This window comes from Elgaria multicarinata, chromosome 5 (genome assembly GCF_023053635.1).
Source record: "Elgaria multicarinata webbii isolate HBS135686 ecotype San Diego chromosome 5, rElgMul1.1.pri, whole genome shotgun sequence".
NCBI lineage: Eukaryota > Metazoa > Chordata > Lepidosauria > Squamata > Anguidae > Elgaria > Elgaria multicarinata.
Genome location: NC_086175.1, coordinates 69,504,759 through 69,628,783, shown reverse-complemented (window position 1 = coordinate 69,628,783; position 124,025 = coordinate 69,504,759). Strand labels below are relative to the sequence as shown.

The 124,025-nt window shown below is 41.1% G+C and overlaps 3 protein-coding genes across 9 annotated transcripts; 1 reads left to right on the top strand and 2 right to left on the bottom strand.

Moving 5' to 3' along the window:
• Nucleotides 1-19,163: 19,163 nt before the first annotated feature.
• LOC134398924 (cystathionine beta-synthase-like protein) lies at nt 19,164-66,451 on the bottom strand. 3 transcript variants are annotated; one of them, XM_063126577.1, is made up of 17 exons: nt 66,323-66,451; nt 42,884-43,095; nt 42,574-42,680; nt 41,203-41,337; nt 40,328-40,407; nt 39,685-39,819; nt 38,346-38,415; nt 36,305-36,396; nt 34,328-34,453; nt 33,825-33,909; nt 32,963-33,068; nt 31,707-31,784; nt 29,153-29,287; nt 27,136-27,244; nt 23,886-23,970; nt 20,315-20,374; nt 19,164-19,618 (listed from the first exon to the last, which is right to left on the bottom strand). In XM_063126577.1, the coding sequence occupies exons 2-17, from the start codon at nt 43,087-43,089 to the stop codon at nt 19,491-19,493; spliced, it is 1,737 nt and encodes a 578-aa protein (XP_062982647.1). In that variant the 5' UTR covers nt 43,090-43,095; nt 66,323-66,451; the 3' UTR covers nt 19,164-19,490. The 3 variants fall into 3 exon arrangements, with proteins under 3 accessions (XP_062982647.1, XP_062982645.1, XP_062982644.1); XM_063126575.1 differs by lacking the exon at nt 20,315-20,374 and having other exon boundaries at nt 19,174-19,618; XM_063126574.1 differs by lacking the exon at nt 19,164-19,618 and having other exon boundaries at nt 19,937-20,374.
• Nucleotides 66,452-74,474: 8,023 nt separating this feature from the next.
• Nucleotides 74,475-92,005, bottom strand: U2AF1 (U2 small nuclear RNA auxiliary factor 1). 5 transcript variants are annotated; one of them, XM_063126594.1, is made up of 10 exons: nt 91,887-91,995; nt 88,394-88,481; nt 85,091-85,121; nt 84,470-84,536; nt 81,187-81,236; nt 80,513-80,611; nt 77,820-77,953; nt 77,601-77,693; nt 76,719-76,802; nt 74,475-75,164 (listed from the first exon to the last, which is right to left on the bottom strand). In XM_063126594.1, the coding sequence occupies exons 2-10, from the start codon at nt 88,438-88,440 to the stop codon at nt 74,990-74,992; spliced, it is 780 nt and encodes a 259-aa protein (XP_062982664.1). In that variant the 5' UTR covers nt 88,441-88,481; nt 91,887-91,995; the 3' UTR covers nt 74,475-74,989. The 5 variants fall into 5 exon arrangements, with proteins under 5 accessions (XP_062982664.1, XP_062982663.1, XP_062982662.1 ...); XM_063126593.1 differs by lacking the exon at nt 85,091-85,121 and having other exon boundaries at nt 91,887-92,005; XM_063126592.1 differs by lacking the exons at nt 84,470-84,536; nt 85,091-85,121 and adding an exon at nt 83,661-83,727 and having other exon boundaries at nt 91,887-92,004.
• Nucleotides 92,006-113,143: 21,138 nt separating this feature from the next.
• Nucleotides 113,144-116,782, top strand: CRYAA (crystallin alpha A). The gene is made up of 3 exons (XM_063127551.1): nt 113,144-113,413; nt 114,940-115,062; nt 116,099-116,782. Exons 1-3 carry the CDS (start codon nt 113,225-113,227, stop codon nt 116,306-116,308), a joined length of 522 nt encoding a protein of 173 aa, XP_062983621.1. The 5' UTR covers nt 113,144-113,224; the 3' UTR covers nt 116,309-116,782.
• The last annotated feature ends 7,243 nt before the right edge of the window (nt 116,783-124,025 follow it).

Here is a 124,025-nt window from a genome sequence, read left to right as displayed (position 1 = left end):
CTTTCTAGTAACTCTGCTCTGGATCATTTTCAATCTGGATTCCGTCCTTTGCATTCCACTGAAACAGCCCTTACTAAGATTACCAATGATCTTCTTATTGCCAAGTCTAAAGGCCTTTATTCCGTTCTTATTCTCCTTGATCTAACTGCAGCCTTTGACACGGTTGATCACGATCTTCTTTTGGATTCCCTTCATGACCTCGGATTTTGTGGCTCTGTCTATAACTGGTTTGCCTCCTATCTAGCGGGTCGCTCTTTCAACGTGTTGGCTAATGGCAGCTCGTCTTCTTCTTTTCCCCTTTCAGTAGGGGTTCCGCAAGGCTTGGTGCTTGGCCCGTTGTTCTTTTCTTTATACATGTTGCCCTTGGGTAATCTTATTCAATCTCATGGCCTCCAATATCACCTGTATGCCGATGATACACAATTATCTCTTTCATCTCCGGATCTTTCTCCTGATGTTCACGATCGTATCTCGGCATGTCTTTCAGATATCTCAGCTTGGTTGCTTCACCGTCGTTTGAAACTTAATATGGCAAAGACTGAATTGCTTGTTTTTCCTCCTAAACCTTCTCCTCATCTCTCATTCTCTCTTACTGTCAATAATGTTACACTTACTCCAGTCAAGGAAGCCCGTAGTCTTGGCTTTATATTTGATTCCTTGCTCTCCTTTATTCCTCATATTGAAACAGTAGCTAAATCCTGTTGTTTTTTCCTGTATAATTTTGCTAGGATTCGATCATTTTTGTCTGTCTCTTCTGCCAAGACTCTTGTTCATGCATTGGTTATTTCTCGGTTGGACTACTGCAACCTTCTTCTCACTGGCCTTCCTTCTTCTCACATCAGTTTGTTGGTTTCTGTTCACCAACAGAAACTGCTAAGATCATCTTCTTGGCTCGCCACTCTGACCATGTTACTCCACTTCTGAAATCTCTTCATTGGCTTCCAATTCACTTCAGAATCCAATATAAACTTCTCCTGTTGACCTACAAAGCTTTTCACTGTCTAGCTCCTTCCTATCTTTCCTCTCTCATCTCACACTATTGCCCCGCTCGTGCTCTTCGCTCCTCTGATGCCATGTTTCTTACCTGCCCAAGGGTCTCTACTTCCCTTGCTCGGCTTCGTCCATTTTCTTCTGCTGCCCCTTATGCCTGGAATGCTCTTCCAGAACATTTGATAACTACAAGTTCAATCGCAGCTTTTAAAGCTCAGCTAAAAACTTTTCTTTTTCCTAAAGCTTTTAAAACTTGATTTTGTTCTGACTTTTATACTGTTAGTTTTACTCTACCCTGTGCCTGTTTGGTGCATTCTCTTCCCCTCCTTATTGTTTTATTATGATTTTATTAGAATGTAAGCCTATGCGGCAGGGTCTTGCTATTTTATTGTTTTACTGTGTACAGCACCATGTACATTGATGGCGCTATATAAATAATAATAATAATAATAGTACTCTGCTATAAAATCTTGAAAGTCAAAGTTCATTCTTCTATGAGTTCTTAACTTGCCAACAAGCAATTGCTTTAATAAAGAAATCCCATGCCATTCTTCCTGACTTTTGCCTTCAGACAGAGAACTGCACATTACTGAAACCTAGGAATTCAACTTTCATTTTGATACTTACCCTAACTTTTGACTGTGGATGTGTTAATCCAGGGAATTAGCAACACTTTGTCTACAGCTGAATGCCATTTTGTTTGAGCAATCTGCTATTTATCAATAGATGAGCCACACTTACCATGTCCTTACCATTTGGGCTTCCCCCTGCTTTTTATATTTAATTATTTTGTTGTTGTTGTTGTTGTTGTTGTTGTTGTTGTTGTTATTATTATTATTATTTACCTTGCCTTTCCACTTTGAAAAATGTGCAAGGAGAGTGGAGGCATTTGAACTAAGGTGTCTGTCAGAGAGAAAACTATTTGAGTCAGCTAATAACTGTGGGCGAGATTAGGCCTGATATTAGATGTGATTTTGCATTTAACCTGCATGTTTTTTCAAAGGCAAGTAGCACCAGCTATGTATCAGAATTGTAGCAGTATGGCGGGGGGAAATTAACCCTTTTCTTTCCTCCCTTGCTGCAGTCCTGAGGAAAATCCTTCCTCTGAAGTTGGTATTAGCACAGGTGAGAATCCTCCAATGGCACAAATGGGATTTGCCATTGAAAAAGCCTGCATGTTAAATGGAAAGATGCATTTAATGTCACACCTAATTTTGGCCCTGCAGCTTACCATAGTTCAGGGGTAGGCAATGTTTTGGGGCTGCGAACACATTGGCAAAACTGTCCTGGGCACCATCACAAAATGGCTGTCATGGGAGACATGGCAAAGGTCAAGCAACCTGCCCCAAAGACCGATTACAAGACAAAGGTGGTGCCTGAGCACCAACACAATGAAAAACTTCTTTGAACCCACAGTATTCCACATCAACAGAGACCTGTTTTTTTTCCAGCTGCCAGTAAGAAATGTGTTGACTTTAAAAAGATCTCACCACACTTCCCCCCCCATGCTCTAACCCTGTAGAGTTACTTGATTTTTGCATACTGTTCTGTTGATGCTTTCAGCATTATTCTGCCTCTGCTAAAGGACAGAGTCCATGCAGAAACCAGAAATTCACACATGAGTAAGAGATGGCGGCTTATATGTTCTATTCTTTCATGAACTAATGCCCTTTTTCCAGTTCTGCCTTGGGACCTACCGTGAACACTGCCGAAACTCTGCCAAGTGATAATTGCTCGGCCGGTTGCCAGATGGGACTACTGCCACGGCTGATTGTGGTCATGGCCAACTTTAATTCTTCCAAGTCTGTCATCATGAATACACTAGCTAGCAGTGATATTTGAAAAAAAAAATCTTTGGGCACAAGTGGCGTTAGCATGGGGGCTATTTGGATATATGAAAATGATTTTCATTTTACTGTTTGCTTCTGTGATTCACAGCTTGGTAATCTCACTGAACTACTTAAGATTTTACATAAGGCTGCCTTTGACAACGTATGTTTTGAAATTTCAGTTAGTTCAAAGTGTGGCATCCAGCAGGATATGATACTTTGAAAACGGTTTGAAAACTATATATGGAGTGTGTCCTGGGCCCCAACAGTTGTCACTACTGTTATAAACCATTTTAAAGCAGTAGTGTAGATCCTGCCCAACTTGTAGGTGGGGATGAGGCAATGGGAGTAACATAAACCTTGTGTTGAAAGAATCACAATGTTTTTCTGTTTGCTTTCAAGCAAAATTCAAAGTGCTGGTACTAACCTTGAAACCAAATATGGGCTTGCCACACACACCTCTCTCAGTCACATGCAAGGTTTATCGGTTTATTTGGCCATTCTCTTTGCAGACAGCTTGTTATCAGCAGGTACGTGCTCCATTATCCAATTGCCTGTCATGTCAGAACTCCATGCAGCATGAACTAGCAAAGTTCTTCGCCTTGCATTGATTTCCTCTCCCCCGCCCTATTCTCCCAGTCACTGAACCAGTGAAGACCAGCACAGGTTGCATAGTTTATACCATCACAAGTTTAAAAATTATGGTTCTGTCCCTCTGTACCCTAACAAACGGCTTTTCCAAGTTAATGTTCCATACTGTTTAATTACAAATGTAACAAACCAGGTTTGTGCTTATTCTCTAGAGACCATGAGCACGTGAACATTGAGCTCTTGGTTCAGAAGTGCTGGAGAGTGAATTTAAGCTCCATCACCCCAGTGTTATAGTCTGCTGTCACAGTGAATCACATGCAAAGGATTCAGATGATGTCGACCATGTCCTGCTGTGATGGTGGTTCTCCCCCCGCCCTCTTAGCAACTTTTTTTGGTGTGTGGAAAGTCTGGTTCTTCCGGTAATGCAAAAGCACCCTGCTCAAACTTTAACGTGTATTTTCATCCATCGTTTTCAATCCGAAGTTCTGTGGGTGTGTTTTCAAGGGGCAGTATTTCGACAGGTGTCTTTTCTCCAATGGGCTGCGTAACTTCTGTCCCCTCCCCTTTCCCTCTCTCTTTTCAATAAAAGGGAGTTTTAGTTGATTAATCAATTAATCTATGGATTAAATTTGCATGTGGGTTATAAGCAGTCCCTCTGAAGCAAGAGGAGGTCCCATTGAACTCTAATCTTACTCCTGATTAGGCATTTTCATGTGCATTCATGTGCATTTTCATGTGGAAAAAATGCACCCTCCTTGCCAGCAGCACCCTCATTTTTTAAAGATAAAGAGATCCAAATTGGCACAGTGATGGCTCTTAAGGAGGGCTTTCAGCATACCAAATTTGGATCAGACTGGGCCATCCCTTGACTATTTTAATTCCCCCTTAAATTATTTTCCTATTTTGCACCAGTGCGAAGAATCGTAGGATCGCTCTTCCATTCCTTTGATCATGTGAAGCTATGCATCTTCATAAACTACAGAACTGCTGGTTTCTTTACTCAAAAGTAAATCCCATTGATTTCATCTGCTAAAGTCACATGCAGGCTTACCTTTGAGTAAGATCCATTGAACAGAGAGAGTCTTACTTCTGAGTAAACACGTATTCCAGTTCTAGAGAGCCAGGGAGGGCTCGTGTGCGTGCGTGCGTTTGACAGATGAGAGGTGCACCGTGCAAGGCGGGGAGAGGAAGGGGGCGAGGGGAACTGGGTTTGCCTGGTGCCCTTTCCACAAGGCTTAGACACCAGCTGTCTCCACAGTTGGCTGAGGATACCAATGGGGGGGGGGGGGGCTGCAGTGGCTGCTTCTTGTTTTTTTATTCCAGGTGTGTGTGGGGGTCTGTTTTGCATCAAGGGGAAGTAGAGAGGCAATCTTAAGTCAAGCAGCGGGGAAGCGAGAGCCCCCGTGTCTCTTTCCATCCAGCTGGGCACTTTATTGAAGTGAGATTCTCTCTCTCTCCACACACACACACCTTTCCTTTCTTTTTTTCTACCAGCCCAATCCCAGGCAGTGTTCAGTGCTCCTAACCGGGACTTACTTCTGAGTAAAGATGTGTCAGAGAGCAGTTAATGACTTACAGGGGATATCCACAAAACTACTTAGGGGAGAGAAGTCCTTGTTTTCCCCAAATCTGGTCAGCAACAAGAGAAGCTACTGCCAAGGAAAAAGCAGAGCAACACCCTAATAGCCCCATGTCCATCATAGTGCAGGGTGGGGGGAGTTCTCCAACCACCACCACCCAATAAAGTGTAGGGGGAGCTATGAAGGAGATCCGCAGGCAGATGCAATAGCGATTCGCAGGTGCGCAGGGGAGGAGAGGTGTAAAGATGCATGAACCCTAAAAGTGCACAGGTGTAAGATATCAGGGCTTCACATGCTATGGAAACAAAGGGGGATAATATGAGGGCAAAAGTGTAGGTGTGATGGAGCTTTTAGTCTACCTAGCTAAGTATTTTCCACTGTCAGAGCCACTGCTGATATTATGAATCATTATTCTTTAAAACCAATCAGAAAATGGCTAAACACACACACCTCTCAGTAACATGCAACAGTCAAAGGTGAGTATCACATCCACCACTTGCTGATCTGGCAATTTTCCAGAGTGCAAGAGTTCTTCCAGTCATAACAAAGCAGTACATTTCTACCCTAGATCATTTCCTATGTGTGTATTTTTAAATTTGCACGTAGATAGATCTGTGTAATGCTGGGGGCAATGTTACATTTCCATCTTGGTTGAGGCTTTTAAAGAGAGTTTGGAAATCGTGATTTTGTTTGACCCATCATCTTTGGTTGATGTGTCAAAAAGTGGTGAAGCAAAGTGGTGCTGCTTGCCTTGAAAAATTAATCTAGTGGACTGGGAGCAAAGTCACTTCTGCACAAGACAGAGATAAGCTCAGTATCAAGTGACAGTGATAATGGGTGCCCCAATTGGGAGCTGCTGTCTTAACAAGAAATATCAGTGTACTCAAAGCCAAACACTTGCAAGCAAGATGTTCTAGGTGGCAAGAACTGTTGCTCCTCCTGGAGAGTTAATGAAGTATTGGGGAAGATCATTATTGATGAAAACTGGGTTAGAGTGTATAAAAACATGTAGTAAGGATAGAACAAGTAGAATGAAACAGACAAAAAGGCCCAGGAGAATAAAACATATCTTCACCTGGTCACAAAATGACATCAAAATAGGTGCTAAGCAAGCATCTCTTAAGAGGGCATTTTACAGCTGAGGTGCCACCACTCAAAAGGCTCTTTCCTCACTAGCCAGTCATAATATTTCTATTGCCAGGTTTACTCAGAAAAGGAAAACAAAGGTAAAAAAAAGGGAAGGAACCCCAAGAAGGATAGGAGACCATGGGTCCATATGAGATTTGATGTATCACTTTTGTTTGAACTACCCTGAGGAAAGACCTTAGAGTCCGAAATGTGTTGGTAATTATTTGTAATAAAACTACATCTTCATTTTCACCCCTTTGCCCTTTCTTTCTTTCTTTCTTTCTTTCTTTCTTTCTTTCTTTCTTGGCTTCCTTCACCCAGAAAAGGGCCTCCATGGAAGATCTTAAACTCCCTGAACACACATGAGCAGATAAGGTATCCCTTAGGGATCCTGGTTTCAAGGCATGAAGGACTTGAAGTCAAAACCAGATCTCTGAATTGGTCTCAGAAATGCATTACTTCTGAGGTTTGCATTTTTGTAGTATTGAAAATGTTAAATAAATGAGTTAAGAAGAAGAAATGGATTAGGGGTGAGTAGAGTTGGCAAAGCAATGGCATAATACACTGTCCCAAGTAACAATATTACAGCTGTATTCGGAACTAACTGAAATTTCCGGACAGTCTTCAAAGACAACCTCACAAAAAATGCATCGCAGCAGTGCAAACAGGAGATTACCAGGGTGCACAGATAAGATAAGGCAGGATAATCTTTTACCTGCTTGATTGCCTAGCAATCTAGTTGCCATGCATAAATCTTGCCTTTACCTCTAAAAGCAAATAGCCTTAGTTTTCTCATGACAGTTCTTTTTGCAATACAATCCCAGAGAACTATCTTTTGAGACTGTTCTGTTGGAAGGAAAATACCATATTCTGGTTATAAAGGAGTATAGACAGTTTCCTAGTCCCAATTATAGAAGAGGATTCGAACCCTAATTCTAACATTATTATTGTTTACCCAAGCCTTTTAACTGGTTCATTTTGTCTGTTCGATTGCATTTGTTGCCTTCTTTGTTTTTATTATGACAACATGGCTTTAATGGTTTTTTTGTACACTGCTTTGAATCTAGATTTAGTCATAGAAGATCCATTGAAACCAATAGGACCTTAGTTAGTGACTAACTTAAGTCCTATTGGTTTCAATGGGTGTACTCTGACTAAATCTAGATTCAAGTTTAGTTATATTTGTACACTGCCCTGGTATCTGCAAGAATGAAGGGCACTTTAAAATGTTTTAATTAATTAATAAAGAAGCACATAGCCATATTCCACACTATGGTTTTAGAGAGATAGTAGCTTTCAAGTAAGTTTCAGTATAAAGCTCATATACCTATTGTACTGGCTGCCTATTCGTTACAGGGCCAGTTTTAAGGTTTTGGTACTAGTGTACAAAGCCCTATACAACTCAGGACCAGGATACCTGAAAGAGTGCCTTCTCCCTTACCAACCTGCCCAGTCACTGAGGTCATCAGATGGCATGCCCCTGGTGGTTCCACATGGACCTATGGCCCAATTGGAGTCCACTCAGATAAGAACCTTCAGTGTGGTGGCCCTCTTCCTATGGATCTCCCTGCCTCTGGAAGGCAGATGCCAACACTTTTGGGCAGGGGGGTGGGCACCTCTTGAAAACAGCTCTTTTCCAGGAACCTTTCTCTGGATGAACAGCCATGGTTTAATTGGCACCCTGTTTTAAAGAGACTAATTATAGTATTGTGTTTTATTCTTTTTATATTTATATCATTTTATCTCTTGTTCACTGCTCTGGAATCTGTTTAGATGTGGCAAGGTATACAAAAGTTGTAACTAACTAGCTAAATAATATGATGTACAACAGTTCTCAGTCTGTATCTCTGGCGAGAAACATATTACAGAGAATCTCCTGATCAATAGTACTGAATGCTAATTTTATTTATTCATTTATTCATTCATTCATTTACGTGAACTACTTATATCCCACTTGATGTCATAAGATCTCTTTCTAATGCCAATATAGAAATCTTGGAAATCTATAGGATTTTAAAACAATCATCTTAATATCAAATCCACCGATTTAAACATCAGATAATCCATCAACAGCAATCAAGACAAAAAATGCACAGCTAATGCTACCAAATCAATTAAAAGGTGAATGTCCGCAGTGAGCTTATCAGAAAGACGCAATACTCACCTGCCTGCCAGGTTGCTTACTGTGACAGCTTCTAGTGCTTCTGACTGCTCACTTAAACGATTCAGGAAGCCAATAAGCTACCTCAGGACACGGCACAAAGATCAGTGATTGGCTCCTCTTCGTATTTAAAATGCAATCACTTTCTCAATGACAGTGATCAAACTGCAACTGGGATTTGAGAGTATCCGCTTAATTGCTGTTATTGATTTAAAATTATATTTAGCTACATTAAATCACTAAAGAAATAGAATTTGACTTACAGATGCTTATAGACAATTCAGTAATTTGGGAGAGGAACAAATGTTGCTTTGCAAAAGGCCTAACCACATGTTTCTCTCTCACACAAACACACACACACACATACCCCAAAAAGCCAATAGCTGTTCTTTTTCCTGTGGAAAAGTCTGTTGTGATTTTAGGATGTGCCTTTTGAAAAAAAGAAAGAGAAAAGAAAAATACCAGAAGAGTTTAGCAAATTTGCAATGGGAACTTTTTTCCTAAGGCTTCAGGCCATGCTGGTGAGGGTGGAGATTTTGTTTCCCCATGCAGGATAGTCCCAATAATTGCCCTTCTGTGCCCATAATTAATTAAAGAAAAAGCAGAGAGCTGCATGCCACACATGAAGCAAATGTGTACTTTGCAGGGCGTCACGCTTTTTAAAATTCCGGTTTTTGTATTTTCTCAGATGATCAGAGATTATTAGTGCTTTCCCCTGCTCAGCACTGAATAAGGTTCCTTTTCTTAGTGCTTAGCAGTGGAAAGCATATATATCCACGCAGCTGCTTGCCAGAGATAAGTGCCTTCCTCTCCAAGGCAAGGGAGTAGGGCCAGGGGAAGAAGGTGCTGAGTGGTTCAGTCGTGCTTCTTTCTGCCTGGTCTTACTTCTGAGGAGATACAGTTTCTACTATAAATTGCTAACAATGGAATTTTTAAAAAAACAAAAACACAACCAGTCCCATCTACATTTGCTTATGGCTGTGCCCACTTTTAACTCCAACCACGACTGAAAAGTGGCCCCTGAGAAGTTTTCCAAAATGGAACCCAGCCCTCAGGTCCAAAAAAGGTCTCCACCCTTGTGTTAGAACAGAGTGTTTCCCAAAGACTCCATGCCTAGGAGTGCAGAGGGGCACTCCATGCCCCACCAGGGAACCAACTTTTAAAATTATTATTTCAAAGATTGTCAGCCTTAAAGAAAGGAACTGTGGCTACCATGGGGATATGTAAAATAAAAGCAGCACACATGAGGAACCATGATTTAGCTTTTAATATCAACCAGAACTGTGAGACCACAGTTAGGGCTGCCAGCTTGAGCAGATCAACGTACCCCAGATGTTGCTCTTGAGCCTTTGAAAGCAGTAGGGCAGCCTTCCTGGTAACCGCGAGATGTATCGGAGTGCAACTCCCATAATTCCCAGCCATTGGCCATGCTGGCTGGGAATTATGGGAGGTGCGTTCCAGCACATCTGAGGACCATCTATATGACGATGCTTTGCCTACTCATTTTGCCAAAACCCTGCAGCATTGCTGCTGTGAAGCGGCAGCAATAAGGTTATATGGCAGGAGTGAGCACAGGCTATCCAGCCAGCAAAATCGCAGCAGTGTTGTCAGATGGCAGTAATGGGCAGCAAATACCGAGGGACAAAAAACCACAAAAACCTTTCTTTGGTGTTGATGTTTTCTGGCAATTCTGTGCAGCTTTGGATGCCTGTAGCAGCACAGATATGCTGCTATAGTTCATTGAATTTATGCGATATTCATTATAAGTGCCCTTACTTTAGTTCCCCAGACTTTAATATCACCATGGTAGCCATTAGTAGGCCTGGTGCATCTGCCCGCTGCCAACTCTGCACTGGAATCCACCCCTAACTACACCCATTCTCTTAATCTGGACTGAAGCCACCACTGACAGACAACCATGGTGACATTGGAGCAAAAGTCACGGTAAAACTACACATCGAAAAAGCCCAGTTTCGTAGGGAAAAGCACAACGGGGCTGTGCGTTGGCTGCTGTATCACATAAACAATGGGGCACAACTGCGCAGCCATGACAGGGTATATAAAGTCTATAGACAAGCCCCTGTTGAGGCACCAGGTTGGGAAAAGCTGTACCACAGAGATAATAAAAATGTCATTGCTTTCTAATTTCTGCACATCAAGCTTCTGCTTAAGAGTACGATGTCAGAAGACGGTTGATGTGCTGGCACCCATAATTAGGACTGCGACAATGGACTGGATGAGGGCTAATAAACTGAAACTCAAGCCAGACAAGACTGAGATGCTGCTGGTGGGTGGTTCTTCTGGCTGGATGGTGGGTGTTCAACCGGTTCTGGATGGGGTTGCACTACCCCTGAAGGAGCAGGTTCATAGCTTGGGGGTTCTCCTTCAACCATCTCTGTCACTTGAGGCTCAGTTGGCCTCGGTGACACGGAGTGCCTTCTACCAACTCCGTTTGGTGGCCCAGCTATACCCCTGTCTGGACAGGGATAACCTAGCTTCAGTCGTCCATGCTCTGGTAACCTCCAAATTAGATTATTGCAATGCCCTCTACGTGAGGCAGCCTTTGAAGACGGTTCGGAAGCTGCAGGTTGTGCAGAATGCAGCGGCCAAATTGATAACAGGAACCAGAAGGTTCGAACATATAACACCAGTTCTAGCCCACTTGCATTGGCTGCCTATATGTTTCCGAGCCCAATTCAAGGTGCTGGTTTTAACCTACATAGCCTTACACGGCTTGGAACCACAATACCTGATGGAACACCTCTCCTGACTTGAACCTACCCATACACTGCACTCAACATCTAAGGTCCGTCTTCAAGTGTCTATTCCGAGGGAAGCTTGGAGGATGGCAATGAGGGAGAGGGCCTTTTCAGTGGTGGCCCCCCAAGTATGGAATGATCTCCCCGATGAGGCTTACCTGGCGCCAACATTGTTATCTTTTCAGTGCCAGGTCAAGACTTTTCTCTTCTCCCAGGCATTTATCAACATATGCTAAGTTTGTTTGTTTTTAATGGACCCCAGAACTATTGCTGTTTACATGGATACTGTTGTTTTTATATTTTTTGATGGTTTAAAATTTTGTTTACTTTTTAATGTTCACTGTTTTTAACCTTTGTAAACCGCCCAGAGAGCTTCGGCTATGGGGAGGTATATAAACTTAATAAATAAATAAGAATTCAGTGCAAGACCCTTCAATAGGCTCCATCCAACATTTGCATTTGAATCTGTTTCTCATAGCCACAGAAGTAGTTCACATTAACCTCAAGATCTTCATAGGCATACCACTACAAACAGTGGCATAAGGTTATATAACCTTTATCTTTCTGTTACATGTCAAGCGCAAGTTGTAAAATAGGGGAACTGGCAGGGGTGAAGGAAGCAAGTTTATGTGATAAAATGGGCCAGCTTTGCATTTGTGATTGCTGTTCCGTGGAAAGCTGGCTGGATTCTGCTCTTTCACTGGCATTGAAGCTGTGAGAAAACTAACTCACAGGAAACTCCATGCAGATGTTTTGGATTAAAATTCCCATAATCCCTGAGGATTGGCCATGCTCACTGGGGCTGATGCGAGTTGCAGTTCAAAATATCTGGAAGGCACCAGGTTGCCTATTTCTGATTTTGAACTATGATGGTCACTAGTTTCGGGCAGGGCTTCTATCCCTTTCCCAAGTAAATGCCTAGCAGAAATCCTAAAAGTAAAATATTTCTCATAGGTTTCTGTGGTGGGAATGCTTCATGTACTGCATTTCTACCTGTGACACCTCTTGTCAGGGTATCAAGGACTGACCTGAATTAGAACGCAGGTCGCCTTCTGCCCGGGAATGCCCCCAGAGCAGCGCCCCGAGTGAGGAGAGATGGGGAAGTCCTGTGTGACCTCACCTGGACTGGAAAAGTCAGGTTAGATCCCTGACTTTTCTGCTCTGTATCTTTGGCTCTTTGCCCCACAGTGGCTCCGAATCAGCACCTGTGTCATATAACTGATGCAGCATGGATTTGGACACCCACCCACCCCCCGGAGAAAGACAACATATAGACAGCCCCTTACCCACCATGGGTTTGTCTAATACACCTTTGAAGTATTCTAAGGTAGTGGCTATTGACACATTTTGTGGCAATGCACTTGAGGGGTGGGTGTGGGGGGACCCTTTTTGCTGATTTTCCTAGATTTGATCCAAAGATGATTGGGCTCCTTGCACGTACGTAACAAACTGTTTCAACATCCTCAGTTATAAATAATTGTCAGTTTTTGCCTAGGCTGTTGGAAATTTTGTTTATTCTGCAGCAGGTTTAACAACTCTGAGGTCTCGATCAGTAACATTTAAGATAATATGCAGATTAGAGTCCAAGGGTTTAAATACAGAAATGCTACACTTTCCAGACTTAATCACCTTGATAAGCCTTCTACCTGAACAAAAACAATCGGTTTTGAATTATCTGTGGATCTGTGTGATATAAACATATTTCTAATGAACAAATAACACCTATAGCTATAGGCTATAGGCTGAGTTTTAAAAATTAAATCTAAGTTAAGTTTTTCCTATATCTAACTATGTAGAATGACTCAGCTATTGCACAAGAAGATGGCAGCATCAGCAGTGCATTTTCTCATCAGGGTTTTAAATGGTGACTCATTCTCAATGGTAAAGAAAACATAGTTTTCTTGCAGAAAGTCCTGAATTTGAACTGTGGCATCTTCAGTTAGAGCAGGCTTCCCCACTTTGATGCCCACCAGATGCTGGGGAAGGCCAATGGTGGCTGGGAATGATAAGAGTTGAAGTCCAACGCCTCTAGAGGGCAAAGGTTAGTGAAGGCAGTTATAGCTATAGGCTGAGTTTTAAAAATTAAATCTAAGTTAAGTTTTTCCTATGTCTAACTATGTAGAATGACTCAGCTATGATAAGAAATAGCATTTTAAGTCATCATGATCTAAAAAAAAATCATGCGGCGCAATAATGGCCAGAAGGGGCGGAAGACGGGTGAGAGGCAGACAACGTTATGTGAGTAATTCGCAAGTGCCCAGTAACGAGCATACAGTAAAACGCTCGTTGGATAGAGCTTTCCCAGAGAAAGGCTAACATTTCTAACAAGTTTTTTTTTTTTAAAAAAAAAAACTGTGAAGGAAGAGGAAGGGAATAAGAGAGGAAAGCTGTTGTAGGAGGAAGGAAGTGAATCTAAATGCAGGAGGAGGAAGAGATGAAAGAAACTGGCAAAAGTTAAGTATGAAAAGGGGAGAAGAAATTACAGATGAGTAAGACCAATTTGAGAGGAATTTAGGGGTGAACAATATATATATATATATATATATATATATATATATATATATATATATATATATATATTAAAAGCCCTCTACTTGGATCAGGGGTGCAGCACCTCAAGCCCGTTGGCCAAATCCAGCTCTCCAGGGTTTCCCAGCAGGCCACACCCCCTTTCCCCAACCACTGTTTCGTAGCTTCTTGGCTCTGGTGCATTCCAGCCCCCATTCTAAAAGGTCAAAATGCCTCTCCTAAGGGTTATTTATTGGCAGGAAGAGCTTTCAGCTACAATATGCAGGCATATTGGCTCCACCTCTTTTGCCTTTGGCCACACCCACCACAGGAATGTGGCCCTTGAAAGCTCCGGTGAAATGGAATCTTGCATTTGGACTGAAAGTGGTTCTGCACTCCTGACTTCGATAAAGCCACTGAATTAGCAAAATCTACATGACATGGCAGAGTTACGATATCTTAAGAGTCCATGTTGGTACTTTGCTTGAGGAAAGCTGAACTCCCTGCTACAAGGAAATCACTCTGGTGAAGGAATTACAAATTTCTGAAAAGGAATTGGTTATAAATCTAAATTGTATCAGTAATTGCCAGCTGATGTCAAATACTGCTTTCATCAGCCACCGTTTTGTGACTGGCTCCAGCCCAGTGCTATCATTTTGACTGGTGGACCTTGATCAATTTCAGCTCTCTCAAGAGAGCTCCTGAGGTAGGACATTTGCAAACCCCTGCTATAGAAAAATTGCACAAGAAGTTGGCAGCATCAGCAGTGCATTTTCTCATCAGGGTTTTAAATGGTGACTCATTCTCAATGCCAAAACGCTTGTTCATGCGCTGGTTATTTCACGGTTGGACTACTGCAACCTTCTTCTCTCTGGCCTTCCTTCTTCTCACATCAGTCCGTTGGTTTCTGTTCACCACTCTGCCGCAAAGATCATCTTCTTGGCTCGCCGCTCCAACCATGTTACTCCGCTTCTGAAATCTCTTCATTGGCTTCCAATTCACTACAGAATCCAATATAAACTTCTCCTGTTAACCTTCAAAGCTTTTCACAGTCTAGCTCCTTCCTATCTCTCCTCTCTCATCTCACACTATTGCCCCGCTCGTGCTCTTCGCTCCTCTGATGCCATGTTTCTCGCCTGCCCAAGGGCCTCTACTTCCCTTGCTCGGCTTCGTCCATTCTCTTCTGCTGCCCCTTACGCCTGGAACGCTCTTCCAGAACATTTGAGAACTACAAGTTCAACCGCAGCTTTTAAAGCTCAACTAAAAACTTTTCTTTTTCCTAAAGCTTTTAAAACTTGATGTTGTGCAGACTTCTACTGTTACTTTCTACTGTTAGTTTTTACCCTACCCTGTGCCTGCTTACCCTACCCTGTACCTGTTTGCATTCTCTTCCCCTCCTTATTGTTTTACTATGATTTTATTAGATTGTAAGCCTATGCGGCAGGGTCTTGCTATTTACTGTTTTACTCTGTACAGCACCATGTACACTGATGGTGCTATATAAATAAATAAATAATAATAATAATAATAATAATAATAATAATAATAATAATAATAATAATAATAATAATAATAATAATAGAGTTTTCTTGCAGAAAGCCCTGAATTTGAACTGTGGCACCTTCAGTTAAAGCAGGCTTCCCCACTTTGATGCCCACCAGATGCTGGGGAAGGCCAATGGTGGCTTGGAATGATAGGAGTTAAAGTCCAACGCATCTAGAGGGCAAAGGTTAGTGAAGGCAGCTAAAGGAACACAAGTTGCAAGGCTGGTAAAGTAGGGTGACCATATGAAAAGGAGGACAGGGCACCTGCAGCTTTAACTGTTGTGATGAAGAGGAAATTTCACCAGGTTCTCCATTTATACAAATGACACCTGCTGAAATTCCCTTTTCAATACAACTGTTAAGGATACAGGAGCCCTGTTTTTCTTTTCATATGGTCACCCTAGGTAAAGAGCTCTGCTAGGAGTTAATTTTAGTGTAGGGCCAGGCAGGCTGTGCCTACCCACTTTTTCAGGTTAAGTCTCTCTCTCTCTCTCTCTCTCTCTCTCTCTCCTTCTCATTTGTTGTGCTTCCCATGTCTCCCTCTCTTCAATTCCCCTCCCCTCCCACAGGTTTCTTAGTCAAGAAATCAAAGTGAATTTGTTCTTTCACCTATGCCTGACAACTGTCTAAATGGACCAGCATCAGACTTCATATGTTCCTTGATATGTACTGTTGAGATTCTACTTCCTGCTTTTTAATTTTATTATTTTATTTTTTATTTTTTCGATGTGAAGGTGAGTTAAAGAGGTACAGGCCTTCCTGTGATAGCTTGGTCTCAAATTCAATAAAATCCAGGTCATTTTTACAAATGACATTTAAAATTGGATTTTGCAGGCACCAAAAGTACAGTTCAGCTATATCAGCTAACTAGAAAGAATATTAAGGTTGAAAACTGCCTTCTTCTACTTCTTAACATTCACAAAAGGAGGAATTCCAGGAAAGTGTTCTTCATGGTACTGGTGAAAATGCCCTGGTTTTGGTGCAAAAATATTGATTGTTTTTCACAATACTTTTTTGGGAGAACCTATGATTCATCCCACAACAATACTTCCTTGGCAAATTGCCTGTATCGACTAGCAATATATGAAATTAGATGTCTGTTTTTAATGCTTGTCAGGTTAATCATTGGGGCATTTAATTTCAAACATTTAAGTTTTTTTGTTTTGTTTTTTACATTAGTTTCTGCGCTAGTCAAAAATGCTCCTGGGTTTTTGTGTGTGGAAAAAAAGACATTGTCTCCCCAGCCAACTCAGTAATTGAAAGACCTATTTTCTAAGGGGTATTTATTACTTATTATGAAAGTAATGCTGTGGATTGAAGTCCGTTATTTATCTGCTGAGCTAGAAGAGCACAGAACATGCTGTGCTCACTTTAGCCATATTGTTTTACCTACATGCCGTAGGGCGAAAGAGGGCAGTGCAGTTTTTAATCAGTCAGATCAATCTATATATGCTCCTTAGACCAACAATAAAAAGCACCATGTGGCCCAACCTCCAAACTTCTAAGCCTTTTCTTTGCCTTGTTTTCTTAAGAACATTTATTTTAATGCCCCAATGAGTCTAAAAAACCAGCTGCTGGCTATATAACAGTTTTGCCATTTGCCACTCTACCCATGGAGTTGTTCAAGAACTGTACAGTACAGCAGAGGAGAAACAGGGAAGAGAACGTGGTCTGCAGAAACCCTGTGGGAACAGAGATGCAGCAGTATAACCATTAAAAAGGGCAGCTTTCTCTCTGGTTGGGCCATTGGGAATAATCCATGGCCCTGTTTAGATCATCCTTCATGGATGCATAGCCAACATCCCGGCAATTTGAGATTTTAGTACTGATACAACCATTGTATCAGGCACATGAATGGACATCTGCCAAAGACAGAGGACAAACAATATCCAAGCCAGTCAGGTCCACCACATTAGCATCAGTTTCCAAAAATGTTTATGTAGAGAACACCAGAAACAAAGAGTCAATACTCCCAATCTGACAAACAAGACAGTGTCATAGCTACTCAAGGAAGAATTAGGTTCCATTTCAGAGTTCAGGCTATATGGCTGTTGGTCTCTGGCTTTCAGACTGCTGGCTACTTGGTGCTAAAGATTCCAGCACAATCCAGACCTGGTTGAAGGTTGGTCCAGCCTGAAAACTCTTCCCCATAATGTGGTTGGAGCAGTCATTTCTTCCACTGTGGTTGATCATCTGGGCTAGATCTACACTACTGCTTTATAGTGGTATTGAAATGCACGGATAACTGTCGGGGCACAATCCACATTCCATGTACCACTTTCATAGTGTTATAGCCTGCTTTTTATTCCACATTCATAATGATTTGGCTCAAGGTGTAGATTTGGCCATGGAGAATGTGGGGGGGGGGGGGAGAGTACAGCATCCGGGCATCTCTGCCTACCTGTCTTCCAACAAGGGGTCAGTGCTATTTATATGTTCACTGGAAGTCTTGAGAGAGAGAGATATCTTTGCACACCCATTCATGTACTACCCTGGGCCTATATGCCTGCACTCAGAAGTACTTCTAATATAAGCAAATAAAACAAGAACTGCCAATCTGTTGCGTTTATCAGAAATAAAAGAATTTTTATTTGATCTTTATCTTGAATTTGGAGCATATATAACACCAGAACAGAATTTTGAAAAACATATGGGTTTTCCCTTTCATAAACCTAGAGAGCCTGAAACAATAATGTTCATTGATTAGAACGTTGAAAGCTGAACAAAATCTTCTAAGGCGAAGGGTAGCTGCTCTGCTACAACAGGACCAAACTGCATGTGTTAGATTTAAGATGGCATCTATCTATGTTTTATATATAAATCTGTGTTTATATGATATCAATGAGCTTCTGCACACTTTTCACGTGGGACTGCGACAAGAAGGGTCTTCTGACACAGAACACAAGTGTTGCTACGACTGGACAAATACAGTATCAGTAACATGCTTCTTAAAAGCTTCCAATGGAAGTTATAGGAAGCCACAGATCAATAATTTGAGTAAATGAAAGTCTAAAGGTTTTTAAAACCAAAACATACATATTTAGAAATGACATAATGTAACATTTTACCTTGCCCATGTGCAAAGTAGCAAAAAGGTTGACATCAGGGCACATAAACCAAGACAAATTAAAGAGCATATGCACACATTCGAACTAAGAATCATCATCACAACTTTTGATTTAAGATTAGAATTAATATCCATTAGACTTGATTTGGTCTTCACTGAACAGCAAATATTGGAATAGTTACGACATTCATCATTCTGTTATCCAAATTAGCCAACGCTAAAGCTAATAGAAGTCTAGACTCTGGCAGGGTTAAGAATGCAAATCAGTGGAAAATTTACAGTGTTCTCTAACACCGCTGGAGATCTAGTTCGCTTAAGAGTAATGTGCAGAAAGTGATTCAGAATGCAAAGTGCTGACACAAAGGAATAATGTGCATAGTGGAGTGCTTGGTAGAGCCAGACGACCCATTTACTAGTGTATATGTGTGGGGATCCATATTTCTATTTTTGCTATGTATTAGTGAAGCTGAATTATTTCTTTGCCTTCACCCCCACATACAATTTGGCCAGGGTGATGGGGGTACTGAGCATATAGGGAGTGAGAGCTGAATATGGGAAAAGGCAAATAATTGATATTTTGTAAGTTTGGTGTTTGGGAAGAACTTTGAGGTAGATCCAGTCCAAATACATTTACTGGACAGACAGGGCATTTGTCCCTGCCACTGTCTCTGAACAAAAGACTCAGTTGCTAGCTTCTAAAAAAAAAAACAGAACATGTCTACAGACCACCCTGCCTATTGCACATGCACAGTAACTTTATGATCTGGCACCTGGACAAGTATGAAGGCGGTCCTCCCATGACGGTTATGTTAAGTTATGGATGTTTTTTCATATGTCTGGTACAAGAGACAGCCAGTAGACTCGACATCTGCCAAGTTGTAACAGGGATAAGATACCTAATACTGTCTCCATACCTCCCATGGATGTAACAGCAGTGGAGTATGACATGGGGGGGGGGGGAAGCTTCGAAATAAGCTGCACCCATGAAAGCAGGACTGGTGCAGCTTGGGAGGACGTCCCCCCACAGCCACAATCACATACCTCCATGGCCTGAGCCCACCACGTTGTTCCTCCAGCTCACTTTTATATCAGCAAAGAAGGCAACTTCTCACTGAACACCAGCTAACCCAAGGACTACCGTGTACTTCGGTACCTTACATTTTGGTGTGCTGGAAGTTATAATTGCAGAGTCTTGTTTACAGCAAAGGTATCCCACCAATGACTCTGGGGTTATTTGTTTAGAGCAAAACATATTTTTGAGGCTGTTCTAACAGAAAGGGCAGGAAAAAAGAAGAAATGAAAAGGAAATGAAAAGCCACTGAAGGAACTGTGATCAACAAGCTTCTTGGACTGAGGTTGCCTTGCTTCGCTGTTCCCGTGCAGTCACAAAGTTGAGCAAGTCAATTGCCGTGACAACACCAAACACCATTTGCCGTTTACTGGATTTGCCATCGCTGTGATCTAGAGGCGAGAAGAACACAACAGACATGACTGCTCAATTTTCAAACTAAGACTTTAAAAGCAAAACATTACTATCTACAGTACATATTTATCCATCAAACCACCCCCATGTCCAATTTTCTGTTGGAATGACCAAACTGAAAGGCTGGGAGTCGGACTCTAGCTGTTCATTGGTGACAGAATATCGCTTCAGGCAAAGGTCTCTAGGTTGGTACTAGGTGAGCAGGTGTTCTGTATTCTGGTTTTGCCCATGGAAACCGGTCCAGTTAATGCTGCCGACGTTGCTTTGGTGAAAGCCCGTGCGGCAGCCTTCCCCAACCTGGTATCCTCCAGAAGTTTCAGATGTCAACTCCCATTAGCCCCAGCCTGCATAGGCAATGGTGATCAGGAAGTCTGGGGGTTATAGTCTGAAACAACTGGAGGGCATGAGGCTGGAGAAGGCTGAAGTAGCGTATGGGATCACTGCCACATCCTAAGCCCACTCAACCCAACGTATGGCACAAACAGCAGTTACAAGGGATTATCCGGGCATTTCAAAGTAACAAAGATGGGTTAGGCAACCTGGAGCTCTCCAGATGTTTTGGACTTCAACCAGCATTCCTGACTATTGACCATGCTGGCTGGGGCTGATGGGAATTGGTCCAAACCATTGGGAAAGCACCAGATTGGGGAAGGCTGCAATAATGAACCACTTGCCTTGTAAGAAAAGTGTCACTTTAGGTGTTGAGGCATCAGCCTTAGCTTGCTCCACGGCAGCTAAACATTGGATTGAAACATAAAAGCCCCCTTAAAGATTAGTAATGAAGAACATAAACATCGACAAAGGGGTGGGGGAAACTCTCCAGATACAAGAATTTTCCATTCAAGCAAACACTTTCCAGCTTTGGATTATCATGGGATTCTTTTAACATCTGGCTTTCAATTCTAAATGTTTTATATTTGAGTCTCATTTGTCATTTTAAAGATCTGCAGTGGCCTTCAGATTGGGACGTTGTAAAAGCTAAGGGTAGGATCTGAAGGCTCTCTTCCCCTGATGGAAGGAGCCTCTCTGTCAGAGGAAGGCTCCTTCCAATGGAGGGAGGCAACCTTTGGTTCCAACCTTGTAAATACAGACATGAGAAAAAGGTTAAATGAACAAGGATAATTCTTCTTTTAGCACACAATAAGAGTGGGAATCTGGAGAGAAGATGGTATATTGGCATGCAGGAGATACTTAACCATTTATTCAAACATTTATAGGCTGCCTTTCTTTAAGGTGGCCAACAAATAAAACCATGTGAGAAACGGAAGAGAGCTGAACCTTAGTGATTCAGCTGGGATAAGATATCATATTTAAGAAAAATGGTATGCAAATAAATTATCATCACCATCATCATTTCAACCAACAAGTTAGGAGATAACACAGAAATGACTGTCAACTATAAAATAAGAAATGAATTGTATGTGTCACTCCAACATATAACACACCATATTTGAAAGACATCACTAAAATCGGATATGCAGTAATAAAAAATTCAATGAAAGTGCACACAGTCCACTCCATGGTTAGCTATACATTAACAATCAGCCTTGAAGAAAATCAAAACGACCTAGAGACAATATAGATAATTTTGAAAGAAAAACACAGGGTAGTATCCAATGACATCCCAGCTCTAACATTAATGATTTGTCCTAGCGTAAACAAACACTTGAGCATAGTAACTAGTGCAGTGGAGAAAAGAAATGATTTGCCACCAAAAGTGTTAGCTTATGCTAGCACAATGTCAATTAGAGTTAGCACCAGGACACCACTGGATACTACAGAGGATACCTGTAACAATAGCTCTGTGCGGGTGTTCCATTTACTGTGAATTAGGGAACCTTCATAAGTCAGGGCTCCAGATTGTGAGGAGCTCCATAATTACGTTCTTTTGAAAACACACTTTTACTGCAGACCTTCCCCTGTCAACACGTGAAGGTTGGGAGTGGGCGGGGTGAGGATGGAGCACGCATCCCTGGCTGCCTCTACACAATTTTAAACTGAACGCCTGACTAGGGCTAATGTTGTTTGCTCATCTAGGAATCAGTGAGACACCCTAGCCTTCATTGTCAGTTTTGCTCACCACATCACCACAGGATGGCATAGCCTTAGAGAAGTAAAAATTGAGCCCAAGGGCTGCAAGTGTGTGTGTGTGTGTGTGTTGATAGTGACTATGGATTGGCTCCAGATTAGTCATACTTAAGAGGAGACCCAATGAAATCAATTGGACTTGAGTTAGTCATAACTAACATAAAGCCTATTGATTTCAATGAGCCTACTCAAAGTATAACTAAGCTTGGATCCAATCCATAGCTGCTATCAACATAAAAAGAAAAGAAAAAATGGCAGCCATTGGGCTCAAAGCTAATCATCTGGAGCCCACATGCCAGAGGTTTCCCTGGGACTGGACCACAGTGACCTGCACAGTCTATTTCAAGTTCAAGAGTTCCATAGTGAAGCCCCTTGTCTCCACTTCTGCAACTCCAGTTGTTGTTGTTGTTGTTGTTTTAAAAAAGCCAATTGAACAGCATCTTTACAGATTGTGCGGAGACCTGAACATCTGGCCCATTTTGCTCCCTCCTTCCTCGCTGCCCATCTCCATCAATTAAGGCACCCTCAACGATACTAGTCCAAGGCGGAGTGCGGCAACCCAGATTTCAAGAGGAAGAATACTGCAGGACAGGAAGCACTGGCCCGCTATCTTAACTAGGAAGAAGATGAATTTTGCAAAGCTACAGCATATAAGGTTGCAGAATCCAAACACGTTCTCATATTGTGAGATTCTGTCCTCAGGTGAAAAGCACCAAAGAAATTCAAAGCTGCATTATTCACATGTCTACTACCTGACCCATGATACGTTAGATAGGTATTTTAGTTTCCATTAACAAAATTTATTTTTGACTGTGGAGAAAAATTATACAGCCTCTTCAGCTGCTCTATTACACATAGAGGAATCTCCCTGTCATCAACATTAGTTAAATGCTATGCATTTCTTATTTATTCATTAGACCTTTACATTGCACCCTCCACCTACCAGGCGCCTGGGGCAATGTATAATAAAAACACTGAAAGTTTACACAAGGAGCAAACCCTACACACCACCCCAAAACAATAAAATAAGAGTTGCACTGAAACAGTAATGGAAGAGTGACAAAACATTAAACAACATTAATTCCCTGATGGAATAGAAAAGACTTTCCTAACTATCCAAAGTAAAATGTATTGATCAGAGAATGCAACTGAGTGAGTCTGAATTATGCCAGGACTTGGGCTGGTGTACATGGAGGCTTTGGATACTCCAATACATGTATGACAGAGAAGCTAGAAATCATGGATACTATTCATGGAAAGTGGGGGTAGAATACAGAATACAGTCATTCTTGTCTAAAGATCAACCATAGGCCAGGGTAGCATTCAATAAATGTATCAGTGTCAATGGTCAGGCTAAGAAAAACTAACAGGCCATTGTTAACGGATTTGGTTGCACTACTGTTAACATGTTTCTTACAGTTTATATATTGTGCCTTCCAGTTCATCTCACTGTTAACAATGGGCCTGATGCACTGGACTGGGGAAGTTGGAAGTAACCAAATGTAGCACTGGACACACTATTCTTTGACTACATGTTGAATGTATTTAGTACAGGGGTAACCCCTCCAGATAATATGATCTACAACTCCAATGATCCCTCGCCATTGGCTGTGCTGGCTAGGGCTGATGGGAGTTGTAGGCAAAAACATCTCAAAGGTCAGAAGTTGCCCACCTCTGGGTTGTTTTTTTCTTCATCCTATTTATTGCATTTTTATACTGTCTTTCTGGAATCAACCAAGGTAATTTGCAAAAATTCTGAAGACAAAAAATAATAGAGACATAGTAAAATGTTAAAAACCATAAGAGCAATTCTAAAAGCCACATTAAAAATGTGTCTTGACCCCCTTCCTGAATGCAGAGGCAGGGGGGACAATCCGAATTCCAAAGGCAGTGAATCCTAGAGTTTGGGAGCAACCCAGGAGAAAGCCCTTCCCTGTGTGTCTGACAAGCGGGCCTCTGTAAGCGAAGGCGTCTTGGGAAGGGCCTCTCCTGCTGATCTTAGTAACCAAGCAAGAGTTCATACTGAACTAGGCAGTCGCCCAGAGAGTTGAGTAGAAGAGCAACTAACACATTCGTAAATGAGTTACAGGCTCAAAATCATGCAAGCTGAGGAGGGGAGAAATGGTTCACAGCACCACTTGATGTCCTTCTACTTACATTGAATCTGTTCATGTACCACCAGAGCAAAGTGATCGATTTCCAAAATATGAGAGAGCTTCCCCAAGTTGTCCTGCAGATGAATCTGCAAAGAGGAAGTAACCTAACTTTAAAAAGGCATTGTACATAGTCTTATAAGATGGTTGCACAAACATCCAGATCCTTACGCCCACGTCCCTGGTACGTTCCCAACCATGGTCTTAAAAGTAGCACTTGTGTCATGATAATGAGCTATCTTACAAATCTGTATTTTGTTTGTAGGACATTTCCTTGTGAAATGCTGTTGTTTTAAAAAAAAGAAGAAGAGGAGACTTGAGGATATGGTTAATTAAACAACCCTGATGAGATTCAAGTGCTCTCTCCACTTGATACACGGAAACTGCAAATTCATAAGTACATTCAATTAACATAGACTTGTTTCTCAGCTCTGCCAATATGAACTGGAAGGAGGAGCTTGGGGACAAAATAAGAGTGAAAAAATACTATAAATGCCAAGCACTAAAAGCAAAGCAAAACTCCACATTCTAGAACTGAATTTCCCCCATAGTTTCATTCCGAGTAATATAGGACAGTAAAACAACAAATGCCCATGCCATTTCCTAAGCTTGCTGGGCTCTTCCTACTGAATTTTTATTTTTACTCTGATTATTATTATTATTATTTATTTATTTATTTATTTATTTATTTATTTATTTATTTATTTATTTGTCTCTTATAGATGACAATGACTAAAAGTAATATTGGCTATCACATAATGTGCGTCAAGGGAAAGCTACACCAAGCAGCTTGCACTAAGAAGTTTCTGCTCCGTTTCCGCACTCTTCATGTTGACTAGAAAACAAAACTCTGGCTCCTGGACAATGGAGGAAGAGAAACTTGCTGAATGAAAACAGTTCTACACGATCTGGATTTCTTAGTTTGGATCTAAAGGTGTCTTTCCACATGGAGAAGGAGTTCCCCAGTCGCAGAAGTGTTGTTTTACACGAAGGGCAGGCAATGTGGCACCTTCCACATGTTTGGGATTACAACATTCAGGATAACCAATTATCGGATTTGTCATTCAAAACAACTGGAGGGCACTAGGTTGTCTCCCCCACACCATGATTTAGAGATGTGTTGGACCACAACTCCCTTAATCTCCACCCAGCAGGCATGATGTCTGGGGATGCTGGGAAGTGTAGTTCAAGACATCTGGAGGGCACCAGGTTGGGGAAGGTTACTTTAGAGCAGCGCATGAGAAAACAAGAGACATTGTTCTGCCTGAACAGGAGCTTGTGCAGTCTCTTATGAAAGAGGCAGCATGAGAACAGCTACGGAACCTGTTGGAAGAATACACAAACACACGTGCAAGCTTGGAAGAACAGTGCTAGTGGAGAAATAGTGCTTTTGCTAGACCTTTGGCCTTGAACTTTGTTGTTTTTATTGCTCTGACTCCTTAGGATTGGTTTATTCCTATATTATCCCACTCATCTGTCTCCCTAGTTTTTATTTGATGTTTTAATTGTTGTGTTATGGTTGCTGGGGGTTTAAAACATCTTTTTATATAAAGCCTATGATGAATATAGAAAAAATATTCATTTGCTTGAGCTGTACCCACTCAAAAATATAGGCACAGCCTGGCAATGCCCACTTCACATGCATATTGTAGGGCAGGTTGTTTTCCACTTTTAGCTTATCTTGATTCAAAAGAGCCTCATAATTTTTTAAAATAATGCAGGACAGGCTATTATTCCATGATAATTTAACTCAGCAAGGAGCAGATGGAGTAGAGCAGGGGTGGGCAACTTGGCTTATAACTCCCATCATTCTTCACCATTGGCCCTGCTGGCTAGGGCTGATGATTGCTGTAGGGCAAAACATCTGGAGGGCCATAAGCTGCCCACTCCTGGAGTAGAGCTTCCAGCAATGTGTAACAACAGTGAGGAGAGCTCAAACAGAGGTAGGAGAATACAGGTGTTTACAAGCATGGCCCTGTTTCCATCTGGAAAATATTGGAGGGTATGAAGCAGCAGCAGCAGGCCCTGAATGTAATATATAAATATATTAAGTGGAGATTGTATTATTTCTTTGTACTTTCTATTTATATTTTACGATTTTTGAGTGGTTGACTTTTTATTTTAATTTGTTGACATTGTTTCTAAATATCTTCGTATTTTGTAAGGGTTGGTATTTGAAGTATATTGTAAGCTGTTTTGGGAGGAGCCCTCCTCCGCATCCCACCAACACAACACATTCGCTATAGTGGGACATGGGAGAGAGCTTTCTCTGTTGTGGCACCCTGACTGTGGAATGCCCTCCCCTTGGAGGCCCGACTGGTGCCAACGCTGATTTTATTCTGGCGCCAAGTGAAAACATGGCTTTTTAACAAAGCCTTTAATGGTTAAATTCACCTGACTTGCCCATTATTTTAACAGTTTGAATTGTTTTTACTGCTTTTAAATTATATACTGGTTTTAACTTGATTAATGGTTTAATTTGTTTTTAGCTGTGTATATTTATTGTTTTATACTGTATGATTTTATCTGTATGCTGCCCTGAGATCCTAGTGATATAGGGCGGGATATAAACATTTTAAATAAACAGTCCCCTGACAAAAAGCAGAACATAAATACATTTTAACTAACCAGCTGCTAACCTTGCACCCACACTCTGTCCATTTTTGTCCCTCCAGTGCTTCCACTGCCTGAATCATCTGCCCTGCCTTCATACAGCACCTTCCAAAACTTTCCAGACATCACAGTAAGGTAATGCCAAAACATCTGTGCAAGCGTACATCCCTTCTCCAGTGTTTCCCATTCTGTACAATTTGGATTGCCTGCATTAGATAATGTCGGCCAGCCTTCCCCAACTTAGTTTTGGACTACAACTCCCAACATGGCTGGCTGGGGGATGCTGGGAGTCATAGTCCAACACATCTGGCAGGCGCCAGGATGGGGAAGGCTGATATAGGCCTTCCTGATATCTACACTGCTGTTACTGTAGAAGATCCAAGAGGCACAAAATAAACCTTGTTTAGCCACCCACTCTCTTAGGTGAACTGGGATGAACTTTGGGGGAGTGAATGTCCTGCTGGAATTGCAACATGTCCCAGCCTGACCGACGCAAATGTGTATAATTTCCTTAAAATTGGCATCAAACATTTTAGACAAAGATTGTATTGCAAAGCAATAAGAAGAGTCCAAGAGCTGTTTCTTCAAGAATACTTGGGGGATGGGGAAAAGGAACGAGAGACACTGGAAGACACAGCTACCTTTTTGAACTGCTTGTAGATTACTTTGTTGACTTGGTCTGACGGCTGTACTTTACCAGCAAGCACTGAAGAAAGCATGTTGCCAAGGGTGACCATTCCCAAAATCACTCTGGAAAGAAGAATACCCAAGCAAACCATGTAAGAAAAGGTTTCCTATTAAATGAGTCATATGTTCTTTCTCCCCTCTCCCATCTTAATGTTTTAGACAGGCATTTTGAGAAATCTCTACCATTTTGAAATCAGTTTTAAAAAATCTCCTTAGGGACAAACTACATGTCACATGCTGCATGTAATAGTGTTCCTACAACATTGAACTTATTGAAAAGAAATTTAGACTGGAGAACCGGCAGGGGAGGGATGAGGCGCTTAACCCTTTCCCTACCTGTCATTTTCCCACTGCAGATTGATGCCCCTCACAGAAAGCACATTTTTAACTTTCTATGGAGGCAAAAAAATTCCCAACAACACTAAAGAGGATGAGCACATTATTATTGTTGTTGTTATTAACTACTGAAATTGCTAAATTCAAACTGGCTTGCTTTGCTATACTGTCTTGCAAAGCTGTGTGCTTTTTAGATCAGTGCTTATCATTAAGTAGTGACTGTACAGTTCCTAGCACAGTGGGGGAAGTGGGTTAGCTTTTGATAACATAGAAGACTCAATACAATTGAAAGGTCAATGATAACAGTTCTTCTTCAGTCATCTCATTGCTTCCCATTGTGTATAATCTGGATTGCTTGTGTTGGGCAATGCAGGCCTTTCTTATACCTGCACTGCCATTAATGCAGATGACCCGAGACCCACAAAATATACTGGAATGGGGAGAGAACATCCTGCCTGAAGTGCGACTTGTCCCCGGCTGACCAACCTACAACATTGACCATCCCAATGGCCTCTTCCCTACCTGGCTGACTTAACTAAGATGCAATTTGGGCTCAGTTAATTCTTTTATGGGCCATTTCCCAGAGATGACTGCAGCCCTCAAGAGGTAATAAACCATGTCATAATTTTAAGGGCAGATTTTAAAAGCAGCAACTACAACCACACCTTTCCCTTAACCTCAAGGAAGTGCATTTTAAAAAGAAAATGAAACAACCTTTGCTCATGTCCTACAATATAGAGATTGAAAACAAAATTGAAGAGTTGGGAGGTTTCGCTCCAAACCACTAATTAAGGGCCTGATGATTCATCCAACCCATTTCAGAGGTTTTCTGTACCAGGCCCGTGATCTGGTGACAAAGATGCATGATAAGATTCAAAGTGGGAGGCTCAAGACGGGGATGCACGGAAATTTCATTTGTGCTTGCAAAACTGTCGAACACCACCTATTTGCAACCCTGAACACGAGTTGGAGAATGTGTTCTCTGAAAATGTTCGCAAATTCTCAAACATCTGCTTGCATTCAAAAATTCCACAAATTTCAGAGAAAGAGCAATTTGAAACCTCAGTTACCTAGGAAGGTTGTGGGCTCTCCCACACTAGAGGCATTCAAGAGGCAGCTGGACAACCATCTGTCAGGGATGCTTTAGGGTGGATTCCTGCATTGAGCAGGGGGTTGGACTCGATGGCCTTGTAGGCCCCTTCCAACTCTGCTATTCTATGATTCTATGAAATAACATGATTTAAAAATTGCACACTTTCATGCTTTGGTTTCTGGGGAAAAGTTACGCAAATTTGAAAAATACTATTTTTTGCACAATTTTCCTGTTTGAACACATTTGATTCCCACAATTTTCCCATTCACACAAATCAAACAGCAACTGCGGAAATCAAAGTAGAGACAAGCATCAAGTTGATTTTCAAAGGATATGGGCAAATGTGAACATCACTTGTTCGCCTATCCCTAGTTCAAGCAAACCATGTAGCACACTAGAGGGGATCATGAAATGTGGTGGATTCTATCAGAGAAAACCAAAAGGTAGGAAAGACTACTAAGTGATGTATATGCAAATAGTAGTCCTTTAGAAACTGGTTTTATTTGGAGGAAGGAAGGAAAAATATTAAGGTCTGCACATACCCAGATTCATCAACCACTGGTACCTGGTCAAATCCTTTCTCTCTGAGTATGTCAATGGTCTTTTCACAGGTGACACTTGGTAGTACTGTCAGGGGAGCAGAGAGACATAACTCCTGAACTTTCAAGTGCCACCACCTGGGAGAAAAGATGATAGTAAAATCAAGTCCACAGATTATTTTATAACATGCAATGCAGGTACGATGGAAAACCTTTGAAAATAAGCTTTTCTGAGAAAGACTTGTGAGGCCTGTTACTGCAACAAAGAGTAAATACAGCAGTTTACCCTCTGCCTCAGTTAGTGCCAGAAGAGGTCATTTTGAGTATTCTGGCGTCGGGGTTATTTTTAGATCAGACACTCATTTGGAGCATGCAAGGGACACCCATATCACATTTGCATTACTCATGGCAGGGCAACTGTGGAGCTGGCCAGTTTCCTGTTGTTGCCAGAGAAACATTGCCATGGGGGAGAAAAGGCATCAGTCTTCTCTAGGGTTGCTTCCCACACATCTCCAAAGGTGCCCTCTAGTGCCAGACTAGAGCAGCTGCCATTACAAACCTACCCTCAGTGAAGCTCTTTGCCTTCCTTAAATGCTGATATGAATGAGTGACAGGCCAAAATTCTATCTCTTCTGCTATAAATCAGAATCATGGCCTTTCCCTGTTTTACTTCTAGGAAGATGGAGGCCTTACCTCATTGGCACATGGCAGTTTCCTGCACGGATCCACTTTAAAACGGATGGGGGTACTTTGCAGGAGACAATCTATGTCTGACACTAACATTTTAGCACACACCATCTAGGGCAAATCCTTCCAATTGGTCTAGAGTTCGCATTTCTCTACAGAACTTACTCTTTTGTGAACCTGGCCTTTAGAATTTGTTGTAAATAGTGGGGCCAAGTAGCCAAGAAATGCAAAAAGGTAGAGCCTGTGACATTTCTGTGTCAAACGGAGGATAAGCAGAGTGACCATTCACTGCAGCAGTAATAGCACAATCATCCTAGCACAATTATTAAAGCTGGGTAATTGCATTATCACTCATGACTGCTGTTGTGAATGGTTACTTTGCTTGTTTTAATCTTTCCATAGAATTGTGACAGACTGCCCATTTGGCCTGTGTGTGTGTGTGCTTGCCAAGTGAGGATAACTCTTCATATATCAGGTGAAATGGACTTCAGTCCAAGAAAATTTGTGCAACAGTAATTCTGTAAGTACCAAAGTCTTTGATGTTTTGGCTTCAACAGATTAACACAGCAACTCCCTAGAAATCAAAATTATGACTTCAATCATTCTAGTGGAGCTGGAATTATATATTCAAAAAAATATTTTATTTATTTATTTATTTATTGCATTTCTATACCACCCAATAGCTGAAGCTCTCTCTCTATATCCTCAGTTCCTAGTTACAGCCAGTAAGGACTATGGACCAATGGGTTGTAATACAGATGGATGGAATCAAATTCTGCTGAGTCATTGATATTCAGGTACTGTGTCTTGGATATTCGGGTATTGTGGGGAATCTTGTGTCTCTGTTCTTTGCAATAAGCTTTTCCCCATTGGAGCTTCTTTGGTACTAAAAGTACATCAGTTTCATAAATAGTTGTTTCCCCTCTGTGCATAAATCACTATAGCAAAACTAGAGGGAATATACATTATTTGAGAAAAGGGGACATGAAATGTACCCATTGCTTTTCTTTTGTCAGTATTCCAAAACAAGTACCCAAGCTGCTCTATAAACCCCTTAACTAAAACTTACTAAAGACTAGTCTCTTTCGGCAGGCCTACCCAGATGAATTTTAAACCTAATAATTTTAAGATGTTGTGATTGTTATTTTAATATTGTATTGGTTTTATATGCTCTTTTAACTAGTTTTATTTATTGTATTGTATTTGATGTTGTTCCCTGCCTCGATCCAGAGGGAGAGGCGGGTAAGAAATAAATACAATAATAATAATACTCTCCCTCTGGATCGAGGCGGGGAACAACAGAATACAAAAATATAAAATACATGAAACTGATTAAAAACATAAAACATTATTAAAATCCTAAAATCTTTTAAGACATTTTAAAATTCAACTGGGTAGGCCATGTAAGGCTTTAAAGGTAATAACCTATTATTAATTATTATTATTATTATTATTATTATTATTATTATTATTATTATTATTATTAAAGGCAAAGAACGCAGTAAGGCAGCCTTCCAAAACCTGTGCCTCCCCCAACCTTCTCCACTGCTGCCTGTGATGGAAGTTACAGCCCAACACATCTGGAGGGCACCAGGGAGAAGGTTGTGTTAAGGTGATGTATTTATGTTTATGATAGAGAGAGATGTTTAGGATGGGGACCTAATCTTAATTAAGAGCAGCAACTTTCCCCAAGCAAATTAATTCTGAGGATGACCATACACACACACACACACACACACACACACACACACCATACACGGTCCGACTAGACTTGGTTAAAAAAATTCTTGTAACTTAAGAGTGGATTTTTGGACAAGTGGGTTCTTCACAAATACATTTGACTGAGCTTTGACAGACACCATCATCTCACCAAGGTCTGTGAATAATATCATCCTCTTCTGTCATGAAGCCTTTTAGGGACATCCATTTGTCACTCAAGAACTTGGACCTGGAAACCACGAAAATAACCATACATACCAATTAGGGTCACACCTGCCTTAAAGGTAAACACGTTATAAAGGATAATGTGGCATAAATTGTTTATAGCTTGTAAGCATGATAAAAAACATTATTTTAAATGTTTCACTTTTAGAACTTCCCATAAAAATATAATCAGGCTGGTCGATGCATAGGCCGCAATGGGTCTGCGACAGTCTCCAGCCCTGCAGGGGGAGTCAATGGGCGGTCAGCTACTTTCCAGCAACACTATTTCTCCCTGGCTGGGCTTAGGGCACCTGAAAGTGGCAGAGGGGAGGAAGTGGGTGGTGGTGGTGGTTCTGAGAAGCTGAGAAAGAAGGGTCTAGACCAGGGGTTGTGAGCCTCTTTCAGCCCAAGGCCTGAATTCCATTTTGGAGAAGCTTTTGGGGGCCAAAGGTAAAGAGGCGAGGGTCCATCCTCAGCACCTCCAGCACACTTGGGGCACAAAGATGGGTGCGGGCAGGCTGGTACTGGAGGAGGCAGTCCGTAAGGTATCCTGGAGCTAACCAAACATTATTTTCAAGAATAAACTAAACAACCTTTTAAAAGACCTCCACAAAATAGACAGCTCTCTATTTTAATTAAAAAACAACAACAACATTAATGTGCTTTTTAATATCATATCATAGGTGGAAGGCAAAAATGCACCAGAGATATCATGAAATTATCCCCGTGTTGTGGTGAGAATAGGGGCTAATTGTTTACCAGGTTTCTTTGCATAAGTCAGGGAACAATCCTATGGTCCCTAGGACAACATCCCAGGAACATAGGATTTTTTTTATTCCTCCTCCTGAAGTCAGAATCCACTCCCACTCCCCCACAATTGCCACAGAAAGAACAGCAATTCCTATTTCTGAGGTGGCAAAAGCATCCTCAGATGACCTCATAGAGGTCAAAGAGGGTATTTTTGTAGCCTTTCCTGCCCCAGCCCTAGCAGTGTGACTCCACAGACTCAGAGGCCTCTCTAGAGGGGAAAAACTCAGAGGATGGAGAAGCAAAAATCACCTCTGTTGCTTCTCCCGCCCTGTTGGCACCAGCCTGGCAGGGCACAGGAGCCATTTAGTCACAAAGTGTGCAGGACCAATCGTGCAGGGAGGGGCCTCTGCCTCAAAGTTAGAGTCAGGTAGTAAGAGAGAAATAGCTACTTACATGTAGTTCCTGACAGAGTCAGGAAGGATGACAACGCAGCGCTGACCTTCTTTCAGCTGTTTGGCAGCCTTCACAGCAACAGACATGGCGCTGCCTGAACTGCCACCTGTCAAAACCACATGGAAACCATTTTGAAAAGGGAGATGTGAAAGGAGACAGAGAAAGGAGCTTGAGGGCAGTGTCTCTTTATCAGCAATTGAAATACACCTTGAGAGACTGACTGGCTTCAGACAACACGATAACCTGCGGTGGTTTTAGTAGTTGACAGTTGGTTATTGTGTTGCATGGAGGGAATTTTTTTTAATCAACAGTTGGTTATTTGGCCAAATTAACCCATGCAAAGAACCAACACTGTGTTGAGTTGGCTATCTGAACCACCATTGGTTATCAAGTTGTGTGGAGGGCACTGTTGGCTATTTTGTTGGCCACCATTGGTTATTTCACTGGCCACTGAGTTGCAAGGCAAGAGCAGTCAAAGCAGTGGCTGTCGCTCTAGTACAGATGGCAGGACAGTTTTTCAACAACAATGGCTGTTGGGGTACTAGCGGGAGGACTGAGACGGGGAGAGAGGGCGGGGAATGAGTGAGTGAACTCAGCATGGACTAAAAGTCAACTTAGCGCTGATCCTAATCCATACCATAGTTGATTATTATCATGATGTGTGGGGAGTACCCGCTAGATAAACAACTGTAGAGTTGATTATTACCCCACCATAGACTATTGTGTTATCCGAATGTAGCCACTATGTGGCCTGTTGCACGTTACTACCTTATAACTGACTCCAAGGAAGTTTTTGCCATGCCTTCCAAAGCTTTTTGAAAATTCAGTCAGGCTTCAAATATATCTTTCAGAATGCACTTACCACACAACAAACCTTCATCTCTGATTAACATGCGCGCGAAGGCAAAAGTTTCCTCATCATTACACTTATACCATTTGTCCACCAGCTAGAAGAAAGAGAGGAGGAACAAAAACCATATTAGTATTATTCATTTCGTTTCTATACAGCCTAATAGCAGAAGTTCTCTGGACAGCTCACAACGATCCACCGTTAAAATTCAGTATAAACAAATTAAAAATACCGTATTTCTTCGATTGTAAGACACACACTAATTTCAGTACCACCAACAGAAAAAAAAAACACCTAAGACACACCCGCGATTCTAAGACGCACCCCATTATTAGAGATGTTTATATGGGGAAAAAAGTGCATCTTAGAAAAATTAAAACAGTTTAAACAGCTAAAAGCAGTCTCAGTAAAGTACTAGACCTGTTCAGACAGCTGTTCAACTGTGAAGGGAACACTATAAGCCTATCAGTATAAGTCATGGACATGGGTGGAAAGAAGGAAGGAGCTTGACTTACTGATCTGTCCAGAACTGTAGGGATGAAATCGTATCCGATCCCTTCCACTTCATAAGTGGTCTTGTCTGATGCATTTAGTCCTTCAGGCTCTGCAAGGATGGATCCTTCAGGATCAACACCTATGATCTGCAATACAGTGCAAAGACTGAGCCAGTATTTGGGTTTTCAGAACATGGCTATCTAAATGGCAGTGTTAAAATCACAGTAGTAATTGAATTAAAACTGTTGCAGCAATGGAGGTAATGTTTCCCCTTCATTTGTGCTTTGGAAAAATGCCCAGGTTTAAGTCTAACATTTCTTTTAATGACTGTAGGAAAATCCCGATGTACCTACACTGCTTTCACTTGGCTTAGTAAAAGGTTGAAAGTCAAGACATTTGACCTGGATCCTGTTCAGATGCTAGATCTCATTACAGAGTATTTATTTTGTGCCAACAATCCAAAAGTGCCCACCGCTAAGTGACACTGACAAGAACGTTATATTATATACCAACTGATACTTCTCCATATCTCTCAAATAGTTGTGGCAGGAGTAGAGATCACAGTACAAGGCAGGAAAGGAAAGGAGCCCAGCATGTTTTTATTATTTATTTATTTTATTTATTTTATTTATTTAATTACATTTATATACCGCCTCACAGCCAAAGCTCTCTGGGCGATTACTACACTTAGTGGGATTCTAAGCGTTCTATTTCCTGCCAGGAGTAAATCAATATTTGGGAGCCAAGCAAAAACATAGATTTTAGCAGCATCTGCATCTTTTTTAGAATGTAGTCTGTAGGCAAGGATTGCCCTTAACAGCTTAATCTTTGTATAATACTACTCTTACCAATAAATGATTTCTTATTTAAAAAGGTCACGATTGCTTTCTCTTAAAATTAAGCAGAATTGATACCAAGAAAGGAGTTAATGTAGGAAATTTACTTCTTAAAAGATTAATAGGTAAGGGGCAAATAGAACATTCCATACAAAATATAGGTAAAGAACCCCTGCCTACTTCTTTTAAACAAAATGAAAAGCAACCTTAGGAGGATGTGATTCAGAGCGAAAAAGTGCAATGCGTGTGAGTGAGCTTCACCCTTTCCCTGGCAGGTCTTCTGCTCAAAATTGCTCCCCAGTTGCTTTTTTTTCCTTGTGGAGTTCCAATTGCATATTTTTATTTATTTATGTCTTGTATTTTTATACCGCCCAACAGCCGAAGCTCCCTTTGTAAACACATCTGGAACCCTGTGGGGAAAAAAGCAGTTTGTATGGGAGGGCAAATCTGAGCAGTAAAATGGCCATTGGGGAAAAGATTAAACACTCCTATCAATAATGCATAATCCTATGCATGTTTAGACAGAAAAAGGAACTACCACTCCCAGCATTCCCCAGTTACCCATGCTCAATGTCTGGGAAGGCTTCTATAGTAGGTGGAGTGTGCAACTGCATATAGCCAATGCATGGGATAAAGGGCTCACATCTTAGGTACTGCTGTACAGAAGTGGGTAATAGTACAGAAGGCACCCTCACTTTTAAAGCATGGTTATCATAAACACAATGGTGTTTGACTCAGTTGTGGGTGAACAGTGCCATAACATCTCCCTTTGTGTTTGTAGATAAGAGCTGGCTGACCTAAGAATATTTTGCCCATTTCAGCAATCCCAATTTTCCTTAGGCACACATTCAAATGGATAAACATAGCGTGAAACAGGCAGATCAAGAATATGGTCAATGGAAATTCTTAGCATTGTGGCAGCACTCCCTTTCCCATCCAGCCCAGAAGTCACCTCTATGACCACCTCATTGGTATATTCAATTTATCCCATGAAAATGTATACAGCCAAAATTGTTTGCATGGAGAAGAAGGTGGCCAGTTACTTACGGACCACCTGCCATTGGTTGAGTTTATTGTTGGGCCTACAATAATAAAAAAAATGTTCATAGTTCTCACAGTGATAGCTAAGTAGTGACTGAAGTAGCCTAGTTTGAAACTTACTTTGCATTCAGGGCATTTCTCCTTTATTTTTCGGGCGATGCCAGTGATGGTGCCCCCTGTACCAGCTCCAGCCACAATCATGTCTACGTTGCCTGTTAGAGAGTCAGAGAAACATACAAACCTTTACAAACATTAAAGACACACATCTGAATGAATGATCAGAACCAATTTTATTTAACCTTACCTAAAAGTCAAGATTGCTTTCTCATAAATTAAAGCAGAACTGATATAGGGAAATAATATATAATATGGATGTTACAAGCCAGTTGCGTAAGAACCACTAGCACCACCTCCTTTCCACGTCACAAGACTGGTACCTATTACCATGACGGAAATAGATTCATTGTTTTAATTTATTGTTTGTTTGTAAATTGATCTGGAAGCCATTTTGGCCAAGAAATGGGATAAAAGCACTTTAAATAATATAATAATGTTAGTCTTCAAATTCTGTACTTTACCAGCCAATGGGAGTTTCATGGTCATCACAAGCTTCCATATATAAGATATTTTATACATAAGAATTTCTTTACTCCACCTTTCAAATGTCTGCACATCACACAAGGCTGCTTACACCAATTACATATTTATTTATTTATTTATTTATTTATTACATTTTTATACCACCCAATAGCCGAAGCTCTCTGGGCGGTTCACAAAAAATAAAAAATAAATTAGATACGGCTCCTGTACCTTTTCAAGTGGCAAAGAAGTCAAAAGAATAGCATCTTTTCCCATCTGTGTAACAGGAGAAGCTTCACTGGCCAAAATTCTGCCTTCTCTCCAACTATCGAAGGCATAATAGCTTGAATGTCACTATCTGTCCTCCGCCTTTTATTCAATGGCTCTATGCTCATTGCTTTATTTAAAGTTCAACAACATCTTACAAAGATGTGTTCAGATATTTTTCAGATAGTAGTAACTAGCAATTTAAGTCCACATTCTAGACGCAGATCATAGTCTTTTACCCAAATCTGGACGAAGGATTATTTTTCAACCTGGCATAGGGAAAGGACACAAGATTGCCTTAAAAACACTGTGATGTGGGAGCTCCCTCTGCTGGTTCCAAGGCCGCAAATAAAAATAAAATGAAACAGGTAATCACCGAACTCATGACTTTCCCCAGTACATTAACTGAAGCCCAAATTATTCATTATAAGGAATGTTTGGCTGCCGCTGACCCACGCCCATACCCCATATCTTCCCGGTAACGTATAGTTAAAGATGACAGGCGCCATGATACCACATTCAGAATTTCTCTGTTAGCCCAATTCATTGGCTGCCATTTGCAGGAAACCCTTGAGTATGATGGCATCACATCGCACACCTTTTTAAACTGAACGTTATCAGGGTAATGTGGAAGAAGATGCAGACTAGGGCTGCCATGTTTTCTTCATGATGTGTCTTTCAGCTGTGGGATGGTGACCAAGCAGTAAAAAAAGCAGAATTGAGTTGCCACTTTTCTTTAGCAATAGAATGACAATGTCAGAAAAGTTTATTTATTTACTAAAATGTCCTGCCTGCCCTGCCCTGTTATGAGACCTTGGGGCTCATAACAAATCCATAAACAAAACGATAATTAAAATCTGAGATATATCTATCGAAATGCACGTGGACAGAGAATGGGCTTTTGGGATGGGAGACCAAGATCCAAAGCCTTGCTTGGCTACGAAGTTCCCTCAGTGATCTTGGGAAGTATGGTCTCATAGGGATGGTGATGCATATTGCGGGCATACTACAAGTACTCATGGCATACTCAATAGCATGGTGTCCTAGGCAATGTGTATAGCAGACATATGCCTCTTTCCTCAAAGGCATATACACACAGTACAACTGCTAAGCCACATCATGTTAACAGGCCCTCAGCCTAACAAGCCACATGGCACTCTTGCGAGAATAGGAAATTGTAAAATATCTCATGCACCAAAAAGTGATGTAGGCAATATATAGCAATAGCCACATCTTTTCAATGTTTCTCAGAACTGCCCATTTCTGCAAGCTTGTTGGATGATGAACAGAGGTGCTACTTGTGGGCTGAACATACCTTCACACTGCTGTAGGATCTCCTCAGCGGTTGTATCATAATGGGCCAGGGGATTACTGGCATTGCGGTACTATGACGAAAAAGAAAGGAGTATATGGAGAATCACAAAACAAACAATACAGCAAGTCTATAAAGGGTGCGATATACTGAGACACACATTGGCTCACACGTTACATTGTCATTGGTTTTAGTGGCTTTTTTATTATTGATTTCATTGATCAGAGGCCCATCTCACTTGCCCACAACAAGACCACGGGAGAGGGACTTTTCGGCAGTGGGCCCCGCCCCTCTCGAATCAGCCTCCATTGGAGATTCATCAGGCCTCTTCTTTGCAGGTCTTCAGGACAGCTCTGAAGACTCACTTGGTTTTGTTGGCTTTTCCTTGAACTGTATTTATGGGCAGCTTGTTTTAGTTGAAATTGTTAATGCTTATTCCTTTTATTGCTTTTTACTGTTTTATTGTATTATTTCTTTATTGTTTATGCCACCTTGAGGGTTCAACCCTTAAAGATGGCCTAAAAATAACTAAAAATATATACATTTCTTTGGTGTTTTATCTGCCTTTTTATGCTTTTTCTTCTTTGTATTTTATTGCAGTTTTATTATTTTTGTTATGTTTTGCTATATCTGCATTTTTATTGTTAGCTGCTTTGAGCAGCGTTTGATGGAAAGACAGGAGTGAAAATTAAATAAATAATTTTTTTTAAAAAACGTTGTTGTTAAGTTTTATTAACCAAATGCTGGCCCAAAAAGCACCCTAAAATCCTCCAAAGTAGAACTTGAGATATTTTTTTTGCTGCAGTACAATTACGATCCCAGCATACGCTGTAGGTGGGTTATCTATATGTTATGTTATGCTATTTTTTTTTAGTATATTTTTGTTATATGGGTTCTTATGGTCTTTACATGCCAACATTTGCTCCTCTCTAGTGGCTAAAATCCCCACACATAGGATCTAGTCCACAAGTAGTACTTGCACCCAAGTTCAATTGGAATCAATCTGGGGCAAGTTAATTGCAACTAACCAGTCCTATTAACTTCGAGGAGACCTAAGCATGGTTCAGCTTCTTCCTATCACCTAAAGAAACTGTACACAGAGAGCTAGTGAGCACCAGTGGACAGAAAGTGTTGATCGTTGCTTCAAATTTCAAATCCAAGTTCAAATCAATGAAAGCACCAGGTCACCTCAGATAAGCAGCTTTCAACTTCAGCTTCCTGCCTTGTCGATAACGACCTTCACATAGTTACAGTTTCACAGGGTTGTCAGAAGAATAAATGAAAAGGACTATGTCTCACTTGGGACCCAGCCATCTGCAATCCTCTGAGGCTGGTACTTTACCTGATCCAGGATGTGGGAGTTGGGGATTTCATTTTTCAGTCTCCACGCCACCCCAACGTGAGATTCTGGAGAGTCAAATCTAGCAGTAGTTGGAGTCCTCACAATTTCGGCCCCAAGAGCACGCAGCACATCCACCTTATTTAAGAACGGGGGTGAGGGGGGAACAAAATTAGTGTTGTTGGGCAACGTTTACAGAAATAAAAGCTTACCTATGGAACTTTTTTTTTTTTACTGTGCATTCCAGGTATTGTCCTGGATCAGCTATTTTAGTCGCAGTTACAAAATTCACAGCATGATGTTCGCTCCATTCGGTGGGGTGATGTCGGTCTAAATACTCAACTTATTATCAGTCTAAATATTCAACTTACTAAACATGCTATTCCCTTACTTACGCAGCCAGTTGGATATGTCGATTCCCTATGGCAGCTTTCCCCCACCTGGTAACTTCCAGATAGTTTAGATTTCAGTCTGGCCAATGGTCAGAAATGCTGTGGGGGTTGTTGTCCAAAACACCCCAAGGGCAGCAGGTTGGGGAAGGGGCCCTTGTGTAGTCAATGGCACTGCTGGCTTGCGATACCCCAGTAAACCAATTTCGCAACCAAGTGTTGATCTGAAAGCATCTGAAATGACAAGTGGCACTGACCTTCTCCATGCTCATTTTCTCTGGCATCACGATGATACAGCGGTAGCCTTTCACTGCAGCTGCCAGGGCCAGTCCAATCCCTGGAACCAAGAAAAATACAGCTCTAAAAGAAGCCACACGTACTGGCTTTATATTTCAGAACTCTTGATTTGGAGGAACACAGGAAGCTGCCTTGGATTGTGTCAAACTATCGGTCCGTTTAGCTCAGTATTGTCTACACCAGCCTCCCCTGGTGTGCTGTTCTCAGACTGCAACACCCAGCATCCCCCAGCCAGCCCCATGCTGGATGGGGGACACTGGGAGTTGTAGTTCAATCCACCTGGGGTTTTTTCTGGAGTTCTGGACAGGAGTCTTTCCCAGCCATACCTGCAGATGCTAGGGATGGAACCTGGGACTTTCTGTATGCAAAGCGTGTGCTCTTACGTCTTCCCCCCAAATTTATGCCCTGCCATTCTGGACCAACCAGGCCCCCACAATGATAAATAGGGCAAGCTGGTTTTAAATTTTAAAGAAGTGACTTCGCCATTTAGCTAGGTGTTTGGTTGCATTTAAAACAAAAACCATTCAATACATTTCCAGCTGTGTGTACACTTCTTTCCCACCAGCACATATGACGGCTTAGGATCTTAACCCAAACCAGCGCATGCACATGCTGCAACATAAAAGAGCTGCATCATCAGAGCCATCACTTTCATTATCCCACTGATTTCACTGGGGGAGAGTTAAGCTCATGCTTAACCTTTCCATACCTGTCAAGATGCTTTTCGGGGGTTGGGGAGGGAAATGAGATATCCATTCAGCAGTCTTTGTCCCATTCTCCGCCCCAGCCCTCCGCTACCATGGCTCAGACTGCTCTCATTCTGAGATATCCATACCTGTGTTTCCTGAAGTTGGTTCAATAATAGTATCTCCAGGTTTCAAAATCCCATCCTTTTCGGCATCTTCCACCATTCTTAGGCTGATTCGGTCTTTCACACTTCCTCCAGCATTAAAAAACTCACATTTTGCCACTGGAAACCACAAAAACTACATTAAGCACAACATGTTTTAGTTGATCCGAAAAGGAGGAACATCAGTTCTTGGTGAAGGAATTGGTGGATATCATTTAAAACTAGCTATATTCCAGGAAGGGGCCTATCCGGCCAATTTAACATTTTCCAACCACACAGAGGGGAAGGCAACCCATATGACAATCCTAAAAGCTTTTGACAGATCAGCTTTGAAGTCAGCTCAGGATCAGCCCAATGCTGTATTGCTCTCTTATTTATTTATTTATTTATTATTTATTACATTTCTATACCGCCCAATAGCCGGAGCTGTCAAGTGACTTGTGAGCCAGGTACTAGGCCAACATAAAAGTTTTTTCTCTCCTGTTGTTTCTCTACACCTTATGCATGCACATTCTATGGATGGGGGAATCTCTTAAGTTTGATTTCACTCCATTTCTCAGTTTTCCAGTGATATGTTCATTTTGTCCTGATTCCACACTGGATTTTGAATTTTGTTTTTACGCCACATGAACATTTGAAAGCGTTTTTAAAACAAACAAAAATCATTTTCTCCAAATATAGACCTTTTTGTGCACTTTTGCAAATGTACGTATTTTCCCCATTGAATAAAGTGAAAGTTTTGTGCATTTTTTAGAATATATACAGTTTTGGAAATATATATATATATACACACACACAAACCTTTTTTGCAAACTGCATCAGAAATTTTGGAAATGTATAGATTTCAGCAGCAAACTGTGTTCTGGTTTTTGTTTAAGCTTGAGAAATATGAATTTAGCATATTCACACTGCAATGTGAACAGGACACATTCCTCACCCATGTTTCAACCCCACCCCCAAAACAAACAAACAAACAGAGATCGCTTTCCTAGGGATGGTCGCCCTCCACCCATTACCACACCCATTGGACTTCTGTATTTTCTTTACCTCTTTTCTCTTCTCTTTGATTAAGGGATAGCTCAGGCTTTTTAAGCCCAGCTGGAAATACTCAGGCTGCAGGATTTAGTCCACTGCTTTCTAGTTCCCAACCACTGCACTTAAGATGGGGCAAATGTACAAAAAAACCAATTGAGCAGGTGGCTACATTGCTCTGGAAAAAAAGTTTTAAAAAGCAAACACTACCGAAATCTTGACTGAACAGGTTTTTCTTGATCATAGGCCCTCCTTACCAACAACACTGATGGTTACTGTGCAAATGTTTGTATTTACAACACCAGCTAACTCCCAAATACTCACAGAGTTCACATTTAAGTCCAAGTTGCTTTCCAATCTTGTTGATTCGCACCATGGGAGTGTCACCAATTCTCTTGAGTATATCTGGCAAAATATTTGGAGCCTTTGATCTAAACCAGAAAGATACAGAAACATATAATAGGGATCCTTAACATTTATTTAATATTTATTTACTCCTTAACCCCCACAGCCACATATCTGTATCTAAACATGGCTTGTAAAACTCAAACTGAATTAGTGCACTGGACAACAAAATAATAACATCCAAGCAGACCCTTGTCTCAGTGGAGGGCTCTACTGAATGTTCACTTACAACGTAACATGACGATGGGGTGATTCGGATGGAGATTTCCCAAGCTCCCAGGTACACTTGCTTGGGGCATCAGGCCTGATCCATTTCCTCTCCTTCTCAGGGCTGTTACACGGCTCTTTCTCCAGGTTTCCATTGGGAATGCAACTCGCTGAGATGTGAGAGCAAGACAGTGCATTCATTTCAGCTTCTGCAGGAAGTGATGGCATTGTGACCTGGGGGGGGGGGGGAGGAAGAGACCAATCTTATTATAACTCAACATCTGCAATAGACAGCCTTGTCTAAATGCAAAGTGGCATATAACTACTAGTAATCTCAATTTCAAACAAAAGAAAACTACTAACCTCTGCAGAAAGTTTACTTATGTTTCACCTGCTACTTTCAAATTACTCAGGGTTTTGAAGGCTAAGCAACATAGAACAAATTCATTCTTTAGCAGAACACTGCACTTGCTTACTTAAAAAAATCCTCCAAGTTAATGCAAAGACATAGAGTACTACTGATGTAATGGCCCATTTTAATGGCACTGAGCTGTGTCAGATAATGTGAGAAGTATTCTGTAATATACAAAGTGTTTAATGTCTCATCATTGGCTCTTTCCCCCAACCTCATAGTTTTAGTTCATTTCAGGCTAGAATCACTATGGGGTAGAAACACCATGGTGAAGACTGGGAGGGAAAATATGGAGTTGATGGTGTCACAGGTAAAAGGAGAGTTTGGTAGAAAATAAGAGTGCATTTACTTGCAGGTGTGCTAAACTCAAGGAGTCATTTATTTATTTATTTATTTATTTAACTTATATACCGCCCCCATAGCCAGGGCTCTCTGGGCAGTTTACAGAAATTCTAAAATTAAGATAAAAACGAGTATACAAAATTTAAAATTCTAAAACACAGAACATACACACATAAAGCATTAAAACCCTTAAAAAAACTAAACATGTGGGTGATTAAGATGTGCTGCCATATGCCTGGGCAAAGAGGAAAGTCTTAACCTGGCGCTGGAAAGATAGCAGCGTTGGTGCCAGGCGAGCCTTGTCAGGGAGATCATTCCATAGTCTGGGGGCCACCACTGACAAGGCCCTGTCCCTCGTTGCCACACTCCAAGCCTCTCTCGGAGTAGGCACCCGGAGGAGGACCTTAGATGTTGAACGTAGTGACCAGGTATATTCACGTCGGGAGAGGCGTTCCGTCAGATATTGTGGTCCCAAGCTGTGTAAGGCTTTATAGGTCAAAACCAGCACCTTGAATTGGGCTTGGAAACATACAGGCAGCCAGTGCAAGCAGACCAGAGCAGGTGTTATATGGTCGAACCTTCTGGTTCCCGAAATTATTCTGGCCGCTGCATTTTGCATGAGCTGCAGCTTTCGAAACGTCTTCAAAGGCAGCCCTATGTAGAGTGCATTACAGTAATCTAACTTGGAGGTTACCAGAGCATGGACAACTGAAGCCAGGCTATCCCTGTCCAGATAGGGGCGTAGCTGGGATACCAACCAGAGTTTGTAAAAGGCACTCCGTGCCACTGAGGTCACCTGAGCCTCAAGTGACAATGATGGATCTAAAAGAAACCCCAAGCTACGAACCTGCTCCTTCAGGACGAGTGCAATCCCATCCAGAACCGGTAGAACACTCCCTTGACTGGTCGTTCCAGTCAAGGCTTTCATTGTACAATGGCCCTGCCTCACTGACAGATCCAGATGGGGGAATTAGATGAACACAAGATGTCTGCACAGCTTTAATAGGAAAATCACCAGCAAAATGAAGCCTGCAAGACTAGAAAATCAAGAACCTGAAACTCAAGTGCAGGTGTGATTCTAGGAAATGCTGCCAGTGAGCAGAACATTCAGTGCATGAAATATTGCCTTAAGCAAGAACCCAGTCTTCAAGAGATTGTGTGTTTTCAGAGACTGATACCACATTTAGCGCCCGACACTGATCATAGGACGGCTTCTTTTTCTCCCTGATCCTCAACATCCATCTACGCTAGTTTGGAGGCAGCAACAGAATAGAGACATATGGTTTGCTGCTCTTTTAACACAAGATATTGGCAGCCAGAAGAGACCCATGTTTTGGAGTCAATTGCGCTGGGGTGAGTGGCAACCTTAATACACTTTCACAGAAATTGGAGATTATGTCCCTGCATAATTTAATTAAAGGAAATGTTTCCTTAAACCTCCAAAGTACATTTTTTTCAGGAAGAACACTGGACTCTTGCTGTTGATGTCACCAATGCTTCCCCAACCCCCATTGATTAGCACAGTAAGCAGAGTTTGCGAAGAGGAAACCAATTCAACCAGTTTGTCAATAGAAATTAGAGGTCATAGAATCATAGAATAGCAGAGTTGGAAGGGGCCTACAAGGCCCCCTGACAGATGGTTGTCCAGCTGCCTCTTGAATGCCTCTAGTGTGGGAAAGCCCACAACCTCCCTAGGTAACTGATTCCATTGTTGTACTGCTCTAACAGTCAGGAAGTTTTTCCTGATGTCCAGCTGGAATCTGGCTTCCTTTAACTTGAGCCCATTATTCCATGTCCTGCACTCTGGGAGGATCAAGAAGAGATCCTTGCCCTCCTCTGTGTGACAACCTTTTAAGTATTTGAAGAGTGCTATCATGTCTCCCCTCAATCTTCTCTTCTCCAGGCTAAACATGCCCAGTTCTTTCAGTCTCTCTTCATAGGGCTTTGTTTCCAGACCCCTGATCATCCTGGTTGCCCTCCTCTGAACACGCTCCAGTTTGTCTGCGTCCTTCTTGAATTGTGGAGCCCAGAACTGGACGCAATACTCTAGATGAGGCCTAACCAGGGCTGAATAGAGATGAACCAGTACCTCACGTGATTTGGAAGCTATACTTCTATTAATGCAGCCCAAAACAGCATTTGTCTTTCTTGCAGCCATATTGCACTGTTGGCTCATATTCAGCTTGTGATCTACAACAATTCCAAGATCTTTCTCATTTGTAGTATTGCTGAGCCAAGTATCCCCCTTCTTGTAACTGTGCATTTGGTTTCTATTTCCTAGATGTAGAACTTGGCATTTATCCCTATTAAATTTCATTCTGTTGTTTTCAGCCCAGCACTCCAGCCTATCAAGATCACTTTGAAGTTTGTTTCTGTCTTCCAGGGTATTAGCTATCCCACCCAATTTTGTGTCATCTGCAAATTTGATTTGCGTTCCCTGCACCTCCTCATCCAAATCATTTATAAAAATGTTGAAGAGCACTGGGCTCAGGACTGAGCCCTGCAGTACCCCACTCGTTGCCTCTCCCCAGTTTGAGAAGGTTCCATTGATAAGTACTCTTTGAGTCCAATTCTGTAGCCAACTGTGAATCCACCTAATAGTTGTTCCATCTAGCCCACTTTTAGCTAGTTTGTTAATCAGAATGTCATGTGGTACTTTGTCAAAAGCTTTGCTGAAGTCGATATATAACGTCCACAGCATTCCCACAGTCCACAACGGAGGTTACCCAATCAAAAACTGAGATCAAATTAGTCCGACAGGATTTGTTCCTGACAAATCCATGTTGGCTTCTAGTAATCACTGCATTGATTTCAAGGTGTTTACAGATTGACTTCTTTATAATCTGCTCCAGAATTTTCCCAGGGATGGATGTCAGACTGACTGGTCTTTAGTTCCCAGGTTCCTCCTCTTTGCCCAGCCCTCCTCCAGTCGTCCGGCACCTCATCCGTCTTCCATGATTTTGCAAAGATAATAGACAAAGGTTCTGAGTATTCTTCCGCTAGCTCCTTCATTACTCTAGGATGAAGTTCATCGGGCCCTGGAGATTTGAACTCATTCAAGGAAATTAGGTGTTCTTTGACCATTTCTTTATCAATCTCAAACTGCAATCCTGCCCCATCAACTTCTGCTTCACTTTTTCCAGGGAGGTCATAGACCCACTTTTGGGAGAAGACTGAGGCAAAGTAGGAATTGAGCACTTCAGCCTTTTCTTTGTCATCTGTTATCAATTTGCCATCCTCATTACACAGTTGAACCACCATTTCTTTCCTCTGTCTTTTACTATTCATGTATCTGAAGAAAGCCTTTTTATTGCCTTTAGCATCCTTCGCTAACCTCAGCTCATTCTCAGCTTTAGCCTTCCTGACGCCATTTCGGCACTTCTGTGCCACCTGTCTGTACTCTTCTTTTGTAGCCTGGCCTTCCTTCCACTTCCTATACGTATCCCTTTTTGTTTTCAGGTCATCTCTAAGCTTTTTGTGGAGCCACATTGGTTTCCTCTATTGTCTTCTATCTTTTCTCCTTGTTGGAATTGTTTGTAACTGTGCCTTTAAAATTTCCTTTTTTAAATACTCCCACCCATCCTGCAATCCTTTTCTCATTAGGCTCACTTGCCATGGGACCTTACTTATCATCGTTCTGAGTTTATTAAAATCAGCTTTCCTAAAATCCAGAGTACGTGTATGGCTACACTCAGCTTTTGTCTCCTTTATAATCAAGAATTCAAGTATGACGTGGTCACTTTCCCTCAGAGTTCCCGTAACTGCCACTTTATCCACTAAGTCATCCCTATTGGTCAATATCAAGTCAAGGATTGCTGATCCTCTAGTTCCTTCCTCCACTTTCTGTAGGAGAAAGTTATCAACCACACATGTAAGGAATTTCTTGGAAGGGACGCTTTTGGCAGTATTTGTCTCCCAACAGATATCAGGGTAATTGAAGTCCCCCATCACTACTACATCACACTTCCTTGAAATACTGGCAATTTGTTTCTCAAAAGTTTTGTCCTCGTCTTCTCCTTGATTGGGTGGTCGGTAGTAGACTCCGATTATCATGTTCTTTTTATTACTTGCCCCATTTTATTTTAATCCATATGCTCTCGATGGGGCTCCCAGTCTGATCCGCCTGTATTTCTGTGCAGGGATAGGTATTTTTAACATATAGTGCAACTCCGCACTATATCAACATAGATGTTGATCCTTTCCTAAAGGAGTCTCTAATACCCCTAAGAAGACTCCAGCTGTCAGGGACCAAGACCACATCTCTTGAACAGCTGCATCTGATGAAAATCTGCATGTTCTATAGTATACTCCCCAGCCTACCTTGTCCAGGTGTAAAACCAGAAAGACTCTAGCTATAAGCCAAAGCACACAGATCAAAGGAGCAGAGGAAATGAAGCGCAAAAGCTGGACATGCAAGTTAGTAAATGTGCTTTCCTGATACAAAATAGCTACTGGAGAATTACATGATGCAAATGAAGGGAATTTGTAAGAACCCATTAGAACCCATTGCTAAATTCCTAAACCAGCTTGCTATTTCTAAAACTATCATTTCCAACAAACATATGATTTCACAGCAACACCCAGAATGCTATAGACCAGGGATGAAGACGCTCCTGGCTGAATCTGGACCACTGGATCATTATGTTTAAACTATTATTTGGTGTAAACTCTAATTTATTGCATCAACCTACTGGTGTGTAAAAAAGACACCGAAATATTCAGTTAGCTATCTGTAAATTTAACTGCAAAGTTAAAACAAATATTTTGTAGATATGTTTACAGATTTCAGGAGCGTTTTAAAACATTAATAATGTTTTACAAGAACGTACTCGTTTTGTTTCAGGCAATTTTACAAGTAGTTTTACAAAAGGGAAGCTTTGCTAGCTGAATATTTTGCTGTATTTTTTACACACCAGTAGGTGGAGGCAACAAATTTGAGTTTATACCAAACAATAGGTTAAACATAATGATTTCTTCTAATGGTACATGCTGCAGAAATGTTGCAAAATATGGGTTCAGTGGACAACACTAATTAACACAACTTTTCATGTGTGTTTAATTTCTCAGGAGTATTACAAAATGTTAACCCCGTTTTATGGTAGTATTTTAATTGCAACCTCTGAGGAAGGAAATTTCTTCTAAAATGCTTCCAGCAGAATATCTTATTCTGCTGGAACAAATGCAAGAGGGTGGGGCTAGCAGTTATAGAAGTGCCACCAGGGGGGCCCAAGTGGTGGTTGGTGCTAGGGGAAGCGGTCGGCATGGGGGAGCCAGAGTGTGGGCAGCCTGCCTAGCACCCCCCCAAAATTGGAAACCAGGCCCGACAAAGATGTTACATCACTTGATTAAACAATGTCAGTATTTTTTGCTATCACAAGTTCTGTTTGCATTACATTGCCAAACCTTAAGGGCGGAAGGGAGTTCTGGTGCCATTGGGCTGCTTGCCCACTCAGCTGAAGGGGAAAGGAGCACAGGTCAGAGCACAGGCTGCTATCTTCTGGCCAATCTTGATAAAACAGACTGAAGCACAAGATACCCCTGTTCCCCATGCAGCGGCCACACAGCCAGATTTTTTCAATCCTATATATCCACTGCCTTTGGGGAGAAAAGTGCAGAATATTTGCTTTGACAAAGGCCAGAGCTACACCTTGTGAAAAATCATTACAATCCCATCATGGTAGCACTATATTCCTCTTGAGCATTTATACCTGGTAGGGCACACAACAGCATTTGTTTATGGTATTGTGGATAATGTGCAATAAAAAGCAGAAAAATAACACTATGAAAGCAGTATATGAAATGTGTAATGTCCCCGAACAGTTATCTGCGCACTTCAAGACCGCTATAAAGCAGTAGTGTAGATCTAACCCAAGTCACTGTGTCCTCTGTAGAAATACTGCAGAAAGTTCATATCCTCGGTAGGCAACTTGTTCATCAGCAAAGTCATTATCAGAAATTTTGACTATCGTATATTCAATCTTCAGTGCAACCATGAAGGCAAGAAAAAAAATGCTTAAAAATGAAAGCTGAGGTTCTCATGTTTCCAAGGATTTGTCCAGATGGGTAACTTTTCCCATACAGTCCACTACAAATCATTGCATTGATTGGAACAGGGTACACTTTGTCCCATGATCCATCACACTCTGCACTCTCTCCCATTTTTTCTCATACTCTCTTATGAAAGAGCTACAAGCTTTTGTCTAATTGTTCAGGACAAAAGTATCATGCTGTTTGTCTTTTCCTAGAAATTGTCTCAACACTCCTCATTCCTTATCAGAGAACACAAGTAGGATCGGCACCAGAACGTTACAAAGTGGAGTGCTCCTGTTCAGGGGTCAATAAAAACAGATCTCTTCCAGTAGGTCTACCCAGTCGAATTTTAAGATGTCTGGCTGTTATTTTAATAATGTATTAGTTTTATATGTTTTTAATCAGTTTTATGTATTTTATAGTATTTTTGTATTCAATGTTGTTCCCCGCCTCGATCCAAAAGGAGAGGCGGGTAAGATACACATGCACACATACATACACAATGTTAACTTCTGACAACATTAGGAAGGGGCCATGGCTATGAGCATGAAGGGAGGGGCTGAAGAACTTAGTCCATGATGAAGCAGAACAATACATTAAGGGGCAAGAAGTAGCTCAAGATGGTGCTTAAGATCTAAATATAATTGTAATCACAGAACACCGTACTGTACTTCTGTGAACTCATTAAGATTCATATATATATTTCTGCCCATATTGCTCTGTACTGGTTTTTCTGGCACCACTGGTTTGGTTTACTGAGGCCACTGGAGTATTTCGATTATCTCAGTATTGCAGAATGGCATAACAGGTGGCTTGCATCTCTGTGTACTGGCTTTGCTGAATACAGTATAAAGGCAGGGGTAAGCGAAGGGGAAGCAAACAAACAGACACTAACAATTATCTATGGCTGTATCAATTTAAGGATTTTAAGGACCCAGGGGTGGTCTGCTTGTTCCATTGTTGAAGCCTTGCCCTGAACTAATGAGAAAGTTTCCAGATTTGCTTCCACCTGAAGCCTAGAGGACTGACCGGCCTGTTTTGTTGAAGTTTCTGAGTTACGCTGCAGTGAGCCATCCCCTATTGTAGTTGGGATGCACTGAGATGCTTTGTATGGTAGCCTTGGAGGAAAAGCTACTGTAGTGCACTCTTGGAGTGCTGCTATATGGAGGGCTCGTAGCACTACCACTTGGGAAGTATCTGTTCTTCCATTCTTAACAGATTTTCTGTGGTAAGGAAAAAGATGGAAGAACCAGTGGGACAACACAGGTACGTTACGATTAGAAGACAATGATGTTTGGATCCTCTATACAATTTTGTGAATAAAGCATGGTAAAAGCCTTGTGTGTGAGCACCCTTCTGGACTAATGCATTTTACTTTTAGTCGATAAAATTGAGTTGTACTCTTTCTATTTTTGTCAAAATTTGTTTCATGGTCAGTATATGGGCAGTTTAACCCTGGTAAACCCTTACACTGACCAGTGTCAGTGCTTACAATTTTCAACCAATTGAAATTTACCACATTTTAATTTCATCCACCAGTATACAAAACAAACCTCACTTCAAATCCGTGTTTACAATAAGCTACAAAATGGCAGGTTAGCCTGACCTCTAAATGTGATTATGCTTTCCTGGCCCAAGTCTACAAGCCATAGAATTGCTCTGTAAGAACATTATGACTTAACATTTTGGATACCAGCACTATATACTTCCTAAACCAAGAAGGAGAAATGAAAGGTTAATTAGAAAGTGAGAAACTGTATCTTGTACTGGTGTACAAGATATAGTTTTTCACTTTCTAATTAACCTTTCATTTCTCCTTCTTTGTTTCAAAAGGAAGGAATGTTTAAATGTTTGCATTAAATCATTTAATTTTTCTTTCAGGTAATAACAAGCTGTTCATAACCTCCTTATCATTTTTTCATTTATTAAATGAATTTATAAACCACCCTTCATGTTTTAGGAAGTATACAGCGCTGGTATCCTAAATGTTAAGTAATAATGTTCTTACAGAGCAATTCTATGGCCCTTAGACATTGTTTGAGCAGGCATAGAATACTGGAGATTTCCACCTCTGAGGCTGTGCACAGAGCTATGACCTTTGAGGAGAAAATCCCTGTTCAATCTTCATACTGCTCCCCCAACATTCCAAAACTGCTGTAGAAAGCACCATAATGGCACCCTTTCCAAGTATCACAACCTCAGAAAAGGACAGTGAGATGAGGGAAATGAAACAATCCATAGGATTTTAAACCCTCTCAAACCCCAGGCCTGCCTCTGGTAGCATGATTCCTCTAGACTGGCTCAAAGGCCCATCTAGTGAAAAAACTGTAAAGCAGGACAGAAAGGGCTCCTATTTGGAGCTTCAGATTCATCCTCAATCTGCTTCAGGTCAATTCAGACCTGATCCAACCCACTTTGGACTCTGGATCTGAAGCAAGATTTAGAAATCGAAATTATTCAGATATTGCCTTTTCCCATTGACTTCCATTGGAAAACAGAAATGGCCAGAACTTATTTAGTTTTTATGATAAATGTAATACATTTGGAGAACTCACAACCCCTGTGGAGATGATTGAAGCTGTCAAGTTTCAGACAGTTAGGTCCAGTGGGTTTTGTGCTAGCCACAGGTAAAAGTTGCTTTTTTCAAGCAAATCTGTCAAAGCAAAAAGCTGCATTTTTTTGTGCTTCCACATAAGTACATGGAATTTGGGGATGTGGCAGCCGCTATGGAGGTGACTGAACCTTCCAAATTTCAGACTGTTAGGTCTAGTGGCTTTTGTGCTAGCCATGCATAATGTTTCCTTTTCTCAAAAACTATAACAAAAGGTAAAAAACATACACACAAAGTTGCCAAGCCACACAGAGGATTAGAGATCCTAATCAGGTGTTTAAGGTGACAATTAAGAGGTCACGATCCCTAATCTCTAGTGTAGGTTTTTTTAAAGTGCGAAATAAACACTCTCCCCTAGTACTTTCCTTTTGTCTGTCCTGAATCTGCCACTGTTCAGCTTTACTGGATGTCCTAAGGCTCTCATTAAAGGAAGAAAAGTTAAATCTCTCTTAGGCTGCAACACACATTACCTGGAAGTGAGTCACTGAGCTCAGTGGAGTTTATTGCATTGCTCCACTTTCTCTACTCTTTATAATTTTATAACTCCCCCTTATTTGCCTTTCTTCTAAATTAAATACTCCAAACATTGAAGCCTTTCCTTACAGAGGAGTTGTTCCAGATCCCTGATCTTTTTGACAGCCCCTTTCCTCATTTGTAAAAGGAAGGGTAAGATGAAGCAAACTTTTTTTATTATTATTTAAAAAATGCATATAGCCTAGCCTGATCTCATTTAATGTACAGAAGGAAAAACAAGTGACAGGCAAACAAGCAACAGGTAAAAACAAGTGATAGTCTTTTGTCACAGGTAAAAGGTTCCCAGTATTTATTTCAAAATGGGGGGGGGGTATATTAAAGGGAGCTAAGTCAGCCACCAACAGTACCAGCCAGCCACCAGTCAGATGCCCCCCTTAAATATTATATACATTATATTTTTATTATATGACTATACATGAAGAGTTGAAAAGTGGGAAGGGAAGGAATAGTAATTGAGAAAGGCGGGGGAGGATAGTCAACAAACAAGCAGTAAATAAAGCAAGGAAATAAACTGAAGCCTAACAACTAGAAGAGAAAGTTGTTACATTTCCCTGGGCTTCAGAATTGTCCAAAGTGATTCGGATCGATCTGACCTGCTTCAGACTGATCCAGATCCAATTTGCATTCAGACAGACTTGGTCTGAATCACCCTGCTTCAGTTCAGAATTCCAATTTGGAAGCGAAGCAGCCCCAGTGAAAATTACCTCCCTTACTCCTCCCACCCTGTCAACAGCCGCCCGACCAGACATAGGATTTGCTGAAGTCTCAAAGACTGGAGTTTTCCATCTAGCAGGTGGCAATCCAGAAGGATTGTGGCTTTAGTGTACTTTTAGTGTCTTAGTTCAAACATGGGTATGCTATATCCTTATAATAACAGCAAGCTGGTTTTATAGACCTCTCCGTCCACATCAGACATCCACTCTCTATGGCTTATGACTCCACTGAAAAAACAAATGCAACTATGGGAATGAGAATTCCTTCATGATAACATACCACAGTGTGACAAGTTTATGCAATATCCACTTATACAAAAGCAAGAACAGTAAACTCAGTGTACCAACTAAGATACAGAAGCAGCAACCTTGATGTTATGATATATATATAGCCCAAAGGCTGTAAAATCCCATACTATGAATCTTGCATAACAAGAATGGGGATGCACAGAAATAGAATGGGAGAAGGAATACCTCACTTAAGAGTGGTATACTGCATATACAAAAGGAACTTGGGAACAGGAGTCAGCAGTGTGATGCAACTGCAAAAAAGGCCAAAGTGGTTTTAAACTGCTTTGAGAGAATCTTAGTTCCCAGGTTGTGAGAAGTAATAGTTCCTCTTTACTGTGCACTAGCCAGACTTCATATGGAGTACTAAGTTCAGTTCTGGGTGCCACACTTTGAGAATGTAGACAAATCTGAACAGGTTTAGAGAAGGGCAATGAAGACTGTCAGGGTTATGGAAAAGAAGTTCTATGAGGACAGATTGAAGAAACTGGGCAAGTTTAGCATGGAGAAGAGAAGACTGAGGGGCACATGATAGTACTCTTCAAATACCTGAAAGACTATCACACAGAAGTGGACAACACTGCTGCCCCAGAGGACTGGACCACATTGAACAGGCTTATGTTACAGGAGGGTAAGTTTTGGTTAAACCTCAGGAGAAACTTCTTCATGATAAGCCAGTGTGGTGTAGTGACTAGAGTGTTGGACTGGGCATTGGGAGATCCAGGTTCTAGTCCCCACTTGGCCATGGAAGCTCACTGGGTGACTTTGGGCCAGTCACAGACACTCAGCCTGACCTACCTCACAGGGTTGTTGTTGTGAAGATAAAAAATGGAGAGGAGGATTATGTAGGCCACCTTGAATTCCTTGGAGGAAAAAAGGGTGGGGTATAAATGCAAAAATAAATAAATAAATAAGAACAGTTTGACAATGGCACCAATTACTGTGTGAGCATGTGTGTTTCTCCCTCACAGAAACTAAACAGCCATCTTTAGGGGACTTTCTAGCTCTGGATTTCCAACATCAAGCAGGGGGTGAAATAGATGAACTACAAGAACCCCCTCCAACTTTAGGATTCTATTTCAGCCAGTCATTCCAAGACACAGGGGGTGAGGGGAGAAAACTCTTTCTGCCAATCTGATATGAACAGCAACTGTCAAGGTTCTTGCCTTTTTAGGCCTCTCAGCTGCTCATTTCATGTATGAGGTAAAAAGCAGGCAAGTAGTGGTAGTGACCAGCTGACATGCCCAATAGGGAAGGTCTCTATATTGCAGTTCATGTTGGGGAGGAGGGGGTCTTTGCCCTTGTTTTGGGTTCATTGGGTTACAAGTAACTTTTTACCCTGTTAAAAGTTAGTAGATGACCATAATCCTTTAACAAGTCTGACCCTACATTGAGAAAAATAGTACAACTGAAGGAAAAGTTAAAGCCTAGGGCTCTCCTCGATGTGCTATCTTTCTTTATGCTGGGATTTATTTTTATTTTTAAAAGACAAGGTCGGGCAGCTTTTGAACATGCAATTTCCATTCTTGCAACCAAATAGGGGACCATCTGAAGTGAAATGTGCAGTCCTTTAAATACTGGGGCCGGATATGGCTTTTACAAGAATGCCTATTGTAAATACCACTCCCTCTTGGAAATTGTGTTCTTTTAAGGAACTATCACTATCGTATTTATTGAACTCAGCAGTGCGTCATGAATTCAGTGCGTCACAGAAGTAATCACCGCTGCTCTCAGGCTTTCCGCTTCTAGAGTTAGTCTGAGCCAAAACCGGCCCAGCGTTGACTCAGTGTTGACTCTATCCAGCTATTTGACAAAAAGAAAGTCTCAAGTCGTGAAGACAATAATCCAGCTCTGTCATGACAACTCTTATGATTATGCAAGAAGAAAAGCTTTTCACATCCCCTTCTAGAGAAAAGAGCACAAAGTGGTGCACTGCACAGTCAGTTTTGCATCCCACCTTCCTAGTTCCATCCTTGCATGGGCCCTTGAGCCTGAATCTATTTCTGAGGGCCCTGAGCCTTTCCCACAGAGTCCTTTGGTGTCAGTGTGAGGTGTTTACTTATCATACAGGGAGAAATTTGGGAGGGGGATTACAGCTGGGGTCAGAAAGACTCACTCGCCCCTTCCAACATGCTACAATACCTTGCACACAACCCAAAACTTCCCCTGCAAGGCCATTAAGCTAACAACTCTGCCCCCGACCCATATTGGTTTGGATGCAAATGAACAGATCGACTTATTTTACTTGAATAAGAAATTAATTGGCTAGCTCCACCGCCTGTGAAATGTAAATAAAACTTAAAAATTATTGCTGATTTTGCATGTATAGATATAAACTAGCACATGCAGATTTGCTGCAGCTTTCTGACACAAGAATAAGATTATTTTAATTAAATGCACTAATCAGAAGAATTCACTGGTGTATATACACACTCATTGTAAAAAAAAAAAACCCACCAAAAAAACAAACAACCCCCCCGAAAGCCTTTCTTCTCATATTCTTTTGTTCCACGTGCCCAGTTCCTTAATCTACACAGCAGGTGATTAAAAGTTAAGATTAATTTAGTGGGCAAGTTGTAACAGAGATCCTAATCTGCTGCGAAGTTGGGGTTGGTTTGTCTAGAAGGCCAGGCAAGGCAGAATGGGTGGTAATGGAGACATGAAGAGAGCCCAGAAACAGCTGCCAAGAACATTTTGGGGCGGAGGATTCAATTACATGATGCTGCAAGGATAAGAATTATATTCCTCTTTCACTGTTAGCTTTTCATGTTCCTACTCTGCAAGCTATGTCAGAAGTAAGAAAAGGCAGGTAATTTGATGCCAAAAATCTAGGGGCCCTTCAGAGACTATAAGTTAAAGAGTCACTTGAAAGAAGCAACACATTTCAAAATCCAAAAAATCCTTAATGGCTGGACAATAACCGAAGGGAGGATTTTTTTTTTTTTTAAAAAAAAGCTCTAACTCTAATCCTTTAGACTATCATGTGTATTACTTCAGTTGTGAAGCACACAGCTAACATTCCTTTTCCCTCCCCCTCCACCCAATCAGCCATTCCATGCTTTACAACTGTTTCTACATTCGTGGTATGTTAAAGCAACGACAACTGTTTGCCAATCCTGATTTTTAAAACAACACTGACAACAACAAATCTGAGGGCATGGAGTTGTACATTTTAAACTCACTGAAATCACAGCACTGCTACGATGACAGGAATAAAATGGAGTTTGGTTCTGCTGCCCTTATCACCTGCCGCTCTCTGGGTTGTCACTGGCAGGGGCCCTGGGCTTCAGAGACCTGGATTTTGGCCACAAGGTTCAACCCTCACTGCACCACTGGGTGTTGCCTCTATTAATGTCAGTGGGCAGTAACCAAGGTGATGCACATTCAAGAAGCAGAGTGGAGGGAATTAAATTTTTGTGGCCAACAAACGCCAATTGTGGAATCAAAATTAATTATTGTAAATTAGATCTACGAATGTGGCTTTTTGCTACCAGCATCACTTTCGAAACTTAGGGTGTGCTGATTTTAGAAGGGCACCAAATATTTTGCTTGGGTTTGCTCTGGAGAAACTTCCACACGCTGCAAAGTAATTTCTGGAGAAAGGTAAAGAAAAATTCAAAACAAACAAACAGTTTTTTCCCCGAAGCCTTTTGTTTTTTTCCTGAAAAATTGGAAAAATGAAGAAAAAATTGATTATAGAATGTTTATTTTAGCATGATGAATAAAATGTTTAAGAAAAGGTGTTTGTATATTTACCTCTCCAAATGATTTCTAAAAACTATGTACACTATCAGATTATTACAATTTCTGTGCACCGGGACAAGCTAGTTCTAGGTTGCAAACTGAGACTACAACTCTCAAGTGCAATAGCAAGATGCATTTCTGCCTCTAGGGGGCACTGCCATGGAAGCAGAGACTGATAGTGATAGCTGTAGCTCAGAAAATGAGTCTGATTAAATTTCATACATATTCATTTAATATTTTTTCTCATTTCTTTTTATGGGAATGGGTGCTTCATGTCTGCTTGACACTGGAGGACTAGTGGAGAAATAAATAATTCCCCCTAAGCTAAACAATCCCAGCTGCTGTAACCTTTACTCATAGGGAAGTTGCTCCAGCCCCTTGATCATTTTAGTTGCTCTTTTCTGCAGGGCTTTTTTCCAACTCTACAATGCCCCTTTTTAGGTGCAGTGACCAGAACGGCACACAGTATTCCAAGTGTGGTCGCACCACAGATTTGTATAAGATGAGTATTATCCTCGCAGTTTTGTACTCAGTTCCTTTTCTAATTACAGCCATCATGGAATTTACCCTATTTATTTATTTATTTCATTTCTATACCGCCCAATAGCCAGAGCTCTCTGGGCAGTTCACAGCTACCACACACTGGGTTGACATCTTTACTGAGCTGTCCACCACAACACCAAGATCTCTTTCTTGGTTAGCCACCGCTAGCTCAGATCCCATGAACTTACACTTCAAGTTGGGGTTTTGTTTTTGCCAGTTGGTTGTCGTTTTTTGCCAGAATGTGCATCACTTTACACTTGCTTACACTGAACCACATTTGCCATTTGGATGCCCACTCTCCCAGTTTGAAGAGATCCTTTTGGAGCTCCTCACAATTCAGTTCTGTTTTAACCACTCTAAATAATTGGGTTTTGTTAGCAAACTTGGCTACTACACCGCTCATTCCTGACTCCAGATCATTTATAAACAAATTGAAAAGCATTGCTCCCAATACAGATTCCTTAGGGTCCCCACTATTTACATCCCTGCACTGGGAGAATTTATTTATTTATTTATTTATTACATTTCTATACCGCCCAATAGCCGGAGCTCTCTGGGCAGTTCACAAAAATTAAAAACATTCAAAGTATAAAACAACAGTATAAAACCATAATATAAAATACAATATAAAAGCTCAACCAGATAAATTTACCATTCGTTCCTACTCTCTGCTTTCTGTTCTTTAACCAGTTACTGATCCATAAGAGGACCTCTCTTCTTATTCCATGACTGCTGAGTTTGCTCAGGAATATTTGGTGAGGGACTTTGGCAAGAGCCTTTAGAAGTCCAAGTAAACTATGGCTACTAGATCACCCTGTCTACATGTTTACTGACACTCTCAAAGAACTCGAAAAGGTTGTTGAGACTGGACTGAGAAGTCTTTGTTCTGGATATCCACTAAGGGCTGGGGTCAGGTTTATCAGCACCCTGGATAGAGCTTTCTCCACTGCCGTGCCAGTGTTCCTTAGAGAAGATCTCTGGGCAGAAAAGTTATTGGAATCTGAGCCCAATCCATTTCATCAGGCTTTTAAATTTGTATGATTAATTACTCCCCCCCTATCTGAAAGAGATATTGAGATGGCAATATTTTAACTAGTATGTGGGGCTTTGTTTTTACGTATTTGCACAATTTTCTTTTTCGTCATTACATGCCCCCTCCCATGAACGCTCCTCTAAGTCATAGAGCAACAAGATCTCCAGAGAAGCAAAAATGCTGCAAATCACTTTAGGTAACTATATGAGCAAGATATGGCCAAGATACCACATGCAGAACCATCATTCTGTGATCTGGAACACTCTCACACATCATATGTTTAATGAGGAAATAAGGTATTAAACTGTCAGAGAAAGGAGGGGATCAGATTATACAAAAAATAACGTGGTGGCTAATATTAAGAGTGCTTATTAATGTGTTATGCTTCATGATATTGTTTTAACCACCCAGTTCACAATATCAAGGAAGCCCAAGATTATGAAAAGCATATTTACATGGAAAGAGAGGTTGAAGAAAGAGGTGAAGAAAGAATTTACAAGGAGATGTTTTAAAGACAGGCCCTTCTATATGGGAGGGGTGCAAGAGAAAAGAACACATACCAGTGCAAACCCCTCTATTCCCCACCCTCATGGATTAGCTATATTGACAGAACAGAACAGGAAGTAATATGAGGTTGTTGTGTAAATACAATTATATTTATTATCCATTTCTCCAAACAGTGAAAAGGTTTCAGGGGTAGTGCCCACAGTCACACAATGGTGGAGTTAGAACATGTTGTGTGGGGAGTACTTCCTAAAAACCCAACCTTTGAGTGCAGTCTTCACACTGCATAAAGTGTTGTCTGAACTGAGCCACGGAGAGAGATTCTCAATGGGTAGGAGGCACTGATGTGAGACTGAGAAATTGGGGCTCTCTCCTTTCCTCTTCAGAAAATAAACCAGTGTGCGCACATGCACACAAAGACATGCACACAAAGACCACCATACATAAAAGCTGTCCCAATCAGTGGAGAGAGCAGCTCTGAGCAAGCAAAAGATTGATAGACATGCCCAGCTTTCTCCTGCGCTGAAGTAAATGAGGAAGCCAACATACGTAAGAGGTTTGATTACTCTGTGGGTCAAGAAATGAAGTTGGAACAGTTACTAAATGTGCAGCCCTATGCATGTTTAGACAGAAAAACCATGCTGGGATTTATAGGTGTGCTTTATGTCTAAATGTGCACAGGATTGCACCCTAAGAGGACTGCACTGAAATTTTCACAGGGTAATGTTGGAAGAGTAGAAAGAATTCTGATCGCTTGAACACACTGACACTCTTCCCAAAATCAAAATAATGAAATTGAATGCAAATTCCAAGATATTGGAATTAAACGCTAAGGAAATACATGAAGATGGCCACAAAATTCTCAAAGATGCATGAAAAGGAAACAGGTTTATCACAACATAAAGACCTAACAGACAAGTGAATCTCAGAAAGCAGAAAACCTATCTCAGAGCTATCATATTCCATCAAACAAACCCAAACAAACCATAAAGAATTCCATAAGTGATGCTACTTATCAAAGGGTTTCAGTTATCAAAACAAACAAGTACTGTGCAACACTATTTTTACAGACTTGGGTCAGAACCTTATGTATAATCATGTCTGTTATCTTTACAACATGAAAGACTGACGTTATATTACCTTTCACATGTCAATTCTCATTGGCAGAGTAACAGCAATTACGTGCTTTTTTCAAAAAGTGAATACCACTGTACAAAGCCATGGCATGGACATCTTTGTGTGTATGGGTGGGGTGGACCCAACCTTTCAGTATGTTGTCTCCTCCATCACTGCATCCATTGGTATATGTAAGTTAATCCTCACATGCTAAGTGTTTGGTAAATTGTGCGGAAAATAGATTTCCCTTAAACTGCTACTTTAATCATGAAAAACATGTTCCAGCAACTTCATACAATGATTTCATGCAATCCATATTATCTGTTCCATTCATGCTGGGATTTGATTTTTTGTTTTACAAGAATTAAAAAGTTTAAAGGAATATTTCATTTGACACATGTCAACTATAGGTATCTATTATTACCACACACACCCTTAGCTGACTCCCTCACCCACACACATCCAGTGCAAATGCAATGATAAAAGTGCAGAAAACTCTATCATACTACGATGTTTGAAAATTGAGATATGCCCAAACATTTCACAAATTAGTACTCCGATTAATCACATCAAACAGGTAAGAATCCTAGTTCCTGATATACTCCAAATAGATACAGAATGTTATTAGACCAACTCAGTGTGTCCACAAAAGGCACACGTGCTGTTCTCACTTTATATTCAAATATTCATTGATTGCATGGCAAAGAAGCAGGATTACGCCTGCTGGCCCTACCCATGCCCCCAACCTCCATGCATTCATCCAGAGACAATAACAGGTTCTGCATGAATACTACTGTGTACATGTAGGAAATCAGGAGTCTTAACTGCGCATCAGACCACGGGTCCAGCATGTCCAGCATTCTGTTCGCACAGTAGCCAAACAACTGCCCATGGGAAAGCTATAAGCACTACATGAGTGTAACAGTATCCTCCCACCCAGGTTCCCCAGCAACTGGTGTACATAAGTATACTGCCTCTGAGACTGGAGGTAGCACATAGCCATCACAGCCAATAGCCACCGAGAGCCTTCTCCTCCGGGAATTTGTCCAATCCTCTTTTAAAGCCATCCATCCAAACTGGTGGCCAACAATATTTCTTGTGGAAGTGAATTCCATAGTTTAAACGTGCACTGTGTAAAGAAGTACTTCCTTTTACCTGTCCTGAATCTCTCACCAATCAGCTTCATCGGATGACTCCTACTATTCTACTATTATGAGAGAGGGAGAAAAATCCCTCCCTATCCACATTCTCCATGCCATGTACAATTTTGTATATCTCTATCATGTCTCCCCTTACCGTCTTTTTCCCAAGATCAGATCAGAGGTGATAAATTAACATTGTTAAATGTCCTACAGGTGGGTTTATTATGTTTTTCCTGTTAATGCTTGTATATTTTGACTTTTAATCTCTCAATTTTAACTCTGCTTTATTGTTGTTGTTTTTAACTGTATTTTATAGTTAATTTGTTCTGACATGCTGGCTGTTTACCGTAATAAACTTGATATGATATGATCCTTTTCCCAAGCAAACAATCCCAGCTGTTGTAACCTTCCATCATAGGGCCATTGCTCCAGCTCCTTGATCATTTTAGTTGCCCCTTTCTGCACTTTTTCCAGCTCTAAAATAAATTTTTTTATGCATGGTAAAAAGAACTGTACATAGTATTCTAAGTGTGGTCTCACCATAGATTTGTATAAAGGCAGTATGATATTGGCAGTCTTGTTCGCAATTCCTTTCCTAATTACACCTGACAGGGAGTTTGCCTATAGACCAGTGGTTCTCAACCTTCCTAATGCCGCGACCCTTTAATACAGTTCCTCATGTTGTGGTGACTCCCAACCATAAAATTATTTTCGTTCTTCTCTACACGATCCATTGTCATGGGATGGTTTGCTAATGAAAATAATACATAACAATAGCTTTAATGATACAAAAGATGATACATGACATAGTTCAGTCAATACAGTTTCCTAAGACCATCGGAAATATGTGTTTTCCGATGGTCTTAGGCGACCCCTGTGAAAGGGTCATTCGACCCCCAAAGGGGTCCCGACCCACAGGTTGAGAACCGCTGCTATAGACCCTACAGGCATAAAACTGCACAGGCCTAACAGGGAGTTTGCCTATAGACCCTACAGGCATAAACTGCACAGGCATACAGCACATTCTCAACTTTAGCTTAATGTGTAGAGGCTGCCGCTTAGATATATTTTTCAATATGTTCAGCAATATATTAATCTATTAAATTATAGAAAATAATAGGGCATAGATAGGGAATGAATAGAGAGCAGGGCTAAAAACATAATCTTGCTTCCATTTCTCCTTTTCAATGAGTGGCCTGGTTCAGACAACACACTAAACTATGCTGCTTAACCACAAAATAGTTAAGGGAATGCTTTAACCTTAATGCACTCCCTTAACCATTTTGTGGTTGAGCAGCATGATTTAGCATGTTGTCTGAACCAGGCCAGTGTGTTAATATGCAAGAGAGTACAGAGCTGTAGTTTCAGCCTCTAGCACATCTCTGAGGATGCTGTTTGTGGAGGGTGTGTCAAGGAATGCTTATTTTGCTGTTCCTTGAGACACACCCTCCCCCAAAATGAATCTTCAAAGATGTGGAAGGAGTTACACACAGTTGGAGTTATAAAAGTCAACAATAGCTTAATAGCTGGAGTGAACATTATCTGAAAAATGCAAACAGGAACAAACTGTATCCAGTATTTATTTATTACATAAAATAATTAGGTCTACGTGAAATAGAATCTGTATGGGATTAAATTTTACAGTAGTGTCGGGTTTTCCCTACGCAGATATTTTCTTGCATCGCACTTCTGCATGGGATTACAATTTATTTTAAGGTTGTAATCTCATGCACATTTACCTGAGTGTGATTTCCACTAAATGCAATTTCAAGCCACAGTGACTTTTATTGCTTGTCTTGTGACTTTTTTTTTGAGTCACTCATGAACATATCTGCATTCACAGTGTACACATTACTCAAAATATGCTGGTCTGATTATGGCATGTAATATCTGATAATGGAATACCTGCAACCAAAGGTAATCTTGTTTGTTAAATCTTAGACTAAAATTTTCCAAGCGTAACGGAAAATTTCCAAGCGTGGGGAAATGCTTTATGAATGGACTAGCTCTGGCCAAACCCTGCTGTGACTGCCTCGGCCTGTGCTTCTCACTCACCAACTGCTCCATCAGGAACCTGTACTGAAGGGCCAGGGCCAGCCTGTGCGCTTCCCCCCTTCATCAGGCCTGTTTCTGGGCATACACAGAGTACCTCCCCTTCCTCCCTCCCTTTTGTCTTTGCCCTCCATCATCTAATGGGGGTCTCCCTCTTAAGGGAAAAGGCTGCACATGTGCTTCCCCGGATTCTGAGAAAACAGAATATCAGGATGGGGTGCCTTTGAGCATGTTCATAGTTTGGCCTCTCAAAGTCACACTGTTGTATCTAGTTATGATTTTAAAACCATGCACGGTAGGTGGGAGGAGGCACCACAAATGGATGCAGCCCATTTATGTGGGTTGTTTCCTTTTGTGTAGAATTAGGTTGACTGCTTGAGACCAACCTTAGGCATCTGGTTTGTGAAAGGCAAACAGCGGCCACCAGCCCATGCACTCACAATGGCCTCTAAAGGCTGGTAAGTCTGGCTTCCCACCCAAGGCATGCTGGGAGTTGTAAGTGTAAGCCTAGGGTTTTTTATTATTAAATTCCTTTAAAAGACTTAAAAAACAAAATTTTGTGTTTTCAGATTTTTCTGGTACATTGTACAGCCAGACCTATCGGTGTGCCAAATTTCAAGTTTCTAACTCATTTGGAAGTCAGTTAACATTTCCAGACATGCATCCCCCACACATACTTTCAGCTTTATAGGTAGAGATCCCTTTAAGAAAAAGGAAACCTCAAGCATCTCTGGAATTTTACCAGAGTGAAACTATATCCAGCATCTTTTGACCTGTGACCTGAACCTTTTACGAAAAGCTCTCCAACAACCCTATCTGAAAAAAGCCACTTGTAACTTGAGCCTGGATAAGATGCGGAAGACTGATCCTGTATCTAATGTCTAAGCTGAACAGCTAACATTTCAGCAAGACCGGGACTAAAATGAGGCTGTTTTCACAAGTTGTACTTGTGAATTAAGCACTCTTTAATTCAGCTTTTATATTCCCCACATAGGCAGTTTGAATGCACCCCATCTATCAGCTAGAATGTACATCTAAAAATTACACTCCTTCCATTTTCCAGGCAGTGTTAGTGACGATGGTCACTAACACATTCCAGACTGATGGCATTTTCACTTATAAGGCTTCAGATGTTTTAGGCTTAAATTGGTCTGCAATATAAAAGTTAACATTGCATTTAAAAATGTGCTTGCCATGTTCTGTTCCATCTTAATGACACAGAAAATGTGCAAGTGGCTCTATGGCATGCTTTAGTCTAACTTATGTAGTCTAACTTGTGAAAGCAGCTTTAAAAGTGTACTCGCTGTTGGATCCTATGTGTGTCCCCTTAGAAGGAAGCCCCACCAAGTCTTTGTTAGGCTACAATATTACATCTACCTACCTAGGAGTAAGCCCAACTGAATTCAATGGGGTAATTTTTGTGAACCGCCCAGAGAGCTTCAGCTATTGGGCGGTATAGAAATGTAATAAATAAATAAATAAATAAACATGCATAGGATCACACAATCAGTTTCCTATTATATTAATAGAGTCCTGCTGGATCAGACTAAAGGCTTATCTAGTTCTGTTTCTCAAAACATCAACCAGATGTACAAGGGAAGCCGACAAGCAGGTCATAAGGGCAATCATAGCTCTCTCACACTCCCAACTCCCTGGCCCCAGTGTTTAATGGCATTCTTTTGTTTCATTTTGCTTTACAGACCATGGCCAGCCTAAAAGTTTGGAGGGGGGCACCAAAAAGTAAGGGGGGCAGGTAATCTGGTTTGCAGACTTTTTAAAGACAAAACTGTGAACCTATGTTTTTTAATGTTTTTTGTTTGTTTGTTTGTTTGTTTGTTAAAAAAATTAAGCGGCAGAGAAAATTTTGGAGACAGCCCACCCCTATCTCTGGTCCTGTTACTTTAATAAAAGAAGCAGGCAAGCGTTTTCAAGAAAAGTGTAGTTTTGTCTCTGGCAGACTTTTGCCCTCCATCATCTAATGGGTCTCTCTCTCCTAATCTGAAGAGATAGCAAGACCACGTAGGCCCCCGAAGGAACAGAACATTTTCACACAGAGGCATCTTTAAGCAACGCCACCACGGACTGCGGCTCTCAGCTGCTGGGGCACCGAGATGATGCAATCAGAAGGCAGGTGAACAAGAAGTGACGGACGCATGCCGCGGTTCCAGAATAATTGCTCAACCCCACCCCACCCCACCCCACCCCCTAACAAAGGGAGCAACCCCCCCTCCCCCAAAACGCTTCTTATGGTCCTTAGGATTTCTGGGCTACGAACCGGCGCTGCTCACATCCCCCCCCGACCCCGCCATTACAACAAATGCACAGCCCGATCCCAGCCCCTTGCTCGGGGAAAAGGTGGCGGTTTTTCCCTCTCCAGATGCTACTGCTAACACTTACTTGGTAGACCGATAAGAAGAAAAGGGGAACAGGCTCCGTGCGTGGATGGAAAGACGCCCCGCCGGATCACAGACGCAACACCTGCTATCGCCCAACCGGGTGCTCGGCGTGAGTGAATAGGCTTTGCCAACCCTCTTTAGGTTTTAGGGAAAGAGCCAGCGGTGATTGGCTGGGATGGGGGCGTGGGGGTGGACACACGCGGCCAATGAGAAAGCAGAGTGTCAGTCCTGCTGCAGCCTGAGCAAATTGCTGCCGCATCCTGCACGATGGGCGTAGTAAACTCAGGCAAGTGTAGAGGAACAGTCGTTTTGTTCTCACACTGCATCGTCTGGTTATTTTTGATGCCTTGGCCACCTGTCTCGTTGTAATGGTGGTAACAGTGGCAGCTGCTCATAGGAGGCAATGGAAGAATCTGGGACTTGATCGTTGCAGTGATTCCACAGCATCTCCCCACGCGCCCCGCAGAAGCAAAGCCAAGCCAGACAGACACGACCTTCTTGTGTGAGAAAATGTTATTTAAATGCCCTCCAAATGCTTCCGGTGGTGTCAAATATGATCACTCCCCTATCAGGCAGGGCCAGACCAAGACATTTTGCTGCCTGAGGCAAAGGAAATAGATGTTTACCCACCCACTTAATGCCATGGTGGGAAGTTGATCAAATAACTGGCACTAGCAGACCAAATGGCACACATAGCTCTGTCCTCCAACACCTCTGCTCTACACACACACACACACACAAGCATCCACTGCCCAAAGCAGTGCCTATCTATCCCTAACAATAGAGCAAGCCCTGCTATCAGGCTAATAAAATCTTCTTCGGAGTACCCTTTTGTTCATTTGCAAAGTATTCTAAATAAAGGTTTTTAAGACAATAAGCTAATGATTTCAGTGATAATAGGCAGACACAGCCAGCCCATTGCAGCAGGAGGTGCAGTGCCTTCCCTGTGCTCCCACTCTCACAAACTCTGGTCCTGTTTAGTTCAGCTCAAGGTCCCCATGGGAGTCAATCTGAAGCAGTGACACTTACTAGAAGAGTAGCAGGTGGGGAGGAGCATATTCAATGAAGCAGACTCAAGTTAGACTACGCAGGATCACAAGGTAAGTCCAGGCCAAGTAGGTTCTATCAGAACCCTAGGCTGGCTGGAACTTACTCAGGAAGGACTGCAGCCAATGTCTCCCATGGTGACCCTGTCCTCAACCACAGTAGACATCAACTGCCACTGCTGACGGGCAAAGTAGCTTTTTATGGTATTTGATTTTAATGTATTGCTAATGAGCTGCTTTACCTGATAAAGTTTTATTTTAAAATGTTATTTGCTACTGCTGTTATTTTACATTAGTTGCTACGAGGCTCAAATGTGCACATTTATATCTTTGAATATAACTGTTTAGATAAATATTTTGTGAACTACTGCTAACACCTGGAAGGTTGAATTATGCTTTAACATGAATATTTAAGATTATTTTAAATAACAGCTGAAATGCTTCAGTAGCAGCTAACCCAGCCCCTGCTTATTTCCCCTACTTGTACACCATTACAGTGTGGTGTTGTGGTTAGAGCGTTGGACTGGGAATTGTGAAACACACTTGAGCTATGAAGCTCACTGGGTAACTTTGCCAGTCACTGACTCTCAGCCTAACCTACCTCACAGGACTGTTGTGAGGATAAAGTGGAGAAGAGGAGGATTGTATAAGCCACCTTGGGTTCTTTGCAAGAGGAAAAAAAGATCGGATATCAAAGTAATAACGAAGAAATAAATAAATAAGCACTTTCTGTTTCTACTTAACACATCCCATACGAACAATGCATCAGGGAGCAGGCCAGCAAGGGGAAATCTAATTAAATTCTCATGGTAAACTTGTTAGACTGTGCCAGCAAAACAAACAGCGTGTCTTGTGGCACATTAAAGACGATGGGTGAAATCGTATGCGTGTTTAAACAGCATACAATTGTCTACAAAAAGTCCTACAACTCCCAGCATTCCCTAGACTGCAATCCTACGCATATTTAGACAGAAAAATGCCCTTCAACTCCCAGTATTCACCAGCCAGCATCATGCCCAAGTCTAAACATGTACAGGATTGTGTCCTAACAAGTTTATTATGGCATAGGTTTTCATGGACTACGGTCTTCTTCAGAGGCATTTAGTGTTATTCTGAGTTACAACTATACACACACCAAGGGTTGGAGGTGAAGGACTGTAAACAGTGAGGCAATTTCGTTTTGCTCTGACCTCATTGTTCACAACTCCCACCCCCACCTTGCCATACATCTGATGTTGTAATCCACGAAAGTTGATACCATAATAAATGTCAAAAATCCACAGCCAAGCAATCCCTTTATTCAGACCGAGCTCAATGCTACAAAAACATGCACAATTTCAAGTTCTCCAGAACTCTTCACCTGGCTGGGCAGTCCAAAAAGCAGGCGATGGGATGGGTGGGAAAAAATGTAATACAGGAAGTAAGGCGAGTGGCTACCAAGAAGAGGGCCTTTTCTGCACCCTAGTTGTAGAATTAGCTTCCTAGCACCTACCTTGTGCTCTTTCTGGTGCCTGCTGAACTTTTTATTTTCCCTGGCATTTCGGTCTTTTAGCTCTGTCATTTTAAATCTCTGCATTGCTGCTAGGTATTTTGGTTTGTACTTTTCTACTGTAGTTTTAAACGTTTACATTATATTGTATTTTGTGGGTTTCATGGTTGTGAACCACCCAGAGAACTTAGGCTATCGGGCCGTATAGAAATTTAATAAATAAGTGTGACTCCCCTCTAGGGTGACCATATGGAAAGGACAGGGTTCCTGTATCTTTAACAGTTTGTATTGAAAGGGGAATTTCAGCAGGTGTCATTTCTACGCATGCAGCTCTGCCCTCTTGACCAGATACAAAAGAGGTCAGGGCTACTGAAGCTTGAATTGTTGTGATGAAGAGGGAATTTTACTAGGAGCTGCATGCATACAAATGACACCTGCTGAAATTCCCCTTTCAATTCAACTGTTAAAGATACAGGAGTCCTGTCTTCCTTTCCATATGGTCATCCTCCTCCCAGGCACTTCCTTGCAGGCAAAACATGTCCCGCGGTTTCCACTCTGAGATGTCCAATCATACCGGAAGCCAGGGCGTGTTGCTCTACCCATTTCCCCCTATCTCTCTGTCTCAGCAAGCCATGTGGAAGCCATAGGGGATGTCCAGCTTGTGCTCTTCCAATCACCAGCTTCCCTCAATGGTTGATTCTAGAGCACCGGGTGCCTTTCTAGACGCCCACTGTTAAGTGGCCCCGTGGCGGGCTTTATCTTTAAGAGGAGTGGGCAGAGAAACAAGCCATTGTCCAGGAGCTAAAGCAAGCCTTGAGCCCCCAGGCATCTCAAGCTCAGTTTGCATATTGAGACAGCATTCTTCCTGCTGCTGACTCATCCTAAGATTACAGACGTCCAATGTGCTTTTGAGTCAGCCTTTTGTGTCCCACTTCAAACCACCATTTGGGTGGGTAGATGGGCTTATGTCAAATAGACTGCTGTTCCACCTTTTTCTCCTCCCCACGGATTGAGGGCTACTTCACACCTCACAACATTGATTTCCCGGTGAAGACTGCCACCTTAGAAGCTGTTCACAAGTGACGGTCTATGGCTGAGTTCGGACGACACGCTAATCAACAGTTCCCATTCTGTTCCTATTAACACCCCCCACCCCCGGTTGATTAGCGTGTCAGCCGAACTCAGCCTGTAAAAGAGATTTTACTTATTTCGTATGCACGTGGGGTTGATGAGACACAGAGATGACTGATTTTCTAGCAACCTTATTTGATCCGTGTGAATTGTAATACTTAAGGGGTGGGGGGGGGGAATAAAGCAGTGCTGGTGTTTTTGGTTTGTTTAAAATGAAGTACCAGATTTGGAGAGTACCAGTTTTGATCAGATCAAACACACCTGAGCAGTTAAAACACACAATAGAAAATATTACCAACTACATTTGAAAAGGATGTAACAATTGGACAAATTGTCCCCCAAATTTGTACTCTAAAGTATAAGCCTATTTGCAAGACTATCCCTGAAACCTGGCTCTTACAAATACTTTATGGGAAGGAGAAATTAGATTTTAACTGACTGACTGAATGAATTTGATAACTTGTTTCCCCATTATAAAAAGAGGGGGGATGAACATAAGAAGCTGACTTATACCAAATAAGACCCAATAGTCTATCTAGGTTTGTATTGACTGCTGGACTAACTGGCAGAGGTGCAATGTATTTTCAGACAGAAGCATTTTCCCACCCTACCTGGAGGCCGGAGATTAAATTTATGGATTTTGCATTCAAAGCATGTGGTTTATCACTGAACTACAGTCCGTCCATCTTTCAGTTAATTAACAGAATACTAAATCAAGATGCTGATGCTAGGGAAAGTGGAAGGCAAGGAAGAGGGGCCGACCAAGGGCAAGATGGATGGATGATATTCTGGAGGTGACGGACTCAACCTTGGGGGAGCTGGGGGTGGCAACGGCCGACAGAAAGCTCTGGCGTGGGCTGGTCCATGAAGTCACGAAGAGTCAGAAGCAACTGAACGAATAAACAACAAACAAATCTTCAATGTGCTATGAAGTAAATCAGTTAAATATGAACTAATCTCCAAGAGCACAGAGCTTTGCTCATATTTTGAGATACTGAACTACTTGTGAATACTTAAAACTTCCATCCTTTCTTTACAGAGTATTTTAGCTCTGTAAAGAACAGTTTAGGCATAAAAGAGTCCTCAGTACTATGTCAGAACTTGTAGAGAATGCTGAGGCTCCAACTCAACTGCTAGTAAAATATACTTACAGATTTCAGCTGTATATCACTATTTTTACATTTTCAAACTTTACTACTTTATTATGCTAAAAACATATGTAATATTTATTTTTTTATTTTATTACATTTATATACTGCCCCACAGCCGAAGCTCTCTGGGCAGTTTAAAACAATTAAAAATGGTAAACATTAAAAGTATACAAAATTTTAAAAATCATCAGAAACTTATAAAAACAACAGTGTAAAAACAACAGTATCCATTTAAAAACAACAATTCTGGGGTCCATTAAAAACAAACTTAATGTTGTTAAATGCTGTTAAAATGCCTGGGAGAAGAGAAAAGTCTTGACCTGGCACTGAAAAGATAACAATGTTGGCGCCAGGCGAGCCTCATCGGGGAGATCATTCCACAGTTGGGGGGCCACCATGAAAAGGCCCTCTTCCTTGTTGCCATCCTCCGAGCTACTCGGAGTAGGCTCTCGGAGTAGAACCTTAGATGTTGAGCAGTGTACGGGTAGGTTCATGTCGGGAGAGGCGTTCCATCAGGTATTGTGGTCCCAAACCATGTAGGGCTTTATAGGTTAAAACCAGCACCTTGAATTGGGCTCGGAAACATATAGGCAGCCAATGCAAGCGGGCCAGAATAGGTGTTATATGCTCAAACCTCCCTGTTCCAGCTATCAATCTGGCCACTGCATTTTACACAAGCTGCAGCTTCCAGACCGTCTTCAAAGGATGTCCCATGTAGAGGGCATTGCAGTAATCTAATTTGGAAGTTACCAAAGCATGGACAACTGAAGCTAGGTTATCTCTGTCCAGATAGGGGCGTAGCTGGGCCACCAACTGGAGTTGGTAGAAAGCACTCCATGCCACTCCAATGACAAAGATGGTTCTAGGAGAACCCCCAAGCTACGAACCTGCTCCTTCAGGGGGAGTGCAACCCCATCCAGAACTGGTTGAATGCCCCCATCCGATCAGAGGAACCACCCACCAGCAGCATCTCAGTCTTGTCTGGATTGAGTTTCAGTTTATTAGCCCTCATCAAGTCCATTGTCGCAGCCAGGCACTGGTTCAGCACAGCCACAGCCACAACTGATGAAGGTGAAAAGGAGCAGTAGAGCTGCGTGTCGTCAGTGTACCGATGACAGCGCACTCCAAACCTCCGGATGACCGCACCCAACGGTTTCACGTACATGTTAAACAGCATGGGGGACAAGACCGACCCCTGCGGAACCCCATACTGGAGAGTCCACGGGGCCGAGCAATGTCCCCCAAGCACCACCTTCTGGAGCCGACCTGCCAAGTAGGAGTGGAACCACTGCAATGCAGTGCCTCCCACTCCCAACTCAGCCAGACGTTCCAGAAGGATACCATGGTTGATGGTATTGAAAGCCGCTGAGATCAAGGACAATCAACAGAATCACACTCCCCCTGACTTTCTCCCGACATAGGTCATCATACAGGGCGACCAAGGCTGTTTCCGTGCCAAAACCAGGCCTGAAACCCAACTGAAATGGATCCAGATAATCAGTCTCATCCAAGAGTGTTTGGAGCTCGCCCACCACCACCCGCTCAAGGACCTTGCCCAGGAATGAAACATTTGCTACTGGCCTGTAGTTACTAAGATTTTCCGGGTCCAAGGAAGTTTTCTTCAGGAGTGGTCTCATTACTGCCTTTCAGATGGTCTGGGACCTGATACCTGTAACACCTGCCGTTTAGACTGCAAATCTCCATTTTGAGATTGGGTGTATCTAAACTGCAGTCCTCATGGCCATATTTTTGCATGTTTCTTTCCCCATTCCCTACTTTCTGGACAATCCAAAAGCCTACACAATTTTGTAGAATTTTACATTCCTATGTAAACCAGAAGTAAGAGCTAGTGCATCTCATTAGTTTTCCAGATGTAAAAAGAAACCCATTAAATCTACTAGGGCATAAACAGTGATAACTGTCATTAACTGCAATCTCTAAAGCCATTTGAAATGTACTCTACTTAATGCTACAGTCTGTAGTATTTCAGGTTTTTTGGAACTGATCTATTGGATAGGAATTCAGTACAAATTTGGCTGCAGTACTAAGCATTCACATGAAATAGTCCCATTAAAATTAATGGAACCTAGCTCTGAGTAAATATGATTAGCAACTTTCGATGCAGGCTAGAGATTTCATCCACATTCCTAGAGCTTTTGGGGGATAGAGGGGAGCTATTTCATATGTATGGTCTGGAGATACATGGTTGGACTGATGAGAAAAGGAATGGCAGAATATTTTGTGGAGGATTCAGAGCCAGGATGAGAAAGGAATGCAAGAGGCAGTGAATGGTCTGGGCACTAGAGGCTATTGGGAGTAGGAAAAAGGGATACTGGTAGGAATCTTGGCTCTTGAATCTAGTTCTAGAATCTTTAGCCACTCTCCTCTGCTAATACAGTCAAATTGCTGACGTTTAATTTTTTTGCAAGAGTGATCCTTCCTGGGAAGACAATTGTAGGAAACTGGAAGAGGATCAGTGAAGACTCTGATCTCTGAAGAGGCTTAAAAATTGTTAAAACGTTCACATGTGCCAAAGTATTGCAGTCCCACTGACCAAGCAGGGAAGCTTTTGTAAATTGGAAGCTTTTTCTTCCTTCTCCCCCACTCCCTTCAGCCTAGAAGTTTGTGTACAGAAACAGCATGAAGCTTGAACTTCACACTGCAAATGGGTAGCTCTGAAACAACAAACCTATATTGCTTCATCCTCTCCCCTGGCAACATGAAGTTGGTGTGACATTCATGCTGTGTTTCCCTGTCTTCATACGCAGCAGCTAACAAAGTAGATTTTGGACCAGGAAAACCATGCACACTCCGTTAAGCATTTTGTATTACTAGATGTTACTGGTATAAATGCAGACAGACTTTATGACAGACAGGCAGCCTCTTATGTCTACTTCCAGTTTTATGCTGCTGTTCCACAAATGTGTTTTGTATGGTTTGGTTTGTTAATTGTCCTGGGAACCAATTGGTTGAAGAAAAGTATACAATTTGATAAGAGAAATAAGTAAAATGAAAATTATAGACAAATGAATTGCAGACAAACTAGAAACTCTCATGGACTTATTTCTAAGGCTGGACTAAGAGCCTACACTCTACCATTGCATCAAATTTGCTTCATGTCACATGTGACTTCTTCCATCAACATTTTTACAAGCAGTAACTTAAAACTCCTTGCTAGCTTGTTATGAGACACAATCCCCAAGTTTAGCTTAATATACTTGTTTCAAACTAAAATAACTAAAAATGGGCTTCGTGTAAAAAAAAAAAGAACCCTATGAATTTTGGAACAGGTGGCAGAAGCAACTACTCAGGAGTGCTTAGAGAATAGGCTTTGAATTTTTAATTCAAAAATTGTATTTATTGTAAATGCCACATTCACAGATGTTTTAGTAACAAAGAAACATACAGGTTTATGCGCTAAGCAATTTGACTGAGTAAAGAAATTCTCCTTGCACAGCTTTCTTTTAGATGTGCCTAAGCTAACCTAAATAAGCAGACAGCATAACAGAAGAGGGAAGCTTAAACAAGTAAATGTTTAAGCATATTTAATGTATATAATATTTTAATGTATATAATGTTTTAATATATTATATACACTAACAACTTCATCCATATCCAAATGTAAAAAACAGCTTATCTGCAGTACATTGCAATTATTATCCCAATCATCCATTAAGGTCAAAGCAAATGATGAAGAGACATTTTTTTATAAGAAATCAGTTACGCAAAGAAAACTGTATCACTACAAATTTTTATTCAGAAGCCCATCTTTTTAAAAAAATTTCCATTATGAACTTGTTTGGTCAATCAACTACAACACTTTCTAACAGACAAGGTAGAAATGGCATGGCTCAGAATCGTCCAGATCTTTCACGATCTCTTGACCGCCTTCTATCACGCTCTCGGCCGCCTCCTCCTCCTCCTCCTCCTCCGCCTCCACCTCCACCACCACCACCGCCTCCACCTCCACGACCACGATCTCTAGATCTAGAGCGACGCTCACGGGACCTCGACCTGGATCTATGCCTGGTAGAAAACAAAAATGAATGCACTGAAAAGCTATCTCAGATTGTTTTAACAAGTTGAGTGAGGAGCAATGATCTAACGCAAAACATTTTTAAAAACTCCAAAGACTCTACGTTAATGGAAATTGCTTTTTAAAAATTTGAGTACTGAAGGTTGTGCTGGCCATACTTTTACTCAGTAATCTGCTCAGTTCAGACAATGCGTTAGTCAACGCAGTGTGAAAACTCCACTCAACAGTTGTGTTTTTAAGGGGGATTCCCCACATAACGTATTCTAACTCCACCATTGTGTGACTGTGGGCTACCGTAGAGTTGAGTAAAATCCATTGTGACATTTGATTGACAGTTCCTCCGCCCTCTCTCCTCCCTGGGTCCTCCCAATGGTATCCTATCAGCCACTGCTGCGAAAAAACAATCTCAGTGGCTCTCCTAGAGCAGCACTCCCTCCTTTTGCTGCTCTTGCCAGAGAACTCTGTAGGCAGTGGGAAAAGTCAATTCAACACAACGGAAAACTCCATGGAGCCCACCACACAACAGAACGGTTGTGCAGAAACTATCCTCTGCACAGCATTGATATTCTGCATGGAGTGTTTTCCAAAAAAAAACCACCCACCCCTCCATTGCTGTTTGGAGTTTTCCTGCCAGACCAAAATTTCTCAACGGTGGTATAAAAACTCCGCTGTGGAGTTCTAAAACCACCATTGAGAAATGTGTTGCTGAATGGTCACTTCATAAAAGATCACAGAACTGGTCCTGGCAAATTATTGCCTTTTCTTCCAGGTCTTTGAAAATGGCAAAGAAAAGAAAAACAAATCCTCTGTCTACAGCTAGATATAGGTACATTACAATAGGGTAATAACAGCTCTAGCCTAAGACAGCTATGTTAGGCATTTATACCAAAGCAGCATTAACAAATAAACATATTTATCCTCAAAAACATTTAAGAATTTACAGTGCAATTCTATCTATGTCCACTGAGGATATTTGTATGTTTAATGGTATTTATGGATCACTTACATTAAAAAAAAAATCTAAGTGATTTACAAAAACAAGTTTTCATACAAGGTAGGTTTTCAGTAAGGGTCAAAAACTCAGAAGGGTAGGCACTAATTTAGCAACTCATTGGAGTGCTCTAGTTGCATAAGCAGTATAACAGAGAAAGGTACACATGGCTCCTCTCATGAACAGGATGAAAGGAAAATTAAGAATTTATATTCTGTAATATTCTTCCCCAACTTTATGTTCCTTACGCAAGTAGACCACTTGCAAGGAGCTGCTGGATTCATATATGAATAATCTCTTATGGATTGGTATTTTACGAAGCAAAGCATAAACATGTAGCAAATCACAGATGAGCAGTTCCCAATTATATTACTACTATATTTTCCTATCCAAGATTTAGACCAGCAAGTTCTAGCATAATTGTAACAATACACAGCACCCCCACCCTAAAGCAATAAAAATTTGACACACTTTTAGAGCTATTGATATGTTAAACTTGAAAAAAAGACATTTAACTATCTCTTGTATTATGGCAAAACATGTGTGAACTCACATCTGTGATATTCCAGGCACTTTAGTGGGAAAACTTAACTTTTCATTGATGCCAAAAGAGGATTGTATTTTTGTTTTAAATGTCCTGGGGAAGTAGCAGGAAGTATGAGATTAAGAAAACAGACCAATATCCTGATCCTAGACATATTTTGTTTGAAGGATGCAGTTTTGATTTCAATGGAACTTCCTAGCATGCTGAAGTACTATAGAAGTATAAAGTATTTACTACAATCCTGTTACTATTAGCTATAGGCAAAACTAACTACATTTATGCATAATCTCTCTCCACTCCACTCAAGTCTGTGCAATAAAAGGCTCTTTAATAAACAATCAGTGCTGGTATTTCTATCTGGTTTCTATCAGTCTGAAACTGCTACATTTAAGTATTTAGAGAACGGTGCTGACCTATTAGTACCAGCATTTAAGTATACTCCTTATGATTACAGTACCAGTAAATGTAACAAATACATATTTACTACTCCAAAGGTAAATAGCTCATCCTGCCAATACCTGCATTCAGTATCAGCTCTCTAGCATATGTTTATGCTGTTCTAACAAAAAGCTATGGTAATAGCATGTATGCTGAAAAACAATAATTAAGTTATTGGAAACATCAGGATTCCTACAGCAGAAACATATTTCAGGATACCCAAAAATCAACCTTTAGGAAGAAGTTACTTGTATCCATTATCAACTGAAATGGGATGTGACATAACCTGGAAGCCATTAATTGCTTTTTCTACCATCCATCAGTTTCCATCTTTATACAATGTGACAAATTAGTAAAATGGGTAGTATTCCAAATCTAGCGTACCCACATGTTCTCCCTGTTTTAGAGGAATGCTGAGTGGGGAAAAAGTTTTCACAAAGCACAAGTACTTACTTCTTGCGGCGGCGGCCATACAACTCACGTCGCAATTCTCGAGAAATGGGTTTCAAATGCATAAAGTTACAGAAACCTCCTCGTGTACACTCCCTGGGAAAAGGAATTACATGTGTTATGATTAAGAAAATATTATGGGAGTTTGTTTCCTGGTGTCACTAAGGATTTATTACCACATAAACAAACAAAAAACAGGACTGTAGAAGATAGTTTAATTACCCCATTTCATATTGGCGGCAGCAAGCTTCTCTGAAATCTGTCACAGGGGAGAGCTCAGCATGAATCGGCTGCCCATTAAACCACCGGTTGTTCAGGTCAATCACAGCCTTTTCTGCATCTTCTTCACGTCGAAACTGAAAAAAATATTTTGACAAAAAAGAAGTTTCTGCTTAATAGATTATTAGAAACGAATCAACATTCACTGCCAAAATGAGGAATTCACCTCATGAATTTGCATTAGTCCACATAAGATCCATTTTCATGGTATGGAAAGCCTGAAACACTTATTTGTACCTTCTCATAGTCATGAAACAAGGGGTTAATAATAGTTTTGACCAATCTATATTAATGCTTGGGGATGAAGGAGGGGGCCTTTTCTATGGCTACATCTAGGCCTTCCTTGCCCCTTATAGCCTTCTGATGTAGCATAAAGACCTGGACTTTAGGTTGTATTTTGCCTGACATTTTTTTTGCTGATTCTTCAGGATGTTTTTCATTTTATTTCATTTATTACATTTCTATACCGCCCAACAACCAAAGCTTTCTGGGCGGTTTACAAAGATTAAAAGACTGAATTAATGATTACGAGGGAAATTATATAATTTCACTAGAGTAATGTTTTAACTCAGGCTGCAATCCTATACACACTAACCTGGGAGGTACTATGGCGGTTACATCTGAGAAAACTCATATAGAATTGCACTATAACTCTCCTTGATGAGTTTACTGTTTGTAGATGCTTGTTTTTAATCTGCTGCTACTTGTTTATTGTTTTGACTCTGAGACTGGATACAATCCAATAAAAGCAACTGTGTGTCCTCTGCTAGTAAAAAGCTCTTTGGTCCAGTGAAGGCTCCCATGCACAGAAAAGGGAGAAAGAGAAGAAGGGGTCCATTTCCCACAGATTCCCCCTTCTCTCTGCCCCCCCCCCCCATCTGATGCAGAGGGTTTGGCAAGCACTTTTAACAGTGTGGGAGTTGGCACAGCAGCAGTAGGAAGGAACATTTGAAAAAATCACACACACCCATTTCTGTGCATAAAAGCGTACACTGGATCAGAGTCTTCTATTAACAGAGAGGTACAACTGAATACAAGCCATTGTAGTTCATATGCGTTGTTGTTGTTTTTGCTGTTTGCTACTTTGAACTTTTTAAAGACAGGCACAGAACAAGTATTTTAAAGAAGTAAGCCTAAAAGCCAGCTCAAAAATATTTAATCTATGGAATTCAAAATGCCATAGAAAAATTAAATACTTTAGGCTGTGTTACATACAGTATAATTGTTTAGATCTAGAAAGAAAAATACAGATTCTCTATATTAGATGAGGTAATTATATGTCAGGTACAGTTTTTCATTCATTCATTGAGAGTCTGAATGGAGTTTCAGACAGCCACTTCTACCCACCATGCAGCACAATAAAAGGATCTAAAGTTAACTGAAGGTGCCCAAGCGCTTTGCAGCAGGAAGTGGTTCTTTCAGATAAGTAAAGGGAGCATATTCACAGACAAGATATGGCAACAGGATTGGTGCCAAGAGATTCCGTATTTTTCCCCACAAACAAAATCTGTACATGTAAAGGCAGAACGCTTTTGGAACATAAGCTGATTTTTAGAATAAAAATATATTGAGAACTGAACAGAATACATTATCAGTTGATTATAGAAAGGAAGATATTATTATTTTACCTTGGTTAACTTCTAAAAGTAAAACTGACAGTTTGACCATGGCCTATGATAACATTAATCTAGTCAAAATATTTTGATGGGCAGAGAAGTGAATAGGAAAATTAGGTCCGAGTGGTAGTAGCTCTACAATTCAGCAGCAATACAGAGCTAATTGGGGGTGGAAGAAAACACTCCCTGTTGGAGGCAAGACTGGACTGGGATGAAGGCATTCCTTCATCACACCTATAAGAAGGTTTGAATAAGCCCTGCCTCCGAGTGGATGGCAGAAAATTGTATCATGTTTTAATAGCATCAGTCCACAGACTATCAAATGACACTTTAATTATCCTTTATTTTGCTTTTTAAACAGCTCTATAAAGATAAAGCTTTAAACTTCACCAAGATATGGTTCTTCTAAATGTTTTCTATTTTATAAAGATATTCTTTAGTAAACTATATTTTCCTTACAAAGACATTTGTAAGGAAAACCTAGAACACATTTACATACTTAACAACTTCAAACAGTTTCAACGCTGACCAAAGCCTGTTAAGTATAGAATTATGAGAAGTTATATTATGTTTCAGATTGGATCTGATCCGAGTAGCTTCACATAATAAAGTGCTGTGCACTTTAAAATGCAATGCATGTTATTAACCACTGAAAAACTCGGGGAAGAACATGTGTAAATCCTCAACTGTTGGATCCAGTCAGGGGATCTGCACATGAACTCCAGTTTGACACATACTTCCACACATGCCTCTCCCTTGCTAGATTATTGCAGCAGCCTACAATTTAGCATTAAACATCCAAAGATGATCTCAGACAGAGATAGAAATTAAGTTCAAAATTGGAAAAGGGAAGATTGCATTTCAAGTTACTCATATTTCTTCATTTATATTTCTTGTTGGGCTGACTAGGTTACAATTGAAAATTAATAAAATATTGCTTTTCAAATATACAGAACAGTGTACTTCTAAGCATTTTTTGCATTTTTGATCAGAACATCCAGACTTGTTTTTCTATCTTACCTTTACATATACATTTCCAACCAAATGATCTCCAAGGTTATCACACACATTCATCTCTTCTACTTCACCATATTTTTCTTCCATTTCTGTAAAAACCTCCTAAATGAAGAAAAAATCATTGTTAATATTTAAGCTAGAAGCAAAACAAAGTCTATACATTGCTAAGACAATCTCTATTTTATGGCTTTGTTTCTTGGCTACATGTGATTTAGTAATGGTGTTGTTAATTCAAAGTGTAACTGCACTTCTAAAATTAAAATGACTAAACAGTGAAAAATAAATCCACTGGGTTGGATCTAGCTTAAGTCAGTCTCACCTAGTTCCCACTGAAAACAACAGGAATTAAGTCATGACTAATTTCTCCCAATGAAACCAATGGGACAAGTTCAACTAACTTAGTAGCGATCCAACCAGTTAAGTTTTTCTGCAATTTACTGTTTATTTTTGGGAAATTCTTATAAGGTGATGCTACTTGACTCAGGCCAACTTGCCTAATACAAACATAAAGAACAAAGTATCTCAAAATGCCCCCTATTGCTGTAGAAGAACATTTGACGTATTTTGGATCTACGTTTGTCCCATGGTAAACTTCAGAGCTTATCATCTCAATTTGCAACTGTGGTTGATTCCCACACTTACACAAACATTTCAAAGCATTATTCAGTTTAACATACCTCAAAGAATTCATCATAATGTTCCTGCATTTCAACATCGCTCACAGCACCTGCAAATACCAAGTCATATTAATTAGATTCCATTTTCTAACAATGCAAAGGACTTTGAGCACATTATAAAATCTTTTTAGAGAAATGTCAGTAGAAGCCGTCTACTGGAGTAAAAAATGTTTAATATGTAGCTAACCATTAGGAGTAGACCATGAGCAGTTCTGCAAGTCCCTAAAGAAAAAAAATCACAGCAATCTCTTAATGTTTTAATCAATAACCCAATGGCACACTTCCATGGAGAACCCAGATTAAATCTAAGGATACTTATTTTATGTAGAACACAACCCCCTAGCTCTAAATGTCTAACATAGCAGGTTTTCATAACAGCCTTTGAAGAATGATAGCTAGGACTCAAATAAAGGAAGAAATCAAATATTCTATAAAGTAAATACTCTAAAAATTTGTTTGCTGATGTAATTACAACTGCTCACAATCCATATAATTTATTGAACACAGTTATCAAACTAATGTGTTTTTCATTCCTTTCAATTTGAAAAATTAGGGTTACTAATGGGGGAGGGGGACCAATTTTGCTCCAAAAGCCAATTCAGTCTTTCACATTCTTCAGAGCAGTTAAAGCAAGTCATGCTATATTATTTCCGTGCCTTTAAGCTGGCATTTGCAGGCAACTAATTCACCTGTTCTTTTAAAAGCAGGTGAGAGATTTAAGTATATATTCAAACAATATGTATGGCAAAAACTGATAGTTCTACAGCAGTTTAGCACACATTAAACACATTAAACATCCATTTGTATCCATTTGATCCTAAGTGGTTTGATCAAATGGAACAACTTTAAAGCATATGCCGTAGTTCACAGAAAGCACTTTACCCTTTCAAATAAATATTCTTTATCAACAAGAATCTGAAATATTCAAGGATGGGAAAACACCTAGATAATATTTAATATCCGTTTCCCACCCCCTTCATTGAAAAAAAAAAGTAGCTGAAATCCACTTTGGATCTATTTCAATGAAGCTACGGCTATACTTTTAATTCTACATTAAGATTAGAGAGACATGTGTCAAAACAGGTACTAAACCTTGAAAGAGAGGTAATATATCCACAGTGTTTAACCCTCTTTAAAATGCTTTTTTTATATAAAAAAATGCATTTAACTGTCCCAAACATAATGCCAAATTATTCTAGAGAGAACTCAATAGCCAACTACTTTCTCAGTTTCTAATAGTAATAGTACATTAACAATATTTTTAAATGAACTTTGGATTTTCAGAAGGTATCAATTGTTGCCATATGTGAATTTTCTGAACTGGATAAAATTATTTCCTTGTAAAAGATAATACTAAACAAACCAAATTAAGTGATGGTGCTCTACAAGGCTGAATGAGTACACCACCAGAAAACTATTACTAGACACAACTGATGCTACTGTATGACATCAATGGGGAGTAGAATAGTTAAACAATGTAAATATCTGCTAGCTAAACGGTCTATAACAAACCATGCAATACTTAAAACAGCAAAAAGCTGTTGCTTTGTTAAGCATAATTACCCAACTGACATCAAGTTTTAAACACTATATTTGAACTTTTTAATTATTATTTTAAGAGACTTGCTGCTGTAATTATGCTCACTCAGTCAGTAAACTCTGGACAAAAAAACCCTTAATAGCTCCATGGAAGACCATGCAGCTAATATGTGAATTACAAGGTTGGTGGACATTTTAGCACATGCAGATATAAGTACATATTACTGCATATCATATAGCAGTGCAAATGGAAACAGCACTGTAAACAGCAGACTATACTTAACTATAAACTCCCTAATCATTGCATTGTTTAACTGCTTCAAGAGCAAATCACAGATTAGCTCAATTATTTACCCCTTTAAATCACTTACTTCTACTGATGAACAGTAGACAAGTAGATTTTCACATGTCATAACTACACAAGTGTTAAGAATTAGTTCAAGACAATCTCCACACTTTCCCATAAACGACATATCAGTTCAGATTTTAAAGCAAGGAAGGAATTTTAAGTGTACCTATGCAAAGAGATCAAATTAAAGTGATTTAAACATCTACAAACAGATGGCAGGTGTTTGAGTTAAATTAATATGCTGTTGATCTAGTCTTTGGATAACAGTAAGGTGTACCACTAAACAAATCAAGAACACACTGAAATGATGGGAGGCCAGTGGTAAGGATAGGTTGCAGAGAGCAATGGCTCAAAGATGCTTTTAAAAGTAGTCCTTTAAAAAATGCATGTAAAATGGGTAGACAGCCAAATTTTCAGAGGAAACAAAATTTCTCGGGGGCATGGGATACAAAAATTTCTTCAGGCATATTTAATAAAATGTGGTCAGTTTGCTCCATTAAACTAAAAATGGTAGACCAGCTTCAGTTGACACTGAGCTCTGACAATCAAGCCCAGGGAACCAGTGAAGGAACTTGTATGAACTTACAGCGCAAACCGTCAGCAGACTGGGAAGAGTTTTGAGGGTTACGGTAAATGTTCAAGAGGGCAATGGTCTGAAATACAAAACGCAACAACTTTATATTATGGAAAATAAGTTTAACAAGAAACTGGTTTCCTTGTGGTGATCACTTTTAGTTGAGTCTCAGTGCTGAAAGAGAGAATGTTATTTTCTCCCACGAGGGAAATATGTGCCACTTAATTTGTGACCCTTCTGGACCACCCTAACATAAAAAAATAGAGATCTCACAACACTTATTATTGCATTTATTTTAAATGCAATAAATGGTATTTCAATATCTTAAATCTCGAACTTGAAGCCGTAAAAATATGAACCCATGGAGAAGTTAAAAATTGTCAGGAACTAGACTCCACCGTGACACACAATAATAAGGTAGTCATGAAATCTCTATTGCCTAAGAATGTTAAGATGAACACAAAACGCAAGTTTCACTTACCGTTTTTGGCAAAACCGCCTATGTTTTCAGATAAAAAATATCAAGACATTTGATAAATGCCTAATGCTTCCTGTTGAAAGTACAAACAGCGATGTTCATGTCCTCACAGAGAAGGTTCTGAACCAAAAAAATCCAATCAGTTTATCCTTATTAACCACCATTCTTTTGCACATTCTTAGGCATTTAACAAATTCTTGATCAATATGTAAGAGTTCCATCACTTGTCCTGTTTGCAACAGCTTTATGTCAGCAGCTCAGAAGCCAACATGATTTTCTCATATTTAGGAATGGGCTCTTTAACACCATTCTTAAAAAAAATTTCTCCAACTGTGGGACTTACAGTGTGAGCCGTCAGCCGTCTGTGCACTGTTTTGGGGATTACGATAGATGTTTTGAATCAAGATGGTCTGCGGGGAAAAAAAATAAAAAGGGGAATTCTACTGGCTGCTGTGCATATAACAGACAATTGCAAAGAGACAACTTTTTGAGAACAGCTTAATATAAAATTTATTCAAAATGGTATGCTACTTTCTTTTGTATTTGCACTGTGTTTTTGAAACACAATTCAAACATTCATATTATGAAAACAGTTATTAATTTCACCAAGAAGTTGCTCTATTGACTTATCTAGGGAGATAGCCCCACTCCAGGTCCTAGAAGTGGAATTAGTCATACAGTATCTTTGTAACTCATTATGCAATATGCAAAAGTCTAATTTTCATCTAGGGGAGCCATAAAAAGTGCTGTACTGTGCCGACAATAAGTAGTGTGACTGTATCAAAAGGCCACTGCCACAAGGAGTCTCCACTTTCTCTTATCAAGCATTTTATTGGTGGAATTTCTGTTTAAATAATACGAGTTTCTAAATGTCCACTTTTTGCAGATCTTTAAAGAAAGAATATCCTTTCAGCCTTTGCGCTTTCTACTTGAAGAATTTGCCCAGGCAGACTTGAAACCTTACATTTGTACCGTTCTTCTTAATATCAAGTTGTCTGAAAAAACAAACCATGTTTAAGTTAGTAATCTAACATCTCAAGAGTTTTAATGTCCATATTAGTGTTAAGTAGCTCAAATGTTACTTAATTAAAATGTTAGTTTGTATGACTCTTCATTCAAACTGAATATACTCCACTGCATTTAAAGAAATTGTTTTCAGAGCTTATTTCTTCTTATAAAACCAGCCAGTGTTAACCCCTGGTCAATAGCCATAGTAAAGGAGACATATATCTATGTTTGCTCATGTTATCAAGATTATTTCAAATCAGTGCTTGCAACTGGTTCTACCTACCAATATCCTATTTTTGTGCAATCTGGCAGGAACCTGTATGGTACTCTTTTAAACCACATTGTTCAGTAATGCTATTTCTGCAGTGGCAGTAAAAATACAAATTATATCCATTTGTTCAGTAACCAACATCTTATACCACACTCAATTAAACCGAACTATTTGGTTTTAATTAAGTGGGACAGAATAATCCTAAATTCAACTAATTAATATTTTCTGGGTAACAGATCAGGTTGTTGACTATGTCCTATGTCTTTTGGTGCATACATATGAACGAGGTGTGCATAGAGAGAGATTTGAAGATCAGAATTTTAGTTAAAATGCAGGATACAGAATTTGTACCTCAACAAATAGCAACTGTTAGTGAGCCTAACAGATGCAAGTTAAAACCCTCCAAATGTAATATATTATGGATTCCCACTAATAAGATCTCATCCATTCTATTAATCTTCACTGCTGATGTGAACATTACCCTATTAATACCACAATAAATCTACAATAGAAAGCCTTACAACCACAAACATAACGCTTGTGACTGAGCTGTGTTGCCAAAAAGCTTGCTTTATTCAATAATCCAATCTGCCATTTCTATAAAAAAAATTCAAATAGCTCCAGGTGTCATTACTGCCTGAACTCCTGAATTACTACATAAATATATATTCAGGACTACATGTATACACTCCTGGTGCCAGCACATCAATCTTTGGTATTTTATTGGTGGCTTATCAACATTAAAAACACCATTAGGATACATATACAAGGCTAAAAACACAGCACATTAAAATTTGCTTTAAATGATGGCAGTCTGATCATCTCTATGTGCTCTCTCAAAAGAAAGTTTGGAATGCATTATATGTGGTGCTGCCTTTGAAAACAGTCTGGTAAATTAGGCTGATCCAAAATAGGGCAGCAAGATTGTTAACAGGCTTTGGCCAATACAATCATATCACACCAGTGTTTTGCCATCTGCACTGGGTTCCAGACCCTTTCCTGGCCCAATTCAAAGTGCTAGTATTAATCTTTAAAGCCCTAAATGGTTTGGAGCCAGGAAACCTCAAGGAGCTATCCTCCCACATATACCAAACTGCAAGATCATCTTCTGAGGACTTTCTCTTGATTCCCCTCACCAAATGATGTCTGGCAGATGGCTACTAGAAAAGAGTGCCTTTTTAGTGGTAGTTCCACAGTTATGGAAATCCTCCCCAGAGAGGCTCACTTGGTGCCCATGTTCCAGTTCTTTTATGTTAGGTGAATATTCCTCCGCCCCTAGGCTGTTCAATCTCAATTTTTAAAATACTTTTTAGATCTGTTGAATTGGTGTTATTCTGTGCAGCTGTTTTTATTCTGCTATTTTATTTTCACATTTCATTTTATGGTTCTAATGTTTTATGTATGAACAGCCGAGAGAACTTTTGTTATTGGACAACATGTAAAGACTGAAAAAATAAAACCAAAGGTGTATGACCTCCTAAATTCAAGAGATTTTCAGTGTTAGTTGCCGAAGCGATGGGTGTTTTCTAGCCTTGTAGATTTGCCATTAATTTTTAGAGCCCTTAGTACACCTCATCTGCTTCCAAGTGAGTTGTGATAGTGATTGTTACTACTGACTCTAGCCAAGGGAGTGGAGTTATGTCTTATTGCTCCTTTTTATACCTCAAGTGTTATTCCTCAAGGCTGCAATCCTATAGCCAATCAGCTGGCCTTAGATGGACTGTAGGACGTTCTAGAAGTGCAGCTCCACCAACATGGCAGCATTCCCCCCCCCACGCTTAGTACACCAGTGGAAAGCTCCAAAAGCATAAATGCACCTCCCACAGTGTGAGTGTGTGGGGAGTAATTGGTGTTGTCCCCCCACCTCCAGTACTGAACATCCTACAGTCCATCTAAGGCCAACTGGTGAGTTAAAGGATTGCAGCCTTGAGGTATAAAAAGTATGTCAAGGACAAAGCCATGATCTGCAGTATTTAAGCACCCACCCCATTCCCCATGACTGACACCCACCTAAAAGTGGGGGAAATCTATGCCAGCCCTGCAGGTGGCATAATGACTTTCCCTCCTGTTTGTGTCAATGGAAGGGATTTGTCTTTTAAAGGAGCAGGAGCGGGGGTGGGGGAGAAGGGATGAGCTCTGGCTGGTGTGAATCAGTATAGCTTAGAGAGTGGTGGTTCCTCCACCGTAGGATTGCTCTGACAATTGGTCAAGTTAATTGTTTTGCTTTTGCTTAATTTTTTTACAGTGATGCTGTTTGTATTGCAACTATTTTAATCTTAAGTACTTGCAAGTAGGTGAGAAGGGAAGATGTAAGGTAATACGTATATTTAAGAAATCAATTTAGTATTTAATAAAATAAGAGAAAATATACCATGATAAGATTTGGAAAGTACTAGAAACAAAACTAATTTGATCATCACAGCCAGATTAAATTTGAACATGCTAAGCTACACACACTATTTTAATTGTTCTAAAACAGATTACACTGCTGTTAGCATGATTAAGCACTATCACGAGACAGTGCTACACAAACCTCCAATCAATAAGGCCGGTTGGGTATACCATACATGCCACAATTGGGATCTCTTAAGTTTGTTGAGGTTACACATTTTCAAATGCCAACTTTTGTTGGGAGTGTGAGAATTTGCACATTTTTGCAATTTCAAGGAATGGCTTTATTTGGCAAAAGGCCAAAAGAGATTTTAGACAAATGAGAAAACTTATATATTTGATCCAGTTAAAAATAATTGACAATTTTATATGCCAAATATTACCCTGAAGGTTACCACTGGCTGACCTCTAATATTGGCAAAACTTATGGAAATATTTCTTTTAATCATTACAGGTGAAAAATAATAATTTAAAAGGGCTGATGAGAAAAATAAAAGACAACTCAGTTTTGCATTCATAGGTCTGAAGCTCTGAAAGTCATGGCTACATGACTTGTAATATGTAAAAGTTCTGCAAAAAGAAAAAAGACCAACAAACCTGGCTAAAAGTTGGTTTATTGTGCAATCGAGAACACCGATCTCCATGACGACATGCTCCAATTTTGAAATAAAAAGAACAGTTGACTCTGAAAGCAAAAACACACACACAAAATCACGTATATGCAACCAGGCAGGGAAAAAAATAAAACTAAGCAAGCATCCTGTGCAAAATATTTAGTTATGAGATTACAGCTAAGCAAATTAATCAGAATATAACTATTGAGAGAATCAAGGGGCACTATCCAAAGCTTGAGCGCACCCTGTACTTTGTGCTTTATCACATGCTCATGAAATATGTGGTTTTCTCCCCTCCAATCCAGTCCAAAACATTGTGTTCTGCCTATCTTAAAATAAAGTAATTCAGTAATCAGTAACAGTGGGTTTTATGTGTCATAATAAACATACTACAGGACTAATCAGGGGGGAAATAATCTTCAAAATTAAAAATTACATGTTTATCACACAAATTGCATTGTTACAATTTGGCTCATTTATTTATTTGATGTATATTCCACTTGTCATATTTAAAAATATCTCTAAGACAGCAATCCTGTGATCCCTCATCGAGCATCCCAGAGACCATACAATTGTTCAGAAGCCCCCTTCTGAGGAGTAAGAGATCCAACTCTGTTCCCCTCGCAACCAGTGTGGAGAGAATCACACCCACTACCGTCCAAGGTCAGAAAAGCAACCGGGGGGGGGGGGGGCGGGGGCGGGGAGAGAGTTCCAAGGAGGGGAGAGGGGAGCAGAGGGCAGGATACAAGATAACCTGAGGCCTCTCCAGCCTCCTCCCCTCCCACTCCAGTGCCTTTGCTAGACAGGCCCAGAAATTCTTATACGAAAAACACAAAAGACAGGGAAATAAAGATCACCTCCCCTGCTTCTCCTAGGAAGCCCCCAAGGTCCATGTACTGGTTATGACTTTTAAAATCCCACGTTAGGCCCACACACTCAAGAGTGATCCTTTCTGATGGTTGCAGTTATTTATTAAACTCATACAAATTCATAATGAAACAAAAATAGGCCATTCAGTAACTTAGAATAAAATGTGTGACATATATAATAAAAGACATTTTAATAACTCTAGCGAGCTGTATTTAATGCATATTCTAGTAAGAATAGCGTAAAATGCATATTTTTGGAAATTAAATTTTGCTGGAATCAGAAGCATTATCTAATACTGTTTACAGTCAGCAAATTCTGTTCCTCCCAAAACATCATACCAGGTATTTCTGCCTTTTTCCATTTATTTGAACATTCCCATAATATGAGGTGAGGTTAAAGCATCTCTCACTCATCGCCTTGAAACCTTGCTCACAACGATAATCAGTGTCACACATAACCAGTTTCTTCCCACAATCCTCCCTTTGCCTGGATGTATATCATAGTAATTGCTATACATGTGAGAATTCTTGTATGTATGAGAATTAAGGGCCTATGCATATGAAAGACCTTTTGCACTTTCATATACAAATATACAAGAATCCAGGGTTGCAATGGAGCTTGGGAGGCCCAGTAGCCAGTTCCCAATATGGCCAGCAATCTCAAACAAGCATTTGAGTGGGAATATCCTGAAGGAGCATTTTCTTTTGCTGTTGGTCCAACTAGGGGAAACAATCATTCTGTCCATTCATCCCAGGAGTGGGAAACTTGTGGCCCTTCCGATATTTTGGCCTGAAACTCCCATCAACTCTAGCCTGCATAGTCAATGGTGAGGGAAGATGGGATCTTTAGGCCAAAATATCTGGAGGACCACAAGTTATGCAGCCCTGATTTATCCCCCGTGCTCCACAGTAGCAGCACCTATAGCATCTGAAAGGGTCTTCCTTCTCAGTTGGTCTAGCAGATGTAGTGAGGTCTGCTGGGGCAATGGACTAGAAAAGCCTACAGGTTTAGGGATTTGAGGGGGATGAGAAGTAAACGGGGTAAGAATTGTACACCTATTTAAACTGTTTTTGGCATAACAAGCATATAAGCCTGGGGGGAAATAAGAGGGAGGGAAGGAGGCCAAGATTAGGTATATTCTTTTCACCATTTCTAAAACAAAAACAAAAAAAATGAGATGCAAGACAATGATTCCAAAATGATAATCTGGCAATACTGTGTTTTGCAGAGTTGCCAGACATTTAAGAATTCCTGTACACTTATGAAGAGCTTCCACAAGGTTACGAGACCTTTTGTACTCTCATGCACAGTTGTTCGGTGCCACACTAACTTGGGTAGCACAGCAGCTGTTCATAGCAACTTTCAAACAAAAGTGTAAAGAGGACAAATGCTAAGAAGAAGGCAGGTTTTCACTGCTTTATGGCTTCTTAGCCCAATGAGGACAAATGGGTATTCAGGTTTATTGCATTCTCTCAGCATCAGCAACTACATTAGTAGTGTGAGGGAAGGAGCTTCCTTACTTTGAATGGATTGCAGCCTGCTTCCCTCCTTTGTTAGTGCAGCACTTTAGCGAAGTGGAAGGGCTTTTTTTTCATATGCAAGGCTGGGGGACACACACCCCTAACTACTTTTGTCCAGTATCAGCTTTCTTGTCTGCTGCTGGTGTGCCTTCTAAAAAATGTTTAAAATGCCTTTTTGTTTTGAGTTTTAATGCAAGCAACCTTAAATGCCTTTGAAGCAGAATTCATTTATGAGATTTCTACATTACCCTATAACTAAAGTTTTCTGTTGTACATTTATGCATACTTACTAACAAATAAATATAAAACCCTCTCTTAAAACTTTTAGATTCACTACAAGCCTTCAAAGGGCCCCTTAAAAAGCCAAGCGAAATTTTAAAAGTCCTCCTCTGCCGCCTGAAAGACTATTAAGTCTCTCAACCCGTACACGTCTTTAAAAGGCCTAAAGTATGATGGGACGAGCTGTGAAGCTTGCGGGGGGTTGGGTGAGAGGGTGCTGCGGTCTGCTTAGAGGTGCAGGAAGATGGCATGGATAGGATTTCTCTCCCACGGGAGTTATCAAAGGAAATGTGAAGCTACGAGACGATGATTTGGCAACACTGATCAAAATTCCCATGGGGAACTCTCCCCCTCCCCTCACTGCAGCTCATGAGGAGGGGGAAGTGAAAACGGCTCTAGGAACTCCTCGCTGTCGCCAGCCCGCCATCGGCGCCTCTTTTCCGGAAGGGCTGCCGCGCGCTCTCCCTCCACTCAGGGGCGAAGGCGGAGCGGGAGCGCGCGTGCGCGCGGCAGCAGCGAGCTCCAATCGGGAGCGTCTCTCAAGCTCGCACGAGGCAGCCTCCAGCCAGCAACGGAAGGAGGGCTGAAGGTTTCGCGCGCTTGAGGCTTCCACGGCTGGAAAGCGCGCGCGCGCACGCGTCTGAGGGAGCCAGAGAAAGAAAAAAGGGGCTCCTCGTGGGAAGCCATTGTCACGAATGGTTCCGCCAGGGCGCTGGCACAAGCCCCGCCACCCTCCCCAATCAACCGCGGGGGGCGTTTATGCGGCCCAAACCCGGCCCTCGGAGAAGGCGGAAAGCGCCCACTCACTTGTCTTTTTCGGTACCGAAGATGGAGGCCAGATACTCCGCCATCTCTCGCAACCTGCCCGGCCGACCGCCGGACGCCTCGGCAGCTACCTAACGCGTCACCACCCGGCGACGGAAACGCCCGCCGCCCCACACCCAGACAACGATCGAGGGCCAGCGGCCAATCAGCGTTGAAAGGTGGGGCTGCAGCGGGTTGCTCCACGCATGCGCCTGATGCAGCTGTCTCTGCTGCGCGCCTGCCCGCCGACTTGGTCGCGTCGCGTCCCTTCTTTCCATCCTCCATTTCGTTCTCCATTCGGGCCACGCCCACCCGAAAGACTTCTGAAGAGGGCCGAAGTCACCTCGCCCCTTGTGTACGGTGGCCTTCTACGCGCTTTCTTTCCCTTTCCTCGCCCGCCTAAGTGCCTGGCCCTGGTTCGCCACTCCCCCATAGTATTCCTCGGCTGACTATATTTTGTTTTTATTTAAAAAAGAAAGCAGCAGCAGCAGTATCGGTATCCCCATTCCAAGAAAATGTCTGCATTCCTGTATAAAATCATGAAATACACAAGCAGCCTCATAATGTGTTGTGTTTAGGCTCTAATGCAAACGCCGTAACGAAAGTCACAATTTTAGTAGCTTGTACTGGATTTTGAAATACGCGGGAAAGGGAAACGTATTTCAGGATGATGAAAGCTCCGTGGCTAGGCCACTGGCATGTGGGCGAGCGGGGAAGTGAGGGCTACCGGCTAGAAAGGGCAATTTGCCTTCAGAAGTGATCTTTACAACAGCTCGGTAAGGGAAGTCAGTCTGTCTATCCTCAAATTGTATACGAAAGACTGAGGGCTTCCACCATTCCACTGGAAGACCAGAGAATAGTGGAAACATTTTAAATGTAAGATTTTACTCATATCTGAACTTGTTAGCAAGCTTAAGTTATTACAGTCTGAAGTTCAAATTAATTCAAGAATTGGAAAGAATTAAAAACCTATTGTTCACCTCATTAGTGTGCTGGACTTATTTGGCAAAATTAACAAAGCCCTTTTGGTAAAAGTCTCTCATAGGTTTCACATCACGATTGATCTTCAGACAAATAGGAGTTGGGGATTCAGATAGTGAATAAAAAATGGTTGTACACGACCTTGATGGCTTTTTAGCAGATAAGGCAGTATATAAATAATAAAAAAATCAATGATTGCTAGATCTTTGCCAGGGAAAGAAAATGTGTATTCAAATCCATAAAGCCAATTTTCTAATCCTTCAGCCATGCGATATTAGAATCAGTTTGTAAGAAAAACAGGGTCAGATAAAAAAAACTATTGATAGAAGAGAAATCCGTAGCCATTTCACAGAATATTTATACTACCGGTCTGCCAATGGGGTTCCAAAGGCTATGTCTGTGTAAGAAGCTGCCTACTGCCGCCTTCAAATGTCTCACGCCACTCTGAAAATCCAGTGTCTGTTGAAAGCTGTAAAAAACAGATTTAAACTGAGATTTCACAGTGAACTCAATGCTAAAATAGATTCCTTATAGATGGAATTACTTCTAGGGAGAATCAGTAACAGGTGAGAGCGGGGCGGGGGATAAATGGGTGCAGGAGAGGTAACAAGTCCTCTGTCCCACCAATTTCTCCCTTGCAAGTGCCCCCACTAATCCAGCATTCACGTAATTTCAGCAAACACCGATTTGGGAAGAAGTAGAGATGCGAAGGCCTGTTTTCTGAAGCATTTTTTGGGTTTTTTTCTGAAAAAAATGAAGAAAAAATGGATTATGGGATGTTTTATTTTAGCATGATGAATAAAATGTTTAAGACAAGGTGTTAAGATATTTACTTCTCCAAATGATTTCTAAAAACTTTATACAGTATTAGATGATTTTTTCTGTGCACCGAGGACAAGCAAGTCCTAGGTTGCAAACTGAGACTACAACTCTCAAATGCCAAGAGCAAGGTGCATTTCTGCCTCTAGGGGGCACTGCCATTGAAGCAGAGACTGAACCTTATAGTGATAGCTGTAGCTCAGGAAATGAGTGATTAAATTTCATGCATATTCATTGAATCTTGCCCCCCTTTTTTTCTCTGTTCTTTTTATGAGAATAAGTGCTTTATGTCCGCTTGGCACTGTGGAGGACTAGCAGAGACATAAATAATTTTCTTTGTTACTAATGTTTAATGGTTTCTTCTGTTACTGTTTTTTAAAATTATTTTTTGCCTGCTCCTACTAAACTGGCAAAACCACAGTTCAGGTGTTCCTAACAGTTCAGGAGCTTGTAGCTCCATTTGTTACCAAAAAGGTAAAAAAAATAATTAAAAAGTAAATTCAGTTAGTAATAATTGTTTGAATACACTGTAGTTTTAATACACCAAATGTAATAATTGTATGCCAAACCAACTTGGACATAATTACATTTTATGTTCCTAAAGTAACAAAGTGACTTTCAATCTGTAAAAACTAATATTGCATTATTTCAGTTTTTCCTAAAAAAAATGTTTTTTCCGGAACACCCCTCACGCCCCAGAAAAAAATGAGTTTTTTTTCATGGCTTCAAAATTTCTGGAAATTTTACAGCTCTAGGAATAAGTGTAGTGCATCCCTATGTCCTATACATTTCTGTGCAGTGTACATTTAATTCTTTCCCACAGGAATAAATGTAACTTGGAAGTGCACATCTTTGATGGAAACACTATGCTCAGTGTTTTTATTAAGAACATTGTGAGCTTTTCTACATTTAAAAAAAATCCTGCTGCCTTACCAGGGCTTTCTGCTTCAGCTTTCTTTCTGGGGTTGCAGTCCACTCAATTGCGGTCACGTGGTTTGGATTGAATACTTCCCTTCTCTGCATGTTTCGTTCACTTCCATTAAGACAGGGCCATCTAGTGGTGGAATTATTACACAATGCTAGAGTTACACACTGGCAGATCCCACATTTTCTGAATATTACCAAATTATATGTGGCTCTTTTAATAGCAGGATTTCCAGGGAATACCATGGGAGATGTTCTGGTTGTTGATGACGTTGTGTAATGGTCCTGCAAACTTCTGTGAGTGGCCAATCATGTGATAAATCAATCATTTAGAGGAGCCCTGTATAGTGGGGTGTGTGCAATCAGAAGGGATTACTCCTGAGCCAAGAAGTCATTGAATAACCATGCAACTCAATCCAGGACTGATTAGGAATAATTAATTCTGTTTCAGGGAATTCCCAACGTGGTGCCCACAGGCACCTCCAATGGCACCCACACAGCTCTTTGCTCCCTGACCCCTTTAAAAGTTAATAAAAAACTGAAAAATATTAGGGCGCCAAGTTCTCCTTCCTGTTCCTGAGCCTGCTGCTGATCACCTGCTCAACAGGCAGGAACAGGAAGCAAGGCAAAAGGGTAGAGGGGAGAGAAGGAGCGAGGCTAGAGGTGGGAGCTAAAAAGCTATGTAGGGGGGAGGGGAGAGAAACACTGAGGCTAGAGGTTGGGAAGGGAGAGAGAGCAAAGGAGAAAGATCTGTGTGGACGGAAGAACACTGAGCAGCCAGCAAGCAACTCTTTCCATTTCCTTCTCTCTCCCAGACTCACAATTTCTCTCCCTTTCCCCCACCTCTTAACTAGCAGGTCCCCCACAGCAGCCATTATGTGACTTGCCACATACTCCACGGGAGCCATTTTGTGGTGGTGCCGCCCAAGCAGTTTCTCAAGTTCCCAAATGTGCCCATGGATCCAAAAAGGCTGGGAATCTCTGTCCTATTCATTTCAGTGGGACTTAGACCTAGGTAAGTGTGTAGGTGTATAGGAATATAGTCTCAAGTAAGAAATGCGGCATGGGGTGGGGAGCAATGAAAGGATGCAATATAATGTGAAATTCAAATTTCGTTTGGTGTTACATTTGCATGACAGTTACTCCCTCCAGTGGTAAAAAGACTAAATATCTTTCAGAATTGGTTTGAATAAAATGTACAGTAAATTTGAAAAAAACAGGCAAGAAATTGTTTTGTTTGTTCTTGAATCTGAGTTTTAGGATGTTCCCAGACAAGGCTTTTATCACGCCATTTCCCTGCCTTATTCATGGCATTTTAAAGGGGTTCCAAACAACATCATCTTCCGCTCATAACCTTCCCATGTCTTTCCATTGCTTCTTCCATCTTTTTTCTTTTCTTTTACTTATCACAGAAAATCTTTTAAGGAGGGGAAAAAAGTTGTATAATGCCTTCAAATTGGTAGCGCCCTCTGTCTGAAATCACCTTTACATGAGATGAACTGAGTAGTGTATACAGATGGGGAAGACAATTTGGGGTTTTTCACTATACCTGGGAACTGCTTCCACCTTTTTTATTATTATTATTATTATTATTATTATTATTATTATTTATTTATTTATATAGCACCATCAATGTACATGGTGCTGTACAGAGTAAAACAGTAAATAGCAAGACTCTGCCGCATAGGCTTACATTCTAATAAAATCATAATGAAACAATAAGGAGGGGAAGAGAATGCAAACAGGCACAGGGTAGGGTAAGCAGGCACAGGGTAGGGTAAAACTAACAGTATAAAGTCTGCACAACATCAAGTTTTAAAAGCTTTAGGAAAAAGAAAAGTTTTTAGTTGAGCTTTAAAAGCTGCGATTGAACTTGTAGTTCTCTAATGTTCTGGAAGGGCGTTCCAGGCGTAAGGGGCAGCAGAAGAAAATGGACGGAGCCGAGCAAGGGAAGTAGAGGCCCTTTTGCGGGGTGGGGCTTTACATCAAACTTGAGGAAGGGTTTTAGAGAACTTGTAATATTGTTCACTCCTTTGTGACATTTTAGTTGGTCCTAATACAGTATTACTACCCTACTGTTACATACAAATGGGCACATTTGGGAATTTGAGAAATGTTGTGGGAACCACCAGAAAATGCCTAATCAGTGGCTTGCTGCTTTGGCATCTAATTGTTACATCTATGGATTTTAGGCTGTGCCTTACTCAGCAAAAACCTTTATTGGACACCGCAACATCTCTTTAATAAGGGATTGTCTAATGCAGCTAATTGCTGGCAGTGCACTACAGCTAATGCTTCTTTTGAACATGTTTTGGCAATGTCCAGTAGTTGCTTTTTGTGGGGAGGAGATTATTACACGGATAAAACAGTCTTTAATATTCAATGATGTACATGCTCTTCTACCTGTTTCATGGAAATTAACATATGGTCAGCGTAAATGGATTCTCCCCACCCTTTTGACAGCTAAAACACTGATATCACATCATAGGAAGGTAAAGACTCACCTCCTATATTGCAGTGAATTGACCTTACAACGCTTTCCATATTTGAATGGGTGGCATATAGACGTCCTCTTCAAATGGATACTTATTTAGCTCTGCTTTTGTTGAAGCCTGTGTATAATTGCTGCAAAGTTGTATGCATTTCATATGTATTCATTGCTATACAGTATGTACAAATCCATGTACAGATATTAAAAACAGGAAAAAAGGTTTTGTGGGTCCCCATAGGCACCACATTGGGTACCCCATCATGGGCGCCATTGGAAGTGCCGATGGGCACTTTGTTGCCCCCCCCCCCCCGCTGTACTTGTTTTCTCACATAAAACTTCTATTCAGTTCAATGGGTCTTACTCCCATGTAAATATGTATGGGATTGCAGCCTTAAATTGCAGATAATGGGTGTTTCTAGACTGATACCTCCTAGCATTACTAGTCAAAAGGCACTGGCTGTTGTATGGGTTGTCATGTTGTGCAAACCCATCCACACTAACAAAGTATGATTTGTTAACCACAAACAACGCAGAAAAAGAACCCATGGATTGTTGTTGGGTTGTGAACTCTGAGTAGTTTAAACAATAGGTGGTTGTTTCATGAGAACCCCAAAGCATGAGTTGCTTTGCCAAGCTACAGAGGTGCCAGGCAAGGGTGGTAAAAACAACAATCATCAGCTGTTCTACACACCAGTACTACAGTGCTGCAAAGGCATTTGGGATAGAGGGAGGGAGCAGACAAAGGGAAAGGGAAACAAACAATGCAGGAATTGAGAAAACAAACCACAGTTTGTTCAATCATCTGCCAGCCAAACCCTGTGTATGGCAACAAACCATAGGTTAACTACAGGTTAAATTAATGATGGACTAATGTTATGTGCCAGCCAGGTCATTCTGAAACTACTCCATCTATCCCTCCTTAATGGATTTCCAAAAAGAAGGAAGAAGTGGTAGGGGAAAATGGAATCTCTGGCTGGATTGAAGTCTATGCTTCTTGAGGTCGCAGAGGGGGACTTTTAGGACCAGTGTCTGGTAGAGAAAACATGCATGTGATATAACAGCACAGTGTTTCTTTTATCTTGTCATCAGGGCAGTAGCACATTTACTCATGCAGTGGTCATTCCAAGCAATACTTTTCCTTCCATGCACATATTGTCTCTCTCAAAGCTAATGCAGAAACAACAAATGCTTCAAGGCATGATCCATTGCACTTGAATTGGCCTGCCAACAATGACAGCCTGACGGCTTGTTTTCTTCTAACACATTGTTTTCCTAAGCAGCCATCTTCACTGGAACACCGATTCTGGGAATTTGATTAGGCTTTGTTTTCAGAGCAGAAGTGGTATAAGGCTGCAAATAGCAGAAGGCCCTATTAAGAGGGCTGAATTATTGAACAGGTGTTTTCATACAGGCAAGTTAAAAACCATTATGGACTTGGCTAGGCTGCATATTAGCTTTGCGGCAAAGGCAGACATGTTCAATTATCATTCCCCTTCAGCATTGCTAGACATCAGCACTTGTGCAGTGTAGCTGAAAGACAAAAGACAATCCTTCTGCTCATTCATGCTTCCCCCTGCTTCACATTAGCTAGCCTATCAATCTGCGCCTTCATTTATTCCTTTGTTACAGGATAGAACCCCTAACACAAGGGTGTTGCACTTCTTTCAGCCTGAGGCCTGGACTCCATTTTGAAGAAGCTCTCAGGGGCTGCATTGCAGTGGTGGATGGGGCTGAAAAGGGATGGGGCCTAAACTACCAGCATATTTTAACTTATTCCTTCCAAAATTTCAGAGCAGATTCAGAAATTCTGTTGCAAATCAAAGGGTAGTGTGGTATTGTGGTAGGTGAATTGCATGTCGGAAGTTGTAGGAGAGGCATGGAGGGGAAGAGGAAGTAAAGGGGTGGAGTCAGGGAGATTGGAGTGTGTTTGTGAGGGTTTCAGTTGCAGTCTAGGCCGAGAATAAAGGAGTGTTTAAGAAGATGTCTCTGGTGTCTTAAGATTCTTGCAATACAACAAATTGGCGACGAAGGTGAGATGGCTCTTCTACCTTTGACTCCCCCACCACCTTTCCTCCAAACTCCGGGTGAGCCAGTGATTCCCTTTACTTCTTGGATTAGAATGTTTGATACCTATGTGCTGGCTATTCATGATGGGGAGCTTCCAGAGGCAAGGAAGTGTGCATTACTCATCCACTGCTTGGGAGCAGAAGCTCAGAGAATCTTCTATCATTTACCTGTTGTGGATAATAAATATGAGACAGCTTTGGCTGCTTTAAGGAACTTTTTTTGTGCCTAAAGTTAATATTGTGGCAGAATGCTATACATTTAGCCAGCGGGGACAGAAACAAGGAGAAACTACAGATCAATATATTGCTGCTTTGAGGGAAATGGTTGTTACTTGTAGTTTTGGAGATATAGCAGAGGAAATGATTCGGGATCAGTTGGTGGAGAAGACAGTGATGCCTCGCATCAGAGAACGCCTGTTGCTAGAAACTGATCTTAACTTGCAGAAAGCCATGACAATTGCCAGCCAGATAGAAACTGCAGTGGCAGAGGCAAAGCTAATGGATCAAGACAAGATAGAACCAGTGCAGGCTGTGCAGCCTTTCCAAACAGTCCCCAGGCCTTTGGTCAACTGCAAAGATGGTGCAAAAAAGTGCTCACAGCCCTCAAAATCTGCACTAACAGTATGCTATCGTTGTGGATCAACACAACATATAGCAAATTATGCTAACTGCCCTGCAAGGGAGGCTCAGTGCAGACAGTGCAAAAGGAAAGGACATTTTGCCATAGTATGCCGGAATGCCCAGTCTCAACAGTCTATAAGTGAAGTTGCTGTACCAGAAGTTACTGTTTTAAGTGTGCAAGACCTTGCTGAAGCTACTACGGTGGATAGAATTACATGTGTTGTTAGAGTGTCTGTCCCTACAGTACAGAATTCCTAGGACATTCAGTTGATGTTAGATACAGGCTCTGCAGTCTCCATTCTGCCCAAGGCTATTTATATGCAATACTTCAGTAGCTCACCACTTACAGCACCTAAATTGCATCTTATAAGTTACTCAAGGAATCCAATTTCAGTTCTGGGTTGTGTATCAGCAAAAGTAGAATTTGAGACAAATTGTGCGGTAGCTGAGTTCTACGTTGTACTAGAGGGAACACCCATCCTGGGCAGAGATCTTTTTGTTGCACTACGCATGCAAGTACTTAATGGGACTATCACCTCAATATCACCTGACACTACCACAGTTCATACTTAGCTTGCAACCATAATAGCTCACAAAACTGAGGAAGACTTTGGCTGTGCAAAGGGCTTCATTCACAAAGTTAAAATTAAACACAATGTGAGGCCAGTACAACAGAAACTACGCCAGTTACCATTTGCTGTGAGAGACGCTGTATCACAAGAAATAAAAAAATTAGTACAGAATGACATCATTGAGGCTATTGATTCTTCTGAGTGGGTTTCCCCAATTGTTGTGATTAAAAAGAAAACAGGAAATATCCGTCTGTGTGTGGACTTGAGGGAGCCAAACAAGGCAGTGGTAGTTGATAGCCACCCACTCCCTCACATAGAAGAAGTCTTTACTGAACTGCGGGGTGCCACATTATTTTCCACCCTTGACCTACAAAGTGCTTATCATCAAGTCATATTACATGAGGACAGTAGAGATCTCACTGCATTCATCACCCATGAGGGCTTGTTTCGTTTTAAACGTGTCCCATATGGTTTAGCATCAGCCCCCAGTGCCTTTCAGAAGATGATGTCTCTGATCCTTAAGAATCAGCCAGGGGTCCAGTGCTATCTAGATGACATCATTGTATTTGGACAGACCCAAGCACAACATGACAAACATCTACAAACTGTTTTGCAGTGTATAACAGATACAGGACTAAAGTTGAACCTTTCCAAATGTGTGTTCAGACAGAAAGAGTTACCTTTCCTTGGACATATTATATCACAAAATGGATTGAAACCTGATCCTGACCATGTCAAGGCAGTTACAGAAGCCCCCCCCCACCTAAAGATATCCAAACACTGCGTTCCTTCTTAGGCCTTACATCTTGGTATGCAAAATTTGTGCCAGATTATGCATCTGTAGTAGAACCACTACGCCAGTTGCTTTGTGGATCTACACCCTGGATGTGGACATTGGCTGCACAAACCAGCTTTGAGACAGTGAAATCACTGATTGTACATAGTCCAGCATTGTCCTTATTTGACCCAGCATTACCTACCATTGTGACTACAGATGCCTCTGACTATGGTCTTGGGGCTGTACTTACCCAAATCCATGGAGACAACATTGAAAAGACAGTTGCTTTTGCATCCAGAACATTACAAGGGGCAGAAAGATCATATTCTACAGTTGAAAAGGAAGCACTGGCATGTGTATGGGCTACAGAGAAATGGCGGACATATCTATGGGGTCGTTCATTCACATTGTGTCCTGATCATAATCCATTGACAACCTTGCTTACAACTAAAGGTTTTGGGAGGGCAGGAATGAGAATTACCAGATCGTCTGCTAAATTGTTAGCTTTTACATACAAAATGGAGTACAGACCTGGCACTGAGAACATTACTGCAGACTGTTTATCCCGGCTACCTTTGCCATCCTTAGAGAGTGAACAAGATGAGGACACAGAGGTGATTGCATCCATTGCATCTGCTCTGGCAGCGATTTCCAAGGAGCAATTTAAAGCTGCCTGCTTGTCCTGTCCAGTGCAATGCAAACTACGGGATTACCTCATGGGGAAATGGCCACACAATGTGTGTAATGTGGATCAGACCCTGTTGCCTTTCTATAAGATTCGTGAGGAATTGTCCTTATATGAAGGTTTAGTGATCCGGGGTACTCATCGTCTCATTGTTCCACCAGAATTACAAGCAAAACTGATACAACTAGCCCACGATACACATCAAGGGATTGTACGAACCAAGCAACGACTCCGTGATTTATATTGGTGGCCTGGAATGGATATGCAGGTTGAGGCTGCTATAAAATCTTGTGTGACTTGCCAACTTCATGACAAGACAGCAACCACGCATATCCCTCCACTACAGCCTGTTCCATTGCCTGATTCAGCCTGGGAGAAGCTGGCCATTGACATTGTGGGACCATTTGAAAAGGGCCCTGCTGACTGTCGTTATGCCATTACCCTTATAGACTACTTCAGTAAATGGCCTGAAGTGGCTTTTACTCCAAATGCTACTTCTGCTACAGTTATCAAGTTCCTCTCTTCAGTTTTCAGTAGAGAAGGAGATCCAAAGGAACTGATCTCTGATAATGGCACCCAATTTACTTCTGTAGAGTTGGAAACTTTCCTGTCAGAAAGGAATATTAAACACAGACGTTCATCAGTTTATTATCCACAAGCGAATGGAGAGATAGAACGTTTGAATAGAAGTTTGAAGGAAAGTCTACAAACAGCTGATTTGGAAAGTAAGGCTTGGAAACCTTTCATTACAGAGTTTTTACAAGTATATAGAGCCACAAGGCATGCCACAACACAGAAGTCACCAACTGAACTATTACATGGGAGGGAGATGCACACAAAGCTTAGTGTTGCTGGACTACAAATGCTTAAGCCAGATACTTCCCTGCAATTGGATGTGAGGCAAACAGTACAAAAGAAACAACAAAAGTATAAGGCTTATACAGATCACCGTTATGGCGCCAAGGAACCAGGAATACAATGTGGTTCATTTGTACGGGTGAAGAAACCAGGAATCATTCGGAAAGGAGAACAAAGATTCACTTTACCCCTGAAGGTACTTGACAGGGTAGGACAATACACCTATGAACTATCGGATGGCCGTATATGGAATGCTCGCTATCTTGCTCATGCTTATTCTGACTCATCTACAAATGGACAGAGATGGCAGATCAGGAATCTGGCTCCTAGTCAGTATGATCCAGTTACCGACACGAACGGGCACCTAGTTGGCATTGATGACTCCAGGGTGTTGCCCCTTGCTCAAAATAGCCAACCAAGACCCCTGCCTGATCAATGTCCTCAGCGCACTAGACAACAGCCTGCATGGGCTAAAGACTATGTTAAGTAATTACATCAGCAGCAATTAACAATGTTATTGACACAAGGATAAAAGTTGTATTATGTTGTTTGCAGGGATGTGCTAGTCTGTTATGTACTAGGGTGGGGAAAAGTTATTGTGTTTAAATAAAGGGGATATGTGGTATTGTGGTAGGTGAATTGCATGTTGGGAGTTGTAGGAGAGGCATGGAGGGGAAGAGGAAGTAAAGGGGTGGAGTCAGGGAGATTGGAGTGTGTTTGTGAGGGTTTCAGTTGCAGTCTAGGCCGAGAATAAAGGAGTGTTTAAGAAGATGTCTCTGGTGTCTTAAGATTCTTGCAATACAACAGGTAGGATCCAGAATAATTCTTGAGGGAGACCCACTGAAATCAATGGGATTTATTTTAGTCAAGGCTGGCTTAAGTCCCATGGATTTCAGTGAGTCTTTTCTAAATATGACCAAGGCTGGGTCCAGTAGCAATAGGAAAATGGGGCCAGCTCCTAGTCCACTGTTAACATTTTATTTATTTATTTATTTATTACATTTCTATACTGCCCAATAGCCGGAGCTCTCTGGGCAGTTCACAAAAATTAAAACCATTCAAAGTATGAAACAACAGAAGAAACTGAGCAGGGGTAAGGGAATCTTCATTCAAGCAGCCATCCAAATAGTTGCAAGGAGACCCATTGCATGATTGGATCTAGGGGCCCAGTAGACACGGAATATGGAGCAGGGTCTAGGATAAGAAAATAAGCAAAAAGGTGAAGTCATAGGGGATAGGGATCCAAATAGCAACTGGTTTTTTTATGTTGTATAACACCTTGGTAACTTCAGTGGGAAACCAGTATAAAAATATGACAAATACTTAAATAAAACCTTTTCATTGCAGATGTAAAATTGAAAATCATATTGTGAGCAATAGCCAGTCAGAATATTTTCTTGCCAAATAACATTCCTCAGCACAAATGAAACCAATCTTCCTTGTGGGAGGTGAGAGTTAAAATGTGTATGTGTAATTTCACTCAAAACATAGAGCTTTTCTACATGAGATGGTTCAATCGGCTGTTAATCTGCTGTATCAGTTTTGTCACAGAATTGAGATCCAAACACTGCACAAGAAGTGTTTCCTTACCTGCTTTTCTGCTACATAACCTCTAGGTGGCAACGTGGCATAGTGGAATTGCATAAACAGACAAGTGGAAAAAGGGTTTTCTTTCACTTTTATAGTTAAATACTGCATTTTCCCTGCTCAAAAAAAAACCTTACTGAAAGTGCTCCTTAGAAACACAAGTGAAACTGGAAGGTCAGAGTGTTGGCTAAAGAACCTGTCAACAATGGTGAACTGGGAATGATGAGCGCACAATAAATGCCTTGTGTAGAAAAGCCCATACCCTCTTCCAGTTACACACACACAAAGCCAGTCTCCAAATGTGCACAAGAGCTAAGCAACATTCTGTTCAGGTTTGCTGTTCAAAAAGAAGCTGCTTCATTCATTAAAGCTTCTCCTTTTGAGGAAGAACTACATTGCTTTTCTAAATGCATCAGGAATTTTGCTTACTAATAAAGCATTCGCTCCTCCTGCTAGCTTCTGTCTTCTCCATCCAACCATTCGCCATTTCCTCATGTCCAATTGGGGCTTTGGCCATCCTGTGCCTCCAGAAATTTTTTTTTTTCTGGGTCACTATGCATTTCTTCCACTATTGTTCTTTTTCCTCCTTTACTTGTTTGTCCACAGTTAGGACAGGAGTGGGGAGCCTATGGTTCCCAGATGGTGTTAGACTACTTTTCTCATCATTCCTATTGGCTGGAGCAGATAGGAGCTGGAGTCTAACAACATCTACAGGGAAGCTTTTCTCACACTTTTGTTGTGCATTTGTGATCTTATCAATAGGAGCAATTATATAGGAGCAATTATCAAACTGTTAGACTAAAACTTTAACAAAACCCTTTTTTGGTTTTGGACAACAATTATATGTGTAAATAAATGAAATTCGATTGAAATCACACTTTCTGTATTTATACATAACAATACCAGAACTGGGAATGTATGTATCTCCCTGTTCTGTCCTTGACTGGAGATCACATCTGTCACCCTGTGGAGGAGACAGATGAGTTCCTGGAATGGACAGTAATAATGCTATGCCCAATGTGGAAAGGGCAAATCACCCTGTATTTGTGCATGCCATTAATGTCTGCAGCCACTCCACCTTTTGTATGTTAAAATAGCGCCTTATAAAGGATGACTTATATAAATATTGTCTAGACAGAAACCAGGGTTTTCAAATCTTCCCAGCCTGGGAGACCGTGGGTTTTCACACAAGGTTTTCACACAAGAGCAAGCCAGCCCTCCCAGTTCATAATCCATTGGATGGGAGAGAGGTTGGATGGATGTGGAGCATGTTGTGATTTCAGCTGGTGACTGCACATTGCTTTTGCTGTGCTGTGTACACACTGGAAAAAATGTCTGAACTACAGTTTGTGGAGATAATAAAAGGAGGGGGCAATTTGCCATATAAAGCCAGTTTTTCTGTGTCTAGAAGCAGCTGTGTCAAAGGTCTTGCAAAAACATTCACAGCAGATTCTAGCAGCCGTAGAGCTGTTTTGGGCAAGATCTACACTACTGCTTTAAAACGGTTTATAACAGTAGTGACAAATGTTGGGGCCCAGGACACACTCCATATGTAGTTTTCAAACCATTTTCAAAGTATCATATCCTGCTTAGTGTAGATCTGGCCTTGGAGGCAAATTCTTGGGGGAAGAGGAGTGGATGAAAAAGTCCAGCCTTTCAGGGCCTTTCATTTTATATGTTGCCTTCGGCTGTTCATCCTGCTTCTCTTTTTGAATCATTTGCCTCTTCAGAATCACTCTGGGAAATGAAGACTCCAGAATTGAGAGCCAATTCCAGAAATGGCAGAGCGGAAAAAGGGATTCAGCTGTACTTTCTCTGCTTCACCTTTCTCTTTTCATGCACACTGTCTCCTCCATACTGCCCAGTCCTTGGTCTGTCTTTTTCCTTCCCTGATCCCCAACCCTAAATATGCCTGTTTCTCCCTCCCTTTCTCTCTTTACTTTCCTCCCTAAATTGCTACTTTGCCCTCATTCCACCTTTTCTGCCCAACTTTCCAGCCCTTATGCTTCTCATCACCTACCCAGCATTTTGACACCCCACCCCAACTTTATTTTTAATTTAATTTATGGCGGTAATGATGATGGATGAATGAGGTAATTAATTGAAGGGGAAATCTGTTAAATTTTGGAGCAGGGCCTGGGTGGGAACTGGGAAATCAATTGGGGATAATTTGCCCTTGGTTTGTTTTTCCATAAGTGCTCTGTCCAATTTGTGAAACTCCATTGTGGTGCAATCATTGCTGTATTTAGAGGGGGGGGGGTGTCAAGGGGTTCATGGAAAAAGATTACCGAGCACTCTGTTCACAGCCACTGCAAATTAATTGTAATTGCAGAAGTAATGAACTTGAGAAAATGGGGTGCAAAATTAATTGAATAATGTGTTTTAATGGGAATGTTCTTGATAGGAAATGAATTGCCTGGCTTTGCCTTTTGAGAAATTTAAATAAATCCTAGTAATTATTTCTAAATGTGCAGACCTCCATATAAATTAGCATATGTATATTTTATGTAAATTTGTGTCCTATGAGCCTCTGTCCCCAAAACCTTTAAGTGCCAAGCAATGCCCCTGTTGCCATTTTAATGCATACCCCGTTGTTCTCTCTGATTAGGGTGGATCAATGGTAAAATGGTGCATACACTGTCTTCTTTCCACTTGTGTTTTTGGTCCTATAAGAAGCCACATGACCTGGGGTTGCAGCACTATGACTCTGGCTTATGGGTGTCTTTACTACAGTTCTAGCAACTTAGGAGATGGTTTGGAATGAGCCTCTCGTGTGTGTGTGTGTGTGTGTGTGTGTGTGTGTGTATGAGTTGTAGTCCTCAATCCTGTCTACAACAAGCTCTACATTTCCTAAGACTACCTGAGAGTATAGCAATCACTTTGAATTAATTAACACATTTTTTTTACCCTGCTCTTTAGCTTAAAGGGCTCCCAGAGTGGCTTACAGATCAACAAAAAACAAAACAGTCCCTGCCCTTTGGCTTGCAATTTTTTAAAAAAAAAAAACATACAAAAAACTGGAGGGGAGGGAGTTGGAAAAAAGCAGGTTCTTAAAGTTACATTTCTTTGAACTACCAGCTAAGATGGAGACTGAGTTCACACAAAGCTCTAACACCATGGGTTATTTTATTTTTCTTGAGCAAGTCACCTTAAGAAACCATGGCCTGTTGGGTTATTCAGCGTGGTTAATAAGCCACACTGCATGGTTTATGAGTAATCCTGCAGAAAACAGTCTGCTTTCAGATAATGCGGTAACCCACCCTGTGGAAAAAGCTCTGGGTTCAGGCAACACGCTAACTGGGTGGGCATGCGTGTTGTTTGAACCAAGCCAGAAACAGTACAGTAGTCTGATGGATTAGCTACTGCTAGGTGACAGATGAGAGAGAAAAGGAGTTCATAGTATTGTGTATCCCATTACTCAGTTCCATCATGACATCTATTCTTCCTGATTCATGGTACATAACTGGCCTCTCTCTCACACTGTTTTTCACTATGACCACATTATTTATTTCATTTCATTTCTATACTGCTTAACAGCTGAAGCTCTCTGGGTGGTTCACAAAACTTAAAACCATAAGGAACAGCATAAAATATAAAATATGGAAGCTTAAAACCACAATATAAAAGTGCAGCCAGAATAAAACCTAGCAGCAATACATAAATTTAAAATACAGATTTAAAACAGCAGAGCTAAAAGACAAGCTAAAATACTGGGGGTGGGGAGGTCTTCACCTGGTGCTGAAAGGAGTACAACATAGGTGCCAGGCGAACCTCTCTAGGGAGATCATGCCACAGCTAGAGTGCCACAGCAGAGAAGGCCCTCCTCCTAGTAGCTACCTGCCTCTCTTCCTTTGGCAGGGCTCATGAAGAAGGAGCCCTGAGGATGATCTTAGGGTCTGGGCAGGTACATATTGGAGGAGGCGTTGCTTCAGAGAACCTGGCCCCAAGCCGATTAGGACTTAGTACCAGCACTTTGAATCAAGCCCTTGGTTCAGATAACCAAGACATTTAGGTGTGCACAAAGCTGTACATCTTAATCACCGAGCCTCCAGGGAACAGGTGGATGCCACTCAGCCCAGGAAAGCCAAGATTGCTCAAGACTTTGGCAGTTTTTGGGTAGCCATAGTTGGCCTACTTGAAGATACCGCCTCGCTTACTTTGGCATGATCAACCAAAGTTAAGCACATTTCAGTCCTAGGTTTCAATGATGGAAATTTTATCATGTGATTTGCTCAACAGGACAAGAGAGAGAGAAAGATTAATTTTGGACCTCTATGACTTAGTTTCAGAGCAGAGGGGCAGGACCCCCATGAGTAACACTTTCTGCATGATCTTGCTCTTGTCCTCTCCCATTCCCACTGTCGCGAAGGTCTATGGATGGAGGTGTTGGCCATCTCATTCACCATGTAAATCCATTGATGAAGACATGGAGTATATTGTGCTGCTGAAACTTGCTGAGCTTGGTTGAATAAGTGCCAGGGATTAACACCACGTACATTCACCATTGATTTGACAACAATGATATTATACGCCCCAAGCACTGATGGGATTTGTTCAGTGTTTGGGACATGGGCTCTGAGGTGGAAAAAAGGGATCGCTAGTAACTTTTTAAGCCCCTTTGGCTGCACCCAGGCAGACTGTTGACATTATATAAATTCTTTTGATAAAATAAATATCTGGGCCTTTGTATAAAGAGAGCTGATATTTAGCTTTTCTAACATACAGCTGAAATGGAAAAGCTGCTCTAAACTAAGGCACAAACGGTGCAATAAAATGAATCCCAACAATTTCAAATATAGAGGAAAGAGATCTAGGATGGTACCATTGTATGTTGCAAAAGCTCAGGAATGAAGACGGGCTGTCTAAATGTACGAAAAGCCCCGGGGTGGGTGCACAGTGGTGCTGCGTTGATTATACGATGCAGCAGCCACCACATATCCACACCGGGGTTTTCAGGTGAAGCTCTGATAGAAAAAAGTTGGGGATTTACCCTGACTTTTTTCTCCTGAGCAAGGCGAATACGGCGCGTCCGCTGTTCGTCCTCACTCTGGAGTCATGGTAAGGTGTGGCCAGGCTGATGGTGAGCCCTGATTGCTTACTGTTTGCCTGGGCAGGGGGCGGGCCCAGAAAGCCTAATGGCCACCGGAAAGCCCATACTGCCTTCTCAGTATGTATTGCTTGCTGTCACCCCACACCAGCAATACTATGGGGTTTGGCGGTGGAGCGGCGCCAATTCGGCACCATGAAGACAGGGTTAGCATTCAGGTATTTTTCTCTTAAAAACTGCAGGTGACATAACCAATGAGATGGAATACGGAAAACCCACATTGATCTATGGGCTTAACATCCAGTAATTTCTCAACTTACACTACAGCTTATAACGGAACTGATCACTTTAAACTCGAATTTAATTACAAATGGCTTATATCTCTGTGATGGAATGGCTGCAGCTCAGACAGACAATGGCTTCCAAAAGGCTTTTGACAAAGTCTGTTACCAAAGACTCCTGAGCAAACTTAGCAATCATGGCATAAGAGGAGAGGATGGATCACCGGTTAAAGAAACAGAAAGCAGAAAGAAGGAATAAATGGGGGAAAGTAAATAGTGGGGTCCAACAGAGATCATCATCATCATCATTTATTATATGGTCACAGACCCAACGAGATCTGTGTTGGGAGCAATGCTTTTCAACTTGTTCATAAATTATCTGGAATTAGGAGTGAGCAGAGAAGTGGCCAAGTTTGCGGATGACACTGAATTATTTAAGGTGGTTAAAGCACAAAGGGGTTGTGAGGAGCTCCAAAAGGATCTCTCCAAACTGCAAGAATGGTCATCCAAATTGCAAATGTGGTTCAATGAAAGAAAGTGCAAAGTGATGCACCTTTGGGGCAAGAAATTCCAACTTCATGTGTAACCTGATGGGATCTGAGCTAGTGGCAACTGACCAAGAAAGAGATCTTAGGGTTGTGGTGGACAGCTCGATGGAAATGTCAACCCAGTGTGCGGCCGCTGTAAAGAAGGCAAGTGCCACCTGAGGCATAATTAGGAAAGGAATTGAGAATAAAACTGCCAGTAACATATTGCCTTTATACAAATATATGGTGCGACCACAATTAGAATACTGTGTACAGTTCTGGTCACCACACCTTAAAACAAAAGTGCTGGAAAAAGTGCAGAAAGGGGCAACTAAAATGATCAAAAGGCTGGAGCATATCCCCTATGAGGGAAGGTTACAACAGCTGGGATGATTTAGCTTGTGGGGGAAAGGAGGCTAAGTGGAGAAATGACAGAGATGTAGAGAATTATGTATGATGTGGAGAATGTGGATAGGGAGATATTTTCTCTCTCTCTCTCATAATAGTAGAACCCAGTGGGGTCATCCCATGAAGCTGATTGGTGAGAGATTCAGGATAGATAAAAGGCAGTACTTCTTCACACAGTACATAGTTAAATTATGGAACTCACTACCACAGGATGTAGTGATAGCCACCAATTTGGATGGCTTTAAAAGGAAGTTGAATAAATTCCTGGAGGAGAAGGCTATCAATGGCTACTGGTACTGATGGCTATGTGCTACCTCCACTAGCAGAGGCAGTAAGCTTATATACACCAGTAGTTGGGGAACATGGGTGGGAGGGTGCTGTTGCACTCAGGTCCTGTTTATGGGTCCCTGGTCAACATCTGGTTGGCCACTGTTATGAACAGAATGGTGGACTAGATAGACCCTTGGTCTGATACAGCATGGCTCTTCCAATGTTCTTATGACTAATTCATATCTTATTAGTTATATAGAATCATCAGAGTACACAGTGCATTACAGTAGGGGTGGACAGACCTGTTGTATCTTCTTCATTATTTACTAAAATCCCAAGATTCAGCAATCAGAGCCAGGACCAAAAAGACTTACACTTAAAGAACAGGGCGTCTCTGAGCATATTCTGAGCCCAGGAATTTGTTCTCAGCACTGGAGCTGAACTGAGCTCACCATCCTTTCACACAAAACGCCACTCCTGCTTACCTACAATCTTTCTTCATTTCAGCAATCTAACTTAGGGGAGGGGAAGTTTGTTGTTGTTGCTTTCGCTAAACAATTGGGAATTGGAAACCCTTGCAGCAAATCTACAGCAAATTGCTCAGAGATCTTCCAGTAGATTCCGATCTACTTTCTGCCCACCCGTGCTTTACTAGGACTGAGCAAAGATAGCAGTGCTATAGCTGAAAGATGATGTCAGGTCAGAGCATGGTGGCTGAATCTCAAGGCTGGCACAGGATTTCTGTCCATGTGCATTTTAGTTCCCCCTACGGCAGGGGTGGGTAACTTGTTATTCTCCAGATGTTTTTGCCTCATCCCTCATCATTGGCTATACTGGCTGTGGCTGATGGGAGTTGTAGGCCAAAACATCTAGAGGGTCACAAATTGCCCATCCCTGCCTTCAGGGGGCATTTATATGGCAGCTTCTCGTAGTTTCAGTTTGGTGCTTTAGAGCCAAATCGGACATGCAGGAAGAGGTAACCTTCCACATAGGCCAACACCGTGAGTTCCACTGGGTGCTTGCTTATCCTGCTTGTTGCCAGGCAGGCTAAAGACTCCCAATGGGTGATGGAGTCAGATGGGCAATAAATGTTATTCCTGATGCTATTCAAAAATCTTCACTCATAATTTGTACATGTATGCCCATGTTGGGTGGTGGGGGACGGGGAGTGATTTGTCCCTGTTTAATATTTGTCAAAGTTTTATTGGATCTACTTTGGCTCGGCATTGACCCAAACCAACCACTAATGGAGGGCAGGGGAAGCACGTAAAAGAACGGCGTCCCACATGGAAACATCTGCAACGCAAATAGACCCTGAATCAAGATGGCAGGGGATGCTCAGTGATGGAGAAGAAGGGCAGCTAGTTTCACATAGCCTTGAAACTGGTATGGCCAATGTATAGATCAGACGGACAACACAAGTGTTCTTTCAGGCATTCAAAGCATCCTTCATTGTACAAGACTCATCTTTTCTAGCATCTACACAGGAATGGAACAAAACTCAAGATTTAAGGTTTTGTTTTTTCAAAAATATGTTGATGTGTTCTTACTTACTTCATTTAAAAATAATAATTCAGGAGTAGATTCTTGATACCCAGCCCAATTTTAAAGAAACCTGTGAGAAAAGTTTGTTTTATTATTTCATTCCACACACACCACCAAGTCAGCCTCCCCGGCTTTCTTCCAATTGCTTTCAACCTGAAATAAAACATCTGTAATCCTCTGTAAAATATTTGCTTCAAAGGAATTTATCCCCGCAACCCACCCCTTTCTTCGTCTTAGGCAAAGCCAAGCAAATGTCAGGTTTCAAAAGGCTAGGAAATTTCAACTTTTAGAACAATTCCACAGCAATGTCAATGAAAATGGTGTTTTGGAACTACTTGACTGGGTGAAAACAACAAAGAGCCCTGTGGTACCTTAACGAGGAATATATTTATTCTGGCATAAACTTTCTTGAACACTGGACAGTGACCACAAAAGTGTATGCCAGAATAAACTTGTTCGTCTTTAAGGTGCCACAGGGATCTCTGTTGTTTTTGCTGCGACTGGCTATCAGGGCTGCCCCTCTGGAAACTGCCTAGGTGAGACTGGTGTTTCTTACAGCTGGACAGCAGTAGGTAACACCCGACTGTATCCATAGAATGCTGCCTGCAGGCCAGCCAGCTGCTGCTCAGAGAGATCTGGCACTGATTCTAACCAGACTGTCATTCTCAGGTCAGCCCCTCCAATTTCTGCTGACCAGATTGGCCTTCATCATGAGATCATGTCTTTCCAGAGAAATCCCACTAATGCTTTCATTCTGTGAAAGTGGTATATATAGAGGGAAGTTTCCTGCAAAGCCACTGTGCAGCCCAGCAAAGACCTCACTGTCACCAAAGTGACTGCACTGTCTTCTCTCCACCGCCAAGCTCGCAGCAGCAGAGACCATGGATATTACCATTCAACACCCCTGGTTCAAACGGGCTCTTGGACCTTTAATTCCAAGCCGTTTGTTTGACCAGTTTTTCGGAGAAGGTCTTTTTGAATATGATCTCCTGCCTTTGTTTTCCTCCACCATCAGCCCGTACTACAGGCAATCGCTCTTCCGCACTATTCTGGAGTCAGGTGTTTCCGAGGTAAGATTCCCATTCCTGAAAACATTTATGAAGCTCTTTTAAAAAGCCCGCAGTAACAAACCGCCAGATACATTGCATGATTTAATCAGTCTAATCCACCCCTAAATTGAATGGGGCAGATAGTTTAGATGCCCCAAAGGAACAATTCTGAGCAGTTCTTGTTGTCACTGAAATACAGGTCAAATGTAGTTTAGGCATTTTGTGATGGTAGTTTAAAAGAAAGAAGCAAAATAAATATATTGCATTTGTTCCTAACACAGTGAAGCATTTGCTGAGTAGCTGAATGGGTGTTTGTGTGTGCCCCAATCTTAGATGAAAGCAAATCTCTGTGTGAATTATATTCATAGTCAACAAAGGGGGTTCTTTAAAATGTGTATCTAGAAGTAAATTCACACTCAAGCATTTGTTTTTGCTACATTTTAATTTTTTTAAATGTGCTATTTGGTGGCTTCTCAGGAAGAATAGTCCACATGCTATCTATAAAGTCAATGTGGTGCTCCTCAGACCATGTGCTCAGAATGATTAGATCTGAAATGTCATTCTGTTTTGTTTCATATTGTATTGTTTGGTATTCTGCAAATATTTTTAAGGTATGGTTCAGAAATCTAACAAGAACTCAACAGATGAAAAGCATGATTTTAAAAGTCACCCACAAAACTCAAGGTTATTGATGTGGATGTGGATGTATGCATTTTTAAAGTCATGAAGACAAGTTAGTTGCAAGGAATACGAAACGTTCTAATTACACTTGGGCTTCCTGGGCACAAAGGAACAATCTATTCATAAAACAAATAAATGCTGAAGTGAAGCTGGCTGGCACAGTTATCATAGTGTGAAGTGAAGAAGAGTAATAATAAAGCATAATGATAAAGTGCACTGCAAACCACTTTTAGTCTCATATATATTCCTAAATGTATCTTTAGCTCCATAAACTTGTCAATCCATAGTCCTTAGATTTAAAGCACTTTTGTTCCACTGAAGTATAGGTGAGTAAAACTGGCTTAGACCAATGCACTTTGGGTGCTTCTAGACAGACGGTTCCTAGCGTTACCAGTCAGAAGTCATTGTGCCGTTATCCCAACGTTCCCTCTTTAATAGATTTTTGTGGAAAGAAAAACAAACAAACAGAAGAAATGTTGGAAAAACATGGGAGGGTTACAGATGGAAGATGATGACATCTCCACCCTTCATGAAATAACCTGAATGAGGCAAGGCGATTGTACAATGAAAGCCTTCTCTAGAAGCTATAGCTGAATGTGTTTGTGGGCTGAAGTCGTAGAATTGTACCCCACTTTTCAAATAAGAATTCCATTTGAAAACTGAAGTTAGTAAAAAAAAAAAAAAAAAAGCTTCCGCTAGGACAAGCCTCTACAATTTTGCCATTACAAATCATTTTGCAGAGAATATAGTCAATATAATCACAGAGAAAATAATCAATATGACGTAAGAACCACTTTGTTCTTTAAGTAATCACCTAGACATGGCAACAGTTTGATTTTTAATGTTTCTCTTCATTTCAATTTCAGGTGAGATCTGACCGGGACAAGTTCACAATCTTTTTGGATGTAAAACATTTCTCCCCTGAAGATATGAGTGTGAAGGTCATTGAAGACTTTGTGGAAATCCATGGCAAACACAATGAGAGACAGGTAAGGAGAAGGGACAAAGAAAGTTCAATTTACTCAGTTGAAACAAAACAATTTTTTTTCATTCACCTAGTATTAATATTTGCCATTTAGCAAGGTATTTGGTAGCATCTGCTCTAGGAAAGATCAAAAGTGGGGTTGTTATGATACTGTTAGGGTAAGGGCTGGTACCAGTGGATGGAAATTGCAGGGATGTAGATTTTTTTCTAAACATGAGAAGAAACTTCCAAAGGGTAAGAGTTGTTTAACAGTGGAATAGAGTGACCTGGGATGTGGGAGGTTCCAGTAGAGGCTGGTGACTATGATATCAGTGGGGCAGTGAATCTGTTCTGGGTTTCAGTCCGAATCAGTCAGAACTCTAAAGAAGTGATCCAAGGTGCAAAAGCCACTAGTTCCACTGGTAGGTTTTCCCTAGTTGGCGGTCTAAGCAAAGGCAGGATAGCAATATGTCAGGGATACTGTAGTTTCATCCTGCATTGCAAATGTTGCATTGATCAGAAGTTGGACTAGATAATCTGTAATATCCTTTCTGGCTGTATGATTCTATGGTATATATTTTTCTAAAATCGTTTTTCTCTCATCGTGTATTCCATAGCATTCAGATGATAGTGGGCACCGTTAGGTAATGAACTTTGAGTACAGAAATAATGTAGTCTGAAGTGCCAAGAAAAAGTTTGTGTTTAATAGTAAAACTACTCTTAAATTAATGGAAGGCAGTTTGTGCTAAACATTCGGAAAGTGTCCTAATGTACTGTTGCTTTATGAGCTGGTCTGTGATAATGTAATCTGTCTGTAGAGATTTGGGTATCTACAAATTTTAAAGAAAAAAAATCAGCACCTGTTGCGAATGTCTTAAATGTAAAGCCTCTGAATTTAGGAAAGGGGACTGGATGAATGTTGGTCATTTCCATCTCTGCGATTCTGTTATGCTGGCTCGATAATTCGGCCCAAGCTTATGAATTGCCTTGTGGAGACATGTATCCCACACAGACATGTATCTCACACTTCAATGCAAATGATTTCTTTTGCCTCTTCTCAGGATGACCATGGGTACATTTCCCGTGAATTCCACCGGAGGTACCGCCTCCCTTCCAATGTGGACCAATCGGCCATCACCTGCTCTCTGTCTGCTGACGGCATGATGACCTTCTCTGCTCCTAAGGTCCAGTCCAACACGGACCCCAGCCACAGTGAGAGACCCATCCCTGTATCCCGCGAAGAGAAGCCAACCTCGGCTCCTTCTTCTTAGGTTGAGCCCGCTGCTGCTGAAGCATCCAGGCTGTCACCGCTTGCAGGCCTCATTCACAGAGCCATTACATAGATATCAGTGAATATCTAGAAGGGTTTCTCTCTTTTTTTTCTTTTTTTTTTTCTTTTTTGGTTCTAATTTTTCTCTTGGATGGAATGAGAGGCTGGGCGAGCAGCTGGAGGACTTTGAAGCTTAGCCGACAAAACACGTGTGATGTCAGGACGACATGAAAGACGAAGTGCGCTGCGGAGCTGACGTTCTTGCTGAAATGGCCTCGGTGCTGTGCTAGATTCGATAACATCTGGCAAAACCCAAAGACAGGGCCAGCCAGCCAGCCAGGGTTAACTCTCAATGCATCAATGGTTAATGTTAAGTTTGGTGCAGCCAAAAGCAACAGTAGAGGCTTGTTCTATTCCTAAAGTAATTAAGAGGCAGAAGCAAGTGAGAACTATCTGATTACTGTGAAGGCCGGGGAAGGAGGGGGGGGGCATTTGTAAGGAGGGTTTTGCACTCTTTAAAGCAAAAGGTGGAGGAACAACAACACAAAGCGTTTGGGGGTTGTAATCTTTTTTCAGCAAAGTTTTTTTTTTTTTTTAAAAAAGAAAAGTATATCCATTTACGACATCCTCTATAGTGTCATCTTTTCTTAGTGACAACCTATGCAAGGACAAGCATGTCTCTCTGTTGAATTTGCAGACCCTTTGAGGGTCCATCACAGTGCTGAGGCTTCAAACCCCTACCGAGCTCTCTTCCAGGCCTGCGTGTATCACACCATCTTCCTTAATCTTGCTGTAATTCTAACATAGCTCCACCTGTTTTACTGATATCTGGCACGCAATCTGAGAACTCAGTCAGTGGCAGTCAATAAAGAAAAACATGAAACTAGCAACTTGTGTGGATGATTCCTTCTCTCTGTTCATCCAAGAGGTCTGCTGTTTTAAAAGCCAGGACAAAATGTATACACCACCTCTTGATTCTCCCAGGACTGTCCATTCATTTTATAGAACCAAAACAGCAAGCTAACAGCTCATTAATTCCTTGGTTTTCAAAGGAATGCAATACTCAGTGTCAATTTTCAATAGCTGGCCACTTGCACATCACCCCAAAAGAAGACATGTTTCACCCAAAAAAGAGGACACATATGTGCATAACATTAGCGTATGGTTATTTCTATGTACAGATGCATATTTAGAAATAATTACTATCATTTAAATAGAAATACAATACAGCTAGTGGGGAAGATTGACCAGGTAACTTGTGTGCTTGCTCTGTCCGCTGTCCAGGTGCTAACTTTTGATGGGCCACTTCAAGGCTCTTCCAAGCTCTCCTTCTTTATGGTTCTTTATCTTTAAACTGGACTGGCCTTCAAACAGAGGATGCCTTCAAACAGGGGAGTGTCCTCTGTAAAGCAGGACACATGCAAACCGTAGTTTTCAGAGAAAAGAAGAAAGATTTTGTTGATGTTATAAAACAACACCAAGTCTGTGGGGAAACTACTGCAAGGCTATTAAGAAAGATCTCTGTGAGCTGAAAATAGGAAGAGATGTTTAAACTTCTTCCTAGTCAAAATACCAATAAGAAAGGCAACATGCACTAGTATGAAATGAAACAAACTAGTTACAATGAATAACATTTATTTATTTTTAATTTGGAACAACAAACATCCGAAATTAGTGCTTCTATACTTTAATACAAATTCAGTGTATTGAAATACTTGTCGTTTATAAACGTATCAAAGATACATATGAAACATAACTGTACAGGCAAAGACAAACTTATTTTGGAAGCATCTAATTAGTATACAATCACCAAGAGTCAGAAGATTTCTGATCCACTAACTATGCATCTATTGGTCTTTTAACTGTGATTTAATTACCTCAAGCAACCTGTACAATTTTGGGGATGAGAGGAACTGCTGGTGAAAACCCGCTGACATGATTTTCTTCTAATATATTTCAGTTCAGAAACTTCAGATAATGTTTTGACTTCTAAAGACAGGTATCGTCATACATTTGTTCTGCAGTATTAGCCTGGATAAAAAGTCGGCTATTTCTATTAGGTATCAAAAGCAAAACACCCAAACCAAAGATTCTACAACAGAGATTACAGCTGTTGTGGAAATGGCTATCACATGAAGTATTTTAAGGCATCTTTTTGGGTAGAGTAAATAAAAGCTGAGGTTGGGTTTTTGGTTTTTTTGTTAAAGGTAGGATTTAAAACAAAAACTTATATCAGATTTTTAAAAACACAATTGGATCATTTATAAAATATGCAGTTATATTCAAGTTCCTTAAAATGAAATCTGAATTAGATAAACAGTTGAACTTTACACACTCATAATCTCTTAACAATGAAAAATCATCACCCTCTGTCAAACACAGAGTTAAATTCTGCTTTTTTATCTAAAAGAATGAGCCATAGTAAAAAATAAATATCTCACATCTGAGGTCAAACCTTATAACTACAACACGATTATGTATTGTATGCATTAATGTACAAACTATGGATATTTTCACTGGCATGAACATTTATTTTCCATTTCAAGGAAAAGTGCTGTTCTGTCCAATAACTACCAGGCCTTGCCTTTAGCAGTTCTGGGCAATTAGACTCCAAGTTGTTCAGTGTCTTTCAGGGCCAGCCCTACCGTTAGACAGAGTGAGACAGCTGCCTCAGGCACTGCTGGGAGGCACCCCAAGAAGTCTGGAACAACCAGATAGTCAGTGTGATACTGTGGTTATGCACAATATCCCAAACTTGGATCTTCAGGTGTTGGACTACAATGCAAATCATCCCCAGCATGGACAATGGTCAGAGGTGATGGGAGTTGTAATACATCTGGGGAGACTGGGTTAGGTTTTTGTGAACTGCCCAGGGAGCTTTGGTTATTGGGCGGTATAAAAATGCAATAATAAATAAATAAATCCCCACTCAGCCATGAAGCTCACTGAGCCAGTCACTCTTTTTCAGCCTCATCTATGCTATAGCATTGCTGAGAAGAAGAAGGAGAAGAAGAAATGATGATGATGATGATGATGATGATGATGATGATGATGATGTGGGAGAAAACTATGTATACTATCCTGAGCTCCTTGGAGGATATAAGTGCAATTAATAATGACACAGACTGAAATACCACAATGGTATGGTATGGGTTCTCATTATATACAGTACTTGAAGAGCTGAGTACAGGAGTAGGCTACCTTTTTGGAGCTGTGGGCACACATGGCAATTTGAGAAACTGCCCTGGGCGCCACCAGAAAATGCTTGCCATGAGGCATGGTTAATCACAAAGGACAAGTAACTGCCCCAAAGCCTGAGTACTAGGGAGAGGCAGGGTTTGAGGCCCAGTGCAATGAGCAACTCCTTTGACCCACAGCAGGTAAGAAAATGTTAATCTTTCTTTTTTAAAAAAAAATGTGGGAGGAATACAGCACCTTGGGAGGTACAAGGAAAGATGTCTGGGAACACATTGGTGCCTGTGGAACTGCATTGCCTACCCCTGGCTTAGTAACTGGTAGATGCTCACCTTTTACATGTAAAAGGACTCATCTGCTGCCATTTTGACATGTTTTGGAGCTGAGATGAGAGGCTGAAAGGACTCTCCTAACTTGATAGGAAGTTGCTCCAATTTGGACATGAACATCACTGACTGGATATCTTTGGCATTTATAATGCTTAGGACCATTTCTGGAAGTAGATTTTCATTCAATCACAAGAAACAAGAGAATGAATGAAGGTCACATGAACCATGTGGATGAGGAAGGATCCTGGCCAGATCTACAACCAGGATAAAACACTTGAAAACATTTTGAAAACTGTATATGGAGTGTATCCTGGGTGCCAACAGTTGTCAAAACTATTATAAACCATTTTAAAGCAGTAGTGTAGATCCTGCCCTGGTCTGGATGAGAAATGAACCAGATGATCTTCCAATCACTTCCAGCCCTGAAAGTCTTTGTCTGTCTTTAATAACTTATGTCCACCTCTTTGAGCTTCATCCCACGTACCTGTTCCTTCGAATTATCCCCTATAGCGCTACGCTGTCTGCGTTGTTGTTGTTGTTGCTACCGGGTGGCAGTGATCCTTTGCATACTAGGAAGTGGGTTTAAGGGGGGGAATGTAAAAAAATCATTAAAAAATCAATGGATGACCCAATCCGATTCAAATTTGGTATGCTTAAAGCTCTCCTTAATATCTATTACTGTGCCAATGTTGATGTCTTTATCATTAAAGCTTATGCAGACGTAAGCATTTGTTTAATTTTTCTTTAAAATCCTGTTCCTGCGCCCCAGTGGCCGCTTGGAAGATACGCTCGAAATCTGGTAGCTAAATATTGCACTTCTTTTAGCTTTATAACACATTTAAAGTAGGATGCATGGGAGTACTTCACAGTCAAAGCAGATTATAAGGTGGAAAACGTCTGAGTCCTTTGCACACAATTCGCAGTTATTGCACAGTATAGCCCTGGTATGATAAAGCTCCTTATTTAACAATCTGGGCTGAAATTATGAACACTATCAGGCAGCCAACTGCCTTGTAAAGTGAAGGGACTCCTTTACACCCTACCATCCACAAGAGGTCACCCTTTCCTGTAGTTCCTGTGAGGGTGTTTGATCATTGTAAAGTGGATTCCAAATGTCTTGAGGACGGTTGTCATGTAGCATATCTATTTATTTTAAGAATTTATTAATGGCAGCTTCATTGAAAAATGATTTCAGGGAAGTAGATATAAAATTTAAAAGAACAGCCAATGCAGGAGACACAGAAGGTGATTAGCTTGAGCCCCATGTCACATCCGTGTACAGAGCCTGGCTCTGTATTCCGAAACAACTGAATTTCCTGAAAGTTCCTCAAGAACAATGCAATGTAGAATGCATTACAATAATCAAGATGATTACCCATTGGACCTCTAAGTCACCCTTCCCCAACCTGGTGTCCTCCAGATGTGCTGAACTACCACTCACAGCATCCCCCAGTCAGCATAGGTTGGGAAGGCTGCTCAAGGGGGAATGCAACCCTATCCAAACCAGACTAAACACTAAGCCCCCCAATCAACTGTATCAACAGTATCTCTATTTTGTCTGGATTGAGCTTCAGGGTCATATTCAGAATCTACACCACTGTACCTGGATTCAATGGAAGGGAGAACTAGAACTAGACATCACCAGTTTACTATAGATTCCTAAATTTGTCAGGAAATAGTCAATCCTATCTGGGTAAAGGAAAAATGAAAGACCATACTGTCCACTTGAAATCCTGAAATCTACCTAGCTATGGACACTGGGCTGGCCCAAGTCATTTTGCTGCCTAAGGCGGAAAAATGGTGCCCCATGTGTACTGAAGCCAACCAGACAGACTTGAATCTTACTTCAACACTGGCAATGGGACATTATCCTCTACTACACTTGAGGGCAGGTGGCTAGCTTTCGGGGTGCAGGGAAGATCCAGGTGGCACACAAAGCTCTATCCTCGCAACAACTTGCCACCCCTCAGCATCTGCTGCCTGAGACAGCTGCTTCACTCTGCCTAATGGTAGGGCTGGCCCTGCATGGATGCACAGCATACCACAAAGAATGTGAGGAGAATGTAGCAATCTCCAGGCAGATGCAGAATATGGGGCAATCACATATTTCATTTTATGTCTCCAGTTCATTAACACACAATGGGATTTATTCTGCAAAAATTATTTCAAATGCAGTGATCAGGGCTGGCACTACATTTGTGGAGGTCCATGCTAGCAGGATGGCATAGACCTTTCCATGATATCCTGGTACCTCCCCAATAAACTTTCCAGGTGGCAGCAAGCAGCAGGAGGATTTGGCAACACTTTTTCATGTCTTCTTTTCAAAACCTTTTTTTCTTTACTAGCCTGGTGGGCCAGCACCACTTGGCTTAGCACTATGCAGGGCCCAGAGGCATTCTGGGGAAATGGAATAGGTGGGTGCCTACAGCTTCCCTTGGTACTTCACAGCACTGATCCAAGAGCTTCCTGCCTGGCTTAGTTTTAAAAACTCACATTTCTAAAAAGAACAGAAGAAAAGAAAAAAGAGGTGGCGGTGAAGAGCGCCAGTGCTGGTGGACCGACTGGGACACAGGGCTCTGGCGTTTGCCCCTCATGCCGGATGCTGATGCCAGTCCTGGCAATGATGGGGGGGGGGGGGGGAAACAACACAAAACCCAACCACATTATTTGTGTATACAGACTTGTGGAATTTGCTGAAACACACACGCATGAGACACATTCATTCTTTGGAGGCTATGTTTCAAAGCAATGTTTAATTTAAAGTATGAAATGTTTTATGTATTGATTTAAAAACAAACACCCAAAGGTATATTAAAATGTTGATTACGTTCGAGATGTTAAAATGAAGCTTGCAATACTTGCTTTGTTCACTTGAGGGCAGAAATCTCCCTTTACAAAAGTATCTCTTTCATGTTCCTCTACAGTTACCTTTAAATTAAAATGGTCCTTCCTTTTAATGTGGCACCCTTGCATTTTACATCTTAGGAGAGGTCATCACGAGGGCATTATCACGTCCCCAAACTGATTTGTTCTCGCTAAAGATATAAGAATGTTTTGAGATTTTAAACTTCTTTTTAATCTGATGTTGTGGGATGCGGGACGAGTGTTTATATTACATTTCAAAATCTCACCATTCTAGAGGAAGTTAAACGTTTATGAAAACCCCCAATCAACTGTAAAGCAAGAACTTTATGTTTTATTATTAGGATTTTTATTTTTATTTTATTTTTAAAAAAACTTTTTAGGGAGGCATTGTTTAGAAATGATAGGACGCTTTTCTTAGCAGTCGACGTGGGAAGTGAATCCTCTGAGCCATTTTGATAGCACCATACATGGTAGAGAAGCCTCTTTCTATTCTTCTTCAAGAACTCTGTCTTGCCCAAACAATCAGCTGTCTGACCTGCTCTCTCCAGTCCCCACTCCCCTTTCCCTGTTCCCTGTGTTCTGCTGGTGCTCCGGATGTTTCCTGCCTTTGTTCTGCAAAACAATAAAGCTGGATTGTATGTGCTTTCTCTCTTTCTTTTCAGCTGAGAAAAAAGCGGCTCCGCACGTGCTGCTGACACATCCATCGGACTGATCGCATGACCCAAACTCCTGCGGATAAAGTGACACCGCCCAGCCGCAAGGACTGTGAAAAGCAGCAGCCCCCAAACCATTCGACTGAGCCTGGCGCTAAAGGACAAAATGTTCCTCCTTCGGGGAAAAGCTGGAGTTGAAAATAAACTCGCCTTCCAGACGGGTGCCCTACTGCAGTACTTTTGTACTTGGCTGCATGTGGCAAGAGCAGGATTACTTATTAGAGTACGCTAAGAATGGCACTTTCCTCTATGAGTATCAAAAGGTGCTTAGAGACTTTTCCTTCTAACGGTTGCTCTTGCAGTAATGATTGCCCACATCTGTAAGAGGACTGTGGGGTCAGCAAGGTCTTCTGTAATTCTTCCAGACTGGGCCCATCCTAACTTGGCAGGCCTGCTGGTTGGACACTTATTCTGGCTGGTGCCCAGGTTCTCCTAGAGACTCTAGTTATGTGTTAACTTGACTTTGCATCCAGATTATACTGGTTCTTCTAGCATTATTTCTCTTAATTGGCAAAGTGGTTTCTTGACACTTCAAACTGGTGCTGTTTCTAAAATCTGGACTTCTCGTGACATCCGTATCTCTCAGGACTTACATGGGCAAAAATAAAAGATTAGA

What these genes read in the sequence shown, in the direction of transcription:
- LOC134398924 (XM_063126577.1), bottom strand. Translation starts at nt 43,089, where the DNA reads ATGCCATCACTTCCTGCAGAAGCTGAAATGAATGCACTGTCTTGCTCT. An exon ending in TGGACTTAAATGTGAACTCT is followed by an intron (nt 41,338 to 42,573) that starts GTGAGTATTTGG and finishes TGTGGTTTCCAG; the next exon opens with TGGCAAAATGTGAGTTTTTT. An exon ending in AGTGACACTTTTCTTACAAG is followed by an intron (nt 19,619 to 20,314) that starts GCAAGTGGTTCA and finishes TCTCGCCTCTAG; the next exon opens with ATCACAGCGATGGCAAATCC.
- U2AF1 (XM_063126593.1), bottom strand. Translation starts at nt 91,930, where the DNA reads ATGGCGGAGTATCTGGCCTCCATCTTCGGTACCGAAAAAGACAA. An exon ending in TGCCGCCAATATGAAATGGG is followed by an intron (nt 77,694 to 77,819) that starts GTAATTAAACTA and finishes TCCTTTTCCCAG; the next exon opens with GGAGTGTACACGAGGAGGTT. An exon ending in TATGGCCGCCGCCGCAAGAA is followed by an intron (nt 76,803 to 77,600) that starts GTAAGTACTTGT and finishes CTACTTCCCCAG; the next exon opens with GACATTTAAAACAAAAATAC.
- CRYAA (XM_063127551.1), top strand. Translation starts at nt 113,225, where the DNA reads ATGGATATTACCATTCAACACCCCTGGTTCAAACGGGCTCTTGGACCT. An exon ending in TGGAGTCAGGTGTTTCCGAG is followed by an intron (nt 113,414 to 114,939) that starts GTAAGATTCCCA and finishes TTTCAATTTCAG; the next exon opens with GTGAGATCTGACCGGGACAA. An exon ending in GCAAACACAATGAGAGACAG is followed by an intron (nt 115,063 to 116,098) that starts GTAAGGAGAAGG and finishes GCCTCTTCTCAG; the next exon opens with GATGACCATGGGTACATTTC.